This window comes from Calonectris borealis, chromosome 2, assembly GCF_964195595.1.
Source record: "Calonectris borealis chromosome 2, bCalBor7.hap1.2, whole genome shotgun sequence".
Lineage (NCBI taxonomy): Eukaryota > Metazoa > Chordata > Aves > Procellariiformes > Procellariidae > Calonectris > Calonectris borealis.
Window position 1 is genome coordinate 32,460,149 of NC_134313.1, and position 144,179 is coordinate 32,604,327.

General features: G+C 40.1%; 4 protein-coding genes and 1 long non-coding RNA gene across 8 annotated transcripts; 3 read left to right on the top strand and 2 right to left on the bottom strand.

Annotated features, from left to right (window-relative positions):
• Positions 1 to 1,838: 1,838 nt before the first annotated feature.
• Positions 1,839 to 48,154, bottom strand: LOC142078680 (uncharacterized). Of its 2 annotated transcripts, none has more exons than XR_012672320.1 (4): positions 48,010 to 48,154; positions 7,425 to 7,479; positions 3,405 to 3,536; positions 1,839 to 2,730 (listed from the first exon to the last, which is right to left on the bottom strand). It is a non-coding gene; the product is annotated as an uncharacterized LOC142078680 (long non-coding RNA). The 2 variants fall into 2 exon arrangements; XR_012672319.1 differs by lacking the exon at positions 48,010 to 48,154 and adding an exon at positions 10,062 to 10,084.
• Positions 47,385 to 74,409, top strand: SNX16 (sorting nexin 16). Of its 2 annotated transcripts, XM_075141589.1 has the most exons (8): positions 47,387 to 47,625; positions 52,385 to 52,847; positions 56,659 to 56,745; positions 61,835 to 61,983; positions 66,769 to 66,838; positions 69,842 to 69,978; positions 72,169 to 72,285; positions 72,573 to 74,409. In XM_075141589.1, the coding sequence occupies exons 2-8, from the start codon at positions 52,476 to 52,478 to the stop codon at positions 72,679 to 72,681; spliced, it is 1,041 nt and encodes a 346-aa protein (XP_074997690.1). In that variant the 5' UTR covers positions 47,387 to 47,625; positions 52,385 to 52,475; the 3' UTR covers positions 72,682 to 74,409. The 2 variants fall into 2 exon arrangements, with proteins under 2 accessions (XP_074997691.1, XP_074997690.1); XM_075141590.1 differs by lacking the exon at positions 72,169 to 72,285 and having other exon boundaries at positions 47,385 to 47,625.
• A 9,424-nt stretch (positions 74,410 to 83,833) lies between these two features.
• CHMP4C (charged multivesicular body protein 4C) lies at positions 83,834 to 101,679 on the bottom strand. The gene is made up of 5 exons (XM_075141592.1): positions 101,297 to 101,679; positions 93,882 to 94,059; positions 92,826 to 92,940; positions 89,277 to 89,385; positions 83,834 to 87,040 (listed from the first exon to the last, which is right to left on the bottom strand). The coding sequence occupies exons 1-5, from the start codon at positions 101,490 to 101,492 to the stop codon at positions 86,976 to 86,978; spliced, it is 663 nt and encodes a 220-aa protein (XP_074997693.1). The 5' UTR covers positions 101,493 to 101,679; the 3' UTR covers positions 83,834 to 86,975.
• Positions 101,680 to 103,171: 1,492 nt separating this feature from the next.
• On the top strand, positions 103,172 to 112,696 carry ZFAND1 (zinc finger AN1-type containing 1). 2 transcript variants are annotated; one of them, XM_075141593.1, is made up of 8 exons: positions 103,173 to 103,316; positions 104,365 to 104,407; positions 106,384 to 106,423; positions 106,785 to 106,912; positions 106,998 to 107,089; positions 107,891 to 108,015; positions 111,886 to 112,041; positions 112,189 to 112,696. In XM_075141593.1, exons 1-8 carry the CDS (start codon positions 103,262 to 103,264, stop codon positions 112,357 to 112,359), a joined length of 810 nt encoding a protein of 269 aa, XP_074997694.1. In that variant the 5' UTR covers positions 103,173 to 103,261; the 3' UTR covers positions 112,360 to 112,696. The 2 variants fall into 2 exon arrangements, with proteins under 2 accessions (XP_074997695.1, XP_074997694.1); XM_075141594.1 differs by lacking the exon at positions 111,886 to 112,041 and having other exon boundaries at positions 103,172 to 103,316.
• Positions 112,697 to 118,601: 5,905 nt separating this feature from the next.
• On the top strand, positions 118,602 to 130,460 carry IMPA1 (inositol monophosphatase 1). Its single transcript, XM_075141595.1, has 9 exons — positions 118,602 to 118,703; positions 120,438 to 120,519; positions 121,710 to 121,843; positions 123,911 to 124,015; positions 125,367 to 125,412; positions 125,551 to 125,659; positions 126,372 to 126,480; positions 127,972 to 128,123; positions 128,554 to 130,460. The coding sequence occupies exons 2-9, from the start codon at positions 120,457 to 120,459 to the stop codon at positions 128,670 to 128,672; spliced, it is 837 nt and encodes a 278-aa protein (XP_074997696.1). The 5' UTR covers positions 118,602 to 118,703; positions 120,438 to 120,456; the 3' UTR covers positions 128,673 to 130,460.
• The last annotated feature ends 13,719 nt before the right edge of the window (positions 130,461 to 144,179 follow it).

A 144,179-nucleotide genomic window follows, 5' to 3' on the forward strand; every position in this document is an offset into this window, starting at 1 on the left:
CTCCGCCGAGCCGTCTCCTTGCTGTGCATTGCCACCTGCAGGACAGCCAGCTACGGCAAGCGGCTGCTGCGTCTCCAAAGAAAGGCTCAAAATGCTGCTCTCCGCAGAGCTTTTAACAATCGTTTGTTTTCATGAAGCAGTTAAAATGAAGAAGCCAAGTCCATATACGTTTCTGTGACCATGAACGTGTGCTATGCTGCTGAGAAGAGCCGGGGCTGCCGTCAGCAGTGTTACCTCCCGGCCTAAAAAGACACAGAGTGCCGGCAAATGTCTACGGTCAATACAAGTTCTCTGTCTGTGACGTTGCTGCAGTTGATAAGTCCCAGGCAAAGCTAGGTAAATAAACCATTTTACAAATTAAAATTCTCACTTTCATTTAATGACTGTGAAAGGGGAGAGAGGAAGATGAGATATTTGTATTTAAAGATGGATACAGGAAATACAGGATTTAAAGGAAATACTCTATTAGTTGGCTTTCAAAAGGTCTAATTCCCCAGGAGGACTTAACTAAGTCTGCCAACCAACTTCATGTCACTTGGAGACACCAGATACCTTTTCAGTGCCTGCTTAAGACAGGGGAAAGCAGAATCAGTGAATACAAAAATGTACTTTATGATATACCATGTGGAATCCTGGCCCTATTGATCGCAAAGGCAAAGCTTTCACTGATCCATGTGACTAACCTGTTATATCCACAGTCTGGATATAATGATCACGTGAGATTTTTTCCTAATTGAGGCTTTGTAAATGTCAAGAGCAAAAATGAACGTTGCAGAAAGCAACTCCAACAGTTTCATGCTGCACACGGGGTGAAACCGCTACCTTCTGAGGACGTGCTGGATAAAAACAGCAGCAGTTTCCTTGTTACAAGGAGGAACTACCTGCACACATTCTACAGAGAATTGCTCCTTTCAGCTAACTATTGTTAACTACTGGAAACAGAAGGAGATTTAATACAATCCATTCAAACAACGAGGAAGTTAAGCTCCAAGTAGTAGACATGAGACAGAGTCTCAGCTGAGCTGAATAAGTCATGAGCACCGTACGGCGAGGATCCGCCTCACTGTCCTAGGGAGCACAGCACTGCCGGGGTTTGAGAAGGCGAACTGGAGGCAGAGCTGTCTGGTGTGCTCTGCTCGTACAGCACCTCACACAGTCAGGTCCTGTTCTTGACAAAAGACCAGAGGTACCTCACATCCACCACCATCATCAATGCCAAATGGCCAAAAAAAAAACCTAGCAGAAGAGGACCAGGGAGCTATAAACTGCGCTGGAGCCACTTATGCAATGCTGATGCAAAAAAGGCAAATGCAAATCTGGAATGTACAGGTGTGGGTGCAGTTCATCAGACACAGAAGTGGCAATTTAGGAAATTAAGTTCAGCAGAAATCAGCAAGACTGATAAACACTATATATGAGGAGAGAGTATAGAGCAATAGGACTGGCTTAGTTTCAGAGAAAAGACATAATGAGAGTATGTGAGGTATTGTCATAAACATGGCAGTGATTAATTGCTTTCTGTGTACCCTCTGTATACAAGATATTGGCAACACTGGTAAAAAAGAAGATTTATGCAAGGTGTCGGGAAAATCTGTCTGTTTATAAGGACAGTTAAGTCCTGAAGCATTGGGGAAGTTAAGAAATCCTTGCATCAGAGGGTTTTAAGAACAGATGAAGCATTATTTGAACTCTTGCCATTTGGACTTGTTCTTATAGTCTCAGCTCAAGAATTTCAATGATATCACAGATTTCTCTTGCTTATTTCTTATCAGTATCTCATTAGTCATGGGTACATTAAAAAAAATGACGATAATGTAATTATAAATGGAATACAGAAGGAGAACACACATGCATTATTTATTTTGCACATTTCATGAAGTCAAAGCTAGTTCCACAACTTCCAGATTGACTCATGATTTTTAACACTGAGACTAACCACACTGGAATCAAGACAAATAATAAAAATCAACACCAAGAAATACTCAATAATTTTTTTTTTTAACAGGCAAACATAGATGAAACCAAGACCATCTGTATATTTCAAAGTATTTTATAAATCTGAGTAACACAGTAATGCACTTTTATAAATTCTCAAGGACATCCAGAGAACTATATACAATTTAATACAATCATATAGCTTGAAATAGACAATTGTATAGAAAGTTTATATGATTTACTCACAAGATGAAACACTAGGCACCAATGAAGAGACCAAAAATAGGAACCACAACACATCACGATTCATTCTGAATTGTGTACAGCAGCCCAATGTTTTCTGCATTGGACACCTTAAATTTCACATGACTATAGAAAACAGATGTACCACATGTTTAAATCATGAAATCCAGCATTTTGTGCTATTTGGAAAGTTCAGACAGTGGACTTCAGGCTATTGGAAAGGTACTAGGAATTTATCTGAATATGAACTACTACATTGTATAAGAGACGTCATAATTAATGTCTAGAAATACAGAAGGAACACTAAAAGTGCTGATTCAAGAAATAGGTAACTCTAGCAAAAGATTAGCAAGTGACTTATGTATGAAGTCTGTATAAAAATACTTTGGACATTTTACCTTGCATGCAAATTTTGGGTTCTGATACCTCTGCCTGGGTCAACGATCTGACTCAAACTAACCCTTCTTTTTTCTTTGAAAGTAGGAATTCATTCTTACTGACTCAAGCAACCTGCAAGTCAGACGTGTGGTCTAAGCAAGTCATCTAAGCTGCCTGTAAAGACATGAAAACAGATAGGCATTTGCAGGCACCAGTTCTTAAATTGTTACATTATGGTTAATTTTAACATTATACCAAGATGAGCTGTGTCCTGGAGAGACTTACCGGTCTCTTCAGGTTACAGAAGAGCCACAACGATGGTGCTCATCCAGCTCATCCCTGCTCCTACACAGGCAGTTGGTTGAAATGCCAAGCATTTTCTGTGTTTGCTCCTGGACCTGAGCAATGGTGCGGGGCATTTAGACATCCTGACAGGCAATTGCTTTCCCTTCAAGAACATCACAGCCTCTTAATTGCTATCCTATAGATTTGGATATTCAGAAAATAGAAGATGAATTTCCGATTTGCAAACTGAATATTGAGGGCCTGATGTGGTGATGCATATTTAAATATCTTAGTGCCACTTGAGAGAGACTAGAGTATCTGATAAATCCCTGCAGAGCTGGTATATATTTCACAGGACCTCTGTGACACCCATTCCCTTCTGGAGGCTGCTAGAGAGATCCCTTCGGATAGCTCAGATGGCACTGGATCTTCATGCATGAGCAAATGAATCAAGCCCAGGGACACTAAATTTGGACTTCAGCCCTCCCAACTTATCCACCATAGACTGGTGAACAGAAAAGCTCAAACCTTAAGAGGAGATGCTGACATAAATAGCTCCGTACCTCCTTGTTAAATCCTCTGACGGAGTGGGAACAGCCATGAAAAGGGATCAGGGATGGAGGAGGAAAGTCGGCATTGCTTGGCTCCAGGGGCATGCTGCACAGAATTTGTTGCTTTGGGTAGAAATACACAGCCTGAATGACAAAACACAACATAACATGGACCTCCTTCTGTGAAGCCTCTTGAGGATAATAATGTGATCACCTTTCACTTATTATTATAAATAGGTTATTACACAGCCCTGACTTCTCTAACCTCTAGCAGTATTACTCCGCTAGGAAAATAATAACCCAGTGGTAAATTATATTATTGCTACAAATAGTGTGAGAAATTGTGGATAACCAGAAAGGTTAATCCCTGTTTAATCTTCAGTTGCTGTGCTAGTGTGGTATAAATCTAATGGTAAATGGGGGGCAGGAGAGCAGAATAGAGCCCTTGTCTCCTACATACAATACATATAGTCATCTGAAAGTTTGCCTCTTACTTTGCTTTAGCACTATAATTTCTCATAAAAGGCTTGTGAACTAACAATAATTGGAAAACAACTACTAAAAAGAATGGCATTTATCTGCCCTTTCTGGCATGTTCACTTTGGATGCAAGAGCCTAGGGAAAGAAAGAAATACTGCAGCTGAAATGCACAAACCATTTGTTTTCAGTACAGGAAAAAGGTTCCTCAAGGGGTGACTAAAATACTGAAAAGATGTAACTTCTATACATCCAAACAACCCTCAGATAACTCTGTAGAACTGCAACACCAGTATTTATTCTCTGCAGGGTATTTTTGTCCCTCCCTGCTGCTAATATTATTCTTATGACACCAGACACTGCATAATATGACATTTCAAATATATGGCACCGTGACAATGATGTATGAGGAAACATTTACAGAGCCTGGCACAAGAAGTGAAATTAATACGGAAAAGCAAATTACTTGCTTAGATTGGCTGCTATTTCTCAGTTTGCAGGGTAAATATTATATTAAATAAAAACAGTTAAACTTGGGAACACAAATAATTGATGGCTTTCAAGATATGATTGTAGATATTAACAGCCTACCTGCTTAACTACCTGTTTTCTGCCAGCACCAATGTTATTTTGCTACAGGCATGTCGAGCTATATGCTTAAATGTGGCTAAAAATAATCATACAATATGAATTCATGATGTTCTTCATGTAAAGAAATTATCTTTAAGATTTCAAAGAGAAAAGGTTGCAAAAACACAACTGAAGAAAACAGCCCATGGAGGTCACTCAAGAGAAATTCCCAAAATGGAAATTAATAGAGTAGTGCTCCCTGTCCAAAGTATTTGGTCTTCTTCTGGACAATTTTAAAAACAATTTGTGAAAGGAAAATTAAGAAATATACTGAATTTTTCTGCTAGGCTCCCTTCCCCCTCCACCTTCTCCCCTCCCTTGGGTAGCATCTCCTGCTCATTCAGGACACATCCTCACGCTCGATTTGCCTTAAGCTCAATCATCTTAAAAGAGTTTTCCTGAAGGTCAAGAAGAAACAAAAAGCATATATCAACATGAAGGGAAAGGAATAATCTAAGTGTGGGTGCCAAGAAGAAATCAGAAAGAAACCAATCATGTCCTGGGTAGCAGAAGCAAGACAGAGAAAATAAAAGCGTCACTCTCTAAATTCCAGCCCCTAACCAATCATTTGGTTATTTTATACGGGCAGAATAGATTATGCAAAAATTATGAAATCACCAGTAACATGTCCAGTGATCTCATCATAGCTAATGTTAGTACAAGGAATGTTTCGGTCTACATTTTCAAGTGGGTAGCTAAAATGGATAGCTGTGTTGCCAAGGACTAAGTACCACATGGGTCTTTCCCAGATCTGTTTTCTAGGGCGACAAGACAAAAGTAAGACTCCTATGGCCTTGAGGACTGCTAGATTAACTTTTTGCAGGTGATAAAAGATCTGTAATCTCCACAGAGTGCAGCTGACTGAGCACCACTACAACACATTGCTGCCTCATACAATCACAGCTAGAAGGATTTTGAAACAGTTAGAAGGTTATCAGCCAAGATCTTCCTAATATAAGATTCAAGTCTCGATATACCTCCAGCCTTCTGGATCTAAAATTCCATTTGTTCCAAGATGCTAGTATATATACTTGGTTTTAAGAAGCTTTGAGAAGCTTTTGTTCACATACGACTCTGAATGCAGACTTCTCCAAGTGAAGGGGGTCAGAAAGCAAGGACTGCATACTCTATTTGTATTTGGGTCAATACCAAATCAACAAAATCCTGATATCCAGTTTCAGGGCCAATGTTAATTTATATTATCCTTTTTATTACCCTTATATTAAGTTAGTTAAAGAAAAAAAAACACTGGGATAAACAATTTTTTGTCATTCTCTAGACACGCAGATCTACCATCAAATATCTGACTGGGTTTTGAATTTTTGTTAATAAAGAAAATAATCTGCCCTTCAAATCAAGCCTTTAATGTCCTTTAGTGAGTTCTGTAAGATCTTAATTTATATTTTTAGTACCTGTTAAAGAGCTCATTAACTGGTCAGTTCATTACATAATGACAACAACATAACTTATTTCTAAATTGGAAACTGAAAGCAGAGTAAATCTCAACCACAAATTCCTGTTAAGTCCTTGCACTCCTAACCCTGAAAATGAAACCACATGGAAAAAAAATGGCTTTAGGTAAAGACGAAAGGAGGAGTCAGTTTATATTCCAGAGAGGAACACAGCCACTTCACCTGGTCCTGTGTTGAAAGGACTTTTGTGCAGTCTCTACAGAAAGTTTTTTCCTCCTGTAATGAGGAAAGGAATGATCAATAAATATCAATTTGCTTTAGAAAAAATTCTCTGTTTATAAGCAATTTCTCACTAAGTTGACAGCCCTTTCTTTAAAGACTCCAAATCAGAGCTATTAGGCTGCATTTTGGTGAGAGCTGTGTCCTCCAGGAATACTTTCAAAGTCAAGTGGTCTGTCACCTGTAAGTTGCATCTAGGACTGGCATTGAAGGGACTTAAGTTGGTAGTAAAGGCTAGCATCCCCAGTTAGATCCTGCAGCATGGATGGCTCCAAAGAGTTCCTGCCCCATCCCTTTACTGATGCGTCAAGACAGTATCTCTTCTCTTCTTAACTCGGACAACTTCCACACCAGCGTATCAGCAGGTCAGATTCCAGCTCAGAAGCTTGGAACTGACATGTCTTTTGGGATAATCAAGAGAAGCAGATGAATAAATGTATTACATATGTTTATTTTTGGCAGGTTGACAGTGTTTGGCACGGAAAAATAGGAGTGTTTTGGGAAGGAAAAACAGTATTTGCTTTCCTTTGCTTTTAAAACCCTGTGCTGTCTTCTGGCACCTAATCAGGAGTCGTGATTCATTAGACTAAGACGACTATCCCGGATAGGTACGGGATTAATAAGTAATAAAGATTAATAAGTAATAAAGCCAATTATGCACCTATCTGGACCAAACAGACCGAAACAATCACACTAAGTTTTACTTGTGGTTTTTTTATTATTCTTATGACACCAGACACTGCATACTTTATAAATACTTTATAAATGCTTTATAAATGCATTTATAATAAAATACTTTATAAATGCTGTCACTCGATGTGTAACACAGTCCACATCACAGTCCTGTCCAGAGTCAAGTAGCATAGTCTTCAATCTGGGAGTCGTGTTGCCGAACAGCAGGGTCAACCACAGCCATATACATCTGTGAACTACGTTGGAGCGTGCTGGAAGTACAGAGAAAGAGATTGAAAAAGGGATCTCCTCAAGACAAGGAGAGGATAAGTTTGGGAGAGAGCGAGAACATGGACCAAGATAGTGTTTACTGCATGACATATCCTAAAAAATTTGTCGTAACTCAAACATAAAGCTATGTTGTTGATACAAAATTGTCTGGTGTTAAGTGAACGGCTTGTATTTTGCTGAGGGATAGATCATATCATCGTAACGGTCTCTTCTGGACACGGAAAGCAAAACCAGCAGTGAGCAGCAGAAGTAAGAAATTAGTACTGTTTACCTTGAAAGAATCCAGAAGTTGCCAGGAGAGAAGTAATGTGCTCCCATTCCTAGCTCTGAAATAAGAAGGTGAAACTCTGTAGTTTCTAAGGTAATATTGAGGGCCTAATATTTGGCATGTCTTTTGCAATCAGTTACTTCCTTAAAACACGGCAAAGTAACTACATAAGTGAATATAGGCAAAACTGTGCACTTGAAATCATAACAGTTAATAACTTTCATGATAATCTGAAAGAATAATAAACTTTAACAAGAGACATGAAGTAATAGACTGATTTGTTCAGCATAACTTGCTTGGTGCCGTTAAAGCCAAGTTGCATGAAAAAAAAGATAGATTTATGTATTCTTCAGTATGAAAAATGTCAAAAAAGTATTCAGAAAAAATCTGTGTTCAGTCTTGCAGGAAGATGATTCACGATCCAACCCTTGAAGTCACTGAAGTCACAGAATCATAGAATCATAGGTTTAGGTTGGAAAAGACCTTTAAGATCATCAAGTCCATCCGTTGACACACTCAGACACATTCACTACCTATTAAGCTGCGGGTTTTTATTTTTCCCCTTTTGGTGAATAAGCACTGAATTTCCCATCCCTGGGTCATTTCACTAAATGCTGCTGTTGCTCACCAAAATAATCATTAAAAGTTTATCTGTGAGGAATTCCAGACATTTAAATACACAGAAGCTGTCTCTGCTAATAACAGAGATTTATAGTCCACAAATTCTAAAAAACACCAGTTGATACCAAATGCAAACTTACATGCTCAGGGAATGTTTGTGGTTTAAGACTCTTCCTTTTGTAAAAGAGAAGCATTTAGCAATTTTCAAGGGCAGGGTCAATGAAAATGTGAGAAGAAATCACTAGATGATGACTTATAATGTTCTAAATCCTCAAGGCCCCATGTTCCATATGGATTGGATTTTGAATTGATAGCAAGATGCTGTTCTAAACACAAAATTTAGCATTTTTATGTAAAATTCAATTTCACTTTTTCTCTAGCTTCAATTTATTATCAACTTTCTTCTTTTAGTCAATTTCCTCAACAATAGTAGAATGCAACCAGTAGGCTGGATTTTTACCAGTCTCTGTCTTTGGATGTAGCTAGCTTGATGCTACCTATGTATTGTTGTGTTCCTATTATGAAATCTACTTAAAGTAAATAATAATCACTTAATTAAAATGTAGTGCTGCCATCACCAAACTGTATACTCCACGGTGTCACTCAGAGATCTGCTTATTAATCTATCTGTGGAGCTTGAGAATAAACCAATTTACATTGCATGGGTGTTATAGAACTGTACAGAAGAATCCTCCCAGCTATTATATAAAATGTTTTTCATTTATTTTATTTGCTGCTTATATGTGGAGTTAACTGCTTAAGTGTTTGCAGAAATAGGGACAATGAGGCATGTTCAGTCATTCTATTAAAAATAATGGAATAAAAACCAGTTACTGTCACCAAATTTGACCCATTTAGGATTTTCAATTATTGGATGTGCAATTGACTATCTCTTGTTCTATTTTTGAATAAAAAAAATTATTAATCATGTTTGTTTAAGCTTTAGAATCATAGAATCATAGAATCATTAAGGTTGGAAAAGACCTCTAAGATCATCCAGTCCAATCGTCAACCCAACACCACCATGCCCACTACACCATGTCCCTAAGCACCTCATCTACACGTCTTTTAAATACCTCCAGGGATGGTGACTCAACCACTTCCCTGGGCAGCCTGTTCCAAGGCTTGACCACTCTTTCAGTAAAGAAATTTTTCCTAATCTCCAGTCTGAACCTCCCTTGGCGCAACTTGAGGCCATTTCCTCTCATCCTATCGCTGGTTACTTGGCAGAAGAGACCGACCCCCACCACACTACAACCTCCTTTCAGGTAGTTGTAGAGCACGATGAGGTCTCCCCTCAGCCTCCTCTTCTCCAGACTAAACAACTCCAGTTCCTTCAGCTGCTCCTCATAAGACTTGTGCTCCAGGCCCTTCACCAGCTTCGTTGCCCTCCTCTGGACACGCTCCAGCACCTCAATGTCCTTCTTGTAGTGAGGGGCCCAAAACTGAACACAGAATTCGAGGTGCGGCCTGATCAGTGCCGAGTACAGGGGCACGATCACCTCCCTACTCCTGCTGGCCACACTGTTTCTGATACAGGCCAGGATGCCATTGGCCTTCTTGGCCACCTGGGCACACTGCCGGCTCATGTTCAGCCGGCTGTCAACCAGCACCCCCAGGTCCTTTTCCTCTGGGCAGCTTTCCAGCCACTCTTCCCCAAGCCTGTAGCGTTGCCTGGGGTTGTTGTGACCCAAGTGCAGGACCTGGCACTTGGCCTTGTTGAACCTCATACAGTTGGCCTCGGCCCATCGATCCAGCCTGTCCAGGTCCCTCTGCAGAGCCTTCCTACCCTCCAGCAGATCAACACTCCCGCCCAACTTGGTGTCATCTGCAAACTTACTGAGGGAGCACTCGATCTCCTCATCCAGATCATTGATAAAGATATTGAACAGGACCGGCCCCAGTACTGAGCCCTGGGGAACACCGCTCGTGACCGGCCGCCAACTGGATTTAACTCCGTTCACCACAACTCTCTGGGCTTGGCCATCCAGCCAGTTTTTTACCCAGCGAAGAGTGAACCTGTCTAAGCCGTGAGCCGCCAGCTTCTCTAGGAGAATGTCGTGGGAGACAGTGTCAAAGGCTTTACTGAAGTCCAGGGGGACCACATTCACAGCCTTTCCCTCATCCACTAGGCAGGTCACCTGGTCATAGAAGGAGATCAGGTTGGTCAAGCAGGACCTGCCTTCCATGAACCCGTGCTGGCTGGGCCTGATCCCCTGGTTGTCCCGGACATGGCTCGTGAGCGCCCTCAAGACGAACCGCTCCATAATCTTCCCCGGCACTGAGGTCAGGCTGACCGGCCTGTAGTTCTCTGGATCCTTTGATAAACATAGCCAAGAAAGACACCCACCAATTCAAAGTTTTTTCAACTATCCTTCACATTTTTGGACAACTATTTTAAATTTCTAAGTGGCTTTTATTCTGCTCTGCTTAAAACTAGAGCTCTACATGCCAGTCCAAAGCATGCTGGGATACCTGCACAGGCAGTGGTTGGGGCAGGCTTTCCAGAGCTCGAAGGTAGCTGGTCAACCAAGTCTTAAGCACTGATGGAATCAGAGCTAACTCATTTAACCTGACCTCAGAGCACTTGGGAAAAGAAATCACCTAAAAGCCTAGATAAAGTCATAACAATTTAGCTCTTAACGTTTTCCTTTTTCCTCCTGACAAAAAAAAAAGCAGACATCTAACAAATTCTATACATCTATTCCAAGTGCATAAATATTACAAATCCAGAAGGTATCCATAAACATTGAAATGACATTATCCACATGAAATTGCTTTGATAATAGATCAGGAAAAAGTCATTTATGTTTGGTCAAAAAACTAATACATGCTGATATTTTTGTATACTGATTTACAAAACGAAGTACTCAATATAAATACAAGAAGCTCCAGAATCAGTTGGAGCATCATTATTCATATTGCCCTACACTTGGAGAAGTACATGGAGTTTTTTGCTGCTATTGGCACCACAATGTAGGAACTGAATCAGTGTTTGATTACTGTACAAGAAACAGGTAGTTCACATTAACATCAATAAGCTACAAAGTCATGTATTCAGTGTTTTCAAAAACAGCAGAAAAAGCAAGGCCAAACAATTCACCCATTTACTCGGCAACTGGAGCGAGGATGGGCCATAGAGCCAGGTCAGATCTTCACAAAGCAAATCTCAGTCCAGACTCAGTCCTGAGCATGCTGCAAATTAAGCTGCTGTTTGCTTTGGCCTTCAGACAGTTTAAGGTTAGGTAGCAGAAATGTAGATTTCAGTCATTTGTCAGACTCCCGTATTGAACTTCATCAATTGTGAATTTAGCACAATTCAAATGTAACTCAATCATTTCCACTCAGTAAGATTTTGTCATCCTTTATTTCGGTGGAACTGCTTGCCAAGTAAAGAGCTCCATCATATGCAACATCTTTCTCCTCACAACTCATGTACGATCTGAAGACAAAAAGAACATTAACAGTCAAACCATGAATACAATATCTCAGATTTCAACTCACCGGTGCAATAATATATAACAAGGACTGCCACAATAGCTAAATGTATTAAAAAAAATTAAAAAGCTAAGGAATTGACCTTTATTTTAAATCTTTTCATCTTGTCCTATTCTACTGAATATCCTGCATACTTTCAGAACGCAGACACAGATGAAGATTCCCATAATTGTTCTACAGATATGAAAGAAAACAAACTTCTACGCAACTACCTTTGGTTACTGGAAGTGAGGTGCTTGTACACAGCATGCTGCCTCTGCCAAACTGAGCTGCAGCCGGTCTTACAGATGAAAAATGCTGTGCAGGAATCTCAGATAATTGTAAGTGAGTAGCAATTTTAATTCTAAGCGTATTGAAAGACTTACAGCAGATAAAATGACCTCTACAAAAGGCAAGACTAAAGAAATTATTCACTTCAAAATGTGTTAAGTAAAATTAGAAGTTTAGGTGGAATAAATGTATAGCATGACATAAGAATGATAATAGTCACTTTCCTGTTTCATAATCTGCTTTTTCTGTCCTCTAGGGATCTGCATGCCCTCTGATAACACTGTCATTTTTCTCAGCATTTCCCAAAAATTAGCTTTCAATCTACTCAAAAAATGTTCGAAAAGGGTCTGTTTGGTAGCTGAAGCCGAACAGAACCAACACCTGTGAGAGCACACCATAGTTCCCACCTGGTCCGTACACCCACAGTCACTGCATCAGAATTATACTGAACTTTCTGAGTGAAAAGGAGACATTTTAAGGTCCTCTTTGATTCACATGTAAATTCACTGAAAAAAAAAGAAAAAAGAAAAAAAAATACTCAGTGTGAACTGGTGCTATCTATTGGAAATGAAATAGAAAGGCATTTGTTATATATATGGCTAGATTAGGAGTCAAACCAAGCAAAATAAAGGAGCATACTCCCTGGAATACTACCCATAAAATCTGTCCTGCTAACTTGATCTAATAAGGTGCTAATTTTAGCTACTCATGCAATTGCTCCAGCTAGATTCATATACTGATTTGGCTGAACTCTTAGGCTTTGTGGGATTTTTGAGTTTGTCTTTTTCTTAAATGGTCTCAGATGGTTTATTCTCACATAGCACCTTCTCATCACTTTAAACAAGCTATTATTTATACTAGGTAGTTCAGTTCCTCTAACTAGGAACATGCCTCTTCTCTTACTATACCCTGAACGACAAATGCTCCAGCGCATGGCTTATATGCAGCTTCAAATACCAAAAGATGCATCTCACCGAACTTTAGTTGTCTAAAAGACCGGCATCAAGCTCAACGTAATCGAGGCTGCTTCTATGCAGTCAAGAGAGAAAGACAGGCACCTCCAGAGTGTGATTCATCTCATCTCTTCCAGGCTAAGATAAAGCATCCACTGGAAGTACCTGCCTCTCTCCTTTTGAGGAAACCTACAACCAGTCCGGAACTGATAGCTAACTTTCCAACACTTCAGTTAAATGAGATGAATCCCACCCTTACTGCCTAAGGCTGTACCTAATTACCAAGAAAAAGCAGAGCATGCTCCAGGATTTTGATTGCCCAGCTGGGATCCTGGAACTTGCTTGGCTTTCCTTTCTGCGGAAATCAGAGCAATGGATGCAACGAGGAAGCAGCCTTGTGCACTCCAGGGTCATAGCCTGACAAGGAGCCAGGGTACAGCCTCAGACAGCACCTCAGTAAGATTAGTAATGGCAGCTTACAGCAGTACAACCTTTCATTGCTGGAGATGTGCCTGCTCAGCATGGTGCAGTGCTGCAGCGAGATCCTGGAGGCTTCATGGAACAAGCTAGTCCACAAGCAAAGTAGCTGCCTTGACCCAGCCCCGCGGATCAGCTTTTCATCACAGCTAATTAGCTACTTCAACTCAGCACACTGTCCTTGTTATATGCAAGCTACGTGGTTCAAAGCCAGCTTGGTTATATCTTCATTTTAGACATAGCCAGAATGCCTGGAAACTCACACAGACTTTACTAGTTTATATTTTAAAAGTTGCCTCTGCAACTAAAGGATTGGAAACACATTTTCCCCACAGGAAAACTTATTTTCAGGCTCAAGGGAGATAAGGGAGGAGAACTGTACAAGGACAAGCCCTGAACTACAGGAGACAGTCTACCAAACCACAACAAACAAAAAATATTTCCATATTGAGGAACCTACGTGACTCGAAGGTCAACCTGTTCTTATGTGCTCAGATAAGCTTATAAAGTAGAGGTGGAAAACAAGTGTCCCTTTCTAACCCTTCAAAAATTTTGAATGCTAAAATTTTCATCACATGTCATAACCAGGCATTATGCAAACACTTGTACTTTTTGATCTATGTTTCGATGAAGGGTTTTTGACAGGGCAGTCCCTTTTGACCCCCAGCAATGACAGAGCTGCCCCTGCCCCCAAGCTCCACACTTGGGTCTGGGATAGCTGAGGCATGGGCACAGAGTCATCAGAATTCTGCACTACTTGATTTCTCCCACAAAAGCAGTATAAATAGTAACATTAACTCGGGGCTCATCTGACAGTCAGTGAATACGGTGTCAATGGTGAGCAGGCTGAAGCCTTCAGCAAAGCCTGATCCATCATCAGTGAGAGCCTGCCTGCTCCCATCTGGATGACAACACTTTAACTCTGTAAAAATACCATTTGTCTGCAACTACCTCAGCACCTTTATTTATCGTGGGCCCTGAGATTAAAGCAGCAGGTAAGCAAGGGTCCACAGCCTGCTCATATGTGCACTGGAAAGCAATGGCCTTGACCTCCCCACAGGATCAAAGCCAAAGTGAGGACCTGCTACCGCAAAGTCCTTTCCTCCCAGCAGCACACCCACACAGCCTTCGGTCTCGACACAAAACGCAAACACTGAGCTCACCCCTCTGCCGCAGCAACACTTTGGAGTAACAGCAGCTGCATGTGGAACAAGCCACAAATAGCCGAAAGCCTCAGCGGGAGGTCGGGCAAAGAAGGATTTCCAACCACAAAGCAGGAATGGACGGATGTGTTTCCACACCGCATGCACTCACTGAAAAAACAATTGAAATTAGCTGCCATTTGGTTTCTTGAGGTCTGAAGACTGGGAAGTTTGAAGCAATTCATATTTATTCAAGCGATACCAATGAAGAGTGGGAACTAAGATCAGCACACATCTATCATCAACCTGTCTGCGTGATATATATACCGTAAGCCTTTCCCACACATCTTCATCTCTTTCTTTTGTTGGATTTAGCCTGTACATTGTTTGGGAAACAGACTCAGTCTTTCTGTACATCTGCCATCTCCAAGTGAGGTTATTATCATGAAATCATAAGCAGCAAAGGCAGAGACAGTCACTCGGGAGACTTCTGACTCACACTTTACACTGAAAGTCAACAGTGCAATGAATTTTTCAGGGTATTCACAGGCAGATATCAGAATGACGTGGAACTTAACTTTGAGATAGATATATTGGCAGTATCTGAGGGCAAGGAGCAGCTTAATACAACTACATCCCAGAAGGCCAAATGCTCTACTTCCCAAGTGCTATTCATGGTGTGCAGAAAAATCAGAAATGAGCTCTACATTCTGCTGCTGGTAATTCCCCAGGCACAGGGAACTCTCAGCAGAAACAGACCCTCAGCATCACCTTTCCAAAAAGCTTTAGAAACAGTGATGGGAACTGACAGGAGCACAATGCTTTCTGGCAGACTCCAGCTGGCATGGAAGCTATCGCAAACCGGTAAAACTCTCATCTTAGCTTTAACCTTCATATTGCACTACCACCAATAATGGCAGCTGAGCAATCCTCCTTTTTTCCCTTTCCCCACAGCAGAAGAGAATCCATACCAGAAAGATTCGACCCTTCATCCACCAGGAACAACCACAAAATTTGCTAGAGATAGATGTGGGCTTTTGATGGTTCACTGAAGTTAGATCTGTACAATAAAACTAACTAACTTTGAATTTTGTATTCTAAAGATGATTTCGTATGATAGATATGAAAAAGAACCAGTATTGTTCTATGGGCTTCTGAGCACAGTAACTCCACGACATGCGCTCAAATCTTCCATTTTCACCATCACAATAAATATATTAGTCCACTCACTGACATCCATTACTGAATACGCATAAGTCCTTACCATAATTTACCTTGCTGAAGCCTGATGCACTATGTCAGTGAAATCCCAGCGCAGTTTATTTAGCACCTGTAAGAAAGGATTCTGTGGTACATTAGCATGTTGCTGCCTCTCAGCACGAACACAAAACTCAGCCGCTGAATAGTCGCCCTGTATCCCAATACAGTCTTGGAAATAAATGTCAGGCATGCTTTCATCTGTACTCAAATCTGAATCAAGTCATCTAAAGGGACAACATACCTTTTCACATACCCGTTCACCTAGAATAAAACACTTTCTACATGGGACTGGGAAAAAAAACATGAAGAAATTAATTCCAGCTCTTAGAGGAGCTCTCTTTTTTTCAGTTTATGGATATGCACACAGTAATCTTTCTGCCTTGTTTTAAATGTCTGATGGAAACTGGCTTCACAGTTGATGCCACATCTTGGTCTCATGGGACATAAGGAGAGAACAGCTTGATCTACAAATGGAAGTGCAATTAAAGTTAGTTAGATCATGTTTAATTTTTAGTAACACTGGAGGATCAATCACACACAGCTTACACTGGAAAAGAAACACCAACGAATACAGGTGAAAAATGATGCACCTAAAAAGAAACAAAGGGAAGCGTCAGTACTTTTCTAACCAGTTTGGAGCGGGGGGGGGAAGGGGGGGGGGCTGATTCTCAATAAGATAGATAAAGCAGGCTTCTGCATTGTCTTTCAGAAGGATGCCTAGCTGCACACACAGAGGTGATCCAAATCAGATTCAACATACACAGTCCGTGAAGCAAACACTCAACCGCACCAACTCTAACTCAGATTTTTTAAAATACAAATACTAATAAGATTTTTTCCAGAAGGGATAGACAGTTTGTTATAGTCTCTTCCCTGTATAACTAATATATTAGCAGATTTTTGTTTTTAATTCTGTTGCTGTTTGGATAATTCTAATCCTCACTATCCTTATATGGCTCCTACCAATCATGTATTAAAGAAAAATATATGTTTATCAATTCATTCAGTTTATCAATGTATTTCTTATAAAATTATATAAATGCTAGCTCCTCAACATTCCGGAGGAATGCCTAGGAGCAAGCATTTTGTTTATATATAACTTGATTGAAACTAAACATAATGCAACTGCTCATCAGTGATGAGACAGTTAAAACAATCTCCAGCTCCCTTCTGAGTAGTGGAGGGAGAAAGGGGATTCAAAATGCAAAATTAGTTTCAGACTTAAAAATGAAATTATGTGAGCCATTCAGACCAGTGGCATAGTGTAAATGCCACTGAATGTTAAGCCAAACAAAGAGATAATCTTCCCCCCAAGGAAAAAAAAAAGTTTAAAATTAATCTCCGAGCATGGGATTAATTCAGTAAAATTACAGCCCAGCTTCCCTTCCACCAACTCCAATTATAAACAGCCCAATTCTGCAAAAGACCAAGTATCCTCCTTTCACGCTGATTGCCAATAACGCCAATAATGCTTGCCAGGGCTGCATCTAGGGCTGCTATTTATACCATGTTTTGCAATAAGTAAGTAATCATACTCATAACCCAATACAGAATCAAAATATACTTATTTTGCATTTCAGGGCTGAACACAGTAAAAATCTCTTTTCAGCACAGCTTTTTCTACCATAGTTAGAATTTTAGTTAAATAACAGCACTTCTCACAGCATTCATGGTCAGCACTCACTGGCAAAGAGATCAGACCAGACCTGACTCTTAACTGGGCTGTTCTGCTTACCATTAGCTTCGCAAGACGGAAACAGCCAAGAACTCACTGTCGCAGTTTCTCAGACAGCCTGACAGTAGCTGCTGACTCCTCCATTGCAGGACAGTGAGACAAAGTCATTCCCATTTTAATAGGATCACAGAGCAGTTTCACATGCAGCCCAGTCATGCTGAAATCAAAGAAATAGACCCCAAATGAATCCTTTAGCGTGAGAAGTAGCAACCTCAGCCCATCCTCCAGACATGCTGCGGTAGCAGAACTGATGCAGATCCAGTGTGCAAGGGAACAGTTCGAACAGAGACACCCTTTACAATCATTTGTACCCCTAAAGCCTCTCGAGCTCTCCTCCCTGGCGGGTGCCCTACATAATGTACAAACACAGGTACACTCTCAAGGGTGCTTCTTACCTTGAACAACCTTCAGTCCATGATCCTGGTTCAGGAAAGGATTTAATGGCATATACCTATACTTACTTAAGCAAAGCTGTAAACATGTAGTTAAGCTACCAATACAGTAGCATTTAAGTTTTGTTTAAACACTCTCCAGAATAAGTTTCTTCTAGAAGAAGAATGGGAGAAAGGACGAACCATCAACCCTCTTCCATCCTTTAACAGACAGGGAAGGAGGCTCAGAGAGATAAAGCAACTTGCCAAGGACCAGGCAAGAAGCCTGTGGCAGAGCTGGGCGCTAACACTAGACCTGTTGTTAATCAGTTTAGTACTTTAACCCCAAAACATTTTTTCTATTAGAAGAGTAATCAAAAATTACATATATTATTTAGTATGTAACTGGATAGAAGAGAGGACAGTCAGGTGAAAGCTATGCAATACTCTAAAAACAAGAAAGCATGCCTCCATCACTGAAAAAATGTGAAAGCCAATGTAAATGTTTTACTATGGCATCCCCATTTTATAAGGGTGGAAAAAACTACTGTGAAATCATTCAACAGAGGAAGACTGTAAGAATTCAAAATCATCATTAGGATCTGCAAAATATTACTAAATTTTAAAATTTCTGAAGTATGATATTAAACATCTGTACTACTGTTGTGTCAAGAATCTGAAACATTCTTATCTATATAGTATCTCAAGTAAATAGAAAACCACATCAAGGGAAGTAACTGACAAAACCTTCCAAGTATACAATTTAATCCATAGACATGCTTTTACTATTTTTTATTCCTTGCAACCTGATAGCAAGTTTTTGATTTTAAAATAAATTGCTTCAGAATGTGACTTCAAGAAAAATGGACAAGAATGGTTTCAGCAAAAATTCCTCTGCGTCTGTAAAATATACGTTCCCCTTCAGCTAGAACCAGCAAAAGGATATTTTCCTTACGTCAAATTTTGCCACAAAAAATGTAACTCTGGCTCAGTTATTTTCATTTCTCTTCTCACCTACTCAACAAGTTCAAATTAATACAACTGGCAAAACTGAGAGTCCTATTATCTGAGCTGCAGTTCAGTTAGCTCAAAGGCAGCTGTGAGCAATAGGCATCTTCCAGGACATGTCCAGAGAAGCAGAGAAACCTTCACATTTTGTTGTGGAAAGTCAGTCTGCAAAAGTTTTAGAGAGAATTAAAATGGGCAGGAATAATGTTCCATTTCATCAGATGCATTCAATATTTTTAAACTGAATGGCAGACATGCGAAGTCAGGATTTCTTCCTTGCTGCCTGCCAAGCAAGTCAAACCTTCAGCCCTTTCTTTTACTTCAGTCTACTGAATGAAGGGCAACACGATACAAAATGTCTGCTTCAGCTCTCAGCCTATTACAAATCATCAGCCCAAGAAAGAGAGTAGATCCTGAGCTTTTTGCTAATAAGCTAAGCTCAAAATAAACCCATCCTTGTCTTTGACATACAGATGTTAGCAGAGAGGCACCGTTTTCCCAGGGTAAATAAAATGGAAAGTTTTTTTACATAACTGGTGAAGCTGCAATGAGCTCCTACCTACCATATCAGCAAGTCTGAACATGTATGTTGACATCCATACTAAAACTTCCAACTTTTAAAATCACAAGTTATAACTCTTTTTCACCTCCAAAGAGTCATTAGATGCCTAACACAAAATTCAGTTGATTTGAAGACACAGATCAGAGAGCTCGCTGAAGACCAAGCCAGACCATATTCTCAGGTAAAAGGATGTACTAAGGAGCTAGGTGAAAAAACGTTAAGTTTAACTTAATTTCTGACAAAAGTTCATTTCATGCAAACATATCCAGAATCAGGCATTTGTAACTTTTGTGCTGGAAACATGTCTTAGATCTGTTTGCCATTTCAGAGGACGGGTGAAGAATGACCTAACAGGAGAGCCAAATGGCAAATTATATTGTGTTGACTTCCGAAAGGAGGGACAACTATGTTTAAGTCCTTGTTTCAAGCCAGAGAAAGCAGAGAGTCAGACCGTTATTTACCATGATGTACTTTTAGTGTCTTAAACACCTGAATAGTTTCTGTTCTAAGATAGCAGCTTTTCATTTTTGCTCTCATTATTTCCTAGCAAATTTCAAAATATCTGAAGTTTTCCCTATGTTAGACAAAGACCAACAAGAAAAGCTCAGATCAAGTGGTATTTTGTGCACCCAGAAAACTTTGGAAACCCAGCTCATAGTTCAGTATGCCACACTCAGCCCTGGCATAAGTGATTCCATCGACTTGCGCAGATTTGTGCCCAGTCTCACAAGGTCTGATTTAACCCTGATCTTTAAACTGCTCTTGGACAGACCTCAGAGCTGCTTCCATTTATTATTTTGTACCACAAGCGACTATTCCACTATTCAGCATCAATTTAAAATCAATTGCACAGCACCACAATCAGCCAGTTATCTAAATATACCTCAGATAGGTAAGCTTCAATTACACTGGAGGAGTGAAGAATGCATAGAAGAGATTCATCAGCAACTCAGATGGATATCAATAAAAGATGTAATCAGCAGGGGACTGCATGAAATATAAGAATGTGGACACATTTTGTGAGTTAATTCTCTTGTATTTCATTAAAAACAACTTTTAATCTTTCCTTCAATTTTTTTTCATATTGATGAATTGGATGGAGTGAACAAGACAAGACTTTTTAAGTCATATAAGTCTGTGCACAGAGCCCATGGCCTAGCCCATAATAATCAGGGAATATTTTTGCCTTGTTCTTGGCAGAATTATTCGAATGACAGACTCTAGCCAACACTCAGACCACTGGAAAATTTTGCCTTGGCCAGGCCCTAGGTGTGGATTTCACTGGTGAACTTCTCCGCACGGATTTCTCTTACCATTCCCCTGGCCCATCAGAGCAGCACTGCGGGTCCCAGGCACAGGTCAGCAGATTGCGTGGCCGGCACGGCAGACCCAGACCTGGCGTACAGCTCCCTGCAGAGCAGACCTCGGCCAAACCACCCAGCAGGTCTCCAAGAACGGATTGAGGAGCACCGGAATAAGGAGAGTTCAGTGTGACCGAACAAATGGGGTGGAAACTCTGATTTTGTTCCCAAGCTAAGCCTCTGAGAGCGCACTTAGAGATGTTGTGTAATAGACCAGGAATCTTGACTGAATCTTGACAACTCATTGGGTATGTGATATACTTAGTAGATACTAATAGCAGCGAGAGCAATGGGAGAAACGTGCTGCAGGAATATTCCTCGTGATGAAGAACAAGCCAATGGAAACAAAAGGGAGACAAACAGGAGAGCCAGGGACAGGAATTGGTAAGGTACTATTATACCCCTTTTCTGTTTCAACTTCCTCCCAGAAGAATTTTCTTGAGTTTTAGAAGTGTTCAACATATTTATTCTCCCTATTTGATAGATGCAAAGACAGCTGGAGTTCTTCTTACACTGGAATTTCAATTTTGTGCCACACACAAACGTAGAAAAGCAAGTAAAAATAAAAGAGTTTTGGGTTCTCTATTGTCAGTCAAAGCCTCAAATCCACTGCATTTGTACAGTGGCTTGTTCTGTTGTTTGTTTTTTTTTTTTTTTAATTTAAGAGCAATAAAAAGCTTTTCTTCTAGATTCAATAACATGGAAAGCTTTGGAGCTCTGCATCCAAACAAGTTTTTAGCAGTGTAAGCATACATTCATCTTTTATTATTACTATTATTACTACCACTATTATCATTATGTGCTTTTTTCCCAAAGCTTTGTTACCTGTGTGAGTTCTATCCTTATCTATCATGGAATAATTTATCAGTCCCTTACCCGTGGGAAAAGGAGAGGCTTCCTTTTCTTCTTCCCTGAATGTTATCTGTTCCAAGACAAAATATAACACCTGCTCTTTTCTATAAAATACTTATGAATAGAAAAAAAAAACCACCATATTTGATATTGTATCCCTTTGTGAATAAGTCAGCTAGTTATATTTTTCCATGGAATATACAATTAGCATATACACAATAGAATCAAAACAAAATAAGGACCGAGCTAAATCTGCTTTTGTAAGCAAAAGAAGTAGCAAATGTGAAAACAGGTCACTTTACAGAGTCTCCTGGCCCTAGAGTTCTGCAGACAGGCTTCTGACAGCTCTGCTGGGGGTGACAGGCAGAGGCAGGGACCGCTGGTGTGATGTAGTGCCCAGCCCACCCCGCGCTGGGAACCTCAGCCCTGCAGCGCCTGCACATGGGCCAGCCTTTGGGCTAACGCACCCTCAAGGCTGCTCGCTGCGTGGGATGCTCGCCTCTCTACTTGGGCGATTACATAGTGTCCGGCGCCCTCTGTACCAGGAAGCAGGAGACACAATTTAACAGACATTTAATAAGCAAACTGCAGGAAGGCCAGAGTCATTCATGGGCTGCAAAAGAACTTTGACACATTCTGCATCCCATTTTGCCAGAGGAAATGTGCTGGGCCCACCTGGGGATGTAAGCCTGTGCCTCTGCACGACGGGCAGCCAAGCTGGTGAAGGGTCTGGAGCACAAGTCTTATGAGGAGCGGCTGAGGGAACTACGACTGTTTAGTTTGGAGAAGAGGAGGCTGAGGGGAGACCTCATCGTGCTCTACAACTACCTGAAAGGAGGTTGTAGTGAGGTGGGTGTTGGTCTCTTCTGCCAAGTAACTAGCGATAGGACAAGAGGAAATGGCCTCAAGTTGCACCAAGGGAGGTTTAGATTGGACATTAGGAGAAATTTCTTCACTGAAAGAGTGGTCAGGCTTTGGAACAGGCTGCCCAGGGAAGTGGTTGAGTCACCATCCCTGGAGGTATTTAAAAGACGTGTAGATGTGGCACTTGGGGACATGGTTTAGTGGGCATGGTGGTGTTGGGTTGATGGTTGGACTCAATCTTAAGGGTCTTTTCCAACCTTAATGATTCTATGATTCTATGATCCCGCTTTCTTCAACATGCACAAACACACTCTGCTGTCCTACAAACATTTGCTGGCACTAAGAGTCCTTGTGACTAACATATCAGAGTCAGTGAAGTCCTTGCACAGATGCATTCCAGAAAAACTGCACTTTTGCATAGAGAGCTGAAAGCATCCCATAATTTTCCTGTTACAAACGGTACCCTCAGCAAGAGCACTTTGATAGCAGAGGTCAGCACAACCATACCAGCATATCCATACCAGCGCTACGTCTGCCTAAGGTCCTGCTGCTCAATCCCTCTTTCCTCTTCAGCTTTTACCTGTCTGGATCACAACCTTTCACTCTCTCTTACAGCTTTGTACTTCAACCTTGATCATCAATTCCCCTGCTGCACAAAGGATGCTGAGACAGGGTAACGTGCACAAAGATTTGTTAGCAGGATCCATGTTGATGACACGCATTGACTCTAACAAAGTAATTTGGGGAGGGGGAACAAAAAAAAAAGCAGAGGAGAAGGACAGAGAAAAGAGGACAGGCGAAGGGAAAATGCGGAGACGAGGAGGAAAAACTCACCACAGGCCAGCCAGTAAGGGCAGCCATGGGGTCCCAGGTGAGCATCATCCTCTGGACAGTGTCTCCAGTGGTGATGGAGGTAGGGTGGTGATGATGAAGAGGAGGAGGAGGAGGTTTCCTCTCATCCTAAATGTTTCACTGAGACCCACGCAAATTCCCTATGGATTACTCCTGCTTATGATGCTGTTAGCACTGACCAGAGTACGCTAATCAGATGCAAGCGCTGTACATTGACTGATTGTTAAGCTTTTGTCCACATATATTATTGGATAATGTTTATTGAGCGTTTGGATCACTGTTACCTACTCTGTTGTGCAGAGTGTTTGGTTTCTCTAATCTAAATTAAAATTTACAAAACAGGAGGGAAAGAAAGAGGGAAAGAGGGGTGATTCTCAAACCAGTGGTAGCTACTTCCATGAAAGCCCACCATAACAACACTGTTGGGATTTGCAGGTGCAAGTCCATGCATATGATATAAGAATAACAGCATTGAAAACAACAATGGAAAAATGCTGGCACAGAGGCTCCAGCTGATGGCTCAACAGCTTCAGGGGGAGGTTACAGAGCTGCAAGGAGCAGGCTCTTGCTGAGGCCAAGGCACTTCGGTACCTACAGCACCATGCAACACCCCTGCAGCACAGCACATCTTGAAATCGGCTCGCCTCCCCCCCCCGAATTTTCTTTCTCATGTGGAGTCAAACCAGACCTATTTCCAGTGTAATCAATATGAATAATTTACTCATATTTTAATGATTATAATTATCTCACAGTCTTTCCTAATGTAGCTCTCAACTTGTACAGAGGTAGCAATGCCAGAACTAGGCATGGGTCTGCAGATTAAAACAGAATTGAGCTTTCTGAATTCCAAAGATTGCAAACAGAATTTGTACCATCCTATCCTGGAATTAAACCAGTAGGCTCACTACGTTTCTGGTTAATGCAGGTAGGGCAGGTTTATGTCAGAAAAGAGAATCCAAACCAGCAGGGGAATCTCAGCAAGGAGGCCGAGGACTGAATGCACATGGTGAGTAAATTGTCCTCTCATCTTCCGAACTGCTCCCTCTGGATCACATTAATGACATGCATTAGTTGTGTGCACCAGCACAGAATAAAATTGAGCCATGTTTCTGAACGATAAATGATCTCTTTATCAAGAAGGGATAGGTGGACTATATAGACGGCAGCAGCTAGACAAATAAACTAAGTTGTCAAATAAACAATTTGTGAACTTCATCTTACTTCCAAGGATTAACTCTAATCTCTCCATTTGGATTCTGTCCTCAGCTTCCGTTATAGGCAAGGTAAAATTACAAGTGTTTGTGATATGTGCAGTCTTGCTGGGCCACTGCCCATACTTCTCTGAATAAAGAGGGGATTTCAATTTTTAGCATTCCTGGATTAACAGGAAAAGAAAGAGGAAAGAAAAATATTCAGAAAGCTCCAGAAACCCATTGAATGTCCAATACAGCAATCCAAGCAGCTACTTTCTAGCATAATCTATGATTAAGTGACTAAGTACATCTATCAACATTGTAGGCTGCTAAATACAGTGGGAACCCACCACTGAACCTGAAAGTGAAAAGCCAGGGCAAGACAAGACAAGGCAGACAAGCATAGGGACTCCACTTCAGTCCCTGAAAAAGTGACAAGTGTTTTACTACCATTGGCGTGGGAGGGAAAACAGGCCTGCTGCCCAGCGTCAGGGTGGTGGGCCAGCCCGTAGGGCACTGTCCCAGGAAGGGTGAGCCCTGGTGCCAGGCAGTGGGATTTCCTAGATGCCCACTCATCCCACAGAAGAAGGGAACAGGGGTCAGTGAAGTCCATTCACTGGGAATCACATCTGTGCTTATCTGGCAATCCAGCCAGGCAAAGCACATGCCACTCCCAGCAGCAGGGGCTGTAACGTCAGTTTTCCCCCAGGGTGCTCCTTGACTCCTGTGTAAGAGGTGGGTGGCAATGCCAACACCAGACTGGTGACTAGGACCACCCTGTGTGTCCTATGGGTTTCCTATATTCCCAGCTGAAAGGTCCTAGTTTAACTGAACTCCAGCATGCGCTGGAGGTGCTACGTTCCCTATGCTGCCAGTGGAGAGAGGAAGACACTCAAATTAGGAGGACTAGGTCCTCACTGAATGCTGGTGGTTTTTCTTTTGCCAATTTCAAGACATTTCCAGACTTACTTGGAATATTCAATGCTCATTTCCAAAATGGTGATACTTGTAAAGATTGGTCTCCTGGGTTTCTTCTAAACAACCCTAACTACAGGTGCTAAAACATGGTATTCTAGCAGATGGAAATGTTTACCAGCTGATATCTTTTTTTTCATGAACAATCTATGAACTTCAACAAAACCGCATACATACAAAAGCATTAGATCACACACTAAGGCATACCGATAATTTGCCTTCTCATTTTCTACCAATGGTCAATAACTATTTCAGGCACTTCTAAAAACTCAAAATTTTAACAATTTTGAAAATATAATATGTTGTTAACTCAGAAGATTACTTCTGTCACATCTTTGGCAAAAAAAAAAAAACAAACAACCACAAAACAGGCATTCATCAGAACAATAATGTAGAGAATGGGACAACAGATTTATATTCCATGAGGCTGTAGCTGCAGTTACAGACAGGACGATCATCCTGTACTCTAAGTTTCACCATTACAAAAGTTTGGTAAAAACTAGAAAGTGTCACACAGTTAGAAACTTTTATAAAGGAAGTCTTGAAAAAGAATAAACATAAAACTACTTGCAGCAAGCCTCCAGGTCTTACTTAGATGTGCACTCAACTTTGAAGAATCAATCTACACATAGTCCTTGGCCAAATTGTGCTAGTGCTTAAAACTAACAGATCCTTCCTAAAACTGTGTGATTTAAATTGTCCTGGGTTGTCTTAAACTTTTCAGCTGACCTCCCACTGCACAGCACCACAGGAGGGAATTGGTTTAAAGCACATGACATACTCCAAGAAGTACAAAGTTACTACCAGAGCCTTGTTTCTGACCCAGAAACTAAGAGACTGTCTTTTTGTTACAGAACAGATGGTAGCAGGAAATCAGCATTAAAGCATGCATCTTACAATTGGCATTTAGCACTGTTTCCAGTTTTTAAATATGTTTTTCCCCTAAAAAAGTGCAATCAAAGCATTGTGAGAATTGCATTTTTGTCTTCTCTCATGGATTTGCAGGTTAAATATCTCAATATACCAGTAAAAGGGCTTTTTCTTCTAAATCTCAGGCCTACAAATTCACTCTGGGGAATAGGAAATCAAGCTGGGTTATTTCCATCTTAAACATTAGTACCAGAAATAAAGGCTTCACAAGCCAAATTTAACTCTCAGTTGTGCTTCTGTAAATTCTCTACTTATAAAGAAAGCTTTTAGTTTTGAACACCACATCAGGTTAATTGTCTTAAATGGTTCTCAGGGCAAATATCTGAAGTTGTTGGAGCTGAGATTGGAGGGCTAGAGGTTTCCCTGAGCACTGCTGATGCAGGGACTTGGGACCCTGATGAATACTGTCCTACCAAGGATCTCTGCCACTGGCCAGCCCCACTCTGCACACTCTTGCTTGAGTTTCTGAGCAGAAATTGCTGGGATGTCTGCTTGGCCCTCAGACTGCTGAGTCAGACACCTCTTTTTCCTCTTCTTCACATTTTTCCCTGAGGAATAATGTAGATGATATATTCAATAAATAAGATTTCCCCTGAAGACAGGTTGCAATTGAGTAAGTGGCGAACTGAATTATTTTTTCAGTCCAAAGAGGTGAGTATCAGTGCTTCTGTCCCTCGTATAGCAATACACACTGGTGGCAAGGCAGCGTAGCAAAGCCCTGCAGCCATGCCTGCCCTGCTAAGTGCCCGCTGAACCGAAGAGCGGGATACGGCACAGCGCATTCCCCGAGCCACGCTCTGCATGCTCATGCTGCCGAGGCCACTTGTGCCACAGGGACCTATTTCCCATAAGGGTATGCTGACCATAATACCAGTCTTTCTGATCCACACATGGCCATATTACACGACTGCAAGTCATTGTGGCACTTACGGCAGGGGAAGGAGGCTAAGCAAGAGCAGGCACACTGATGCTTAGCTTTCCTTCCTGATATTAAACACACACTTTGCCCATGCTAAAAATTCGCACAGGCTCAGTTATGATTCTCCTGCACTCCTCAGGGCTTGCAGAAAGCTGCTTCGGCGCTGGCTTGGGTTCAGAGAATTTGGACAAGTCAGTTTGGGATCAAGAGCAAGCTCAGGCCCATGCTGGCAACACAGTCTAACCGCTGCATACAGCTGCATGAAGAATGGATTCGTTTCACGAGTAAGCAAGGGAAACTATTGCCAGACCTGCCAATCAGGGACATTTCATCAAAACTAATTTCACCTTTAAGTCCTGTCACTGAGTCTTTTGTAAGCCCATTATTTTCAGACCAGCTCTAAAACACTGCAGCAGAAATTCCAGAAAGCCAGAGATTTCTGCAACATAGCATTTTTACCTGTCTGTGAAATACTTCCTGGTAAAGCAGACTATGTCTTGACTGAAGGAAGCCCCAGAGAAATCTGGTAGATCTCCCTGCTTATTTGGACGCACAAAGCTCCACGGCAATACTGGCACATTTCTGAAATAGCTGATGGCAATAGCTGATGGCAAGCCATGCTTATTTATTTGTTCAGGTCTACAGGTTCAAACTGCCTCAGCTAACTTACTTGGAACTAATGCCATTATAAATGTTTGTAAATGTCAGAGATTATCCTCTTGGTTGATTTTATATTACTTACTCTTCAGTGCTTTAAAATGATACAGTGCTGTCCTATGTAAAAGTAGACTTTTTCCAAGCACATGCAAACGCACCAAATTCAAGAGTTTCCTATTGTTTTGAAGTTTCTCGAATGGCAGAAAAAAACACCATCCTGCTTCCAGAAAGGAAGATTCATTGTCCTTCCATTGCATTTACTCAGGAAAAAAAATCTGCAACTAATAATAACTTTAGATCGCAGACCTGGGAATGTTAAAGTTCTTACTTATCTATCAGGGAACAGGCATAATTAAATATTTAATTTGTAGTATGCACTGAGATTTCCTGCAATTCAACCTCTCTTCCCCAGACTTATGAAGAGAGGAAGATAGAGATACCAGTAGCACTTCCTAGGAGTGAGGCCAATGTGTTTGCTTTGAAAACATTCCCCCCACTATTTTGTCTCTAAAATGCCTTTTAGAAGAATACTTAGAAAGGGAAAGCTTATGAAAATTAATACAGAAATTATACAAAAAGTTGTCCAGGTCAGGTAATAATACACTCACTTTTGTCATAAGCAACACCTACCATCACATAATGGATTCAGGCTCAGTGCATATTATGCTCTATTTTTATTTCTGAATTTTAGGTACACTTATATTATGCTTTGCTTGAAAGGTAAAGTAATACCTAAGAAGAAATAGGGGCCAGAACTGTCAAAAGACACAAAACCAAACCTTACTTCAAGCACTAAAAATTACACAGCTCTTCTGTACTCACAAACAGAATGAGCCTTACTAGTTAGAAAATGGGGCTATATCCAAGATATAACAATAGGAATTCATATATTCAAAATTTGTGCACTTTTCTGCTTTTCCCTCCTTTTATATTCTTCAAAAAAAAAAAAAAACAACTTGCCTCTTACCCTAATAATCAATGATGCATATCGCTGTAAATACTCAGTAACACACCACAGCACAACAATCCAATTTTTAATCCTAAAATAATGTGACCAATAATCTAAATAGCAGCACATTTATTTTTCTGTCAGACCACTTAAAGAAAATTAGGTTGTACAAAAACAAAAAGTAGCACTGGAAAAAAAACACGAAGAAATTACTTTGAAAGAGCACATATGGAAAAACACTTTTACCATTTTCAATGGCCAAAAATTTGCATTAATTTTTGGATTTATCAGCTAAGGACTAATGTTGGTGATGATACTAGATATATTCTAGAAATAGGAGCCTCACTGTTTGGAGAGGGGAAATGAGGTAACAAACAGAGAGAAATCAGGGGAACTAACTTTGAAATTATGTATTTGCCAAGAGCATTGAGTGTTCCTATATTTGAGCAAAACATCCTACTAAACCAATCTCACTGCAACATATACTTCTCGCTAACTAGGCACAGCTTATGAAAATCTTGAGACTGATATACTTCGTTACATTCAGTAAAGCCACTACATAGTCCAAAGTAATTCCACATTCATAAAATTTTCCCATATGGAAATTCTGTTTACAATGGCAACATTCCTAATCTAGATACCCAGATGTTAAAAACAGTCCTTTGTGAATACAGTTAATTCCATTCTAAAGTACAGCTTATATTATGATAGCAAAAGAACTCTTTCCTAGTATAATATAGGTTTTTTTTGGAAGATGTGAGGTGTTCACCAGAAAATCTTTTTATGTGATGACAGAAAGCAATACTTCTGACATCCAAACATGATAAATATGCAAGACACAAAATAATTCTTTATTGTTGCCTCGTGAATGAATGAGAACATGAGGTTTTTTACATGCTGGATGAGTTCATAATATCTCCCTTATGGTTTATTTGAACTTTTCCAGAGAAGAAGAATGATTTGCCTGGCCACATTTTATTACTTATAGCACAGATTAGAAGGAATCTTCCTTCCTCCCTGAGACATATTGCAGGTCTCTGCCAATCTCTCCTGAACAACCCTTCTTTTGCGGGAGTCTTTCTTCAAAAATGGCAAAGGTGACCCCATGTAGATGAGGGATGAGATGCAACAAAAAACCTTAAGCATCATTAGCTATGGAGATCACACTGTTTTAGGCAAACTATCAAAGATGAGCAAGCAGTCTGCTGGAATGTTCAATGTACTCTCACCAAATGTTAAGTGCAAGTTAGGAATATGTCTATGAGAAATGCACATTGCAGGATCAGCACAAATGCCTACCATGCATACTAATTCAAAATGCCTTCCTAAATTCATGGAAAAGCACATTTCTCATTTGTTTCTCTGAACAAGAATTGTTCTATACAGACAATAACTGATATTAAGAACCTTCCCAGGGACCGCTAGTTTCAACATACTATGTAAATGATGGAATTCATAACTTTTCTCCACCTAAACTGTAATTATAACTCTTCTCTGTGATATAGCCACAGACAATCCTTCTCTGCAAGGAGACGATCCTAATCAGGTTAATCTGAATTTTAACATTGATTTGCATACGAAAAATACCAGGATCCTGACTACTTATGCATAAAACAGGAGTTATCTGCCTCTAAGACATTTCCCACATCGGTACTGATCTATCACCTTGCATGACACTCCCAGCTTCCGAATTGAGCTTCTGAAGTGGTCTGATTTTCACATCACTGTTCCAAAGTCAGCAGCTATTACCCATAACTAATATAATATGAGAACACTCCTCAATGTCCCACTCTTCAAATGCCCTTAGTAATTGCCGTCATTCAATATTTAGAACTATGCATGCTGAGAAAACGTAGTTCATAAGTATAGTGTCTGTCATGCACAGAGGTTCCTCTCAAACCTTTACTCTTGAGCTCTCAGAGGTAATATGAGCTCTGTGAATGCAAGTGCTTCAAAACAAATACATTTCAAAACAATGTTTTCTTCTACAGAGAACATCCTTGAAAATATAATAGAAGGAATTTTGACCAAATTGCCTTCTGTTTGCCTGCTGCCAGTTAAAGGTAGATCATGCTCAGTTCACATCACTTAAGCCACTCAAGTAGGCCAACATCCCATTAGAGTTACTCCCGAGCTCTGCAGCTGACTTTGCCAAGACCGCTCCAGATTACAGAAGAGGAATACTGACAAATAATGACACATAATCACTGCTTGTTTTCTTCAAGGTGTGTTCTCCTGCTGACCTGTTCTTTCTTTCCCAGTGTCAAATATTTCTTTTACGACAGCTCTTCTTCTGTAACAGAGTCAGTTAATATCCTATTTCCCACTGGGCTTAAATGCAAGCAGGCTGATTTTGCTGCCCTTTCTCACATAAATGGCACTTTGTCACATAAACAGATCCACTGAATCTAGTAGTACTTGTACAGTAAGGTGAAATTGAGTCAGGGTGACAGAATTGAGCCCTTCGTGTTTAAATAGGGCTTAATTCTCAGGTACACACCACTACTGCCTGTTTACACTGCTCCGGCAGCATAAAAGGATCTTGAAATGGGTGCAAATACAAATGTTAGATCAAAACCAGGCCCACCCCACACACATTTTTGTGTATGCGTACTGCAAAGCCAATAGCAAGGTGCACAGTGTAAATGATGGAGGCACAAGTGGTGTTCCTGTGCACAGAAGACAGACAATGAGTGACTGAATGGGTGTGCATGACAAAATGTCGTCAGGAGTAAAAGCAAGTCAGTGCTCCGCTCCTTTGCCAGAGGTTCAAATGGCCAGCCACAGATCCTTGCACAGAAAAGGGGGAAAGTAAAATGCCCTACAACAGGGGCAGTGGCCACTGGCAGCCCTTAGACCACCAGTGGAAGTCCCTGAGACTATATGAGCTTTCCTAATGCTTTCTATTACAAATTTTATAAAAAGTCATATTGGTCTATCATAAATATTGAGACATGACTGGGGTTCAAAGAACCATGGCTCAAAACTCAGTAAGAGGAAGGCATCACTAAAAAAACGGAAGCACCACCTGAGAAAATTGGCTCTGAAGGGAATGAATTTATTTTCTACCAATGATATGCAATGTTTATTTAGATGAAGGCAAAAGAGTTAAACATGAACCAAATATACGGTAGAAACATAAAAGTGTCTACGCTTTTATAGGCTTCTTTCCTATAAAAGACCGACTTCACCTCACCTGACTTCTCAGCACCTTGAGGTGAGAGAAAGCATTAACAAAAGCGGTATTTTTGCCTCTACCCTGAAATCTTGAGACTGTGACTTGGTCAGTCAGCTGAGTGAGCAACTCACCATCCTCCACCACCAAATATTTGACAGGGTGTTATTTTATCAGAGCTAAGAAGCACTGATGTCTCAATTCATTGCGGAGAGTTTCTGAAGGTAGAAGTTGTCTTCTCAGTCTGCAGACCACAGGAACAAGAGTATCTAAAGAAACCTTTGAAAAATTATTAAAGAGGAAACCAGTCAATTTCCATGTATGGTCACTGTCCTTGAAAGCCTCCTCTGTTTGCATGAAGGGAAAAAATAGAGGATATTAGATTGTATTAAATGCAAAATTATATGTATCAGTGTCTTTACTCTGCATTGAACGATGTATTTTTTATATTCTCTAGTAGAAATAATTGAATGGACTCAAACATAATGAAATAAGTTAAACAGAAACAGAAGAGAGTTTTGCAAGAACTAACATGGCCCCATTTATTTAACAAGGTCTCTTCCCTTTTGGGGATGTTAGCCTATCTAAAGATCAGGTTAATTTTGGTTTGCTTTAGTTTTTAAAGAGTTTTAAAGAAACAGAAAAGAAAGTAGGCAAAAAGAAAAATATGAATTGTTTAAATGTTTTAGGAAATGGCCAAATTTTCAGATGATACTTAATTGGAAGCACAGCAAATTACGAGAGAGAATGCAGAAGAGCTTTAAACTAAATCCTCAAACAGACAGCATATGCAGTTAAATGGGGACAGATTTAGAATGAGACTGACGGGGGGAAAAAACAAACTCAAAACTTTTTCTGTTGAACAGAAAACATAACACTAAGCTAAGAAAATATGGAGAAAGAGGTTAAAGACTTCGTAAAAGCAAATGTACATTGTTAACAACTAATACGTCCACACATTTTTTCTTGCAAAAAGGAAAGTTAGCTCTGTAAATGGGACTAGTTAGTGCAGATTCAAATTCTGCTTTCCTACATAAAGTTATAGTTTATAACAGGATATGTAGTCTCCAGTCTTTAGGGAAAAAGTAATTTTGAAGAACGGTGGACATACTGCAGATGAGATAGAAATCTAGAAAGTGTTAAAGTAGAACAGCTATGAACAGGATCTAAATGTCTTGAAAAATAGCCAAATTTTCCCAGTGTGATTAGATCCAATTAGTGCTAAGCTTTCATTAGAAACCCGTTTTTAAAATAAATGATGGGTAATTTATTACACACTGTCCCTTTTTTATGATGCCTTTATAGAACAGCTGGGTGCTTTAAATTTATTGCCTTTTATTAAAAAATTCCTATTGAAAATATATGAGCTAGCTTGTTGCACCTTTCAGCACTAACTCAGCTACAGGAAGACAGCAATTTTGTCACCCAGGAGAAGTGCCTGAATTATTGCTCTGCTCTCGGTGTGGTTGATCCTTCATCTAAGTAAATCTCACAGGATTCATCAGCAAATCACACAGCATGCTCTATTCAATACCTACCACTACATTATCTTTCAGGGATCCACACTGAGATTTCATTAGTCCTATTCCCAACTTTTAAAAGTTACATTCAGAGATTGCTTGAATCTTTCTTTCCTTTATGGGGACTCTTAACTTCAGACATGAGACTTAAAGGAAGGCTCAAGTACATTTGTGAAAAACCTGAGGGGAGATGATAGTTTTTTTAGACCACCCAGAAAGCTGGGATGCTTCATCCTTTTCTTTAACCATCCTTTTCTTAAAAATCGTACATAACAATAGGGAGTTAGCACAGAAAAAGCCAGTCTTCTAATTTAGCACAGCTTTGTGACAGCATTATTCTTTCACTGTTGGAAAGCAGAGGGAAATGGTACCCACACTCTAATACTTCTGCAGAGGTTGCTGAGATATCTGTAGAGATTCACACAATGAGACAGATATTGTAAATTACAAAACAGTACCTCACTGAAAAACATAAAGAGGTATTTCTGGAAGTCAGAGTGAGAACAGTCAGTCTTTCAGTGCATTTATCTAAGCAATCACAATTCACAATTCAAGGCAACAGAAGCAGTAAAATAAGTATAACCAAAGCAACTCACTTGCCACTTGTCTAGATACTTTTAATAAATAATGTGGGCATTTTTTTTCCTAAAGAAAGAGTCCTGATCTGTTGATTTTTGCCAACACATTTTCTTTCATAAGCCCTGGTAGTGGACAGGCTATATAATATTCTCTGCAATACAGAACATACACACACCTGCTGGGGTTAAAGGCATAGATGGACCTTCACCTATAAGTCAATCATGTCATGGTTAGTTACTGTTTTCCTCATTAGCAGAACTGGCTGTAGAGCAAGCATCTGGTCCAGACACATGGATTTTTAATAAGACATGGCAATAATTTGTCTTCCAATTTTCCATAACATCCAAATATATCACCAAGAGCACAGCCTAGAGTAACCCTTCTGCTCTGTATTTTCCCTCTGGGGAAAAAAAAAAATATATTTAAGGTGTCCCGGTTTCAGCTGGGATAGGGTTAAATTTCTTCCTAGTGCTGTGTTTTGGATTTAGTATGAGGAGAATGTTGATAACACACTGATGTTTTCAGTTGTTGCTAAGTGCCCTCCTAGTCCAAGGACAGCTCCCGTGCCTACTGACTGAGCTAGGTACACAAGATGGGAGGGAACATAATCAGGACAGCCAGCCCAGCTGGCCAACGGGGTATTCCATACCATGTGACGTCATGCTCAGTATATGAAGGGTAGGCGTGATCCAGGAAGTACCGATCGCTACTTGGTTATCGGTCAGCGCGGGTGGTGAGCAATTGCATTGTGCATCACTCATTTTGTATATTCTATCATTATTTATTATCATTATTTTCCCTTTTCTGTTCTATTAAACTGTCTTTATCTCAACCCACGAGTTTTTCTCACTCTTACCCTTCCGATTCTCTCCCCATCCCACTGTGGGGGGCAGGGGCAGTGAGTGAGCGGCTGCGTGGTATTTGGCTGCCTGCCAGGTTAAACCACGACATAAGGCCACAACCAAAAAGGGAGCACAAGGGAGGGCTCAAAAGCTGCAGCTAAAAAATTTATGTACAGCTTATAACTGTTTGGTGATAGAAATGTGATAGTTACATATTTAATTTAAGTCTGTACCATCAACTTCAAGAGATCTTGGTGCTAGCCCGGGCCTTTGAGCACATACAGCACATACCTACCGCTGTTCACCTGTAATTCAACACTGGATCCTTAAGTCACCTTTCTCAAGGGAGGTAGAAAGTCCTGTTATCCATTTTATTGACTTAGAAACTGAAACAGAGAGCTAAATAACTAATTTGAGACCCTGGAAAGAAAAGCTATCAAAGACAAGGTTACACTGCAAGAATTTGTGGGAAGTCTGTGCTCTGAGTAACGGGAAACGCTGCCTTCTGCCTTCACAGTAAGTTTCATCACTAACATTTTCAGTGTGAATATTTAACATCCACTAAAACGTTACATTCTCCTCCTTTGTTTTTTTCATAGGAAGAGCTTCCCAGAATACATAACGTTTTGTCTTCTGTTCATCTCTGCTCTTAATCTTGTAGCCACCAAGGAAAAGTTTAACCCACATGTCATTTTACTTAGAGTTTTTACATTAATTTCTTCTCTGGGCATATGAATAAAACCAAGACCCAACCATTTCTGCAGGGGGGGACAACCTGGAGTTCAACATTTCTGAACAATACTACATGGACAACCTGTGCAAAATGATCCAAAACATCTCCAAAATGGTTATCTCAGAGAAACTGAAGTCCTCTGAAAATGCTTTTTTCTCTGTATGGGCTATGAGGGATCCTCCTAGACAACCACCTCAAATATATATTTAGATGGCTAAACATGGAAGAAGAAGCCTTGACCCCAAGTGGGTATTGAAAGACACTCCACTGAAGTGAGACTAGGCCAGATCACAGCAGAGTCTAGTCAGCAAAAAGGACAACTTTCCCTACCACTGTACATGACTTACTTAACCCACGTTAACTACCAATTTTCTCTCTGCAATGAATCCCCGACCATTGGATACCAGTCTCTGGTATCAGTTGGGTGGTATCGATCCTAGCAAACTTTTTTTATGATGTAAATACCTAACAGGAACGAGAATGAAACAATCAATTCCTTTCACATAGACCACTGAACAGTCTTCTGGCAATAATGACTTCAACCCACTATTGACATGGCTGGAAAAGGACTAATGACTTAGATAAGAAAGACTCTTTATGACACTGGCAATCTTTTTGCCCTCTACTTGCCCCCTCCTACAATCTTTCTAAAACTTTAATTAGGGAAGGAGGTTAAGGAAAGATGGTTTGTAATGCAGTATTGGATCCAGTGCTTCAAAAACTTCAGCTTTTAACCACATTTCATTTTTAATAGTCATATCCCAGATTATTTATTTTTCAGACAGCAGCTTAAGTCATTTGAACAACTTTGTGAGCAATTTCCTTTACCCCATTTCTTCAGACATTTGCAGTAATTTCATAGGTACCAGCTCTTTACATTATTTTCTAGCTCATCACTTTTACTATCATTTTGACTCAGAGCTCGTTTCTTTGATGTACAATAATTTGTTGTGAGAACACAGGATATCAAAGGACAGAAATATCTTCATCATCTAATGTGCAGCATGATCTACATGTCAGAAAGAAATGGTAAGGTTATTATTTATGCTTCCTCTCAACCATCTCTCTTGCACAAAAGTCAGATTGCTACCATTCAAATTACAGCACACAATTCATTTCACACCAAAGAAACTCCATTTAATACCAGGCAAGGAGAATTCATACACTGAGCTTTGTGGTGTAAAATCTTGTATTCTACATTGTACAGAGTAAGAGAAGTCCAGCTCCCTTTGTCACATGACTGTTCTCTGCTCTTTACATTAATTTGTAAAATCATCCAGAACATAAGATTTGGGCCCTACATGTAACAATTCTTCTATTTCTCTTTTCCTTGCTCTGGTTTATTTTTGCTCTTTCCTACTTCTCTCTTCCTCTTTGGTGTGAAAGAAATCTGATTTAGTAAACAAGACAAAACTTCTGTTCATTTCACTGTCAACCCATGGCAGGTTTCTGGATCTTGGGCTGGATGCTAAGACGGCATAGTGTGCCTGTCATTCCAACTCGTGAAGCTGCAAGCTAAAAATCAGCACCAACAATAAGAAGTGCAATGTCAGCTTTTGTTGTTCTCTCCCCTTTTGTGTCTATTTGTCTTGTTTTGCTCCCAACAAAGCCATATGGGAGCAAAAACTTAGGAAAAGCAATAGCTTGAATCCACCCCAAACACATTTTTCTTTTTACAAAAAGACATTTGGTAAAGTCTTTAATACCAGCTACAATATAGTTTAACAGGAGGAAGAACTTTCTTCTAAAATCTTTTTAAATACGAAGGAAAGCAATTAGGGGACGCTGGTGAAATGAAAACTTTTTACCTTTTATTGTATTACGTATTTTTATAGTTACAGGTTTTTTAAAATGTATATTTCAAAACCTCAATAAATTACATTTCAAATGCTCTAACTACTTTTGTTCTTTTTTCTGTATCTCTATTAAAAGATTAAAACAATTTTCAGTGGCAGTTGTGGACTCAGTGGACTTAGTACGCCAAGGTCTTCATGCTGAAAGTCCGAGTCCTTAATATCACACAGTGAGAGTGTCAGGCTAACACATCAGACCATCTAGGAACACTTATTCCATTGAAGTTAACACCATAAAATTAAATTGACTACATTTTTAAATTATGCAGGTAGTATGCATTTGTGGGGATGTGGGTATTCATGCCTGTAGTGACAAAAGGCAATATTGATTGCTTATTAAAAAATGACCATTTTAATATTGACTTTGTTCCATCATATCCTATATTTCCTTAGAAATATCTGCGACAGTTCTGATAGCAAAACTCCACCAGATATTTGCTTACCTTTCTTATAACCGCCCTCATGTTTCCCATCTCACCCTATACTTGCAATGCCTGATGTTTCTATTACATCCAGCCACAGCAACGTAGTAATTCAAAAGGCATCCTAAAAATTGCCTTCCTCCTCAGCGCTTAAAAGACATTATTCATTCATCCAACTGTCTGATTTTCCCCTTCATTTAAAATTATTGAGTTTTTGGGAATGCTGCAATATGCTAGTGATCAGTTGTGTCCAGGTTTCTAGGTGAAATGACATTTCAGCTATCTATTATTACCTCTAAGCTGTGGTACCTGGAGCCCTTCCCAAGTGTTGTGTGAGGGTGTGAGACATGGTGTGTCCTACTGGCATGCTGGGACCACCCCACCCTGTGCTTCCCTCCCATACTCTTACATTCACTGGAAAATAAGACATGTGGGCAGTTCAAAAGGAAGGGATGGGCATTCCAGCCACTGGGACCGTGTCCGGATGACAGCGAGACAAGTAGTGCAGAACACACTGGGCAGTGGACTTGCCTCTCAGTTTCTGCGATTGGGGGTTTCCTACCACTAAGCGAAACTTGCTGCAGCTGAGATCGGCTGAGGCATTCCCAGTAGAGCTCATCTCTCCTAAAAGAATCTTTTCTCTCTAATCATCCATCACAATAAATACTGTTTGATAATAAAAAAATTCTATGGCAAGGCCTAAAATGAGTGATTGATCTTCATGTGATGACCCTTGTTCTCTCATCAATTTCTGCCTGAAATATTTGTTATCATCACTTGTTTCATCCTGTTCAATATAAAGTTACAAATCCATCCAGAAAATAATGATGTTTTTCAATGCGTCTGCAAATGTTTAGCACAATTCTGGGCTCTGCAAGGTAGCAATAATAACAATCACTAAACAGTAGCCTCCAGCCTTAGAACAGCCCGCAAATGTTAATGCTAAATTAACATGACAGTGTGCACACACTCTTGAATTGCAATTCACAAGGTAGAGTTGAAATAGAAAAAGACTAAAAGGCTAAATAAACAGAAAGCAATAGATAGAGTCCTTCTGAAGGACAGAGATTTTTTTTCTTCTTCAAAACCAAAAGTCCAAATTATCTGGTGTTTTTTACCATAAACAAAATACATTATTGTACAATATTCATCTAAAAATAACTAACTACATGTTGCTACTTCACAAGAAGAGGGTAAGCGTATGATTCTATCCAACTTTACATGCAAGGATGTCAAGTATAGCAGTATTTCAAAGTCTACCTCTAACAGAGAAAGAAACACTGCTAGAATTTTGGCTGGCTGAACACAAGCTGAGCACAATGCGAAAGCTCACTTAAGTGTGGCAGTACTGAAGACTGCCACCCTTGCACTTACTGAAGCACAGGGTGTGCTCATTTCCATATCAATGCGCCACATGTTTCTCTAAGACAAAGCTGTTTCACACCACTGCTGCTATTTGAACTTTGGAAATAAAGGGAAAGGTTTCTGTACGATTGTTAAAAACAATGAAACTCACATCCTTTGTGCACAGGATACAGTTAATGAACACTGCCCTTTATAGGGCTGTATTAGTGATTGTGTGCAGAAGGAGCATATTGTAACAGAGCTGTGTTGTGCAGGAAAGACAAGCATCGCTTTAAATTCAGAACACAGGGTTGTGCAAGTAATAGGGATGCCTTCCAGATTTAGAAGAAGATTATATTCACTGTAACTTTGTTAGCTTGCTTAATGAGCCTATAGCAAAGCCTGGGAATCAACAGTAAAGTGAAATTGAAGTGATTTGTCCAAGGTCACACAGAAACCCATGAAACAACAATCTGTCCCATTTGTGTGTCCGTTCGTGTTTTAACAAGACCAAGTTTCTTCTTTACCCCACAGAGAAAGAAATATTTCTGAGACCTCTCACAAATCAATACTGAAATACATTGTGCCATACAAAACAGTAAGCTGTAGAGCATTAGGAGGGAAACCCAAAACCTTCTACAAAGGCCATAACAAAGGACCAAAAGTTTTGCCATGTCAAATTACAACGCAGGGTACCACCATGTCCCAAAGGTTATTACTGGGAAAGAACCACCTCTTCCCTGCAAGGAAAGTGTTTCAATGATGTAAAACAAAGAACATTTACAACCACTTCTTCTAGCTAAGAGCAAACTAATCATTTTTAAACTTGAAGCTTCAAATGCATGTAATGAAGTCATTATTGCACATGAATATAACTCCTCAATCAAAATGTCTGAAATCTCTGCCACAATAATTTTTAGATTGAAACCATGTAGTCTACTATTCAATTAACAACAATTCTTTATTCTCTACTCCCTGGGTTTTCCTTACAATGTTCTTTTCTTTTCACATTGATTACAGGGAGGAAAAAGAAGAAAAGAAGAAAAAAAAAATCTTATTTAGAAAAAAAGTATCAGAAAGTACATTCAAAGATTACCTGTCAACTTGCAACAAGATGAATTTTATTTCATCACTCAACAGCAAATGAGGAGCAAATTTTGCTCCCATACTATTTGAAGAGTAAATGCTTTTAAGAAAACATAAATAGAAACTATGTCTGGTATCTTTTTATTCTGCAGCAACAGCAGGATGGCGGGTCTCTAAGCTCAGAAGGGTTGAGGTTGCAAGGGACCTCTCAAGATTGTCAAGTCCAGCCCCTGCTTAAAGAAAGCAGGGTCAGCTACAGCAGGTTGCTCAGGGCTGTGTCCAGTCAGGTTTTAAATATCACCAAGCAACTACCTTTCTGGGCAACCTATTCCAGTGTTTGATCACCCTCACAGTAAAATGTGCTTTCTTATGTTCAGATGGAATTTTCTGTATTTCTGTTTGTGCCCTCTTGACTCTGGTCCTGTCACTGGGCGCCACTGAGAAAAGCCTGGCTCCAACTTCTTTGCACCCTCCCATCAGGTATTTCTGCACATGGATAAAAGACCCATGAACCTTCTCTCCTCTGGGCTGAACAATCCCAGCTGTCTCAGCTTCTCCTCATTGTCAGATGCTCCAAGCCCACAATCATCATCATGGCCCTTTGCTGTACATACTCCAGGATGTCGACATCTCTCTTGTATTGGGGAGCCCAGAACTGGACACGGCACTCCAGATGTTATTCACATTAGCCGCCTTTGCCGCAAGAGTACATTGCTGGTTCATGTTCAGCTTGGTGTCCACCAGGACTCCCAGGGCCTCTTTTGCAAAGCTGCTTTCCAGCTGGTTGGTTCCCAGCCTGTACTGGTTAGCCCATTGGGTTATGCCTCCCCAGGGGGAGGACTTCGCATTTCCCTTTGTCGAACTTCATGAGACTCCTACCAGCCCATTTCTCCAGCCTGTTGAGGTCCCTCTGAAAGGCAGCACAGCTACCTCGTATATCAACCACTCCTCACAGTTTTGTATTGTCCACAAACCTGACAAAGGTGTACTCTGCCATCATGAAGGTCATTAATGAAGATGTTACTTCATTGGTTTATCTGTGAGGGTGTCATGTGAGACAGTGTCAAAAGCCTTAACTAAGTCAAGATAAACAACTTCCACTGCTCTTCCTTCACCCACCAAGCTAGTCATCTCATCACAGGAAGTTATCAGGCTGGTCAGACACGATTTTCCCTTCCTAACTACTACTCTTGACCACTTTTTTGTCCTTCATGTTCAGAAACGGTTTCCTGAATTATTTGCTCCATCACCTTCTCAGGGATTAACATTAGGCAGATGCACCTTCTTGTCATTCTTGAAATAGGAAGTAACATTTTCCTTCTGCCAGTCCTCAGGAACCTCCTCCGACCTCCACAACCTTTCAAAGATGATCGAGAGTGGCCTTGCAGTGACATTGGCTTACTCCCTCAACATTCATCAGCATATCCCACCAGGTCACTGGACTTCTGTATATCCAGTTTGTTTAAACATTCCCCAATATAATCCTTTTCCCCCAAGGCAGAGTAAGTCTGCCTTGCTCCAAACTTTCCCACTGCTCACAGAGGACTGAGAGTCCCTGAAAGTTGATTTTACCAGTCAAAACCAAGGCAAAGAAGGCAGGGAAAACAGGACTCCAGTGGAATATCATAAAGTCTACCTATTGTCAAAATTACATATTTTGTTCTTTTTCCAGAGGGTACCCAGATATCAACGAGTCTTTAGTTGTCAATTTCTAGGACAATTTTGCCCAGGCATCAATACAATCAATTATCAGAATACTTCTGTATATTCTTATTTATTAATGACACACCGTTATTAGCAGTTGGTAATCGTAATTACTTGTGTATTTTAAAGCCAAAGTAAGATATACCCAGCTTGGACAGGGGCTGAAAATGCTGATGGTGAGGATAAAAAGGAAGGAAGAAGGAAGGACACAACGTGCTAGAGATCTGCCACAGGACAGAAGCAAATGTAATTCTCATATTATTTCAAAATCCACACTTATAGTTCATTCATCTGAAAATACTGGCCGTAACATCTGTGAGCGTCTCTACCCAGAAGCAATCCCTGAGAGAGAAAAATTTCCTATAACTCAAAGCAGACTAGCCTCTGACACACAGGAATTTTTAACTCCTTAGAGGTGGCTGCTTCTGCTTTCTCACTTGAGGACTCCCGTTTAAGAGAAGCACACCAGGCATAACTGAATAGAAAGCTTTTAAGTCCCATTTGTAGCTCAGGGAATTGCCAGAATAATACACAGCAGCTGAACTATACCTGTGAATCTGGTATTCCACAAAACGTCTGTTAAGTCTATTTTTATTCCATAAAAATTCTATTACCAGGATACCACCTTGAAACCAATTTAGGTGTAAAACTGTATTACAAGTAAAGTTTATGGCAAGCATCAGAAGATAATATATAGATGTTTCCAGGCTGAGAGTAATCAGTTAGGAGACAAAGGGGCAACAGGTATCCCACAGCTGAGTGTTTTGGACAAGGGTCAAGTCTGAAATTCAAAACCTGAGCTAGAACAAAGTCCTAGAAACCATAAAAGATCCAGAGCTAACAAAGAACTGGACTTTGGGAGAGCCTAGTCCTCAGCATGCTACTTCAAACTCTGAACAAGGAGTGCAGGCTTCCAGGAGCCCGTACTGCACAAGCGAGATGCCTCAAGCCTCAAGCAAGCTTGAACACAGCCAGCCACAGAGCAGTGAATCACAGAAAGTCAGACCAAACCTGCAAAGGGCCAGCCAGCAATGGAGTTTAAATCCCATTTCTTATCTTTCCGTCAGTGCTTTTTGACCACTGGATATCTGAAACTGTGTAGTACGACCTCCCAAGGACAGGAGCTCTCAAAGGGTATGTATAAAACATCAACTTTTTCAGCACTTTAAAAGCCAAGGTCCCTCTGAACATGTGCTGAAGTAGCATCTCACAGACATAGGAAGTATTAAAATACAACACACACACACACAAATACAGTATCTATGAAGTGGAGACACATTAGAATGACATGGTTAACTGCTTAAAGTATTTCGGGATCATAACTCAGGATCTGTTTGCCCATATTTTATGAAATTCCCAGTTTCAATGCTTATGCTTACTTTCAAAATATCCAGCTGTACTTCTTTAAAGTTGTGTAGTTTTTGAACCTGGAAGGAGACCCCACCTGGAACTCTGTGTCCAGCTCCACCATCCCCAGCAGAAGACAGACATGGACCTGTTAAAGCAGGTCCAGAGGAGGTCCACAAAAATGATCAGAAGGATGGAACACTTCTCCTATGAGGAAAGGCTGAGAGAATTGGGGTTGTTTAGCTTAGAGAAGAGAAGGCTCTTATAAGAGCCTTATAAGAAAGATAAAGAGAGACTTTTTACCAGGGCCTGTAGTGATAGGTCAAGGGGCAATGGTTTTAAACTGAAAGACAGTAGGTTTAGATTGGACATAAGGAAGAAATGTTGTATGATGAGGGTGATGAGACACCAGAACAGGTTGCCCAGAGAAGCTGTGGATGCTCCATCCCTGGAAGTGTTCAAGGTCAGGTTGGATGGGGCTTTGAGCAACCTGATCTAGTGAAAGATGTCACTGCCCATGGCAGGGGGGTTGGACTAGCTGATCTTTGAAGGTGCCTTCCAACCCAAACCATTATAGAATTCTAGGATTCTAGAATTACAGAAACAATTGCCTTTAGGAGAAACTCCGTCACTTCTAATGCTGAAGACTCTACAGCTGAGAAACAAAATTGGCTTTTTTGCCATAAAACAAATATCCTCCAAGTTACAGATTTCACAGTATCCTGAGAAAGGCCCAAATCCCATTGAAATATAATGGGATTGGATGCCTGAATTCTTCTAAAATACAGTGGAATTTGAGTGCCTACATCCAATTGAAATGTAATGAGATCTGAGTGCCTAAATCTCATAACCTGATTGAAAATCTACACTCAGTGTTTCACATAATCATGAGGGCAGGTAGGACTTTGAAAACATATCGCAGTATGCCTCAATTAGCACAGCAGAAGCTACATTTAATTCAATAACTGATTATTCCAGACTTCTCACCTATAGGATTATTTGTATTCTTTTTTACAACAGAAGATGGAATTGCTGGACCACTAGTGTTACACAATTAGCAGTTCCTGCACTCTTCTTCCCAGCAGAGAAAGTGCTGGGAAGTTCACAGAGGTTATATAAAGTTCTTTTATGCTAATAGACTTTTCTGATTCTGCAAGCCCTAGCCCCTAAACAAGATTAAATTAAGCTAGCTAACCAGCTAGCATTAACAAAAATCATGTCTTTGGCACAAAGGATTATGATGGCCTGACAGATTTTCATCAGGCCTATAATATATACACCAATCCTCTGGAAAACCAAATAACTAGTGGATGGAGGCAGAACATGGGTGGCATCTGGTACTAGTAAGTGCAGAAAAAAACCCAGCAGATACTTTCCAGTCTCTTACACATTTAGTAACTAGTTTTGTTGTCCTTTCGACTCAGCAAAGGTGAAATGCACGGTATTGCCACGGGGTGGCTCATCTCGACTGCAATGGAAGCCACAGATTTTATGCTTACGCAAGCAGCTGAAGCAAGGCAGTCTCAAAGCTTTACGGATTGCTACAGCCGGAGTACACAGGTAAGAACAATTATAAAGAGAAAACCAAGAAGGGCACAGACCCAATTTTAATCTACCTTAATCCTGCATAGTTTCCCTCACCCCAGTGAAGCAACAGTCATTCCTGATGACTTTGTGGGCGGATAGGGCCTTGTGACGTGAAGGCACTGAGCCCACATTCCTCAGCAGCCAAAAATCCCACTGACTTCCTTGGAATTTCCAAATGACTACAGAAATGCAGCCTCACGCCTTTTTCCTATACCTGCTCACCGTGTCAAAAAACGTCCAGTTGTCTTCAAAGGATTTGGGATCGGATTCTTGCTTGATCAACACTGTCATAGTGAAAACTGACCTCACTATCATTGGAGGGGCTGTTAAAAATTTTATGTTAACCTGTACAGTAAATATCATGTCACGAGCTGTTGGGATAGCTGACTAACAGACTGAAAAACATGCATTTGTAACTATCAAATGTTTCTAGAGGTGAAAAAATCTCATTTGTTTTTAAAAAGTAGCTTGATATAGGTAGAAAACTTTAAAAATAACTATTTACAGTAAAAATATAAAAAACCACAGAATATACAGCTAAATTATTGTAATGCTCAGACATGTTCAACTACTATAGAAAGAAGTGTCCTGAACAACTGGAAGTTAGGATTGTTTCTAGCAGTTTTTTCTCCTCTGCCGCTATATATTAGAGGACATGTTCATCTTGAGTGAGACAAAGTTTGAAGTTCATAATAGTTATATGCTCAGCCTATCAGGTTTGGCAGTGCAATTTTCAAAATGCAATTGATTAAATTTCCTCTGATTTAATGCATTAATATAACGCATTTCAAAAAGTCAGTGTATTATCTCTTCTGAGTACTACATATTTAAAACAGAATTGGGAATTTAAAGAGAATTAGATCCAAAAAAGTTCCCTGTGGCATGGCTTCTGAACTAGTCATTCACAAATGCTTTTCAAATCTATTAATTCTACTCATGATGAATGCTAGCTACCCTGCCAAATCTGAGGAAATTGTTTGAAAGACCAACATCCATAAAAACCACTAAGTCCAAAATTAATTCCAAACAGTCCGATGTACTGCTTAAACAATATGACACAGGAAAAAACAAAGAACAAAATTCCCTAAGACTCGAAGAATATAATTCCAGCAGAAGAATTACACTCAGGTAACAGTGGTACACTGTTACACTGGTACCACTCTGGTACGCTCTGTGGTAACAGTAGCCCCCAGAGCAGTATTATGTTGACAAGGGTAATGCAACCGGCCTATGCTACCGTTTGCAATCACAGGTCAGATCACCTTACCAGAATAGTTTTGCTACACTATTTGTGTGCCCATGCCCTGCAGAAAAGTATCAGGTTTACTATAAACAAGCAGATCAGTTGTGCAGCATTTGAACAAGAGGTGCAATATTCTTTGGAAGCATCTAACAGCTTCCAGACCCACGAACACGAGACAGATGTCGAGCGGCAGTCACAGCTACTGTTCTAGCAAGCTGCTGACACCCTGAAATCCCAAAGTGTTCAACTACCTTCCAGATAAAAGATCCAAAGGGGAGAAAAAGGCAATCCCAGAAAGCCAGCTGTGTGGTAAGCTCCAGATGAAAACTCAACAGAAAGACTTTCTCAGAAATTCTAGGTATCACATTTTTATGTGATGTATAAAGAATACAAAATATATAAAGGAAATGTGCCTTTTAACACAAGTTGTGCTGTGTTCATTTTCTCCAGAACATCATATTCCTGTTTACCCACCTAGGTCACTATGAGATAGTGAGACACTGTTTTATTCTCCCACTATTTAAGAACAGTGATTTCCTCCCCCTCTCTCACCCGCCCACCCCGGCATATCCATGAAATTTCACACGGCGTTCCACTACGACACCTGTTACGCCGCCGTTTGAAAACACCTGGCGGTACAGCAGGACTTACGGCGGTGTTACGTGAAATCACGTCAACACCCCGCACTTGACAGAGTTCCTGGAGTTTCCGCGCCCAGGAACCAGGAGGGCCAAGTCCTGCCGCCCTTCCCTGCGTGCCCTCGGGCCCCTTTCCGCCCCGCTCCTTCCGCCCCTTCGCGGCGGGGAACCCGGCGCTCCCTCCCCGCTCCCCCTGCGCGGCTGCCCGGAGGCTGGAGGCCCAGGGGCGGCCGAGGCCGGCAGCCTCCGCGCACCGCAGCAGCGACGGCCGCCGCGGAGGCCCAACCGCCAGCAGGGCGCTCGCCCGCTCCCCTCAGCCACTCCCGGCCCCGCGGAACTACAGGTCCCAGCAGGCACCGCGACACCAAGGAACTACAGCACCCGAAATGCAACGCGGCCGGCTCCCGCCGTGGGCGGCCTCGCGCTGCCTGCCGGGAAATGAAGGACTTACCGGCGGGTGGGGCACGCCGGTACTTGTGGTCCCTGCGCGGCCCCCGCCCCCTGCCCGCTTCCTCCCCTCCCGCCACGCGCAGCAGGTACCAGCCGGCTACCCCGCCCCCCCGGCCCGGGGCGCCGCGCGCCTCCCTTTCGGCGCGCGGAGGGGCGGGGCGGGGCCGGCCGAGCGGGAGGGGCTGCCCCAGCGGGTGGCGCGGCAGAGGGAGGCGAGCGCGGCGGCGAGCAGGTGAGTGGGGGCGCTCGCCCTCCCCTCTCCTCACTGCCCGCCCGGCAGCCGGGAAGAGGCGAGCGGGGCAGGAGGTGCCGCCAGCGCCGAGGGGAATGAGGGAGGCAGGCGGTGGGGAGGGAGCTCGGCTGGGGCGGCCGGGGCAGCGGAGCCTCGCCGCCGCCCGTCCCGTCCCGCGCCGGGCACGGCCGGCCCCCGCCGCCTCCTCGCCGCGCCGGCCGGTGGCGTAGCGCCCGCGCACCTGTGCGGAGGCGGCCGCGGGCGGTTGGGCCGCCGCGCGGGCTGCGACGCGGCCGGGGCCGGTCCCGGTCCCGCTCGGGCGGGACGGCGGGGACGGAACCCCCCTTCCCCGCGGCGGGGCGGGGGTGAGAAGCGGCGCCTCACCTCAGAGGTGGTTCCTCATCCGGCGCCGCTGCGAAACCTGCCGGTTTCCGAAGCCTGGCGGCTGGGCAAGGTTTGCCAGGCCGTGCCGCTGCGCGAGCCCGGCCCCTCCGGTACCGCTGGCGCGGCGGCCGCTTCTCAAGTTACGTAAAGGGGCGCGAGCAGCATTCGGCGAGCGCGACCGGCCGCAGGCGGGAGCCGCGTCCCCTCCGCGGCGGTGCCCTGCGCCCGCCGCACCCGGGCGGCTCGGCCCGCCCCGCGCTTGCAGCGGGTTCCCTCCGCCTGAGGGCTGTGCCGGTCGCTGGTGGTTGACTGAAAGATAAGTCAGCGTTCTGTGTTCGGTGTTCACCTGTTCCGGAACCATTAAATCACAGACGGGTAGGCAACGTGAGCACATCCTCCTATGGAGTTTGGGGGGCAGGGTTACCTTCAGTTGTTTCTAATTCTAACAGACTCTTTGGAGCAGGAATTGCCCTCCTCTGCGAGCCTGTGTCTTGCACGTGAAGGGTGATAAATAGGCCCCAATTTTGAGTTCATAAACAGGTGAAATATGTCGTTAAGTAACTTGATTAAAGTCGGCACAAAATGATTATTTTTAAAAAATTTTATAAAACCTAACTCAGCAAGTTGTCTCTTTAAATACTCCACTAGTTCTTCAGCTGACATTCCATGGTAGCACTTAAATCCTAAACAACAGAGGTCAGCCCGGCTGCCTTGTCCACCAGAGACGTAATGCATGTAACCAGATCACAAATAGTGTTGCATAGCTAAAAGTCTTCTAAATCCAATTAGAACTGTTAAGTAAGGATTGTTTTGTTTCTAATCTATTATCCTAGAATAGTGTGGCTTACATGTTTCTCGCTGAACATACAAACCATTAGCTTAAAAGGGTTTGGAATTGCGATAGCTGCAAGCTGGAGGCAAACCCTTTTTAAGTGGTTTTGTTATAGCCTATTTGCTTCACCCGCAAAAAGGGAGGTGGCTATTGTAAACACCCAGTAGGGTAAGTTGGTGTCATGCTGCTTTGTAGCATGTGACCGTGGGTTCCTGGGACTCTGTCCTATCCTGTTTCAGATCTAGCAGTTCAGTACTTCCAGCAAATGTTCTTTTTATTTCATTCTTAACTTACGGTTGGGAATCAAACTAAACCAAATACGGGTTCTGAACAGGAAACAAATTTCTTACACCAAGTAAAGTAGGTAAATATCTAGACAAGAAAGAGTGCAGTCGCTGGATTATCTCTTAGCTGTCGTGAGTGATCTGTTTGTTCTGAAAGTTGGTGTGCTGCAATGATTCTACTGATTTAGTGCAGTGACATGTGAGACCAGTCCACGCTGAAGCTTGAGTACTAGCAGACTGTGCACCTAAATCTTGCCCCCTCGCTGCACCGATGTAAGCAAGGAACGATAGGGTTTGTCTAAAAGGTTTTTTTTATCAAATTATTTTCTGTTCATTTTATTGCATGAATTGGCAGTAAACGTCTATATTCATAGAAAAGGCTTGAGTCCTAAGGTTGTGACCCTCATTTGAGCATTATATTCTTCTTCTAATGTTTAGCCTTCATAAAATGCAAATTAATGTGGGTTAAACCCTGTTGTGATTCATAGCATGTAAATATTTTAGATATTTGGAAATTGTGATACTTTTACAGTTTAAGATGGATTTAAATACATATATGTGCATATATATGTATTTATGAGTCTGGTAAGTTCTAATGTAATATCTTTGTATGTTTCTTTTTCTTGACAAAAAAAAATCAAATAACAAGGTGTGCCCTTTGCTCACTTGACCTGACATTTCTGTTACTCAGAGAATACTCTTCTGTTATTCTTAAGAGTTACAGGAATCTGGGTGCGACACCGGTCGTACCAGTCCCTTTTATTTATCTATGGATATGTTTACTGTGTCAGATTGAGTTAAGAATTTCCTTTAGAAGTATTGTGATCATCGCCATTTAATATGCATTGGCTCACGATTTGGGGTGGTCTTGCAGGGTACAAGAGAAAATAAAACAGAAAATGTACCCTGGGAGCAGAGCTAATGCAGTCCAGCTGCTAATAAGCATTCAGTCAAATTACAGCTAGTCTGACATAAAAGCTGCTGAAGCATGTACAATGTAGATGTTGGATTCTTAACACCAAGTGTTTTACAGGTCTGTGTTGAGCTGCATTGATTGCCAGTATAGGTACAGCCTTTCAGTAATGCATGTGCATTTAAGAGTAGTAGTAAGTATATAAGTTCAAGATAGTAAGTTCTTGACTGGCATTTCACTTTAAAGAAAGAAGTTCTTCTAGAAGACACAGTTCACAAGTATTGTAACTGGTGAAAATGTCATCGTGGTTTGTGGTTGGTTTTTTTGGTTTTGTTTTCCAAAAAGTGCTGAAAAGCACGGGCTTTTTTTCTTCTCAAAATTCCATGAACTCCTGGGAGAACTTCACCAGATTCCCTGAGATGTGAGCTTATTTTCCTTTCCTGGTTCAGATTCATAAAGTCACGCAGCAGAAGATAATAACCACTTTTTTTTATTTACAGATCCTTTGATTTGTTGCAAACCTGGACTCAATTGCATTCTTCCATTTATAGGGATTTAATCCCACACCTCCCAGGGACATAGCTGGGTGGGGCATTCTTTAAGGGGATGCTCTCAATTCCTTATGCTGGTAACGTGGCAAGTGAAAAAGGAGTTACCTTGTTCAGTGTTTTATACAGATGACGGATTCACTTACTGAGATACAGGTGGAAAAAGGGATTTAGATCTTGGTCTAGCTCCAGGAGAATGTCTTGTCTCCCAGACAGGTGTGACTTGCTTCTTTCAAACTATATGGGGCTGAAGCAGGTCAGCTGTCTGACACGTGGGGTTAAGTCACACAACCAAGCACAGGACTATGCTGCAATAGAAGCTGCTAGATAGTCCAAATCCTGTACCTGACCAGCAAAGTCAATCAGCAGGGGTTTATGATACTGACATTTCTGCTCCCTCGGATGCTGCCGAGTGTCCAGCCTCATCCCATAGTGAAGCAGAGGTGCTCCCGAGGAGTCACTCCCCGTTTGAAATTGTTTTTGTTGGTCAAGTTCCCTGAACTTTCTGACATACAATGTATGTGAACATTTCCCTGTGTAGCTGAAAGGAGGAGGAAGTCTGGTTTTTTCCTTCACTCGAAGAATTCTTTCAGGAGCATTTTTCAGTCTTTCTTGTTGCTGGTTCATTTCATATTTATTTCCGTATTCATGTTCTCTAAGATTTATTTAGAGCAAGAGAATGAAAGTATCACTTCACTCTGGCAATTAGGAATCTCATTTGGGTTTTGCTCCAGTAAATGATTGATTATATGTATGATGTGAATCAGGTTGACGGTTTCCCATTTCACAGCTGCCTGCAGCCTTGTGGTTGATTGGTATACTCTTGGGTGAGATGGGTGGCGACTCAAATCCTGTTAATCCAAAGAGGTGGCATCTAATTTGCATCTTGTAAGAGCTCTTCTTTGGGTACTTTGTTAAAATGAGATGGTGCTTTTTTGACAGTTTGATACTGCTGTCTTAATTTTCTTTTGCTTTTTTTAGAAATGTACACACTTGCACACAAAAGATTAATTTCGGTTTGAAATGGTTTTCTATTTAGCCAATCTTTTATTTACCTTTTTTCCCTGAACTTGTATTTTCCGTTTTAATCTGCTGGAATGGAAAACTAGCTGCTATTACAACATTGCTTTTGATGTGCATGCTTGTAAAACTTAATTGCTCCAATTCAAGTTACAGAAAATGTGCCCAGTTAACAGTGTTACAAATGTCTGCAGTATTATATGCAGCAGAGTTGTTCTGAAAAAATACTTCGCTTTGAAAACAGATCCATTATACTTCAGTGAATATGTAAGATATGCAAATATGTTTTTCATAAGTTGTTTACTGTGTTGTCTTTTAATTCATGTCATGCATATTATTGCATGCATGTTTGGCTCATGTAGTCTGCTCCTGATATCTTACAGAAGCAATTTGGAGAAAAGTTTTTGTCCTGTTTGTATTAAAAAGTCACTAAAATGATACCAACTTCTTATATGCCTAAAAATTGCTGACTTTTTCAATAAAACAAAATAGCACTTAAATCATAAAGAACAAAAAGATTTTTCTCTTTTGTAATCTTAGTTTAACTTTATGTCATTTTAATTTTAATAGCTGTGAAAGACAGAGAACTCCTATGAAGCTGTCAAATTGTAGACATACAATTTAAAAACAGTATTTTATATGAAGCCAAATTCCCTGTGAAAATGTTTATCAATACTGCTATGTACTGTCTCAGTGCTGATATAGCATCTTCCAAAGGAGTATCTTGGTGTTGCTTTCGCTTAAAAATTACAACAGTATTTTCTGTCCTTCACTGCAGGTTCTGTTCCTGAAAAGAAGAGAAAGCATGACTTATACAGTGAATGAACCTTAAACTCCTGGACCAAAAACTGAGGTTTTTTTCATGAAGAATGGCAACACCATATGTTCCTGTTCCTATTCCTATTGGAAGTTCATCATCCAGTTTTACAAACAGAAACCAAAGAAGTTCTTCTTTTGGAAGCATCTCATCGAGTTCCAGCTCCTCAAGAGGACAACTGGAGGACTCTACAATTGGTAGTTTTAAAAAGATGAGCGTGCCTGACCAGATTGGTTCTACGTCATCTGTGTGTAGTAGTCCACTTGTTAGGACTAAATTTACAGGTATGGATACATCCATAGAATACTGTACTCAGCCCATAGAAGAAATAGAGCAGAATACAGATTCCAGGAGCTGGGAAGATCGACCATCCACGCCTACTATACTGGGTTATGAGGTGATGGAGGAAAGGGCAAAATTCACTGTAAGTTTTGGGGATGGGATAGTATAGTTCATCCTGTAATGACAAGGTAACAATTGAATGTTCTTTGTATTCTCTTTCAGTAATTAATCCTGCAGTTCAGGGATGTTGGAGTACTTTACAAATACCAATTTAGCTTCAAAGTACTGCCGTCTGGCAGGAAAATACCAGTCCCATTATACAGGTGGGAAAACTGAGACTCAGAAGCAGTCTTTCCTGTAATTGTGTACATGGAATAGAAGGAATTCATTCTACTTCAGGTATCAATTTCTGCTGGAAAAGACAGGAATTCCTTGCAAAGTACGATTCCTTGTGAAATTGAACTTGCAGAAGTTCTGGATAGTTAAATATCTTAAATAAAATGTAGTCTTTTATTTGAAATGAATGATAAGACACCCTGATATTTGCCTCTTACAGTTACTAGTAACATACAACATTTGCATTAAAGTGCAAACACATAGTTTTCAGCTTCTTGCATTGCTAGGTTTAGTTTCTAATAAGCGGAAATCTGTTCTGAAAACATCAGAGTGAGATGTCACATATGCAGTATCTCATGACAGTACACCAGCTTAACTGATTTGTATTGATTTTTCTCAAAATGTACTGTAGCTGGCAATTCAATTTTTTTTACGTGCCATAAATATATTAACGCATTTGTACATTTGTTTTTGTGGATGTAGTTGAAACATTTCTTTGAGATAATTTAGCAATGCTTGTGGGACTGATGGAATTATTTGTTAATTATGTTGCTTCAGGAGAGCAACATTAATCACAAATAGGTAAGGAGGAGGAAATAGCAGACAAACTTTTTTTTCTCCTATTTTCTTTTAGATTAGAAAATTGTGGAATCTAATGCCCTTATGACAGTTGAAATATTAATAAAATCATCAGGTTCTTTTTGCAAAGAATTAAATAATAGTGCTTTTTAATTATTTGAGAATGGTGGCTTGTCTTGTCATAAGTTTTTCAGTTTCTAACATCGTCATGCATGGTAGCATAAGAGAAGAGCCAGATTTTTTTATGTGTAGATTAAAAGATTCCTTTTAAATAATACCTTCAAAACTAAAACAATGATTAGTATTGTTATATTGACAAGGATTAGTCTGAAAATATGCCAAGGCATATTCCAGTGTGCGTGTAAGATGTTCTTCAGCTGTAGTCACAATGTAGGCGGCCAGGTTACAGTACAAATGCAACATTCTTCATCGTTAAAATGCTTGGATGCGTTTTTGCTCTTTCTGGATTCACTTCTGTTGCTGTGTTTGCTTCTGAAAGCACATAATTAACTGTTTGTTTTCAGTTGCGTGTTGAAAATAAGCTTGCTATTGTGCATTAAAACCAGCAAGTAATTAGTCCTAGAAATGTTGGTTGCTTCTGCAGTGCAAAATCAATGAGATGGAAGACAGTGGAAATTAAATTGAAATCACCTGTAAAAGAGAGGCAACTCAATTGCTGAAGTTTTGTTACTGTTTGTTAGCATCTCATAGTTCCCAAAAATATGAAGCTGAATTACTTAAGCTGAGTGATGTACTAACTTCAAGAGGTAAATGTTGGTGCATGTTGGAGTACGTGGCTGCTGAAGCTTATGGGAGAAAAAACCTAGTCTGACAAATGTCTCTGTAAGCAACTGGTCTCAAATGAGTTAGCAGTCCTGGAATGTTCAATTAGCACTACTTTTTTTTTTTTTTTTTAAGCCAATTAGAAATGATAATGAGATGCTGAATCAGCCAGAGATTATTACTAAATATTGGCATATTTTCATTGAATATTTTGTATTTGTGGAATCGGGCAATTCAGGATTGACTGGAATTACGTGAATTTGTTGAATTAATTTGTAGTTTTTTCCCAAGACCTTGTGTGAAGGAACAGACAATTGGTTTTGTAATACTGTAGTTTTTCTTGTTTATTAATTACAAATTTTAAAGAAAAAAAAAACAACTTTTTTTCAATGTTGGCAAGAAAACCAAAAATGTTTGTTTCAGGTTGACCATATTATTTTTTTTGGCCAGTAATCACAAGTTGATTGCGTTCCTTATTACGATTAAGTTCACCATCATTTGTGAAGACTTTTTTTAAGTTGTCCAATATTTACTTGGAAACCATTCAAAGTGAGGGTCAGACTAACTGGATTTTTTTCATGTGTGCATTTGTAAGCAATGCCTTTGCAGAACTTTTAGTAGAATAAAAGAATAGAATACTGATTAGCAAGTAAATCCGCAAGCATATTCCAAAGTTTCTTGTTCTGTGTTTTACTGTGCACTAGCACAGAGTCTTCACAATTTTATGCAGCAGTTCTGCTTTATGAAATTTTCATAAAATAAAACTGTTTATACTTCTGGTATGACAAGAAAGCTAAAACATTTGGACAAAAGTTTATACAGAAAGTGCAAGACAGAAGAATTACATTTTAATGCTGGCTTCACAGGTATGTCTTGCAGCTTGAATTTTAAAAGCTAATAGCTTTTTGTTAATGACTGAAATATGGTGTCTGTCACAGTCCATGACTTCCACAGATGATGATGCTTGAAAGTGGAATTCTGTGTTTAAAAGGTAGATAAGAGAAGTACTTGCTGAAAAATCGCTTTTAATTTGCATCGTGGTTATCTGTAGTTTGTGTAACTGTCTGCAACTTAATATATTATAGAATATGGAAATGCTAAAACTAGTCTCACACGTGTACAGAAGTTGGCTAGCACTGGGGTTATCACATGCTGGGACTGCAACAAGAAAAATACATTTATCAGCTAAGACAACCTGCTGAGAAAACATGAAATACTAGAAAAGATATTACTATGTAACAGATTACAAAATGTTTTAAATAGAATTTGGCTAAATGCCTGTAAGGTATTGTTTATCATTATGTTTCCAAAAATATCTTTTTCTTCCTTGTATTTTATTTTTTTTAACTAGAGAACACCTACACTGGGAAAGCTAACACAGTACAACTGCAAAGCGTCTTTCTTCTTACATTGGAGAGAGTAAGGTTGTGACATGAGAACCCTTGTTTCCTAGACACTGTTTAATATTTTCTAGTTGAAGTTGTATGTTGGTAGATTTATTGTGTTCAGGCATTTAAGTATCAGTCCTCCTAAAGGTAATTGATTTTTTTTTTTTTTTTTAATTATTATTGCTTCATTTATTTATCCATTTGCTTTTAAATAGGAGAATGGTACTGCTGTGCTGTTGTCTTGCTAAATCTGATTCAACAGATCCATTACTTCAGTTCTACAGTGCTAGTACAATCGTTCTGATGCAGTTATCTAGGGAAGTGGTCATATTTTGCCTGGAAGGACAAAACTTAATGTTCAAGACAAATGGAACCAAAGGAGGATGTTATTTTTTATCCTGCATCACTTTTCCTTGTGAAGCAAGTCAGATGAGACATTTTAAAACAATATAACACTCAGTACCTGATTATTACAGTCATCTTAAAAACAGATTAGCCTCAGGGATTACTGAGTAAAACTGTAGTTCAGCAAAGGTCAAAGTAGATCACTAAAACATACTTCACTTACCTCTTTGATAGCTGAGACTTGTTTTTTCCTGGGGAAGAAGTCTGGATGCAGTTTCACAAATCCTTTCTTACATTTAACTATTTTTTGTCTGTATTTAGGAATCATAGAAAATTCCTTAAATTCTGAAATTAATTTATACTGTTTGTACTGATAATTAATTTAAAAAAAAAATCCAAGTAAGGATTTTTTTTTAATCCCTGAGTTTTGTTTCTTTAAGAAATAAAGGATAATTTCAGCCTTCCAGCCAATGCAGTGTGAAGTTCTGCACATTTTTCTGATATTCCTGTTTTTCCGCACAGGTATACAAAATACTGGTAAAAAGAAGTCCAGAGGAAAGTTGGGTGGTTTTCAGACGGTACACTGACTTCTCCAGGCTTAATGACAAGGTGAGAATTATACACTGGTAAATTCTCACTGGTAAATTCAGCTAACTTGCCTCACTTCTTTCATGTTTCATTTTTTTTGTGTCTCACATTCTTTTCAATTTTTTTCCTTTTCTTGCTTTTTTTACTGCATATAAAACACATACTACATTAATGAATGAAAAACATATGATTCCTCATTTTTTCAAAGATACATGACATAACTACGGCTAGTGTAAAGAAGGTATTTCTTCATCTGAAGCTGTTAGTGTGCTTCATGCTTTATATTTATTCCTAATCTATGTGATAAAGGAAATTAACTCTTTATATCCCCTGCATGGAAATAGAACAAGGGGCCTGTATTCTCTTGCAGAAATGATCCAGTAATTATTCAGTCCTTTTCAGTGCAAGAAACTCTTCTTTTTTCATGATAAAACTGAAGTTTCATGAACATAAGAAGTTCTTTGTATGTTGGTCAATGTTCAGTTGTTTTCAGTGTCTTCGAAGTTAATTGTGAAATATTATATCAGATCTTTAAAGCTGAAGACAGAGATGCCAGGTAAATAGGAGTTCTGGGTCAGCAACTTCATATTTTTAAAACACCTGGAAGCAAAAAATGTTTGTCTAAAAAGCAGAAGTTTTTTTAATTGGTAAATAGCGTTTGGCTATCCCATTTAGCATTACTTCTATAGAAGCATAAAAGTAGAAAAACAGAATTATACTTTTCTTTGTCCTACTGTCCACTCCTAAGAAAAATCTTTCATTGCAAGTTTAATACATTTTCTACTAGTATGTTCTTTCATGTTCAAACCTGTAACTTTTTAACACTCCCTTTTTTTACCCATAGTAAGGGATTTTTTGTATACCGTTTCTTTTGCTTGGATCAATTTGCCTAATCAACTAAGAGTTTAATTCTGCTGGAATTCTGAATATGGACTTGAACTTACACATTTCTCTGGGTTCTTGGTTTGACCTATTTGGATATCTTTTAGGCTACCTTTACAATATCAGTGCAGTCTAAAACTACCACAAATTGTTGAATGTGAATTAGTTTAGAGATTTCTTTCTGAAGAAATTTCTGTCTTTTAATTCAGCCTATCCTAAATTAAGGAATGCCTTGGTATTGGCAAAAGCCTGACTTCTCTTGAGATGATGCTGTTCTGGGGATTTCAACTCAAATTTCAGAAGTCAAGTCATACAACAGTTTGTATTTTGGTCAGCTATGTCAGATATAGGTCAAGAACTGGCTTACATGCATTGACTTTTAGTATGGTTATCAATAGTTTGAAAAAATAAAATGCCACAGATATTCATTTTAGAATAGATATTTAGATTTTACAAGTGAAGTCCTTAGTCTTTGCAGTCAAATCTTTGACAGAAATGTTTGGCTTCTAGCACTATTTATAGGTATTAGGATTTCTGTTTAAAAGGAAGAACTTTATTTTTCCCTTGTGTCACTGACTGAAGCTTTTTCATCTTTCAGTATACATTTAAACTTTTATTATGTTACTATTCTGGAATTCTGTAGAAGTTTCAGAATTATGGTATGTTTCAGTTCCTGGAGCTGGCATTTCTGTATTATAAAAAGCATAATGTCTTACGAACTGAAGAGTAAATGGTTATATGCACGCCTCAGTGGTTCAAAAGGCACGGTGCAACACTTGCAATTCCTTGTTCTCTAATGGCAAATACAGACATGAAGTTGCATGCATGTATACTTTCAGGATTTTCTGTACTCTATCTCCTAGAAATCCAATATAAACAAGAGAAATACACTATCTTCTAAATCCTTTTCCCCACCATCCTTCTTGAGGTTGGTGGCAAATTATTCATTCCCTGAAAAGGTATTAGAAACTTGGCATTAAATGCCAACTGAATTGAATAATCGATCACTATGATCACTATGTGAATCAGTTTGAAGTATTAAAAGAGAGGGTGTGGCTTTTCAGGAAGACCAGGTAAAGACAAAAGAGCAGTATGTTTTGTATGTGTCAGGCATGTACTTATTCGCAAGTCCAAACTGAACTGCGAGTTGGACTTCGGCAGTGGCTAAAAATGGAGAAAATGTGAGAATAGGAACAGTGTCACAATGTGGATACATGTAGACAAAATCAGGACTAGCAGCTCAGCTAACTAATAGAAGAAGCTAGTGAACTTAGTAATAGCATTCTTTATTTGCCCTGATCTCTCAAAGAAAATAAAGAAGGCAAAATAGATAGCATAGGATCCTAGAAAGTGTTGTGTACTTCCACTAGTTTCTGTAATATTTTTAGTAAGAAATAGCTAATAAAATAGAAATGAAGACCTCAAAACCATGAACTTTCCTTTTATGAATGAAATGAGTAAGTGCAGCAGCAGGTTAAGACTTGAAAAGAACAGATTTCGAGTGTGAGCAACAAGTTCTTTGAATGTCAAAGCTATCTACTTTCCAGGCAATGAAAAGGTTATGAAAACTCCGTAACTACTGAAAGAAGACAAATAGAAGATGATGGCAAAGTGATCCAATGTAAAGGAAAGATGAGATATTGCCAGTATGGGTACACAAGAAGCCACATGATGATCTCAAAGTCAAAAGTAATTAAAAAAAATACAAATAGAGATCAGCACAAGGGCAGTAGTACAGACTTTTAAAGACTAAGGCAGAAGTTCTAAGATGCAAGATGGACTGTCACAGGATGCTAAGAACAATAGGTAAAGCTTTATAAATCATTAGAGACCAAAGTAAGGGAAGGAGGCAGTAAAATAAAAGATCCATTACTTGAGAGCAAACTATGGGAAGCAAATAGCAAATGATACAGCAAAGACTGTAATACTGTCTTTTGCTGTAATAGTAACAAAAAATTTAATCTTAGTGGATATTAGAACAGTATGGAATTTGGGCGTTTAGGAGCAAAGGCTAAAATACGGACATTTGGCTAGATGCATAGGTTTTGTTTGTTAAGAACACCTAGTGGATTGGGGAAGTATGCGAAGAATACTCTTCGGTCCCCAAAAATGGTGGGAAAAGAACTTTGTAAAGTTTATTACTATGCTGGTGGAGATGTTGAACAAATGATGAAATGGCCAGTCTTAAGAACCAAGAAGTAAACCATTTCTCCCTGAGACTGTGCCTCATGTGACATGCATAATCTATCACATGATCATGTAGGGGAGAGACGTCTAGAAAAGATGCTGGATGCAAGCAAGAAATCACAGCCAGCATAACTTGTCTGACCCACGGTTTTTCCTGTTGTGTCTGAGGAGTGCTCAAGAAAATGTCCCAGGACTGCTGTTGAAAATTAGTCTGCTGGACAACAGCTAGCTTTCTCATACTTTCTTCATCCACAAAAGGAGTAATCTGTGGGTAGGCACACTCTTTCCTTAGAAATAAATTACGTGACCTACATTAACAGACAAGTGAAATTACCGTTAAGAAGAAATCTGTGTGGTTGAAAAGCTTTCCCAGCAATGGTTATCTGTGGTCCTCTCCACAACTAACACAGGAACTCATTTTGTTATCTTTTCTGGGTTCAGTGCTATTCAGTATTTTATTAATTTAAGAGGGGTTATGGAGCATAGAAGATACTTACCAAGTTATCATTAATACCATATATCTATGAGATGAAGGAACTTTGGATGACCAAAGATAAACTTAAAAATAGCAAGAAGGGTCTAATATCAAGATGAAATGCAGTAATAGAAGAGGAAAACATATACTTAAATAATGAAGTGCAGAAATAAAGAGCAAGGCTTTGACAAGAAACCATTCTATAAATAAGAAACTAGTAGTTATCATGGGTTATTTGAATATACAATATTTGTGATGTTAAAAAAGCACCCTTCTTGTGCTGTGAAATGGTACTTATATGAGCAAGAGTGATCCATTAACGTGGTTCTTCATGTAAACTGTGTAGAGAGATTCTAGCTGAAATACGGTATCTGTTTTAACTTTTTTAAAACTTAATCTGCTGAAAGAGCTATCCATTAGCTTTTTCCGTGAGTCCATAAAGAGTAGTTAAATAAAGCTTATTGTCAGAAGGCTTAAATTTTGCTGTGTAAGGATCAAGACACTCACTGAAGAATTACCTTGCAGCTATGCAACATTGAGTGCTAAACTGTTTTCAAGGCAGATTCTGGAATCCCTGTCACTGGAACATTCATACGAATATATTTAGGTGTATGCAGTACATCCCTGACAGAAGTTGGCTTGATCCTGTATTCAGAAAAAGATTGGCAGTTGGAGGAGCATTAGACTTTGTAAAACCTGTTTGCTTTTTCCTGTTGGTTGTAAAACCTCTGTGAGATTTTTGTGTGTCAAGCATCCCTTCTAAGAAAAAGCATCTAAAAATAGTTTTTCACAGAAGCGTTAATGTTTTCTTTGATCTTCATGCATATTAGAAAAACAGTTAATTGGCATCCTTGGATAGGTCCATCGTTACATAATTTTATGCTTCCATTCACTTGCATATTTCATTTCTGAATTCAAAGAAAAATTTTAGTTATTTCTGACATAAAGTATGCGCCATTACTATTTAAGTAACTCAAAAATACAATTTTTCATGTTAGTGCTAGGGTTTGAGCCACATCCATGCATATTGAAATTTTAATATTCTGGGTGTACAAGGAGCTACTCTTTCTATCTCATGCATGTGTTGTAATTCATTCTGCTAGCCCCCCAAAAAAGACAAGTTGCAGAGTTGTAGGTCTTTTGGGCTTTTATATATTTTATTTATATAGTACTTCTTATCCCTAAGTACTTTAGAAGAAACACCACTGAAATCATTACTCATCTGGTACTTTTTACTTGCATACAATTTTCTTATATTTACTGACTCAAAGACATTAAATAGCTGACTCAGAGACATTAAATAACAAAGCAAAGTTTTTCATTCCTATTTTTATATAGCAAATTTGAGAGGTCATTTGGTTGCGTAAGGCAACACAGCAAGTGACAGAACTGTGTCCACAATTTATGCTGTAATTTGGATTGTATTTATAGTTGAGACTTACCTTGTCCTTGAACTTAGAAGACAGAAAGATCCGGTAATTCTGAGTAAAGTCAGTGCCTGTATCAAATTCAGCATTTCATCAAGACTTTTTTCTTGGTTTTCTTTGGCTTTGATTTCTATTTCAGCTAAAAGATATGTTTCCGGGCTTTCGGTTGGCCCTTCCACCAAAGCGCTGGTTCAAGGATAATTATAATCCTGACTTCTTGGAAGATCGACAGTTGGGACTACAAGCATTCCTCCAGAACCTAGTAGCTCACAAAGATATTGCTAACTGGTACGTGATTAAACTTTGCTTGTGGATTTGGATTTTTTTTGTGTCCAAACTCCTCATACAGGCTCCTAGACTCTAGCAGTATAGCTTTGAGCAATGTAGTAAGGAATTTCATTAACATTCATGTTGTGCATTTGGTCATTATGTGAATTATTTAGTGTTCTATTAATTTAATCCCACCTTGACCTAAGCAATAAAGGGGAATTGCAGTATTTTGAATTGTACATGGTTAACTACTAAATAAAAGCTGTAATATTTAAAATGTTAGAGTAATCCCATGTTTACTCCTAAAACATTACTTCTGTGTGCTGAATGCAGAATTGATATATTGTTAATTTATATTGAGATTAAATCTTAGGCTTTCATAAGGGAAAGTACCTACACTATTATGCGATTAGTTCTTAAAATGTGTGTTAAACTAAAGGTTTTGAATTTACATGACATGATAGTAATAGAAGTAGCTTTATAGATTGCTTTACATAAATAAATTGAAACCACAAATCAAAAAAGGCTTAAGAAGAGTCTGAATAACATAATGTGTTTAAGCAACCAAGTGCAGAAGTCTCTTTGAATGGTATCTTTTTTCATACAAAGTGGAAGATTCTTCCAAAGCTGGAAGATGAGTAGAACATAATTCTGGCAAATGAAATGTAAAATCATTTTAATATAGGCCAAAAGAGAATTTTAGTAAGTGAGTTTCTAGAGGCAGAGCAGCTAGTTCTAAAAACCTTTTCCAACACCAGAAATAAAAAAGTTGTGAGGTTGCTGTACCAGAGATTCTTTGACGAATGAGTCTGAGGAACTGTCTTCATCTGAAACTTCATTAAAAACGAAGACTAAGAAATTCTCTAGAGCAAACAGCATTCCCTCAAGAATTTTAAAGGAACCAAAATGTAAAATTGCTGAGCTGTGGTGTGAGACCATCTAATGTTCATACCTACTTTACTCTTTAGTACAATGGCTATTATCACATTTGGCACATTTTTATAAGGCATTTGACTGTTGAGTCTGGGAATTAAAGATTAGTAAGTAAGTCTGACTTTTGGTACTGCTTGTAATAAAAAACCCAAAGTGGTAAGCAGGTAAACAAAAATAATACTTGGAAAAGCAATAATGTCTTTTGCAGAGGGAAATCTATCTTACAAGTAGTTATGAGGGAGCTCGTATGAAATGGTTGAAAGGCGAGACGAAAAAGATTGATGGAAATTTAGGGATATTACATATGGAAAGCTGGATCACAGTTATGGACCCTGATGTTCAGAATATCTGGAAATTATCTGGAAAAGGAAATGAACAATGAGATCATGAAGTATTGTAGAAGGATCCCGAGGCACTGAGTTACCAGCATTAAATTTCATGTCATAAAGTGCAAAATGACATTAAATACATACATACAGAATCATAAATTCAATTGGGTTTTTTTTCAACCTGGAAAATAACTATTGGTATTGATACAGTTTTCTAAATCAGTTCAGGATTCAGCAATAGTCAAAAAGTTTATAAAAATTGCCAAAGAGGAACTTGAAAGGGAAAAAAAACCATTGTTGCTGTGGAAATCTGAATTGCATTTCCACGTAGTCCAGTGCTGAAACACAGCATTCACTTTCAAAAGAGGGTCTGCTTAGAAGTACAGAGAAGGCAGGCAAGAACAGATGAAGCTACAGACAAACTTCCCTGCAAGAAGAGTACTGTTCTCTGTCCTTTTTAGTCTGTTGTCTTGGGAAAGGGCTGGCTAAATAAGGCATATGAAATCATCAAGGGGATAGGGAAGGTGAGTAAAGAACATTAGTTGGATGATTCATAGTAATCTCTCAATTCTCAATCATCTCTCATTAAGTTGTGAAGCTTTGTTGTGAGATGGCCTATATTAATTTGGATGATTCATAGTAATCTCTTAATTCTCAATCATCTCTCATTAAGTTGTGAAGCTTTGTTGTGAGATGTCAGAGACAGAAAGCTTAAATGGTTTCAAAAAGAAATTGGGATCAACCTGTGAGTTTCTCTGTCAGTGGCTGTTAAACATGATTATATGGGTGAAATATGTGGCTGAGAAGTTTAAGAACTTCCTGATTATTAAATTAGACAATAATAGGTGTGCCAAAAAAAAAAAAAGGGAATTATCCTCTAAATGTCACTTATGTTGTGTTGCTGGAAACAGACTAGGGCTTTTAGGCTGCTTGAATAGATCTGAAGGCTTTATGCTTCATATTGTTGCAGCTAGTTTGGTATTTCAAATAGCTTGTTTGTATCTTGATGATGGTCCATATTGGACAAAATAGTGCTTGTCATAATTTAAGGCAAAAAACCCCCAAAGCATAACTTTTAGATTACATCGCTCATCAGATACAAAAGGGAATTTAAATGTTTGTGGAATCAGTTTGTATTTTGGTTAATGAACAGATAGTTATCTGAAATGTGGTTTTGAGGAAAACTGGGATCTTGGCTGAGTGAGGCTCTGCATGAAGATTAAGTTTTTTAATGAACTTTAACCTATTGGTACGGCTTATGCTGTAATGTTTGGATCTATGGAAGGTCTGGATTCCTGAGGAAGTGAGGAGATTTGATCTATCTGATTTTTTTTTTTACCCACTTATCAGAGAATAAAAGTTACTATTAACGGAAAGTAATATTTGCACCTTACATGAGCAGTGGTGAGCATCAGACCCTCCTTCCTCCTTAAAAGCTCACCATTTACTTCCACAGTTTTGCAAATAGGTCAAACTGCTTGGGTCGCGCCAAAACCAAATGAGCCTTTTCTCTTTGTAGAGAAGTCTCTTTCATTTCTCTTTATGCACTGTATTATCACGGAGACATACTGACAGTGGGAAATATTCACCCTTCAGGGATAGGAGACCTCATTGGTGTACCTATTTTTTAATAAAACCAGATTCACAAAGCAGTTTAAAGATAAAATGTAGAACAGTATGCAGGTGACTAAATTTAGGGTCTCCATTTTATAGATTTCTTCTCATATTTTGCCTTGTATTGAAGATTCGGTGAATCCACCCACAGTTTAATGTGTTCAAGAAAATTTTATATAACCCACAAAGTGTGAGAAAGAAGTTCAACCTGCTAAACAGAAGTGTCATCTGGCTTTATATAGATGATACAGCTCTCCTCTGCCTCCACCCTGTATAAGGAGGTTGAAAGGGAGGAACTCAGTCAGCTGTTGAGTCTTGCCAGGGATCCCATGTGTGGCACTGCTCCTTGTGTACACTGCCCATTAAGTACACCTTCATGCTGGTGTACACTGGTATTGCTGCCTCTCTTGAGAAGGATGTCAGCTGGCATAGGAGCAAAGAAAGAAGCCGTGTACAGCAATCTCTGTTACATGATGTAGAGGATTTCTATGATACTTTTAAGGCAGAATTTTCTTCTATTTGTTAAATGAAGGGAAGAGGTGTAACACATGGAGGGGAGAGCAGAGTCAAAGCAGACTCTCGGAGTAAAGCTAGTCTGCAAGTGAATGTTTATACCATCAGGTGCATATTTTAGTTAAAGAAACAATGTTTTTAGTGAGCTGTGGCTTTAAGTTTCTTGCCTTCCATATGTAAAATAATGAATCTAAAGCTTTCAATTTCAAGAAGTTTCGAAAAGTATAGAAAAAGACAGAGTTTTCTGCCAGGAGCTGTAGGGAAAACAAAAAAAAATGGGTTCCACCTGATGTAAGCAGATGATATATGTAGCTTGGACATTCTTGCACATTTGTTTTTCTGGATAGTTCCTTTTTCACTCACAAGCATTACTGCATGTTATGCCATTTTAATGTTACCTTTTAATAACACAATAAAATTATTTGCAGAATGTTGAAATTAAGTACTTTTTTAAAATACGTTTGAACTGAGCTATGTGAATAAGGATGAAGATATTGTATTCTGATTGGAAGTTATTTATAGACAATTGAATACAACAGAGGAGGAAAGGTGGGCAAAGGGACATGGTTGGAGATGTTGAAGAGTTCTGTGTAAAGTAATCTAAACTTGGAAGATAGCATGAGCAAGATGCTCAGAATACTCTATAGTAAACCACAGGATTGCACATACTTCCTTCTTCTGGCCTTTGCAAAACAATGCATAGAGGGGGGTGACAACTGTTACACAGTTTTACACAATTTTAAGTTGAATGCATTAGTTTGAAATGTGTTTAGAGATGCTATGTAGTATATCCATGGCACATTAACCTTATCACTTCTTATTCTTTTACAACTTACTATTCTTTTATATATATATGTAAAAAAAAAATTATATACTTGTGTATATATATAAAAACTATATGCTGTGTATATGTCAATGGATTATGATCTTAGCAAAATGGAGACACACAAGCGTGTTTCAGTACCCGTGCTTAGTTCCACTGATATTTCCTGAAGGGATCCATTCCTGCGTATGGATTTTAGCAGCATACTCTTTCATCCATCTTTTAATATTTATTTTTCACCAGGAGAAATTTTCAAAACTCTTCAATACCAAAAGGATAAACTTGCTTGTCAGTTGTCATGTAGCAACAAATTCTCTGGAGGTTTGAAAAATCATGTTCTAAATTGACTTACTCTCTTTGAAAACTCTTAACTGTACTTGTGCAACTTCTTAAGTCACATTTTAAATACTGTCCCTGGTTAACACATACAACTGAGACTTAATAGTTTGCTAACATTATTTTGAATACTTGGGAGTAAATTTGAGGATAAATGTTTGTATCCCTTAAAGAAATACTGCCTTTGTATCATCCTATTCAACTATTGTTGCTTTTCTGTACATCAAATAATTCACTCTCTTTTATTTGGTAAAGCCTTGCAGTGAGAGAATTTCTTTGTCTGGATGATCCTCCGGGTCCTTTTGACAGTTTAGAAGAGAGCAGGGTAAGTGCTATGTAGTATGATAAAAAGAGAATGCAAAAGGCAGTAGTTATTTCTTACGATATTGCAAAATCTGCTGAACGGTGTGGAATGAAACATTTTTATTTCAGTTCTTTCACAAAAATTTGCAAATGGGTGTATTTCTAGAACTGACACAGTCTGATTATTGGTGCACACTGATAATCTTTGACTGCTGTACTTGATCCCTGTCCCAAGATATAATCTCTTCTTTTTTGCCTTTTATGACCAGCGGGTGAAATTTGTTTTTAAGGCAACTACTGAATATAAGGAGAGTTTTTGTACGTTTATATTCAACAAGTTCTCACAGTGTGTACACCTTAGACTTCAGGTCTTGCAGTAAAATGTTCTTGGTATGAAATGTAATGAAAGGATTAATTCTGACCACCAAAAATAGTGTTCTTGCAGATAACTGAGCAGTGTCAAGTGGTGGTGTAAAACCGCAGCCTTTCAACGTGCATATGAGCACATTGAACAAATAATACTGTGTGCTGCAGCCTATTTTATTAGAAGTATGTTTCACTGGCATGCAGAGCTATACTAAGTCTGTCTAGAACAGGTTGTCTTAGTTTTCTTGCTTTATGTAATAATGTATTTTGGAATTGCACATAGGTTATTAATGCTGTAAAAATGCTGAATGTTAAGTGATGCTCCTTCAACTAAATTTATATTTAGCAGTTTGTTTTGCGTGGGAGTGCCTTGGCTCTTGTTATGTTACTATGTACATCTGAAGGATTTGGTATGTTTTTTGTGTTATGAGCTCATATTTGATTTCTATACAATCATTTTTTATCAAGCTATTTAAGTTCATGAAAAGTAATAAAAATTACAGGAATTATTTGTTCGGATAATTAATTAAGAAATTTAAGTGCCGCCTTCATAGAGATTTTGATCATGCATGCTGTGGTGAAGTCTCAGGGTTATTCTTCCACCATAGGATTTTATGCAAACTATTAAAATAGCTGTGCTGTTGTAGTTTTGGCTCTTAACCATTGCTGTAAAGTTGTCAGACGCAGCTGTCATATAAAATTCTGGTCTACAAGGGATACCCCACTTCATTACAGAATGGTTGAGGTTGGAAGAGACCTCTTGAGATCATCTAGTCCAAACTTCCTGCTCAAGCAGGGTCAGCTACTGCAGATTACCCAGGACCATGTCCAATCAGGTTTTGAGTAATCTACAGAGGAGACTTCACAGCTTTTCTGTGCAACTTGCTCCAGTGTTTGATCACCATCACAATAAAGAAGTGTTTTCGTGTGTTCAGATTGAATTTCCTGCCCATTGTCTCTTTTCCTGTCAGTGGACACCACTGAGAAGAGCCTGGCTTTGGTTCACCTTTCTGGTATTACAGCACCCTTCAGAATATGTTGATGTTTTCTTACTGAGTTGTGAAGAGTGAACTTCCTCTCCTTGAGCAGCTGATACACAGATTGCAACTGGAGATGAGTTTTTCAGTTCTCATATTGAACAATGAAACAACACATGTGGAACATTTTTAGTTATTCTGTGAATAGGGAAATTTACATGTGCATAAATCTAAAGGTAGAAGTAATATAACTTAATTACATTCTTAAGGAAATAATGGCCAATTTTCACTAGGGCATCAGCAATCCTGAAAGTTTTATAGAATACACTAGAATTCACTTAATTGGCTTGGGTGAAACAGGATGACTGCTTAACTGCTAAAGCGATCACTAAGAATGCTGTGTGAAGAATGAATTGCATGCCATGTGTTCTCGGCTCTAGTGGATGTGAATAAAGCTGTGGCTTAACTGATGATTGGTCTTCAATGCCTGTCAACCAAGATAAATTTGCTATCTGAATCAATAAAATAAGTTAAAACTCAGTGCAAAAAAAAAATGGTTATTGGGTTGAAAAACACTGCATTTGTTTGAATCGTATAATTATAGGAAAACTTAACATTTTAAAGAAGTTGATAAGTCTGCTTCAATTAAAGCAAAGAATAGTATAGTATCTTGATGTTTGTAGCCCATTTTAAAACTTTAGGAAAACAGTGTCTTAACAGCATTGTTCTTAACTGAGCTCATATAAAATATTTATATTCTGTGGATTCTGTGAATTAGTGGTTAGTTGCATGTAAAGTTAAGCCAAGAAAGCCTCCTATGTGGGTTTCTTATTTAGCGAGAATACGTGAATTATTAAATCGGAATTGCACATTATGGTTGGTAGACTTGCTTTTTCCAGTAGTATATCAGCAGGCTCTGTGCCAACGCTTCTGCCACTTCCTGCATTCAGTGGATATTCCATTATACTGGCTCTTCACATTAAGTTTTGAGATTGCTTACTATCAAATTCATCAGGGTGTGCTATATACATGTCATGCTCAGTGGAGTAACACAACATACTTATCATGGTTGAGTAGTTAGTGTTCTTAGCATTTCATTAAACTTTTTCAAAATGTTTTTGTATTGGTCTTCTGATTTTCATATTATGACTTTCATGTGACTTGATTGTCATATTTGTAACAGCTTTGGTACAGAACTGTACAAATTTGTCTTTATCCTGGGTAAGGGAAGAACATACAGTTTATTCAAATATTCCTAGCGTCTTGGGAATTATTAGATACTTTGAAATTGATTTCCAAGTCATGTGAAAGCAAAGCTTATATGAGGGGAAAAGGGAGTAGGGAATTCCGCTGATGTTCCATATAGGCAAAAAGATTCAAAATTAGGGACTGCACATCAAAGGAGAGAAACCTCTTCCTAAAGTCTCTTGTGAGACAAACAACGATGCAATGAAGTATTTGCATTGCAGTTTAGCATAATAAATTCATTGTTCAAAGCAAAGCGGCATTGTTTTATTAAGGACAGCAATTTTTTTTTTTTATGTTTATATAGCTCTTTATGGTTATCAATACAAAGAAAAGCAGCTACAATTCTGTTACAGGTGGATATTTCTAAAAGAAAAAAATCAATAAAGGCAGTCCACTGAAGTTAAATGGAAGATGTTCTTAAATTTGTCTTTTAGGCTTTCTGTGAAACTCTGGAGGAAACAAATTACCGTCTACAAAAAGAACTGCTTGAAAAACAAAGGGAGGTTGAATCGCTGAAGAAACTGTTAAGCGAAAAGCAGCATCACATAGATGCTATTGAAAGAAGAATTAGGTATGTATAAATTTTATGGGGTTTAGGAGTTTCTTTCCATGGAGTCACAAGCACCAGCTTTAAATGTATTCTTTACAATTTTCCCCACGTAACCACACACAAAGCAATATTTTCAGTAGGCTCTTTCTCATATGCTGACTAACAAGCTATCATCTAGTACAAATGACTGAGAAAGTGTTGTCCCATCTTTTTCCCTCTAAAGTAACTGGGATTATGTTTCCTAATCCTTTAAGTCCTGTAAAGATAAGGCAAAGATTCTCTTCTGCTTTTGAAATGTTGGATATGTGAAATGCCCTGCTAGAGATGAGAGCAGTGGAAAAATTGCTTTGAATTATAAAATTCCACCTGTACTCAAAGCTTTGACAGCGTATAGTGATCAAGTGATTATATGACTGTATTAATGTCTTTAACTTTGTTCAGAATTGCCTGGAATGATGCAGCAGATCGATTGTCCATTTAAATCTAAGGGGAAAAGATGGTGGAGTTTTTTTATAAAACTTCATGGTGCCTGTCTGCTAAATTTTGTAGCAGGCCCAGGGGAGTTGATGTTGGGCTATTCAGTGTCCCCGTAGACCTGCTGAGTCGGTCATTGTGGGGCTACCTTAGCAAAGGAGTAAATTCCCATGGTCCCTTTAGAAGTTATTTTAATACTGCTTGCATTGTTGAGTCTGGCATATCCAAGTTGACTAACAAATCACATCTTTGGATATAAGGTTTAAGTGAACTACATTTGGAAAAGGATTTAAGTGGAATTATTGTGGCTTATTGAAAATTCTGATCCGAATACCATATTCAGTTTGTCACTTGCTCCTGAAGGCAAGTAATTACATTTGAAGGATGCTTTCCCTGTTTGATGAGAAAGTTCTGACTACTGCTGGCTTAAACAGTGAAATAGCTAATAAAAATTAAATAACTCACATTTGGCTAAAACATCATGATAGGAAATTCTGTGTGACTAAAAATAAAATAGGAAGGCATGAGTAGCAAAAAGGGATTTTATTTTTTAGTGCTTTTCCTGAAGATAGATTTTTTTTTTAAACACACAAACAGTGTGCCAGTTTCCCAGATGTTTAAAATTATTGAAGTCAGTCACGTAGTATCTGAAGTCTTAATAGAAAATAACTCCTGTGATTTTTAGTTGTAAAAGTTACCAAGTAAAACCATGACCTTGTTTAAGAAATTCAGCTTGTCTGATGGGAATTGAACCCAAAAGAAACAGGTCTGTCTTTGGCCTTGTTGATGCGGAATTTTGATCTGATGGCCCAACAAGAATTAGGCATCTTTTGCCTTTATGCTCTAGAGGCCAGGTACCTAAAATGTATGTGAGGTAGGAGGGGACAATTGGACAAGGCATCAGACTTGTAGGCCTCTACATATCATGCTGGATTTGGCCCAAACATAGGCTAATAATCATGTTAGAGAATACTGCTGAGGTATTACTTAAAATGCGTGCATTAAAATGCAACTATAGAAACAATAGTAGTCAGAGTAATTTAAAAAGAGGGTGAAATATAGTAGTATCACTTTCAACACAAAATTGTTCACAAGCTTTTCTTTCCAATTCAAGTGGCAGCTTTCAACAGTAAATTGATATGTTTTCCACACAGAGCAATGCTTTGGAAACAAGGTTTTTTATAATTTTATATGACCACTTTCCCATTTGTAGCCAGGCTAGTTGGACTGCCAACTCGTGTGGCTGTTAAGAAAAAATTGCCTGTCTCTTCATCAATAATAATGTATTGCTCTGAAACTTAATATGTGACTCTAAAGTTACAATGAGAAACTTGGGAAGAAATCTTTTTATCATCCTGCCTGTCTTCCTTCTGACCATGTTTTGGTTATAACCCTTCTGCCATTTAGGCAAGATGTGTGTGGATTAGATCATCTGCTTGTAATTTCTTACCTAAAGTCATAATCACTCCTCTGGGACTTGAATTCTGTAAAGCTACTAAATTGTGATGCAACCAGAGGATTGAATTTAGTTTAGGAATAAGCAGCTGGAGCAAATAAGCTGTTTAAATAGCTATCCAGTGCAAGCCCTGCATCTCTGTAGTAATAAAAGAAATGGGACATGTAGGAGTGAGATTGATAGGTTCCCAGAAACTGCAAAGTTTAAAACAAAACAAGTAGCTCTTCAGTGATGAATGTTTGCTGTATGGATTGGTGGTACTCTGTTCTTATTTGTTGTAGGGATTTATCTTTAGGAAAAATGACTCGTCAAATGTCAGGAGAAGAAAGTGAGTGCAGTGGTGAGGTGGAGTCTTCTGCAGTAGAAGCAGACCAGGGTACCCTGGGTGAGGACAGCTGGTAAATACTATTATTTTACTTATAATATATTCTAGGGGTTTTTAAAGTATGTTTTTAAATGTTTGGTCTTGCATAAATTCTGAACAGCTGAGGAATTCAGCATTTTATTGCACCTCTCTGTAGCTATCCCATGCTTTGTAAAGGCCCTCAGGATAGATAATTTTAGATCTGGAATAAGTGATAAGTTGAACAAGCTTTGTAAATGTTTTGTGGATTGCAGGCATAAAATGACTATGGAAAATCATATTAGTTTCCATTTGACAAAGCTTATTGATCTGCTGTTACAGCTCAGATAAAGAGAACCATGAGGCATGCTGGAGTGGCTCTTTGGCTGAAAATTCTGTACCAGAAATTGAAGTCGCTGAAGTAGCGTATACTGCTGAAGAAGAAGAATAGATCAGTAGCAGCTGCTGTTACCTGGGAAAGGTTCATGTTTGGGACCTACTCTGTGGGTAGGGGCATATAGTAGCTGTGAAGAATTTACAGCAAAGAGCAGGAATGCACATATTGAATGTTTACATAAATCCTTGCAAATTATTAACGTAAGAAATATACCCAGTGCTGCTTTGATTTCAGTTTTTATCTAGCCTTTATATATTTAATATATTAAAGTCTAATAAGGGCTAAAATCAGCTAAAGGTTAGATAGTGTACATACACAATTTGGCTGACTTTCCTAGCGGAGTGACGAAAACTTCACGTTAAATCACCAAACACACCTTACTAGCATGTCACATGTTGCCACTGATGTGACACATTTGATGTGTTCATCTGTTTGGTATTTGTGTTTTCATATTCTTATAGCCATAAATTAATGCTTGTTGAAGTAAAAATGGACTCATCTTACATTTAATAAGAGTGTAGAATGTGTTGTTTTTAAATTCTAAAGTTGAAGAATATTTCTCTGGAAATTTTAATGCAATGCAATAGGAAAACTTACAGTACCAAGAGAAAAGTACTTACGAAATGGGGTTATAGTTGGACGTTTTAAAAAAAAATGGTCATTTTTGCTGAAGGAACTAATACGAGACCCCCAAAACACTGTGTATTTTCATCCCAAGATAGCATGCTGTAATACTTTTTGTTCGGTAATGCTGCTTTTAAAATCTGGGATACCTTTGCTATATACCCATGTAACAATAAAATCGGTGAGCTTGCCTTTTACTTGGAACACTACCTCTTACCATCTTGCTAATACATTCATGTTTGTTTAAAAATATTCCAGATTATATGGAGATGATTGAAAGACTTGTAAAGAAGCCATATTTTTTCCTGCACGGTTCATAACTAGATTGAATCTAGCGGCAATGTATTTTTGTTTCAATATATTGTACACATGGGGATATTGCTACATATGTTCTATAGCCTATTTTTCAAAATGTATTAAGACAGGAGATGCACTTTATAATTAAGACTCCATTGTGCCAAGTTCAGTTGGCTAATTGGTTGAGAAAGAGGAGCTGCAGGGAGAGGAGTATGTAGTGCCTTTTTGTATTTTACTTGTTCATTATTGCAGAATTTTGTTACAGTGCTCTGGGTCAGCTCTGTGGAATCTTTGATGCAGCTTGTTTCTGTTCTTCACTTATTTACTGAAAGTGCCTTGTTTTATTCTGCTTTTCCAATAGGAAGAATGCTGTTTTGTTTTAATCTTTTTCGCCCTATACCACCCACATCGTTGTTTAATGTTGTCAATATGCAGTGTTTTTGTGCTGGAGTTTTCAAAGGGAGCTTTGTACTTCAGGCTGTGCATACAATGACCTTTATGCAGAACTGTATAAACCCTCCTGGTGAAATAAAACTATGGACAAAACACCTGTCTTCTCTTTTCCATTGTAGAAAAAAATGTTCAATGCCTTGTCTAGTAAAAGGATAAAAATACTGTTAGAAAGAGACATTTCTTACCTTAGTGATTTTCTACAGTTATTCAACTTTTGGTTTGAGTTCTGTTTGTACCAAAAATTGTCTACATGAAAATGAATGAGAATTCTGTAACGAGACAACAGAAAACTTACTGTACTTCTGTTGAAGATTAAAATAAAAAAGGAACTAATTTTTTTTTTATATTCTACATGAATCCTCATAGATGTTGAGTGAACTCAATAAAGTTTTGATGCCTTGTTGAAAATTCATGTAATCTTTTGTCAGATGTCACATATTTGAAAAGAAGGTTGAACTGTGTGTATTGAAATAGTGTTAGGTTTACGACTATAAATGTTTTAAAAATCTTGAAAAGGTGCTTGAGTCATACATGGTAGGAATTTCTGAAGTACTTCAGGTAAATCTGCAAATCTAGTCACTAAAGAAAGCATTAATATAATATACAATTTAGAGAAGGCAAAGGAATGGAAACTTTGTTGTGCTCTGTCTTTAAGGTTTATAAAATATTTTGCTGACCCAAAATATTTAGTATCACATGAATAGACATTTTTGTTTAGGGAGACCTTGATTTTTAATTCAACTGAGCTGAAAAATGTGAACTTGTTCAGCAGCCATGTGGTATCACTTGGCCTATGTTACTGGTTAATGGTCGCCCCCAAGAGACATGCAAATTTGAGGTGTGCAACCTATAGTGGCCTTAAACATCTTGATTGAGGTGATTTCCAAGTCTGTCCCATACTAAATTTTTTCTAGTGTGCTTACTTCCATCCTGGCACTATTTTCCACCCATTTCTTTCTCATTTCACTCACTGCTGCAATTTTAGTACAGAAGAAGCCAACTTTCAATTATTTCATTCATGAGAATTTGACTGGAATTCTGTGCTCGTCACAATGAGCAGAGGAGTATTCAAACTGGAATTGTGGCAGAGTGAACTAATTACAAGAATTGCAAGTAGTAACGCTTTGTTCTTTTTTGTTGTAGTTAAATCATTCTAAAGGTAATTGTCTTAACAGTTCAGCCACTGATTTATGATGGGTTTTTTTCCATTAGTTTTAGATTTTAATACATTGTACCCAGCTTACTCGTACTGGGGTTTTGCTTTTTTTATACTACATCTTAAAATTAATAATCCTGCAGGATTTTTTTATCCTCCAAAGCACTTGCAGTCTGCCCATGCCACTTCTCTGCTTTTGACTTGTATGCTCCTAAATCAATTAAAATGCTGACTAGTCTTGAATCAAGAATGAGTCCATATAAAACTCCCACTTCATACCTTTCCCACTGTGACAGCCATTAATTACTGCGACTATAATAGTCCCATTGAACCAGCTCAAGGAAGGGAGCAAATTCACTAATTCATGAAGCTGCACCTGACAGTCGTAGGAGTAGCCTGCGCAGGGTGTTTTCCAGTAGGCTGCTCATCTCTTTGTGCTGAGCGTCTCTCTCTTGCTCGGGGGGGTCATAACTGCAGAGACAAGGGACAGGGAAGGCCCCCGTTCTAGGCGGTACGTCTGTCCCAAATTGTTTGTATTCTCTGCATCTCATTAGACCACTAAGTAATTTGATTTTTCTCTCTGCAGTTTCTGCTCCTTCATTGAAATGGAGCTATGAAGCAGTAGTGATTATCCTGTCAGAAATTTGCATTTCTAGTAGAACTGATAACAAATGCAACTTCCTATAGAAAGTTTTACGTGGTTTTGCTGGTGGAACTTTTTTTCCCATACTACAGCAGGCTGTAATACACATGGGGGGAGGAGTTCTGAAGAGTTATGCTCTGAAGTTGCTGTGCTGCAATCAGGTTTTTTAAGAAATGTCAGCTAACAGAAATAAATAGTCTGAGGTCATGAATCACCAAGGAAGGGAAGAATCTGTAGGAAACACTCCCTTTAGGGAATACCAGGTCTAGGGGTTGTCTTCCTATCGTTCCTTTCTGTATTTCAATTAAATCATTGCCCCAGAGATCAGTACATTCAGATTTCTAGACAGGTCCAATATTCAAAACTAGATATGTACTTTCCCTATAAAATACAGGGCTTGGTTTAAGGAATGCTAGGGTAACCGAACTGTATCCTCACTTTCATGTTTCTTTGTTTGAACTTGGAGTACTGAATAATGCAGCTGTCTCCATAAGATGTCTCTTTTAAACAGTTTGTGTTCTGGGTGAGCAGCCCATGTATGACCAGCCGAGTTTTTTGTTCTACATTTGGATTTTTTATTTTCATTACATTTTTAATGCATAGGATCTTAAAGTCCTAACTGAAAGAAAAGATGAGAAAGTGGAAAAGGCAGAGGAGATAAGAGGGGATTGCCTTGTCAATAGTTTACACTTGAGGATTTTTCCCCTTTGAAAGTGAAGATTGGTTCAATCATTTGCTAACCAGAATTGCTTCTCCACTAAACGTTAGTTTCTGTGTTGTGAGTGATTTGGGTTCTGTGTTACCTGAACCCATTCAGGAACTTCCTTGTAGGGTTTCTTCTTTTATAGTGCTGGCATTTCTCTGCAATCCCTTGTTGTGCTAACCTTTATCCTAGTCTTGTTTCAAAGGGCAACCTTTTGTATTTGATCTTTCTCAGGTTGTGCATTTCAAGGAAAACAAACTGAGCTAGAGCTTTTGTTAAATGTTTTCAATCTTCTTCCAAAGTTTGACATATCTTTTGTTATCTGATGCAACTGTACAGATTTGGAAGAGTGGAAAGGTGGGAAAATGCAGTCCTTTATTCTAAACAAAAAAAGATTAACATATTCTTATCTTGTAATAGATATAAATGACAAACTTCTGTCATCCCCACTTACGAGTAATAGTGACTGTTGGCCATATCTATCCTGCTGTTGGTTTATAGATTATTCTCCAGCTGGATAGCTTGAGTGTTATACTGGAATAGGAAATGTTTCTCTCTAAATTTCTCCTTGGGTTGATGAATTCAGAACCATTCCAATGGTTGTTCCAGAGTCAGGAGAAGGCTGTCACGAGATGTGTCTAAGCACAACCCCGTATGTCACATACAAATCATCTTTTTTCTTCTGGTGAGCACATTTTAAAGCTCCAAACCGCAGTTTTATCCAGCATCATCAAAATAAACTGATACTAGCATTGAAGGATCCTGTTTAACAAGTCTGAGTTACATTTAGGCTGCCCAGAGCACAGGGTGTGCACAGGCGGGATGTTTCCGAAAGACAGGCGTTCTTCACTGCCATGGGAGGTAACAGCAAGGCTGAAGGAGCTATGCAAATGGCCAAAGTTACCGAGTCCTCAAATGTAAATCTGTGTAGCTGGATAAATCAGAAAGCCTGATGTGTAGGCCATTTTTACTTAACAGATAATGAAAATTGTTAGCATGAAGTCTTTCTGCAACAGAACAGCACCTGACGCTAAAATTACAATTCAGGAAAGCTAATGATGTTCTAGCTGAACCGGCAAAGCTTCTCTTTCTCTTTTTACACCTTCAACTGACTGGCAGAAAAGTAGTCTGCGATGCATTTGTCTCGTGTGTAACCCAGATCCTTACCCTCTGCCTGTCCCTGTTTGTGTGACTTGTGCCTTTTCTGTCTCATCAAGGAAGCCTCGGGGGACCAGCCAGGGACCAGCCTAGGCTGGAAGTCTGGTATTGCTTGTGAAGATCTCAAACTGCAAGCAGGGCAGCATGGCTCTGGAGCAAGAGGAGACTCGGAAGTGGGAGTGGTAAATTTGAGTAATAACTTCAGTTCAGTCCAGTCCTCAAAAGTGCTGTCACTGCCAGCCGGAGCTGAACCCTTCGGCTTCAGGAGACAGGAATGTGCAGCATCAGAGAAGAGCTCAACCCCTCTGTTGCAGGAACCATCAGCGTGGGCCTTGGCTGCCAGTGGGCCTTGTGGCTCATCTGATGAAAGCACTGGCCTAGTAAATGGGATTCTGGGCTCAAGTCCCAGCACTGGCTGAGTCTCATCTGTCATAAGGGAAGTTAGCAGGTTCTGCACAACCTTTTGTTAAGCCTTCAGGAGTAGTACTCTAACCTATGTTTTCAGTTTTCAACACAATCTTCATGGAGACCTTTGCCCCTTTTAAGCTCTTCATGGAGATCTTAAATGCTTGCTGTTCCATACTCAGCACTCCTGTGACTTGAGGATCATCAAGATGCTCTCCAAATAATGAATTTGTCACCACTTTGTGTCTGAGAGATAAGTATTGTAGTTCCGTCTGCTTTGCAAACAGGGAAGATGAGGAAGAAAGCAATTATGTGATTCACTCTAATTGCACAGTAAGTCAGTCGGTGTAGTCCTAGTGTTACTGCTGATCCCATACACTTGTCAGCAGGTTAAAATTAGATCATTTGCTGATCCGGTGAGACTCCTGCCTGTATAACACAGGGACTGTGTCTGGGGATATCTTGACTGGGTTTCAAGTAGGTCTAAATATCCTTGCTAATGAATTATTATTATTCTAGGTTTTATAATATTCCTTTCTTCTACCAGTTCAAACTGAAAACGCTAGGACGCTTGCATTAATGTGGTGGAGAAACAAGCCTCTGCTCTCTGAACCCCCTGTGGATTAATGCTTTTCATCAAGAAGAAACCACAGCTGTTTTATGGAAATGTTGAGGATGACTATGAAATGCTGCTCATAAGTTTGTTTGGCAGTTAGTGTGGGTTTGTCAAGCATTGCTCATTTGGCAAGTGCCTAATGGGAGAAGGTTGCACATTGACCTTTCAAGATCTCATCACTGCTTTGCATGTTTGAAAAATATAGATAGATAGACAGACAGATAGACAGATAGACAGATAGATAGGTAGATAAATGTAGTTTAGGAAGCAGTTGCAACACATGGCAAACCTCCCGCAGGATGTCTCCTCCCAAATTTCCTGTGGCTCTTTCCTAGCTGTTCTCAGCATTTCTGATAAGCAGGTTATGGGGTGGATAACTTGAGATGTGAAGGGATCTCCCTTTCCCCCTCGTTCCGTAGTATAAATATGCCTGTTACAGGGATAAGCAGAGGCATCGGGCAAGAGATCTACCCTACTAGGGCAGCTGCTTTGTACATTTAGAAAGTCTTGCCCTGAGAAGTTTATTTTTTGTGTATTGATGTGCAGTGTTTATTTAGAAATCTTACAGCATAGCTTGTAGGATAATGTAAACCTAACAAAAACATCATGCAATTCCTCTTAGATTTGAGTTGGGCAAGGGGATAATAATTTGCGTGGGAAGAGGCAGATGAGAAAACTGTCTCATTCTACATAATCTTTTGAAAAACAGTAAAATCAGCCATTCAGTAAGATGTTGATGTACCTATAGAGGTGTTATTTCTGCTTACGTGTACAAGAAGAGCCCAGATAAGCCAGCTGTTTGTGGAGATCACCGCTTTTTCATCTCACCAGTCAGATCTGACTCAATCGTCCCTACTTAAATATATAATTAAAAAATAAGTTGAGTGTGTTGCAAAATAAATGTGCAAAGTCATGTCTTATGAAGGACTATTAAACAATGAAAAATTAAGCTCAACCTTGCTGTGAGTTAACCTGAGAAACAGAATGTGCAAATAATTACTTTATCTATCATCTTTGCTGTCGGCATGCTGTAGTCGACTACTGGCATCCTCTGTGAGATACGTTTCAATTCTGAATCTAGAAAACCACGGAAGGACCAACATCTTTCACCTCTCAAATGACGTGAGTTACACAAGACTCATGATCATCCAAAAGTCAGAGCACAAGATCTCTTCTCTCAACAAAGAGGCTGCTCTGTTCTGCTCTACTGAAGCAGCTGTTGGCTCAGATTTCAGTTTATTCAGACATAATAAGTGCTCTAGACAGATTCTCAGGCTACATAAATTAATCTCAACTACTTCTCAATTTCCCCCATCATCTTTTTTCTCCTATTGTCTTCTTTGTGAAATAAAACCCTTTGTATTCAACCACAAGTGTCTGATACAACATATAGATAAGATCTGTTGTCAGGTTAATGCCATTACAAACCTTTTCCAGAATTTCTTGGTCCTGCAGGAGGATGTTTTTTCTTAGCTCAGGAAAACTAAATCGATTAGATACATTTTGCTGACAGCTTGCAAAGCATTGGGAGCTGAAGGTTTTAACCTGGGAAGTGTGAGGTGGTTCAGCTATTAATTTCTGAAACTTTGCATTACAGCCATAGAAGGGTCACTAGTAACATAATCCATTTTACCTGTGCATCCACATGCAGTTTCCACTGTATTTGGTTTTGTTTTAGCAGAACTTGCCTCAGCCAAAGGCAGCATTTTTTTTCCTGCTCTTGCGACCAAATTCGGTATTTGCCACTGCCACCACCTCTAGCTTAGCCAAGACACTCTAACAGCCTCTTGTTGCAGAAGATCTGAAGGGCTTTTTCTCTCAAGCTCTTGCTTGTGCAATGTACAAAGTATGTTTGCAAAGCATAGTGAAAGAAACACAGCATTATCTATATGATTTATTCTCCTTGTTCTTGATATTCTCCTATTACAGCTTCCTCTTTCCAGCCTATTATGTTCCTTCAGGAGAAACATTTTGCAGTGCCTTACTTCAGGCACTCTTACAGTACCTGAAGGAGAACACACGAGGTGCTCCAGAGTATAGCAATACTTCTTCAAGCATGGTAAAGCTTTTTCTGGAGAGTTCAGTAAATAACCCTAGTTACACATAGGCGTTGCACTAGAACAACTAATGGGGCTGCAGAGTTTGTTCCTTAGTGGTCAAAGAGCCCAAACCCAATTCAGCTCTACTATATAGCCAGTCCTGAAAATGGGGCCAATGTGCTGATTGTGTCAGTTCAGACTGAATTTCCTTTGACGAATAAGACCCCTCCTCCTTGGTAAAATTACTTTTAAGATCCAAATCCTCAATAAATCAAAGTGATTAATTCTACACTTGAACGTTCTCAACAGCCTCGAAACCAACAGCTGGAATTCCTATTCCACATCCCACCTAACCCAGCGTAGCACTGACGTTACCACATAACTGCAGACGTGCTCTGAACCCTAGCAAGGGCTGAGAGACACTTAATCAAGAAATCCCTCTTCGCAGTTCAGCGTCCTCAACGTGTTGCAGTGACACCCAGCTTGCAGGTGGTCACTGCAAAGCACAATTCACTGAACCAGTATTAAAGCGGTTAAGTCCCTTCATCATGCTGGGCTGAACTCCCCTTCAAAAATGGGTACTTTGATTTAATCTTTGAGTCGTAGTTCCAGTTTGTCATGGTGTGAGTACTTAAGGAGGGGGCTGGCAAACTTCTGCACAAAGGTCTGCTCCTGAGGTCCTGCTGTCCTGCATGTTTCCAAGTCCAGAGCAGGGAACCAAGCTGGGTGCCAAGGTGGCCATGGACGGGGAAGGTAAGAGACAGAGGCCAGAAAAGCAGCCAGGAAGGTGGGTTAGTATTTAAAAGACCATTTTAGCTTTGAAAAAGTGGGGCTTTGTGGGGGGAATGGGGAGGGTGGGAGGATTCCCCCTCGGTTTTTGAGCAGCACTTCCAAGCAGGTTCTTTTCCCTCCAGCGTGAGCAATAAGACTGAAATCGGGATCTGTGTGAAAATCGCTGCCTTCTGAGCCTGTTGGAGTGCCTTGCTGTACGCTGAATCCAGAGCTCCTCCTGGAGGTCCGAGGAGTCCAAGCCCTGCCGCTGACAGAGCTCATCACTGCTGCTTGGCACAAAGAGCAGTGCACCAGGCACATCAACAACCCTGTATACATATAGGGTATATACAATAGGTAGGTATAGGGTAATACAGTAACCCTACATGTGCCTATATACAGGCAGTCCTAGCTGACTTCAGTTAGTTCAGCAGCTGCACCAAGGTCCTTTTGGTCAGCTGAATCCAATCACAAAAGTAAAGATAATACATGTGAATATATTTACATATTAAATACATCTGAAGACTTACATTCCTCCCAAAGTGTACGCTTTACTTTTTGAGGAAAGGGTGCTAAACTCAGGGTGGAGAGGGGTCCACGTAAATCCCGTCTGAACCCACAAAACACTCCTCAGCCAGTAAGACAGTACGTCTTTGAAAGCTGATGCCATACCAGTGAGAGATACCAAGGCTCATCACCTACAGGGGAAAAGACCGCTAGCTCAGACCAATTAGCCTCCCACCTATTTTGTTAAATTTAGCTCACTTACAAACCGCAGATCCTCAATTTAGACACGCGTTGCCATTCAAGTCCAGGAGAATGAGATGCCTACTCTTTGAGAAAGCCAGCGGAGTGGGTACCTACACAGCCCTGCTGCCTTAAAAACGGCCTGGGCAACAGCGGCTGGTGAGATAGCATGGGGGGTGTAAGGGGGTTGGGTGAGTGGACGCCCAAACTGTCTGAGAGGGCGTTTGCCCAAAGCTCATCTTGCTAAAGAGGAAGACAACGATCAACTGTATTAAATAGCAACCAGGGAAGTACCAGGAGACTTTTAGTTGGTGGGGAGGGGGGCGGTGGATGGAAAAGTCAGCTAAGCAGACATACAACGAAACATGAAAACGTGAGGAGAAGAGGGGAGCAGGGCAGCAGAGGGGCCGGCGTGACCCTGCCAGACGCAGCCATCATAGTTATACAAGGATGTTTAGAAATTGCTAGGCACGTATTGACATTTCATAACGATATTGTCTAGCTTTATCTGCTGCACTGCAGATATCGATCCCAAGTATATAGTTCACCAATGGCCAGTCAATTACGTGTTGATAACAAAACAATAAACCGCTTAAACCGTGATCAGTCACATGAACCGGGCAGATTTTCCATACAATATACATCTGACTGAACAGTGCTGCATTGGTGGGTGTTGCAGCTGTCTCTGCAATGGGGACAGATGTGAGAAAACAAGACAGCTATGTAAGATTAGACTTCTAAGTAATTTTTGAGAGTTTCTAAAAAATGAGATCATAACATAATTTAGGCTCTACATCATGTAAAACTGAGATCTTCTCGTCAGAAATACTCCCCATACATGCCCGTCCTCTTCTTCCACCCCCCTCCCCCCAACAGCTGTATACACAGCAGGCATGTGTATGTACCAGAACAGTTCCCTGACGTTTTGTGACGAAGCCTTTAGGCTTTACAAAGACACAAAGACTAGCTGCCCAAGTAATTGAACCCTTTCCAGACCAGATAATGAATGATGGTCTTAAATCACTGCTCCAACACTTTATACATATGTGTAAATATACACGTGTGTGTGTATTTAAAATGTGAGATACTATACACACACGCACTTACTTTAAGGAGATTCTAATGAGATGCATGAAAAAATGCATTGTTTTACTTGTTTCAATTCATCCTTGCCTATAGTAATTTTTCTTTTTCATGTTTAAAAGACCTGACTATTCTTCCTTTCAACTAAGACCTGGAAAGTGAAACACATACATTTCTGAAACAATGAAGAGGTCTTTGGGGTGGGGAGGAAATAGGTACTTGGGATATATTAAAATAAAAGAATCTCTTGCAAAACAACTGTTAAGTGTAAAGGAATGCAGCCCAAACACCATAGCATACACTGGGGGTTTTTTGTTTGTTTTTTTAAACCAAATCACCTTTGAAGAATTCTTTAATTCTAACCTGATGTTGAAAGATTAATACATAAAAAAATGTTTCAAAATATCCTCACATCCTCTAAAGAGCACTGTATCCTAATGACAGTGTAAGGAGAGTACTTACAGTTTTGCCTGATAGGAAAATAAATTTAATACAATCATATAACACAAATATGAGACCAAATATTTATTTACAGCATATATATATTAATTCTTTTTACTTTTTATTAATATATTTTCCCCCTTTTAAAGCTATCCAGATTAAAAATGTCCAAGCCTGTTAAGAGAACAAAACATTCTCAAAATAAATAAGAAACAAGAAAGGAAGTCAGCTAAAGTACACCATCTGCTGCCACAGTTGTCTTGTAAAATATTTCCAGTTAATAGAGAGTACATTTAAAATAACACGTTGACACTATTCACTCTCGTCTGCTTACATACTAAACAAATACCATCTTGGCATGAAAAGAGACATATGTTCAAAAAAGGAAGAGCCATTTGTCCCAGTGTCATCTGAATTTACACCTCCTCAACTGAATTAAATCCCTACAACCCCTCTGCCTTTGAAGAAAACCAGTCATCTACTGTCTCCCAAACAAATATGGCAACAAGCACTCCAGTTCTGGCGGTCCATACTGTATTTTGGTTTGTGGACACAACTACAGTACTTCTGAGTATAGCTTCACCAACCACACATGTCCTAGCCTGTGAACTGGTATGTGACTCTGTCCTCCAGAATCACCAGCCACTTCACACAAGCTTTTAGAGAAGCTCACCTGAATGACCACAGTTTTCTTTCATCCTTCAGAAATTTTGTTCCTAAAGTACCTGGTCTGAAATCAATAAGCTGAAGACACCTGAAGATTCCCTGGATCAACTCGGCCAAAAATATTGTTGGAGGTCAGCAGTCAGACACTAGCTTGCAAAGGAGACGACCTTCCCTAGGATTTCTTCTCCTCTGCAGGGTGTTCACATGGACAGTTCTTGCACAGCAAGGTCCAGATTTTCCAAAGCAGACCGAAAATCACTTTAGTTTCAAACTGGAAGCTTAGAGACCTGTTTTGGTTAGGTTGTAGAGCACTTTAAATATGCTAAGTGCTACGTAAGTGCCAAGTATTGGAAAACTACTAATTCAACCAAGAACAGATGCTAGAAGCCAGCTTTTCCAAGCTAAGCACAGGACGGTGTTGGCATGGCCTCACATTTAGAAATATCAGATGTGTCCACAAGCACACGGCCAGCCTCGCACGGTGATGCAATCAGTGTATGCTAATACTTTCTGTACCCAATTCAGAGACTTGCATAGACTGCATACCTTGAAAACAGGATTCCAACCAAAAGGATTAGCAAATGGATTCTAAGTAACTCAGAATATTTCTTACTTTATTAAATATGCTTGCTTTCAGCTGGCATCCCATCCTGAATTTCAGCAAGCATTAAAACTGAGTAACATTCTGTTAGTGTTTTGTTTCCTACTGAGAGTTCAAAATGTATTTTTAAATTTAAAGTAGGTCTTTAATTTTTTTTTGTTTTTTTTTTAAAAACAAAAATTGAATAGTTCCAGGTTTTCCTTACTCTCAACACAAAGGGACAATTTTCCTGGTACCTCCAAACTTTGGAACAGAACTAACATACACTTATTTTTTTCCAGTAGGAAATTTATCTGAAATAAAGTGGCAAGGCTTGATTCTCCTTTCACATGGATACAACCCAAAAGCAATTCTACTACAGAGAATGATAGAGTCCTGAAAAACTGAATCTCTCCACAGGGTTTGTAAATTTTGGGTTTCATCCATGGAACACAATTTGAAAGGTTCTGAGCATGCCAGCACACCGTGTCCAGAAACAGACATTAGCTTATGCTTAACCTAAAATCCAATAAGCTGAAGCCTACTGTAGCCTATTGAAGCTAAACACCCAGCAAATCACAGGCTAAAGGCCACGGGAGAAGGGGTCAGTCTTCTGTTGCTATAGATCTACAGAAACCAAGTCTCCCACTATTCCCCAAGTGGTTCAATCATCAGTAAATTTAAACTAATTTGAAAACAAGAAACCTAGATCAATGTGACTCTGCTTCCCACTAGGAACTCCACAGTGTTTTACTATTTCCTTGTGATTGACAGCAGGCTACTAGCATAGAGCTTAAGTCTTGTTTAATAAAATTTGTTAGTACAAAGCAGCCTATTTAATTTTTGTTTCGTATTTGAACAGTGATTTCTTTATATATGTAGTATTTTAGCACTCAAGAGCGGCATTTGTTCCTTAAGTTAAAAAGCTGTCAGTTGGACAATAACACGTCAACTTTACAAGAAATTAAGAATCAGCTTTTAACCAGGGTTAGAAAGCCATTTCAAATACAACACGCTGGTATGACTTCCGTTCAGAAACTGAATAAGAGAAAAGAACTGAATGCTCAGAGATTAAAATTATTTTGAAATGTATAATTAAAAAAATGTGTTACTAATTCCTTTGAGGATGGGTATTATACAAAGCAAATACACCCTCGAGAGACACAGTGGAGGAGAAGAACACAGGAAGGTCAAATCTCTTCTGGATTTTTGACAGGGTTAGCAGAAATCAGTTTTGTTTGGCAGGGATCTGTAAGAACTTGGACATTTCATTTTCTCCCATCACTGTAAAACTGTTCTTTAACCGAGTTGGAAATAGTTCAAAATACGATTTAAGTTGACCTACAGAAGTGCATGGGATATTCTGGCCAAAGTTTAAAACAAAACAAAAAACCTATCCCACTTCAAAAAAATCTACAGAAGAGTCTCCTCTTAATATCCAGGACACCAGAAGTTGCTCCATACAGACTGTTCAAATCTCCATGCCCAAACGAATGGCTATTAGCTCTTGGGCTCAAGGGAACTTGCAAGTCAGGACATGTATAAAGCTGTTTTGCTAATATTCAAATAACCTGAACCAAATAACCCTCTAGGATAGGGCCTTGATGACTTATTGAACTTTTTCATTTCAACAATGAATCCAGCTGTGTGCGCAAGTGAGGCACACAGGTTTTACAAGCCAGCAAGATATAGTAAGACATTACCTAATAAAAACTGATACTAATAACAAAAAAAAATCTCTGGCCAAGGCTGAAAAAAAACTTTGATGCTTGGAGGTTTTGGCAACTATTGCATGTTTTTGTTTGTTTGTTTTTAAACTAGTTTTGTAATATGGCAGTAAAACTATTCTTAGCAAGACTGGCCATAAAAAACAAACAGCCTGTATGAAATACAACCACACTGAATCGGTACGGTTATAAAACAGCATTACAGCTCTAATGTTCAGTGTTATAAAACTCTTATGTTCTTATGAAGCCCAGGCAGCCAGCTTCTTCATTTCGTCTTCATCCTCCGCTCTCTTCCTGGTCGATGCTGCAGAGAAAGAGAGATTAACAATAACCATCGACTAATGTAACAGTCAGAACCATTTTTTTTTGTTAGCCTGAGGACTTGCATAGTTCTTTTCAGTCTGAAGATCTCAGATCAATTTACTGAGTAGCAAGCTAAACATAGGTAACGCAGTAATGAAGCTGATGAGAGACACGACTATTTTGCCCCACAATTATCTCACACATAATGCTGAGGTTAACGATATAGGTCTGATGTAATTCCTAATGAAAGACTCCCACAGAAAATACATTCAATCTCTAAAAGCTGTCACAGAGAGCAAGTGTCCACAAGAACTCTGCCAGTTCTCTCACCACCATTTGAGCAGGCATGAGTGACCTACCCCTGGCCAGCTGTGCATCCTGCTACCGTTCCAAATAGCGCTGAAGGGTTCTGCATGTGCAGGTCCAGTCTCCAAATGGACTCACCCCATTTTAATGAGAGGTGTCATTTATTAAAAGGGAGAAAGAAATTCCTGAACTTACTGTGTTCAGGTGACATCAGTTAACTGCTGAATTCACAGCAACAGCAATTCCCAGCTCTGTACCAGGTCCCACACACACTTTCTCTCTTTTTTTTTTTTTACCCAAATCTCCTATCACACACCTTTCCCATTTGCTGAACTAAAACTTCACTCAAATAGTCTTCATTCACTGACCTACAAATTGGATGCCCTACTGCCCTACAGCAGGCTGTCTCCATCTGCGAGTTGTGCATGTCAGGACCTGCATTCCTCCAAACATCAGTGGAACACTGTTACTGGGTGCAATACCCTTGTGTGTACGTTTACAGCAGGCAGTTGGCTCCCACCTGTGGCAGCCGTATGGCCGGGAGCCACCATCTTGAGAGGGGCTGCAACTACCACCTTCAGGGACTAAAGGCAGGAGAAGGACATGGGAGACCAGAGGTCCAGTCCCTACTCTACAAGTGCCACTGGCTCACTGTGCAACTGAGGAAGATCACTATGCCTTGCTCCATCTCAGTTTCCTCATCTCTAAAATCAGGAGGGTAACATGCATCTCCAATTAGAAGCATTATAGAACCATTAACTTCTTATTTTGCTATTGCTGTGTAACAGTAAGCATCAAGTTTCAGAAAAGATAAGCCAGTTAAGATCAGCCTTAAACTATATCATTGTAACCAGCTAATTTTGCCTGAAGCAGCCATACAGACAGATGAAGTAGCAAATTAAGACAGTGGGAAGCACATGGAGATGGCCTGGGTTTAATAAAAATGTCAGCTGGCACAGCTGGATCTGGAAGAGGATGTATGAACAAGCCATAAATGCCCAGACTGCAATTTGCACTGGGTTTTCCTAAATTCCTTTTTTTTTTTTTTAATTAGCTGTGCTGCAATTGACTTCAGTACATGATGCCACAATCCCAGTTTGAACATTTTAAACTGCCTCTCAGGATTTAAGTGCCGTCTGCCAAAACACATATACGAGTATCTGAGCTGAGCTGGTCTAGGTAACCTGTTCTGCAGCAGAATGTACCATAAACAACTTGTGTCACATGTGTGCTGTCCTTACCATCAAGTATTTATACTCTTTTACTAGCATCAGTACACAGCAAGTCTTTCAGCTCACAGAGGACAACAGGGACAGGGTGAAAGGTGTAATAAAAGTTGACTGTCTCTGGCTTAATTCAAAATGAACAGGGCAGAACTACAGAAAAATAAGACTACTGCTTAATACCAGGAATAAGTCTGTTCCATAGAAAGAAAGCAAAGGAATGACAATATTTCTTTAAATGTGTACTTCCTGCTGCCTCCTCCATTTCTAATTAAAATACCCGTGGCAAATATCAAACCACTACCCTACAAAGCTGGGTCTTTGTGACGCAAACATTTTGAATCTAGGTCAGACTCTAATTAAAAAAGACTAAGGATTCAATTGCCAAAAAGAAAAAAAAAGTCTTCCCATTCCTCAGTGATCTCACTACATTTCAGTAGGAGATGCATCAGTATATGTGCAAGGTCAAGTTCCCTGAGTTTGTCTCCCCAAATCTACAGAGAATTTGGTCCCAAATGCTTTCATACAGCAAACCAGAATTCCACTCTGCTTTTTCTGATAAACAGATACAAAAATAGGAAAAAGAATCTGTAATACTTTAAAAGTTAAACCAGAGTTAAATACATCTCTGGAACTCTCTCTTCTTTTCCTCCTTCTCACTGCATGGCTTAATCACGAGAAACGTAAAATGGCAAGCAGGCAGTTTACCAGGGCAAGAAGGCAGCGATGTGGATGGAACACTCGGCAATCTGACATCTCTCATTCCCTTGTTCAATTCTTCTTGCTCCAGTTCTTCTAATTCTGCCATCAACTCATCCTAAATTCAAGGAAAACATTATTTGCAAATTCATTGTCCTGACAGTGATCTCAGGCAAGGGCACATTTAACCACCATGAAGCAAAGCAATACTGAAAAAACAGTTTATACCTGAAAACAAATATCAAAAACCAGCATATCGCAAGTATAATTTTTACTAAATGTGGGCGATAACAATAAACCTTAATTCAAAGTTGAAAGAAGGACAACGGAAGTTAGAAACAGGACAAGAAATAAAATTAGAAAGAAAGCTGATGGCAGTGTAACGCTCATCAAAAAGGCAAACAGAGGAAAAAAAAAAAAAGAGGTCCCTCTGCTGTCCTCAGGTTTGTTCCAAATCTAGAGCCTGTACTCTTTAACGGATTCTAATTTTAATGTGCGATTTCTCCCATTTTAAAAAGCAAACAGCTTCCACTGGTTATAAGGTAGACTGTCATTATACATTATGCTTCAGCCCTATCACACAAGTCCAGGATTATATATGATTTCAAAGCAGCACTGGAATCACAGCTGTCCTCCTGGGTCCTGTTATTCACTCTTGAAGCACGTAACACTCTTGGGCTTTTAGCTGCAGAAGCTGATTTGGACAGATGATCTAATCCACTTGTATAATACTAAAATTAAAAAGGCTATATACACTTTTTAAAAAAGCCAGAGACTTATTCCTTGGCTAGAGTTTCCCAAAGAAAGGAAGCTAAATATTATATATTTGTAGAGAAATGGACCTTTACCATGTTGATAAAATGGTTTAAAAACAAAACAATGGGCAAAAGTGGCTGGGGAAAAAGTGGCTGTAGCAAAGTGAGATCTAATAGGTGTTGAAATGGGCTTTGCCTGCCCATTTATACCTTACTTATCACTAACGTGGAAGTTAAAATGATAATTACATAGCCACCACAGGCCTTCCTAGACTTACTTTCTCATGGTTTTATATTCTAAGGCCAAAAAAAGGCTACGGTTTGCCTACCTGACCTAGTTCATAGTGCAAATCCTAGGATATCATCTAAAAATTTCAGCATCAGGTCTACACCTGATGATGTTCAATTCACAGCTGATCTCTCAAGGAAATGTGCAAGTTGGGGCCCCACGTCTAACTTAGGCACTTAGCTGAGGTGCAAATGTGTCTGTACTTTAAATAACTCAGTCAGTGCTGTCAATACAAGCTGCTTAAAAAGTTAGTGTCCAAGCTGTTGTAAAGCCAATGGAAACAGGTATTTCTGAAGACCTCTAGGTAGTCATCTAACCCTCTCCCACACCAAATTCGTCCTTACCGACTGCTGCTGAACAAGTAAACAATTAAGAGGTAGTGTCAGCCATGACAGGCTCTCTTTAAAAAAAAACAGAAAAGAAAGAAAAGAAAGAAAGAAAAGCCGGCGGGGGGGGGGAGGGGGAGAGGTAAAGGAAACCGTGATCATGACCCTACACCTTTAACATAATAATGTAATGGCTAGAACATTTGCTGTCGAAGTGGGAGACTCAAGTTTTAAGTTCTTCTCATCCTCAAGCTCAGATTTAACTTATATTTCCCACAACTCAGGAACTGCTCTACAACTAGACTGCAGAGTACTGCAATAGCTATAACAAATCGCCTTTCTCCTCCCGAACCTAGGCCAAAAAGAGAGCAAAGGGAAGATATCATGTGAACTCTCAGGTTCCAGGCTTTGTCCACTGGAATGTGTGTATTTCGCATTTGATTATCAGAAACGGGCCTCTAGGCAAGGATCACCCCTCCCAGTGAGCATCCTACTCAGGCAGGACAGAGCTTTTTTGCATTCTTCATAACATACACTGTGTCAGCCCAGGAAGAAAGAACCCTTATGTTTTTGTGTCTATCAGGAGCAGTAGAAATTACATGCTTCCATGATCTCCTTACGGCACACACGTGAAGAAGAAATCCAAATGTGTGGTCAAAATGCCTTCAAAAAAATAAAATCAAATGTCATCCTCCAACACAAATCACCTCATAACCCAGCAATTGAGTCATGGATTCTAGCGCTCTTAAGCTGAAGTGGCCTGCAAAGCAGGTTTCCCAGTTACTGGACAAGTGCTGTAAGTATTAGGCTCCTATGCAAAGGCAGGTGATGGTACAATGATGCCCCATATGACAGTGGCTTATTTTCCCAGAACAGGAAACATGCCCATCAACTTAGACTACTACCTCTTAGGAACTTCCAGGTCAATCTACAATATGCTTACTAAGTCTAGACTCGTAAAAGTTAAGCACTGCTGAAAAGTGCACTGTATAGCTGTTGGGGATGGCAGTATGTTTTTCAGTTCTTTGAAGCCCAGTTTATACAGGCCAAATCCCACTCCTTGTGCCAGTATTGATTAAATGTTTCTTGAAAAGTCTATTTACAGTTAAAGTGGAAAAATAGTAAAGCAGATAATGGGAGCAAAATACAAAAAATCATTACTATTTTCAACAAATTATAACTGTTGAATGAAACCTCCCCCTCGATCAAGCAAATATGATATAGCATATATATTTTTCTTTGTTGTCCATTTGGGCACGTAGGAACGAATTAGTTGGGGAGAGAGTCAATTGTTTGATTCTTTAGGACATTCTTCAAACGATCCCTAATGCTTGGTCATTTTAAAACATAGTTAAAAACCAAAACCAAACTGGTTGTGATACTGAGCCTGATCCCCAGCTCTGCATTCCACAGACTGCAAGAATTTTGAGTATACTTGACCCTTGAGTCCTCAGCCATGGCTGGATCAGATATAAGTAATGTCCTGCTTAGATATACAAAATCAAGTCCAAGGACACTGGATGAAAGCTACTGCAACAAATTTGCAGAAGGTCTTAAGTGCCTCGGGGGGGGTTTCAGAAGAAAAGAGCTCAAGGAAGAAACCTTATTGCCTCCAATAGGAATTACTTCTACCTAATGGATCTACTTCCGTAGAAAATCTGGAAAACGGGGAAAGGGCGTACATCTCCAAGCACCCAAAATGACTTTAAAAAACTGGTCCAAATATTCAGAATTGTGAACAGCAGCTTGTTCATGGCATAGGAACGTGCATTTAGTCAAACGGATGTCTATTTGGAGCACAAAAAATTATATGTTACAGTGTCCACTTGGAGCAGTACAAATTACACGTTTTAGTGACCTCCTCCTTCCATGCTACAAATGAGAATAACAACTACAGGAGCGCAGTTAAAAATCACCTTTCTTAAAATTTATATATAAATAAAATATATTTTTATATTTTACAAATATAGATTTTTATTCATTATATTATTTATTTTATATATATTATTAATTTTATTTAATTTACATATACATTTAAAAAAATAAATATGTCTAGATAGGGTAAGCTAGAACCAAGGAATTTCACATCCACACCTTTTGAGAAACAAGCCACTGACACAAGCCACCACACAACAAAATAACTATGGAGTCATTTAACAGCTAAAACTCACAGGTCTGAAGTACTAACCTCATCAAACTCATCACCAAAGGCGGCTCGGTTTGAGATAGCGTCTGAAATTTCCTGGGCAACATCTTGCTGTTCAGTGATATCTTGCATCAAATCATCAATTTTGTTCAAGTCCCTGGCAAGATAACATGGAAACATTTTTTAAAGATACATCATTCAAATCCTACATAAGAGACTCACAAAAACTTGAACAGACCCTATTTTCTTTTTATGCCCATGGCTGTATAAATAGCAGAACTCACAGGCAATAATTTCCCTCATCTACACCTTAATGTTTCCTGGCAAGCTTCTGTGTGTTTTAACCAGTCCAATTTCTTCCACTTTGGGATTACAACAAAAGTCAAACTGCAGCAGTCTGTGTCTCTCTCCCCCTCTGTGCTTCTCATACCTCTGCCAGCCAACAGTCACAGATCCCATCTCCTTCCCGAGGTCAGCATCCTTACAGATGGATCTTTTTTGATGTTAAGCTTTCACCAGAACTGGGGGAACTTAACAGGACTATATCCCATTTAAAAGCTTCCCCTTATTGTTAACTTCATTATTGTTTCAGTTCCTGTTTACCTCTCCCAGAACAACTTTTCTGATTTAACTCTGTTTATTCAGGCAGGGAAACACCTCATGAAACAATATAGGACATATAAAAATACTACATGGACAAAAAAATTACCCTTTCTTTTATTCAGGTCTAATCAGTACTTTGAATCACACAGTCCAGCTTATGGACTTTGAGGAAAATAGCCCACTTAGTTTCTTCAACCAAGTTTTTTTCTGGAAAAACCAAGGCCAGAGGCCAGTCTCCACTGCCAAGGCAGACTTAAAAAAAAAAAAGGTACCACACAGATCTCTCTAGTTAAGTGGACTTCCTTCTAGACTTGCTGTAAGGAAAGATATTTTTCTGCCAAATATAACACTACAGCACCAATAACATTCCTGACATTAAACGCCTGAACCAAAAATGAAGTAAAAACTGGCTGACTTGATATAATAGACTGTAGCGATGAAATAGTTTGAAAGTGGTTAGTAAGCTCAACTTGAAAGCTATTAGAAAGCACTTACATATTTTCATGTACTTTTTTCATAGCTTGTGCAGCATAACCCATATTCTTGAGCACTTCTGTGTTGGTGTGGGAATTTTCCAGTGCCTCTCTCTGGAACTCAATGGTCGAAAGCGTCCCATCAATTTGACTCAACTGTTTCTCATACCTCTTTTTTCTCTTCAGTGCTTGTAAGGCAGCTGGAATGGGAAAAGGCAAAGTGCACTGTGTATTTTCATAGCAAAATGCAAGGACAAGTAGTTCAGCACCAAGCCGACCTGTAGAATTTATAATTCTCACTCTCCTACCTTACTAGTAGGGAGACAAACTGACCACACCAGATCAGCAGCCTGTTTATCACCAACATGCTGTTGCATGAACATGCTGGGAAGCCTCTTTTAGATTAACTCCTTTTAGCACCACAGGGAAGAGCAGCTTCTTCCTCCACTGCGGGAGATCTTGAACTCCATCCTGTGCACACAGGCAAAGCAGGGAAGATGGGGAGAAAAACATCAGAGAGAAGTCAGAAAGGAGGAAACGGGAAAGAAAGAAAAGAAGAGATTGCAAAACATAAGTAAAAACTATGGAAGACAGCGTAAGAAGATCTGTCATGATAACCACACCTCCACCAATGCTGCTTTCTAAACTCAGCTTTCTAAACTTTCTAAAGTCTCAGCAGCAGAAACCGTCAAGTGCAATGGAAAGCCAAATGGCCTAACCAAGCAGGTGGGTTACATCAGAGGAGGACTCACATTTCTCCAGCTTTCAGCTGCATCTATTTCACTTAGGAGCATGATCTTTAAACCTTAGAACTTGAAAACATACAGAACTTTGTAGACACGGCCACAGTCAAATCCAGTTACTCCCCATTATCTTTGTAAATTGTCGTGATTAGTCTTTTATATTTGCTAAGTTATGAGCAGCATACTTTGCCCTGAGTAAATCATTACCAGAATAAATGCACATGATAAGCAGGAGGAGAAAAGGGCTTTCTCTCAGCCTCTGGGTGTGGAGCACACACACAACCTTGCCATAAGCATTTCCTGACCACTCTTTTCCAAACTACACATGTGCCAGACAATAAAAAAAAAACCAAGCAAACCCAAAAGAGACTGAGTTAACCCCTGGCTTTTTCAATGCTATTAATACCCATGTCCTTTCCCTTGTCTCTTACGCTTAATTTTTAAATCAGGTTCAGAACCAGCAAGCAACTGCAGCCCCCCAAACTCAAACAACGGATAGCAGCAGTTACCATTGCTGTCCTATTCAAATAATTGCCCAGATGCAATAACACTGAACCCTTGACATTGGGGTACACAACTTTTCAGATGAAGTTAGGATCCCTCCAAGGAGGGGGCATAGATTTATGGTGTGTAACAACACACTAAAAAAATCTAGTGCTTTGTTGACAAATGCTTGAATCAACACGGTCAAAATTGCTCATCATTAGCTGCGCAAGGACAAGCATTCACACAGGCTAAGATACACAATGCCTTCTAGCACCTGCAGTAAAATGTTTCAGGACTGCAAACTGCAATCACAAGAGATTAATCACAGTATTCAAATTCAAGATTTTCCCAGGTTTTGGGGGGTGGTCCGAAGATCATGCATATTCTGAAAAAGATGCATGAACCCCAGAGGATGTCATGCAAATGGCAAATGTGAGAACTGTGAAATTCCAAAATACATCAGTTTGACTTAATGCCAAATAACCTTTTTACCTACTTATTTATGCTTATTATTGATAGCATAGAACACCAGCCACTCCCTTCCTCAGCTTCAGTTGAATCAACATTTGATCCTGGATTCTTCAGTTAGGAAGCCAGAGATTCCAGGTAAATTTAATGGTCTGAAACTGTGCATAATACCGGCTGTGGCAGAGAAGACTCTAAAGCCCTGTGGACTGAGGAGCACTAACTGGCTGCTGCAGAAAAGCTTCAGCTGGAATAAGTAGCTACCACAGGGAAATACTTCCAGTCAGTATTTTTCAGAAATGGGACTCTGTAATGGTGCTGTTGTTACTGACTGCTCAGAGAGAAAATGCCTTTTCTCAGTTACACACAAAGCAGGTGTTTGTTTTTTTTTTTTAAATTCTGAAGGTTCCTGTATTAAGATTTAATTAAACCACACCCAAATTAAGAAACCACAGAAGCAGCTAGACTCTGTGACTTCACCTATTCATAAACAGCTTTTCCTAATTATTGTAGGGCAACATATCATCATCATTATTAATTCTCTTTAGTTTTACCAGTGACTTACAGAACAAAGCACTTCATAGGAAATCAATTCATACTCTTTCCTTATCAACCAAGGCATAATTCCCACACCGCACTGTGTGATTTTTCTCATTTATATTAAATGAATGCCCTTCGCCGCAGAGTGTTTTGTAATAGTAGCTCCTACAGCTAAGATAGGAAAATTTCCTTGTTTTTTGAAATCTGTTTTTCTGTGTTTTACAGATTATCATGAACTTTAAGTGCTTTTCTACTGCGCATACAAGCATTTTAAAATTTGTGTGCAACTCTTACAAGAAGATTGAAATGCTTCACAGAAATGCTACTGCATTACAATAACCAAACTGAAGAAGAACGTATCTATCAAAAAATAAATAAATCAAGCAGAGAACATAAACTTACTTCACTGAAGGTTTAAGAATGGCACTGAAAAAGGGTGTTGCCCATTCCAAAGATTCCAAAGGAGGAAGACAGCCCAGGGAGGAAGAGTCTAAGCAGGGGTAAAGTCTGAGGAAGCAAGTGTAATTAATACCAATTCAACCAGGAAGAGCTGGAGGTCTTCTCCAGGAAAATAGCAATCTCATACACTGTCTCTGTTGTGCTCCAAAGAAGCTGATTCAACTCCTGCATTTCATAATGAAGTGGTTAGCTGTTGGCTGGGCTTTAGCACGTTTCCTGTGCTCTACTTCTGAGTCCAGCAAGCAGGATATAGCTCATAGATTGGGAACCACTGCTTTTAATCTGAGTTTTTATTTTATTTTCAAGATAAGTGGCTGGAACAACGGCAGACTATTATGTCAGTTTAAGTATGCATATTAAAGAACTACTGTTATTAACATACAGAAGGATACTTTTCCAATATCACTGCTATGCTGGTACTTTATTAAGGAAGCAGAAATGGTCAGTTGGGCAATAGTAACCCTGGCCACACTGAATATCCAGGTTTCTACAGGAAAGAACAAAATTAGTGACATAGAAAGAGTTGTGGCACCCTCCTCGTGGTTTCATGACAGATCGGAATGAAGAGACAGTACAGTGATAACAACGCCTTTAACTGTCCCTTTACCTATTAAGACCACCACCAACACCCATCAGTACAGGAATTACCAATCTCATCTTCTGAAGCAGAAATAAAAGCATGGTCTAGTAATCCTTAAAATTCCCCCGGGAAACTGGTGAAGAAGGAAAAGAGTATTTCTTCACCACCGTGAAAATATTGCATCTCATTCTTGGATACAGTTCACAAACCTCTTCAGTTCTGCAAGGGACTGATGGATTACAACTTCTGATCTCCCTCACACCAGGGACAACCAAAAGAAATGCTGCTGAGGCCATAAAAATCATACCACCTTAAGTAAGTTCATTATCAGCATTCATAATCCTTAAAACCTTGTGGGGAAGCCACATACAGTTACAACTGAGGCGCTAATTCAAGAACAATAATGCACTTGACTCGTTATAACCATTCCAGTTCATGGCAAGACACTTAAAACGTGATCATGAAGATCAGAGAACAATAGCTGTAACCCACAGAACAAAGTCGCACTAAGGGCTTCCTCATATCTCCCCGCCAGAAACCCTCAGTCCCAGCCAGTCATACACCCTGCCATAGGCACGACGGCCCTGTCCGTGTTAACACGCAACCACTGCATCGTTGTTTGGTTTCAACAGCCTGCTGGTTACAACTAACTCATTGAAAAGGAATGCTACACGGCTACATAAGCCCTGCCCAGATGTACCAGACAACATACTTAGCAGCATCTACTTGTAAAAGTCTACCTGTTATTCCAACTTTCTATATAGGTTTTGCCTCAGTAGTACTATGTGGCTCTTTATGGTTAAGATTTAATCCTATTCTGGATGGCTTCTTTTAACTTAATTCTTTTCATTTAGCCATTTTTTAGGATCCGTGAAAGATTCCAACAACACTCATTCACGTGTATGTTACTTTCACAGGCACAGGCGCACTTCAGAAAACACATTTCCTTTTAAACAGAGTTCTCAAATATTCAGTATCGCTTTCTGTCCTTTAAATTTTCCTGTATGACTTTCAAAATATTGAAGATGAAAGGCCAATTTGCAGATGGAGTTGGCAGCTGTGCACTGGCTGAAACTGAGATACCCAAAAAAGTACAGCAAGAGATATCCAAAAAAATCATGAGTTTGTACCTGGAACGGGGAGAGATTAAAAGGCAGTGCTAACTGTGAAAAGAAATATTGCTTATCATGACATAACCTCTGCAGGAGGAATTCCAACACACATCGCTGTTTTGAAAACCCTCAAGTGGTCTAGCTACAGTAAGATATTAATGGGGAATGCTGGAAATGTATCATCCCAAAAGCGTAGCTAATTTCAGATTAGGTACAGGAACTGCAGAGACACTCACTTCATAAAGGAGAAGCCAAAAATATTTAAGTGATGTTTCACATCTATTTGCATAGCTAACATGCTACAGCTCTTAAATCAAGTTAAGCCTACTGATGTCACATGAATCCATTCAAGAATCATCTGAACTCATGAAAAATTGCTGCTCTCTCTTGTGTCAGTATAACTGACTCAGACTCACGCGCCTAAAAATCAAATGAGGTCATGCTAATTTGGTGCATTTTTTTATACCTAGATATATCGTGCTCCAGTCTCAGACACTCCCGTTTTAGTTTCCACAGGCTTCTCCACAGATGCAATTAAGAAGAAAAGGACATCAAAAATTACCTGCGAGGTCCCTTTGAAATATTCACCTTAATAAGGCAATGTAGATTAAAACTTTTATTCTCTCATTTGCCTGTATGTTTACATAACGCTACAACAGATGCTGGTTAGCAGAGATTTCCTCTGGACTGTACAGTATACCAACTAATACGTTGTTACATGTAAATCAACAGCAATTAAACTGCAAAGCAATTGACATATCAAATGAAGGGGTATTCTTGGGGATTTAAGTTCACTCACTAGCCTGCTAAATTCAAGGACTTTGGCATAGCAAAGTAGGTTTCTTGTTTCTCCTCTGACAGTAGTTACACTATCCTGTTTGGCTTTAGAACCATTTTTGCCATGAAAAAATTCCTACTCTGTACTTCTTGCCCTATTCCTGTCTCTTTACTGACCTTAACTGTAGGTTCCTCAGCCAATAACAAGATAAAAAGGAGTTATTTTTAACCACGATCAGCTCAACAATCCAGTTTGCAGCATGACTCCACAAACAATGGCATAGATAAAACTAGGGGAACTGCATACCGAGCACAGCAGTGGAAACAAAGATCTGGGAGAAAAGCTTCGTATGTCAAACGCTGTTCGCCTGAAGCACAAGGCCATAGCTTGATGAACACCTGGAACCAGCATCAACCAGCCAAGTTAAAGGAGAAGCAGATCCACCTTCTCCCAACAACAAGTACTCATTCCTGCCTATGTACCACCCGTTCCTTCACAGGTGCCCAAGCTGCCCAAGCCCAGCTGCAGAGTCAAGAGGGTAAGTGGAACTTAACCTACCCTGGGTAAAAACAATAACCCAACCAAAAAAACCCATGACATTTTACAGCTGCATCCAGCTTTCTGAAACACACCCTTCAGGGAGCTCTGCCAACGAAAGGAAGGGAGCAGCACAGGGGCAGGAGCAAGACAGGAAGCATTGCTTCTTCCTGCAACCACGCCAGCTTAAAGTCCACGCTTGGGATGAAGTTCCACAGCAGCATGTCTGGATCTAAATGGGAATTGCTGCAGTCACGGAAGCAGGCCTGTTTTCTTGCGTCAGCCCCGTCACTCGGGCAGTACCACAGTGAACCAGTCCCAGCAGCTATCTGGTCACTTTGTCCCACAGCAAATTAGTTTTCAGCTGGATCACCTTCCTGAACTAGCTCACTGTGCCAGCACACAGGTGCCAGTACCTACACAAGGGGACAAGACAGACTCCAGTAGAAGCCAGGGGAGTAGAAAGTTTGGAACGGGACAACCCTGACAGCTCCCGTGCTGCAGAGCAGCAGGCTCAGTTGCGCTGCTGAACTGGCTTTACTCCCTCTGACTGTTTGTGCCTTCAAATTTGTCCCATCTCGACCGATGCTTTTAAATCCTTTCTAAATAAATGCTTTTTGCTAATGATTACTGAATGCTAAAGTATTACAAATACATTAAAGGGCTAACCAAAACACGTTTAACACACAACTCCTCACAAGTTCCAAGTTACATGGCATTAACTTTTTAAATGATCCAGCAATCGAAAGAGCAGATGAAAGACCTACTTTCTCATTACATCACGAATCTTTATTTTTCTTTAAATACTTCAAAACAGAAGCAAAACATTTCGAATTAAAGCTCAGAGTAGATGTACAGGATTCCAGGTGACTTTAGGAAGTAATGAACTTGCTTCTCAAAGGCCTTTATATCCCCAAGACATTGGCTACGATCATTTGCTTCCCAGAGATGACAAGAGCAGTATAAGCAGGATCCAGACCTTATTACCCCTTAGTAACCTCTCCTTTGCAGCTAACAGCAGCCCAGACCAGTAGTCATTAATGCTCTGAACTATCATTCATTTTTTAGTGATATCTCGTACTTCCTATGTGATTTCAGGCAAATCATTGCATCACTTCAACCCCAGTTGCCAGCAGTCTATTCTCCAACCCTCACAGTGGGGATGTGAATGCATCCATGAATATACAGGAGATCCTCACATGCTTCAGCTCCTCTGCTGAAGCACAACCAATGCTCAACACCCAAGCTTGACCCCCTTCCCTCGTTGAACAGTACTTTATAGCACCATTTACCCAGCTGATACCTGCTTCGACTGTGGTGCAAAGCATGAAAAAAAGTATGGCACGGGCAACAACAGACATTAAATTAATCAAGAATAAAGCACCCTGTTATCAGACCACCATAATGAATTCACTATGCATTAAATACTAATAGATGCCAAAGGCCCAAAGCCACCATCGTGTCCCAGCGTGCACGCATCGTGGTGACACCTGCTCGGAGTCCACAGTCGAACCACGAAACACGCTGCATACCCGCGGAGCCAACAGACCCCACCCAGCAGCAGCCCCTGCGAGCCCCCGAGCCCCCCCTCTTCTTAACAGAGCCCCATACCCAGAGGCGTTTGAACCCCGGGATTTAAAGCCTCGCAAGCACCCGAGCTGCCGCCGCCGGCCCGGCACAGCGCACCCGGGCGGAGGGCAGCGGGGCCCGGCCCGGCCCCGGCCGCCGCGGACTCACCTCGCTTGTTCTTGGTGCCGTGCTGCCGGGCTGCCGCCAGCTCCCGCTCGATCCTCGTCTCCAGATACTCCTGCTTTTTGCTGAGCATCTCCTCCGTCTCCCGCAGCCGGGCCAGCGCCTCCTGCGGCGAGGGTCCCCCGCGGCCCTTGGAGGCGGCCGAGCCGCCCCCCTTGAAGAACTTGGAAATCTTGCTCATGGCGGCGGCGGCCCCAGCTCAGCACCCGCCGACGGAAGGGTCTGGCCGGCCCGGCCCGGCCCGGCCCGCAGGAGCCTCCCCGCCCGGCACACGCCGTGACGGCACTTCCTAGGCCTGCAGGCGGCGGCACCGCACCTGGAAGCGGGGCGGGCCCGGCTGGGCCCCGGGCTGCCCGCCCAGGGGCGGCTCCCCGGAGAGGCCGAACGGCCGCTGCGCGCCGCGGGCCTCGCGCGTGCCCCCCGCCAGCACCGGGGAGAGCGGCGGGAGATGTAAGCGAGCTCGGGGGGTCAGCCCGCAGGGCTCCCCGGGAGGGAGAGGGCAGAGCCCCGGGCAGGGCGAAGGGCGGCCGAGGCGGGGCGGGCAGGCGTGTCCGCCGTGCCTGCGCTGCGGCGGCGGCTGCTTAGGTTGTGCTTCCCCCCTGTTTTCTTTCAGTCTCGCACGGCAAGGTGGTGTATTTTGAGAGGGCTGCAGGCTGTGCAGCGCTGGCCAGGGCAGGACACCCCGCGCCCGGCGAGCGACAAGCAGGTGACACGGGCGGAACGACTCCTCGTAACCACGGCGTGCAGAGCCGGGGTGACACAGAGCCAGCCGTCAGTCACGGACTTTAACTCACGCACAGGAATGCACGCGGGTTAGGACTGAGAAAGTAAACACTAAATTCTTATGAAATTAAGTCCAGAGGAGGGCCACGAAAGTGATCAGGGGATGGAACTCCTCTCCTATGAAGAAAGGCTGAGAGAGTTGGGGTTGTTCAGCCTGGAGAAGAGAAGGCTCCGGGGAGACCTTACAGCAGCCTTTCAGTACTGAAAAGGGGCCTATAAGGGTCAAACCTTTTAGCAGGGCCTGTAGCGACAGGACAAGGGGGAATGGTTTTAAACTAAAAAAGGGTACATTCAGACTAGATATAAGGAAGAAATTTTTTACGATGAGGGTGGTGAAACACTGGCACAGGTTGCCCAGGGAAGTGGTAGATGCCCCATCCCTGGAAACATTCAAGGTCAGGCTGAGCAGGGCTCTGAGCAACCTGATCTAGTTGAAGATGTCCCTGCCCACGGCAGGGGGGTTGGACTAGGTGACCTTTAAAGGTCCCTTCCAACCCAAACTATTTTATGATTCTGTGCTTCTAAATGTGGCTTTTAAAAGTAGAGGTGCATCGCTAAGGAAACCACAGCGGCGCTCATAAGGTACGGAAGTGCAAGAAGTATCTCGAGAAGCTGCGTTCCCTTCCCTCTGCCCCGTGAAGCAGGCTCTGGTCGGAGGGCTGACGCAACTCACGACAAAAATAAGGCTGCTTCTCCCCGGTAACAGCAGCCTGACACGCGAACAGCGCCAGCGCCGCGGGCCTGGGCGGCTGGAAGTCTGGGACGCTGCTTACACCGACACGGGCTCGTCAGCGCAGCCTTCCCAAGAGCCCGGCGAGGCAGCCAGTCCTGTCGAGGGCCCCAGCGGCTCCGAGCCGCCGTGGCGCGGCACAGCCTGGCGGCTGGGCTCGCACAGCGGGACGCTCACGGCCTACCGACCGCCCCTGCACCCCGCCTCAGCGCCCAACCGCCACCGCCCCTCAGGTGCCTCCCGCAGCGCCGCCAGCCACGCCCCGGGGCGGGATTGGCCGGTACATCCGCATAGCAGCCCCGCCCCGCCCCGCCCCGCCGCTCCCCGCGCACCAGGCGTGCGGTATCCCCCGCTGGCCCGACAGCCCTTGCGCGCCCTGTTTCTCCTGCAGCTTCTCTTCCCCCCACACCCCCTCCGCCTTTTGGGACGCGCGGAAAATGGCGGAGCTGGCGCTGGGGCAACACTGCGGGGTGGCGGATTGCCGCCAGCTCGGTAAGGGAGGGCAAGGCGGGCCTCCGGGGGCAGGGCCGGGAGGGGCGGTGAGGGGGCTGCGAGGTGGTGCCTCCCCTTGGGGCGTTCTCCGCGCTGCTGCAGCCCTGCGCGGTCCGTTGCCAGGGCCTGTCCTTTCAGTTACGCAGTAGGTGTTCAATCGCCTGCTTTGCCAACTTATTACTCTGTTTTTCCATTCATCACCCTTGCTTGCCTTCATTGATTTCAGAGATGACGTTGATGAAAACGTAACTTTTCAGAAAGGAGCAAAAACGCTCGTGCCGAAAGCTTTCTGATGGGAGCACTCGGTCTTGTAGATGAAGCGACTGAGATCTTCATGACCTGCGCTGTGTAGTCCAGTTGCACGGTGGTCCATTAAGACCAAATCTGAAGGATGGAGAAATGGAGTAATGGCCTGGAGGTGGGCACTTGCTGCCATTGGTGATGTGGCCCAGTTCAGCAGACAGTGAAGTGATTTTATCTGTAAGAATTGATGCAGTAGATGGGGGATGTGAGCAGAGACTTAAGAAGTATGTGTGATTTAAATTACGCAAGAACAGTATGTATGATATGAAGAATAGAGAGGAAGGAGCAGGATTATCAGGACTGTCAAATGGATGCGATGCTGGCTTTTTGGAAGGGATAGCATCTCCTCCAGCTGGCAATGCATGTAATAAAAATTTAAATTGTCCGGTGCTCCAGCAGTCAGTAAATAGTATGCTGAGTGGTCTCGCAATAAATTCAATTTTTAGCATAACTGGTAAGTTTCAAAGTTTGATATTGAAGAAAAATGAATTTAAAGCATAATCCCAACTTCTGGAGTGTATATAAATGTAATTTACCTACTCATATGTTAACTAGGGGAGTTAACAGTGTAACTGTGTTACAAAAGCCACTTCTAGGTACTGTGTAGATGCAGTTGCTAAGTGTCCTTGTAAAGATACCTACCCCATGATATAGGGAAGCAAAAGTTAATCATGTAAAAATTAAGCTAGAAACTATAAGCAAAACAATGACCTTGTCTAACTGAAAACAAATCTCTTTGTTTCAGATTTTCTCCCCTTTGTATGTGATGGCTGTTCAGGTGTCTTTTGGTAAGTTCATAGAGTCATAGAGTATTTCAGGTTGGAAGGGACCCATAAGGATCATCAAGTCCAACTCCTTGCTCCTCACAGGACTACCTAAAACTAAACCGTATGACTAAGAGTGTCATCCAGACGCTTCTTGAACTCTGACAGGCTTGGTGCTGTGACCACTTCCCTGGGGACCCTGTTTCAGTGACTGACCACCCTCTCAGTGAAGAACCTTTTCCTAATGTCCAGTCTGAACTTCCCCTGACACAGCTTCATTCCATTTCCTGGTGTCCTATCGCTGGTCACCAGAGAGAGGAGATCAGCACCTCCCCCTCCACTGCCCTCTGTGAGGAAGTTGTAGGCTGCGATGAGGTCACCACCCCTCAGCCTTCTCTTCTCCAAGCTGAACAAACCAAGTGACCTCAGCTGCTCCAGATAAGTCTGGCCCTCGAGGCCTTTCATCATCTTGGTCGCCCTCCTCTGGACACACTCTAATAGTTTGATGTCCTTCTTATATTGAGGTGCCCAAAACTGCACACCGTACTTGAGGTGGGGCCACACCAGTGCAGTGCAGAGTGGGACAGTCACCTCCCTCGATTGGCTAGCTATGCTGTGCTTGGTGCACCCCAGGACACGGTTGGCACTTTCGGCTGCCAGGGCACACTGTTGACTCATATTCAACTTGCCATCAACCCAACCCCCCAGATCTCTTTCCGCGGGGCTGCTTTCCAGCCTCTCGTGCCCCAGTTTGTATAACCACGGTTACCCCGTCCCAGGTGGAGAATCCGGCACTTGCTCTTGTTAAATTTCATACGGTTGGTGGTTGCCCAGCTCTCTTATCCATCTCTCTGTAAGGCCTCTCTACCCTCAAGGGAGTCCACAGCTCATCCTAGTTTAGTATTGTCAGCAAACTTACTTAATGTACGTTCGATTCCTGCATCCAGATCATTTATAAAAACATTAAAGAGCACTGGCCCTAAAATCGAGCCCTGGAGAACCCTATTGGTGACTGACCACCAACCTAATGTAACCGCATGTACTATTTGAGCCCGACCCATCAGCCAATTGCTCACCCAACATATTATGGACTTGTCTAGCTGTGTGCTGGACATTTTATCCAGAAGGATACTGTGAGAGTATCAAAAGCTTTGCTAAAATCCCAAAACACCACATCTACTAGCTTCCCTACGTCAACTAGATGGGTGACCTTGTTGTAAAAGGAAATTCAGTTGGTTTTCATGTAAGATCTCAGTGTGGCAGTTGTGTAGACCTAAGTGTTGTATAAAACATTCTATGACTCAATTCAGATACATTTAATTTAAAAATAATTGTTTTACTGAACTTGCCACATTTTTCCCAAGCAGCTGTTGTGGAGCTTTGAAATCAGTGGGAATATCTCCAGAATACAGGTAGATTATTTTGGAAGGCATCTAGCTTAGACCCTGTTTTGTAGTGATTTTTTTTTTTTGGGGGGTGGGGGGGGCGTGGGTGTATTTTTTCATGTAGTAAAAAAATTGAAGTTTCTTCCAAGGTTCAAATCGGGGCCTGCACTTTGATTTACACTTCGGATTAGCAGAGGGCAGCTGAGATAAGCTCAGATAAACTGAGGGCAGATTTAACTTTTAACGTATTAGAAGCCTTCAAGGGATTTCTGCTGTTGTGGAAGGTGATGCTAAATCCATTAAAACAGACAAACTCCAGTTGCTTTGAGCTGAATTCTTAAGCATGCTAATGTTGTTATTCTCTTGAAATGGTTTGTTATCTTGGGGCATAAGTTCCGAGAGCTAAATATTTTACATACTCAGGAACAATACGATCAATCAAGATGTGAAATGCATACGTTAGAACAAATTTTGGAGAAGATTCATTATTTAATTGAAGTGTTCCCATGATAAAACTTGTCAGATCACTCTTTAAACACTTAAATATTTTCACATGCAGTTTTCTTTTCCTGAAATGTTGATAACGGTGTGATATTTTCTTCTTTTGCCACAAAGCCTTCAGCACAGGAGCCGGGATGCTCATGGGTGTTCAGAGGTAATCTAATAATATATGACTACCCTAAAATTAAAATTCCGTGCAACTTAACTGTTTATTTCCAGGTTAGGTATATACACATCGTATATAAGTATGAACTATTTAACTGAGAATGTGACAAGCTTAAAAAAAATGAATCCACTCTTTTTCTGCCTGTCAGAAGTAAATTCAGTTTGAGTAGGATGACGGTTCTTTTTCTAACTCTGAGCTAAACTTAACCAGGACAAAATGAGGAGAGAATCACTGGACTAGTTTTGCCCATAGAATGGAGAGCTAACACAGTTCTTTTGGAAAGCTGGCGTGGTGACTTGTATCTGTAATACCTGTTTATTTACACAAAATATTTTGTACTAATGCCTAGGTGAATATAAGAAACAATTCTGTGAAACCAGATCAGCACAGATCTTACCCATGCTCATACAAGGACTGCAACGAAAAGGAGCTTTTGCCAGTTTTATGTCCCTATTGCGAAAAACATTTTTGTCTAAGGTGAGTGGAACAGAGTGTTTAAACATCAATACTTATTCATTAGTGTATGGAAAAGGTAATAAAAGTTTTACGCTGTTGTTTACAGACACCGGCATCAATCAGACCATGAATGTGAGAAACTGGACACACCAAAACCTCGAATGGCTGCCACCCAGCAGCTAGTTAAACATATTATAGGCAAGTACAGTGGGAAATATATTTACATATATTTTTCTTCAGAAGGCTATTTGAGCTTGTGACCTCCTCTGAGGGTTCAGGTTTGACCAAATAAAAAGAAAGGATGGGGGTTCCTTGTTTAAATAGCCCTAAACTCAAATGTCAGCATGTAATACTGTTCATCTGGACTGAGACAAGACAACAGTAGCATATGTCTATAAAGAGAATCTTTAAAGATTAAATAAGGCTCAGGTTTCTTTCAGAATTATTGTCTTGTTCTCATTCTACAAGTACTATAATGTAATGAATTGTACTTAGCCATTATTATTTGCATATTAATTCATGTGCAGATAATGCAATTGTATTGTATTGGGTGCACATGCCAGTCTGCTGGAATTATACCTACACAACCAAGATGGCAAAAAAATGTAGTCTACAATGTAATGTTTTGCAGCTTTTAAACAAGCTCTAGGACAGGAAAGAGAATAAACAGCACTGCCTAACTGACAGTGGGGTTATGTGTAGAGAGGACCTGAAACTGTTGCCATATGAATGCTGTGATGGCCACAGGTGTAGAAACTCAGGAATTTGTATCTATTTGGCTTTTGCAACCTGTATTTACTTTGTGATAGTGTTCATCTGCTTTTCAATGTAAAGGAGTTCTGCTAGAACTGTAACAATTCCAAATATTCTTGAATAGGAGTATCTGATATCATGGACTTGGGAGGACGTGAAAGGGATGGGAACCTTGGAGATATAATGGGGCCCAATAGGCTAATTCCAAGATTGTTGTCACACTAACAGGAGTAATATTGTTCTTAGATTCTAAAAAAAATGAGGAAGCAAAAAGCAAAAAACATAAAGGAGCGAAAAACAGTGAGACAGCAGCAAAAGTGGCATTAATGAAACTGAAAATGCATGCGTGTGGGGACAAGTCCTTGCCTCAGGTCAGTCATGTTTCTTTTCAATAATTGAATTCTCCAAGGAAATGGGAAGTTTTCTAAATTTCTGGTTCTTCATCTAGTTCCCTCGGTTTGGTTCTGGATTTAATTCTTGAAGCCCCCAATCATTTACACATCTATTTCAGCCTGGTACCCAAAAACTGTCTCACTAGTCTTATGTCTATTATAAGGTGTCTGTGTAGAGTTTGGAGCAGTCAGGTCAAATTCCTTTACTTTATAGCAGAAATGTATGTGCCTGCCATACGGCTGTCACCCAACACTGGGCACAGACACGTTCTTTTGGGGATCCTGGGCAGAATGATGACAGCACTAAGTTGTAGTTACAATTAAAGCTTTATTATTTTAACAGACTTTGATGATCAGCATAGCATAGAACTTTATGATCAGAGTAGCACAGGATTTTTATAATCAGAATCAGTGTAGCACAATTTTATAAGTAGCGTAGCACAGACTTTTATAGCACAGCTTAGCGTATGGTTCCTAATCACCTGGACCCTCTGCAGATCGGGTCAAATCTTAATACTTGGCTTGCAGTGTCACTATCATAGTCGCCATCTAGACTCGAAACATGTAAAAGAATACGAGTCACTCACTCAGTCCTCAGAGGAAGCAGACGATGGTGGAGGCGTCCCTGGCCACTGGGGGATCATGGGTTTTGCAGTTCAGCAGCAGTTCTGGTCCAAGTCCACTTAGGGCTTGTAACTGCTTGATGTTATGGACAGTGCTCTGTGTGCTGCTAGGCTTCCCTGTTCTGTGACGGGGTCGCCACCTCCGGGTTGGCCGGGTGCCTGGGACCTTCAAGGCCGGTAAGAGGGGAGTAGTCGGCCTGGCGCCCAGGGACCTTGAGGCTGATAGGGAGGCGGAGAGGAATTCTGCCGGGTACGCAGGACCTTCAGGGCCATCAGGAGGAGAGGAGAGGGGACTGATACATGACCAGCTTGGTCACAGAGAATGGCCGTACGAAATGGTGTTAGTTATGCTAACTTATTACCAGGGGTCAGGAGCAGGGGGTACCAGTCACACATGGCAAACCCATCTCAAAGGGATGCTTTTCATCCTGCGTACTGAGAGGCTTCTGACACAGACAGGACACAGCTTGCACAAGTCCGTACCAGTCAGATTGAACCTGTCTCATACGAAACTGAGCTTTGTGTTCTGCAAAGCTCCATTCTTACGTCTGCTACTCAAATTTAATAGACATTTGTTACATTTCTGGATGAGGTATGAATGTCCTGAGGTCAGTTGTTCCTGCCTTTGGGTTGGAAAAGGGTTTTGACAGTTGCTTTATGTTTCTTTCAGCCTTTAATTTCTTTGATTCTTGAAGTATTTCACAGATTTCTTACTGTTTTTCACTACCGTAGTCAGTCAAACCTGGTGTTCAAGTATTTTCCACACATTAGGATTATGTTGGGTTTAGAAATATCTTGATTCTTTCATCTAGGGTTTCGCTTTAGATCTGTACTTATGCATCCTCTTAAAAGAACTGTATTTAAATTACTTTTCACCACATTGTTGTCAGAGCACACCAAGTTTAGGCCTGTTATATTGATGTTATAATACTGAAAACATTCTGTGATAATCTTATTGTTAGGTCTTCTCTTAGTAGACTATATTTAATTATTGTTTTTAAAACAACTACAGCTATTCCATTACTGAGTCCTCTTATGAATTTCTTTTTTTTATATTTTGTCATGCTTAGAAATTAGATAACGCTGCTTAGCAGAAGTCATAATACGAAGATCTGCTTGTAGCGTTCTTCACAGACAGTACCACTTTAATAAATATGTGCTGGAGGGAAAGTGATTAATTTCAAATATTGTAGAACATAATTAAAAGATCGACCCTCAATATATATAAGAAAATTTTGAAAGTTGCTTCCTAATTCCAAAGCCAGTAAGCTCTAAAAAACGTAGCACAAATTACTGTATGCTAATTTCTCTTACTATTCATTTTCTTATTTGCATATTAATTGTTCAATCATCTAGACTAGCGATATTCTAACACTGATAAATTAAACCTGTTAACCTTCAACACCTCTCTATTTAAATTGCTTCCTAGACTCCTTCTAGCCTTGTTCTGCCCAGCTTGTTCCAGTTTGATGACAGATTTTTTTAATATGAAGTTTCTGGAATGCCTCTTAGGCACATTAGTTCCATCATCACTATATAGAGAAGATTGACACATTTTTCTTGGAGATGCCCAGCAAAAGGACAGGGGACAATGGGCACAAGCTACAATATGTGAAATTCCAATTAGATAATAGGAAGAAAAATCACAGTGAGGGTCGTCAGACTTTGGAACAAGCTGCTCTGAAAATTTGTGGAATCTACGTCTTTGGGATGTTCAAAACTTGATTGAATCTGACTTGGAGCAACCTGATCTACCTTTGTAGTTAGGTCCAGCTTTAAAGTTCCCCTTGCTTTGAGCATGGTTTTGGACCACGTGTCACCAGAGGTCCTTCCTGACCTTTCTTATTCTATGATCAGGAAAATCAGGCTATCTTAGAAACACCTTTTCTCTGGCCTCTTTGTTCAGATTAGCTTTCTGCAGATGATTGCTTCTTTTGGTGTCAGACCTGATACGAGTTACCCCTCCTGAGACTGACCAGTTCAAAACAGGAGGGCCATGCTGCAAAATAGTGTTAGTTATTGTGTCCCTGACTGACTGGTATTTTCTTGGATATGGCACAGAAATTCCAGGAGGCATATCCCATAGTTAGGGATGCAACAGTAGAATGAGCTGTTTTGTGAATTAAGTTCCAGTGAACTGTGGGATGCTGTCTCATCCTTAGAACTGGAGGAGCAACTGTAGGAAGGTGCCAGGGCACTGATAGCAGCTGAGTGACGTTAGCGTGTGTCCGTACTAGGATGGCCGTTGTGTTAGCTGTTTTACAAGTTGTGGTCATTTACATTTTAGCAAGACTCAGGTCCTGCTTCCCTTGCCCCTTTGTAATATTCCTGGATGTTAAAGATTTTCTTGTGTGTGGAGAGCGCTGAAGTTTTGAGGAAAATGCACAGGGTTGAAATTCAGACTCAGTTTTATGAACAGCTCGGGGAAGGGTAGTTCCATTTTTTTCTAGGGAAGGCATAAATACTTTAAAAAGAAGACTTCTGTCTTGTTTGATAGTGTCTGGCTTGGACTCAGCAAGGGTGATCTTAAGTGATGAATACACCACTCATGCTTGCTCTGTGTCTTCTGTTGAATGCCAAGAAGAAATAAACGTGAAGAAGGGATTGTCCCAATCCCATTCAAAATCTCTCCCTCATAGGTTACTCTTGTAATTTCTTAAACAAATGTTTCAGTCTAGTAGATACTGAAAGAGCGTTTAGTACATAAACCAAGGAAAAACAGAATAAAGGATTAGCTGGCCATGACCAGAATGTTGGTTTATGAAGCAGGCATTTCTAGTACGGTGAATTGTTCTGTTTTAACCACTGTTGCATTCCAGTTTGAAACATTATACTGCTGCCAAAAGCCAGCACTTTTTATTTAAACTCACCTTTTTCTCCCCATAGCAGTCATATTGTCTAGTAAACCCAGGGCAGACACCTTTTCATGTCTGTCTATATGTAACAGTCTAGCTGTGGGACTCTGGGAAAAGATGTTCTCTCCACCTTTCTGAACTTACTGTCCATCATACATGTGCCTGCAGCTGGAGGGGATTGAACTTGATTATCTCAGTCACTTATATTCTGCAGTAAAATGGGGCCTTAGTCCTGATGGACTAGAACAAGTTTCACTTGGTAATTTCTGGGTTGAAGTTTGTTTTTTATTGAAAAACTATTAGATATGTATGACTGGAATTATGTGTTTCTTCTGTGAATAATTTTTTGTTTATTTTTCATGGTTTTCTAGACAGAAAGAATTTACTTTCAAGTATTTTTACCAAAGGGGAACAAAGAGAAAAGCAAGCCCATGTTCTTTTGCAGTAAATGGAGTATTGGCAAAGTAGTAGATTTTGCAGCTTCCTTAGCGAGCCTTAAAAATGACAACAACAAATCAACATCCCAGGTAAATCAGTAATAATAACAAACGTTTTCCAGGTTGTTGGGTTTTGATTTTGTTTTTTTTTTTACCCTTTTGTCCTTCCCCTACCCCACTTCTTGCATCTCAGATAGGCAAATCTTAATGTTAATTTCTGTGCTATTTGTCTTACAGAAATTGAGATTATGCCATACTGCCTCTGGAGAAGCCTTGCCATTTGAGCACACATTGGAAAGATGGCTATCTGATAAAGACTATCCATTGTACAATGGTGGAAATATAATTTTGGAGTATCTTGGTAATGATGTTCTATTTATAGAAGATACCGAGTCGTACTTTAGTTAATCAGTAAATTATCACAAACAAACAAAGATTTTTTTAGAAGTGGTATTCAAATCAAGTCCATTTTTCTTTTAAAATCACTGATGTACCAGAATCTGTCCTCAGTTGTAAAGACACAGTTCCCATCAATTTCTCAATTGCTTGAGTGACAGAAGAACTATGTCCTGAAAGGAAAATTAGTTGTTATAATAACTAATATTACAGATATTCACTTTCTAGAATAAATTCTTGCTTTATTTAGCTGTATAATGTCAATAATGTTTTCTTAAATTTTATATTTATTTTTGTGTAAATGATGGGAAAAGTATGTGTCAAAATCAATAAATAATGAAAATGTAAACTTGCAGTGTATCAGTTCTCTGAAGGAAAAAAACACATTACACTATTGCAGCATCTTTTCTATATCTACAAGAACAGATTTAATTGAATTTGGAATCCAGCACTGTCCATGACCCAGGTCCACATTTTCTTCTCTCCTTGTAACAGCGTAACGTTTAGAAGGAAAGCTTTCTGAAGCAAGAGTAAATTCACACAGATGTCTTTCTTGTGTTTGTAAATCTCAGCATCATTGTGTGATTAGGTGGGGGATAAAAAGAGAACTTGAAATTATCCTTTTCTAATTCTTGTGTAAATGAGGAAGAAAATGGTAAGAGAGGAAGAAATACAGTTCAACTAGAAGCATAGCATTCAACAGCTTGGAATTTCACCCTGGCATTTCTGACCTGAGGTAAATCTGTGTTGTTTCCTCTTCAGCAGTCTGCAAGATGGACTCAATAAGTTTTAAAGCGGTTGCTTACAGTGATGGTACACAAAGAAGTTACACCTCTGGGTGCGTAACTATGACCTATAGAATTAATGGCTTTCTCAATTGTCAGGGTCTTGAAATTGTTTGGTGCTCGTTAAGAAGATTGTTCAGAATATCAGTACTTGATGTACTCCAGTTTTTGGATCTGTTTTTGTGGATTTCAAATCTGGATTGTAAATTCAAAGCGAACATAGCATGGAAGAACCATAAGATTATTTTTATCACAGTTACAGCTGTTTTGAAATACTGAAACATAAAAACATGTAAAGTTGCACACAAATATCGGGGCCAGCACTTTCCTAACCATAAGTTCTGATGTCTAACCAGGGAACCTTGCTTCATCTTTCTTGAACGGGTCTGTGTCCTGGTGTCAGCTAGGATAGAGTTAAATTTCTTCCTAGTGCTGGGTTTTGGATTTAGTATGAGAAGAATGTTGGTAACACCCTGACGTTTCTAGTTGTTGCTAAGTACCCTGCTAGTCAAGGACGTTCAGCTTTAAAAAAAAAAAAAAAAACCACAAACAAAAAAAACACCAAAACAAACAAGCGTTGGGAGGGAGCATAGCCAAGACAGCTGGCCCAGCTGGCCAACGGGGTATTCCATACCATGTGACATCATGCTCAGTATATGAATGGTAGGTGTATTCCAGGAAATAGCAATTACTACTTGGTTGTCGGTCAGCGCAGGTGGTGAGCAATTGCATTGTGCATCACTCATTTTGTATATTCTATCATTATTATTAGTAGTAGTATTATTAGTATTATTAGTATTAGTATTATTTTCCCTTCCTTTTTTGTTCCATTAAACTGTCTTTATCTCAACCCACAAATTTTTCTCACTCTTACCCTTCCAATCTGTGGGGCGGGGAGTGAGCAAGAGGCTGCGTGGTGGTTGGCTGCCTGCCAGGTTAAACCACGACAGCCTGTTACAACCTAAACTCATTCTGCAGTGGCCTTGAGCCTGTCTCTAAGCTAGAGGAGTAGAACCCTTTCAAGACTAATCCCTCCAATTTCATCTCTCTACTATTATTCAGCCAATGTTCTCCAGTTGGGAGGAGCTGGAAAGGCAATCCTACAATGACAGAAAGGACAGTGTATGAACGGGTGTAAACAGAGCAGTGGAAGGCACAAGCCTAAGCTCCATTTGCAAAGCTGTAGTGTGTTTCTGTGGTGCTCTGCAGTGTGAATGAACTACAGCAAGATTTTCAGCTGCTATCAGCTGCAGCATGTACGATGTGATCCATTGCTACTGAAGTGACCTAGTGGCTTGTGATTAGGGCGCAGTATTCAGACAAAGAGGGAGAAATCTCTGTCTCCCTCAGCCCGACTCAGTGCCAGGTCAGTGTGACTCACCTTTCAACAAGTTTGAAAAGAGAAGAGCTACCTTGCTTTTTCAGGCACAGGGCACTTTCTTTCAGGCAACTGTCTTCACGTGCTGCTCTCATGTTCGCAAGGACATTCCAGCTTGTACGTGCACCGTGACTGAATATACTCAGTAATGCCTGGAGGTGTAACTGGGCCACAGGGAGACTGAATGTCTACATTGTTCAAAAATGTCAATATAATGCATTTCAGGGACATTGTCCTGCCATTGCAGGACATATATAGAAGTGGGGAAAAACTCTATGGGGAGGGCAGGGGACATAAGGCTAAGGAATATTGCTAGTCCTGTGAGAAACGGAGTTTTGGTTCGGAGAGCTGGCATGAGGCAGAGAGGTGTACTCAGACCTGCAAGGGGTCACCTGGGCATTCACAAATCTGGATTTGGTGTTTTGGCTGATTCAGTTACCTTCTTCACTAACTGAGAAAAACTATCCAGGTCTTTCTCTAGTATGTGCTTGCCTAAAGGGAACCATTGTCCACTGACTGTAATGCTAGATACTGCTTCATTTGTACCGGTTTGAAAACAGATAGCCATGCATGACATACCCATTCTACGCACAGCTGCAATAAAAAAAAAATCACAATGTAAGAGGAGTCTGCCTAGCATCTTTTTCAAAGGTATTCTCCATTGGCAGAACAGTAATTTGGTCTTGTTCAAGTGCTGTAAAATATCATGGGTTTCAGTACTACCAAGTAGTATACCTTTATAACAACTTACAAATATCTGTAGGATTATTACATATTGATTGGACTTGCATAAAAACCAAAAACATCTCAGTAAGCGTGTCACTGTTAATTGTTCTTATTTTGCTTTACAGTACTCTTTACTGTAGTTTTAAAATTACTTAGGTATTGATAAATTATTTTACTGGATGTGGTGTGGATGTCACAAAAAGGAGGGTGCCTCTGGTTTCCATGAAGGAAAGGGTCTTCAGTGGTTGAATATTTTGGAAATCTTTGTTTCCTGGCAGCGGGAAGTATACGTGCATTTCTGCACTTTCCCCCACCTATTTCTCCAGCTGTTTGTCATCTCCCTTTCCAGCGCAAGAGGTACAGTTCCCTTTTCCCTTGTTATTTTTCCTCCCTTTCCCCCACAATTCTCTATTCACCTTTCTTTGCATCTTAGGCTGCTGTGGTACGTGCAGTAAGAGGCCAGCCATTGTTGTGGGACAAGGGAGTCGGGGAAGAGCCCCAAACTGAACTTGCTCCCCCCTACTGTTGTTACCGAAGCGAGTGGAAAATGCTGCTACAAAACAGGGTCATATTTTTTTCAGCAGAAAATCCTCAGTCTCTCCTTATCCCCTTCCTTATGCCCCTGATTTTTCTGCCCTAGCAGTTGCAGGCAAAATAATTAAAATAGCATTTGTTGTGGATAGAGAGAAGATAAGACTTGTGATGCAGGAAGTAAATCTTTGGGGAGATCTCAAAGGTTTTACCAGGAAGGTTGCTTTCATCGATCACCCATTATTGCTAAGGGCTAGCAGCCTGTAAATGACAGTACAAATACGGCAAGTCACAGTTGATAAGGCTCCAAAAAGTTTTCACATTCGCTTTCATCTTACTCCAAGAATGTGTCTGGGATTGTATATAGAAGCTCATTCCAATTAGTTTTCAGAAACTGAGAAGCAAAACCAAATTAAGCTAGTCTGAGAGATAAATAATTGTCCTAATCTGTCCTAATCATCGATTCTAGGAACAAAAGCAGAAACTTTCTCAGAGCTCCAGTGTCTTGCCTAAGCTAGAATTGCTCACATTTTAGCTGTTTAGACTCTAGCATATCTTTACTTAGCATATACATTTTTTTTGTTTTTCTAAAGCTTATTATCTTAGCACGTTTTCATAGGGAAAGTTAACTGGATTTGAAAAAAAAAAACCGAAACACTTTGGAGGTGACATTTGACATTTGAAACCATTGTTAATTTTACAGGGTTGTGTTTAGAAGTTGCTAAACTGTTTCACTTCAAAGTTAATAAATAAAATGTTAAACTCACTTCTAGTAGATACAAAGAAAATGTATGCAAAGTTACTTAACTGAGAAGAGGAATTGTCAAAAGAAATGCTTAATGATTTCATAATAAACAGTACTTTCAACCGAACTATTAAAATAGGTGAATATCAAGCTTTTTGGTTGTTATATCTGTATAGTAATTCTAGAGAATGCACAAGGTCAAAGCTTTGCAAACAGCTCCTGGCCTTGTTCCAGTTCAAATACTGCTACAAAATTGCCTGATATATATTTGTGATATACATAACACAGTTTGGAAAGGGTTATATTAACATCAAGAGCTCAATTTTGCTTAGATATGTGACCTGTTAGATCAGCTGGGCAGTGCTGTAGCAAACAAGAAGTAATACATCAGACTAAGAAAGCAGGCAGTTATCTCTCAGTGTGATCAGTCTGGTTTGAAGACTTCTATCAACAGATTACCTCTGTTCCTCTTGCTTATCAGGTGTCATATAAAAATACACCTCTCTGCTCAGTTCTCCTCATAGTAGCCTCTTACATGAAATACAAAATTTCCTTTCAGCTGGAATGGAAATTATGGTTTGCATTAGGGAAATTATTACACTTATGAGGAGAGAATTTAAGGCATTTCTGTTTGTTTTACTTCTGCTGGTTTTAGGATCAATGCAGAATTTGAAATCCCCTTATAGAGCCTGTAAAACACTTGCTGTAATGTTAAGTATACTATTAAGGATGTCAAAGAAGCCATCTTCCATAATACTGGTGCAGTCCAGTATAGCTTGTACTGAGGTATGTTTGGCAGCTTGCCTCAACAAAAACTGAACCAGAGCCGAAGAGCCTCTTTCAATTGGCTGTATGCTTTTAGTATAGACTTGCAAGAAAACTAATAAAAATACACCTTATCATCTCTGCAGATCTTTAATGACTGTGAAGACTTTAAAAAACAGGCTTATAGGACTATTCCTGTTTACGAAATGGGAAAGAGGAAACACGAAAAGACACAGTCACTTGCCCCCCACAACAGCATTGCTGGGCATGGAAACTGTAACTTCACTGATGTGGAAAGGACAAAACTAACCCCGTTTGGCCTCGAGCAAGTGCCTAGTTGTGGGTCGGACTGGCATTGGGGAAACGGGGTAAGGCTGCTTCTTTTGGTGATGTAGACATTTTACGATCATTTTAAGTCATAAAGCAAACTACAACCCTTGTCCTGTTTACAGTAGATGGTCATTTTACGTGACAGTAAATTACATCAGTTGCAATTTGTGAACACAAGAGAACACCTCAGTGTTTTACCTTTACTTGATGAAAGACATAGTGTCAAAAGACCACAGAAAAACAATGAAACTGGTATCAGTCAGTCTTGCAAAGGAAAGCCTTTTTTCCTCTATATAACTTTAATTATAGTACTCTTGAAAATGCATCATTTGCAATGCAAATTGTTTTCAAAAATCTTTGTTTGAAAGCTAGGGAGTTTTCTGGAAAATGTGTTTACCGTATATTTTTAAAATATCAGTTGTCTCTCTGGTTACTGATTTGGTGTTATCCTAATTAGCAGAGCTGTCAGCAGGAGGGGCTAGTGAGGGGGCAAAGGCAGCTGTTTCACGGGTGTTGACAGTTTTTGAGAAAAAATCAAGACGTAAGAGAGAACGACATCTTTAAGAAATTTGCTCGTTTTACTGTTTTCAAGCACTGTAACCTGAACTGATTAAATGCTGTTTTACTTCGAGGGGACTGTTGCGCATACATTCACGTTCTTTTTCCCGGTCCTTCATACTTTTTTCCACACGTTGAATAACGCAGTCTCGTTTTCAACAGCGACGCCTTCAGCAGCTAAAAGCCCACGAAAACGCCAATTGCGTGCTCCATGGGAGAGCATTTACGGTATCTTCATCTTGCCACGTCCAATTATTAAAAATAAGTCGATATTAAAGACTAATTTCAACACCTTAACTGTAACTTTAACGCCGCAGGCACTCACACAGCCGCGCCCGACGCCCCCCTCCCCCCCCCACTCCCCCACCCCCCCTCCCCCCCCACCCCCCCTCCCCCCCACCCCCACCCCCCCCCCCCGCGCAGGCGCAGCGGCAGCCACAGAGCACCGCGAGGAGGAGGCGGGGCTAACGGCTTCGCCCTTGGCGCCTGCGCAGTGGCGCGGCTGCGCGCCTCAGCGAGAGCGGGGGCAGCCGTGGAGGTGAGCATCTTCTTAATCCTTCAGCCGCCATTTCGGGATGTCGGGGGCGGGGGGGGGTGGGTGTCTGTGCGGCTGCTCCGGGGGTTGTGTGGCCCGGCCGTCGCTCGGCTCGGCCCGGCCCGGCCCGGCCCGGCCCGGCCCAACCCGAGCGATGGCAGGGCCACACAGCCGCGGGGCGGGTGCTCTCACCCCGGCCGGGCAATGTGGGCCGCCTTTCAGCCCGGAATCCAAACCTCTACTCTGAATGCGCGCCCTGAGTTTGTGGGACGAACTCGTCACGGGGCGTCTAGAGGGGACAAAAATAACCTGGGGAAAAAAATACATTTCTTCCAGTCAGTGTGGGTGCTGGTATGTAACTAGAATACGTGTTCTGGAGTTACTGTTTTAGTGAGGTTTTAAATATAAATGATTTTTTTTTTCCTTTGCTACCTGAGGCTGTGCCGTTCTAATGGATGTCAGGGTACTTAAGGCTCCACTAGTACTGCCAGTCTTCTATGGATAACAGAGTAACTCTATCTAGTGCTGTTGTACCCAATTCTGTGTCCTGACAAACTATTTCTGTGTTTCTGTAACAGAACCTATGCTCTAAAGGCTATGATCAGTAAAGAACATTATCAACATAATTGAAGCATCATACCCTTTGCTTTTTACCTAGCTTTTCTAGCCATCTCTAGCTGTTTAGGACCAAGACTGAAAGAGGCAAGGACCATTAGATCCGGATGATTGGACTGGGGGTTAATTGCACAGTTTTTTTGATACTGTTTCAGTACTGTTTTTTTATGATCATTAATCTTTGTGAATCTGCAAGTGTTACAAAACTGTTACCCAGGTCATCACTTAAAGACTGAATCACTTAAGTAGGAAGTACCCAGAAGGCCTCTGAAAGGGCTAGGTCTCAAAAATGAAACTGACTTCCAAAATTCAGAATACCGTTGCGTCATTGAATGAATGTGTGGTCTGTTGGGGGTGTATCAGAAATAATGTATGATATGCTGATTTGTATTTCACATTGCTCATTAAAGTAGAGATGCATAGAAGATAAGGTAGCTTGTATTGCTTCATAATACTTAAGAATATAGAAGACACTTTTAAATGACTGTGGCACCTTGTAACTTTCTCGTGTAGAATCAAAACCATTTCATATTTGTGTTTGGAGTAAACCCTTAGAACAAAGCATGGAGGACTAAAATACGGAAAGGATAGATTTTGGGTTTAAATTCTAATCTTTTAATTTAAGATATTTAAAGTTATTTAAACCATACTTAAAAATAGACTAACCTGTATGTCAGCAGTCTTCTGCAATAAATTACAGTGAAGATTCTAGTATTTCTAAGCAAAAAGGCCCTGAGCTGTACGCTGCATTTAAGAATGTGCTTGTGTGTAACCACACTATTGCTTTTCCCAGCCTTTATGTACATTGAGGTCAATGTCTAAATGTAGAACCTTGTATATGCGTTTATCTTTCAAGACTGAGGCTCTGTACTTGTTAATGTTTTTATGTTACACCTTTTTGATAATCAAAAACTCTAGGGGAAAAATCTGGTAACATAGACTAAGCTTTTTTAATACTTTTAAAGTTTTTTTTTTTCAGAGTAAAGGATAGGACCAACTTCCATATTCCAGCAAGGAGAAAACAGTGCAGTCCAGAACAGGGGGAGTAGAAAACTAGAATTTGTAAAAAAAAAAAAAAAAACACCACATAATCATTTTTGTATTAATCTATCCTTTTGGTAGGCTGTATATCTAAGAAAAGATGGCAGATCCTTGGCAAGAATGTATGGATTATGCAATTGCCTTAGCAAGGAAAGCTGGGGAGGTAAGTATAAACTATTTATAAATAATAACATTATTTATTGAGTCTGGTATGTATATAGCTTTTGAAAGAATTTGATGTTGGATATTCTTCCAAGGAGTATTTTGTCAAAAACATAAATTAGCAGAGTCTTTCACTGATGTTCAAGTTCAAGATTGGAGTGTCTTTCATGTTTACAGCTTGGTTAATTTAAGAAAACAACTTTGCACTTTTCTTTGGACCAGAGTCTGATTAAAGACTAAGGAGTATCTTTCCTCCTTAAATTTGATTAAAAAAAAAAAGAAAATTCTGAATTGTGGTAAACAAAGAGCATCTCTCTTTTTCCCCTTAAGCTGCCCCTGCCTACCTTGTTATTTTACCACCTGAAAGTGTTGACAGTCTTTCTTGCGAACACGTCAGTCAGCTTTATACAGTGGCTTGTTGTTGGCACAAGATACCACATCGTGTTCTCTTTATGAAGACTGCTTTACGTCTGTAAATAAAAAGCGTCCCTTGCAGTGGTGGTACTTTGCCCATTTGTGATCTAAGATGCTTAGAACAAGAAAGAGTTTGCACATCTTGGCAGAGCCTCAGCATAAGAGTGGTTACCAAATGTTCAGTTCTTGGTAGTTCTGCTTGGTACGTTTGAATGCTATTGCAGCCAGACAGGATGATACATGCACTAATTCTGTCCCCTGGAGCTGCAGAATCTGCAGAACATTGTCCCGGCAACAACCTCATTAAAGTCTCCCCTCAGAAAGTCTTTCTAAGTTATAGTGAAATAATTTTGTGGGCTGGATTTTTGCTTAAGCGCATTCTGATAGTTTTAACATCATAAATGCAGGATCTGGCTAAAAGTAGCTGACTTAAGCTGAGTCTTAAGTGTTTCATTCAACTCTGGTATTTAAATTTACAAATCTAAAACTTGTCCTAACAAAATAGAGCTCCGTTTCATGTACCAGTGGGTCATCTTGTAGTACTTAGATCTAAGGTCATGTGAAAGTTTGTGCTGAGTAGGGACTGGAGATAGATGCAAGGGTAAGCCCCAGCTCCTGCAGTTAAATCCAGGTTTTGTCATTGGTTGTGTTTGTGTTTTGTATGTGCAGTATAGAAATTACAGTAAAAATGATGCTCAGATTTTTGGGAAGACTAATATTTTCCATACTGTTAATGGAGAAAGCTTTTTTCTTTTTTTTTATTTCTTTTGTTAACAGATAATCCGTGGAGCACTCAAAGAAGAAATATCTGTTATGACTAAAAGTTCACCAGTAGATCTAGTGACAGAAACTGATCAAAAAGTAGAAAACTTCATTATTTCTTTGATAAAAGAAAAGTATCCTTCTCACAGGTATGGCTTCTTATCAATACACTTCTGATAGAAGAAGGGGAGAGGTGACTGGAAGAAGAAAATGGAAAGTTTATAGTTTCGCTTGGTAAAATTTCATTACAGTTGGCATGCCGGAAAGTTACAGAATTCTCCCTTACCCTCAGTATATTAAGGATTTTAGAGTAGTAGTGGGTTGAAGTTTTGCCCAAATGCTTCTAAATTAATTGCTAGCTAATTTTGTCATTAGCTTAGAGGGCTTAGTAATAAAACAAGGTGTTCCCAGGGTCTACTGACATGAGTTTAGCCTTGCTCAAGACTTACACTGAAAGTATCTTCCAGTTGAACCAGCTGTCAATTATTACTAATTTTATTTATAACTATTTATAACTATTATTATAAATTATTTATAACTATTATTATTAATAGTTATTTGTGTTGGAGAATCAAAGGTGGCCTCGAGATACCCAGAACCCGAATTTCTTGTCTGCTGTTGGCTGTTGAAACTAGCTGTCTATGCTGGATGGGTCCCATGGTACAGAGTGTGCCTTCGGCAAATCTTGTACAGTTTAAGAACATCAAACATCGTTAAAAGAAGACAGGATCTTCTGATTCTGCATAACTGAAAGTCTGTCATACGAAATACTGATTTTTTTTTTTATTGCTTTTTCCTTTTTTTTTCCCTCCTCCAGCCCCTCCTCTCCTCTGAAAGAAATTTATTCTTGAAGGGTGAATTGTATGTATTATACTTACTTTTACTTACATGGGACTTTCTTTCCCATTTTGACATAATGGATCAAGTTTAATACAGTTTCCTTAAAGTGAGTTTGCTAATTTTTCTTGCATTGTCTTGGAGATTTTCTTATTGTAGCTGTATATACGAAACGTAATAACTATGCATAGAATTGGAACAACTGAGGTGGTGCAAGATGTCAGTAACCTAACCAAGTTAGTGTAAGCATAGAGACTTGTGGAATGACCTTGAAATAACAGTTTCTGTGACATTGATAAACATTTTAGAATATTTTGGCTTCTTTTTATATTAGGTAATTGATACCACATTAGTCATACTGGTGTTGAATTTCTTTCTCATTAATTACTCATCCACCTAAATAACTATTCAGTCTCTTTCTTCTCTCTGTGAAGATCTGCTGCTTTTTGGAAACATGGTGTTTCTGAGCAATCTTCTTCACTTCCATAGTTAATCATAAAACTCGTAATCAATATTAAAGGGACCTTATTTGTTTACTCTCAGCAGTCCTTCTCATTTTACATGTTTGTGGAGGAAAGCATGTCTTTGATGCATACTTTTCATAGGTTGAGTAATATGTGATAAATTTAACAACATGCAAAAGGCATAGAAGAGAATTCCACCCACTTAAACTCATCCCAGTAATTTTGCAGTTCAAAACAAATACTTTCATGAGTAGCAAAAATTGTGAAATTTGGGTTCCTGTGGCGCTGTGCCTTGTGTATCCCTTGGGTTTAGTATTATGGGTGAGCATGCACTCTGCTGTCTTCTTCAGGAGGAGCTCTGGTTTGGATTTCATCCCTTTACCGTGTTACCTTTTTTGTAATGCTTGTAAAACTAAACAGTTTTGAGATTAACAACTTTCTGTCATATTTGGGTTGAAATCAGACTACAAATTTAACAGTTAACTGCAGTGGTCTAACCAGATGCATATGACCACAAAGGCTTTCTTCAGTTAAAACACAAGCTAAAAACTAGTGTTTTATAAAAAAATAAACTGAAAGGTGTAAATAGCTACAAATGTTCTGACTAAAATTTGATGATGCTGATACTGGAAAAAAATGATGAAAACTTCAATGTTAAAATGTAAAGTTAATTACATAAAGTTCTTTTCCCCACATATTGTGCTTATCTCTGCCATCATAAATATTGCTGCAAGTTTGGTCAGATGTGGTTGGTGCTTTCCAGATAAATCGTGTATTTCTCAACTTTTTCCATATGATCACTGATGGTACAAAACCCTACATCACACTTTAAGAAATTTAATTTCAAAGACAGTATTGTAATTCAGACCTTTTAAACAATTTCTTTGTATCTTTTAAATGTGTTTGCTACTCTAGCTTCATCGGAGAAGAATCTGTTGCAGCTGGAGAGGGCAGCATTTTGACAGATAACCCCACATGGATTCTAGACCCTATTGACGGAACTACCAACTTTGTACACAGGTCCACCTTTCTTTTTTTTTTTATGTTAGCAACTTCAACTGATTATCTTTTTTCTTTCTCCACTTCTATGAAAGTACAGTTTTTCTCTTTTAAATTGCTTTAAAGGAGCTACTATGAACTTGTTAATAGTTAGAAATTGTTATTTGCATTTATCAAGAGCCATTGGACAGGTTTTGTAATCATTTTAGTATTTCTATAAGTATTATAATAGTCTTACTCTGTAACCAACAGCAGTTGTTCCATGAGAGGCCTGTACTATATAGCAGGAGTCAACACCTTTGGTATGGGTGCCAAAGATAGGTGGGCAGATTTTAACAGTAAAGCAACAGGACTCAGAATTAGGAGTTGCAGCATCTTCAGAGAGGCTTTGGTGAGAACCGGTAACAGCTCTAAGTGCTGATTTCTAAGAAATTTCAAATTCACTGAGATCTAGGAGCTGCTACTACCATGAAAGAAAGAAGAGTATCACCAGTGATTGTCTAGTGGTGTTTTGCACCAGGGTGAGGAGGGGACTTTCAGTGTAATGCTGACTGCCTATTCCTTCTGTCTTTGAAACATGATAGATTTTGGCCCTGATGAGCTTTTCTGAGCATACTTGATTCCAGTTTCGAAATGACTGCTGCTATATGCCCCACAGCTTTAAACAGCTGCTGAATCCTGCTAAATAACATGTTCAAAAAGCTATAAGAAAAGAACCCATTCTGCTGGACTTAGACTTAAAAGTCTGTATTTTTTGCAGATACTAATTAAAGCAAATGTTTTGGAACTGCAAATTTTGAAAAGTAAAAAATAATAATTAAAAAAAAATTAATTGGTTGATTGTTAAAAACTTAGACTGAGATGCAGCCCACCTTGTCCTATATACTCCCACTGCTTTCACTCTTCCCCCTGCACTCTTCCTTCTCACTTCAATATCTGTCTTTCTCATTGCTTTGGTGGAGAAAGTGGAGGTGGGGGGAGAGGTGACTTGCTTCTTTTGATGAGACCATTTTGGCCAGGTTGTTCCTTCTGAGAAAGGTTAGTAGCGTAGAGGCTTGCTTGTATTCTTTGGCTATACAATGACAGTCCCTAAGCTAGTAACAGCTGTAACAGGGATGACAGTCCCTAAGCTGTAACAGGCTTAGTTTCAGTGGGTGGAAAAGTTTGTATTTTAAATGGTAATCGGTGGTGTTGGGTCTATTTTCACAGTAAGTTGTGCAAGTTCCAGAAAACTAATATTTCCTATATAGTCCAAGCTTCTTTTTGAAATATACATTACATTTAACTGAACATTGTTTTTATTAAGAGTAAGCGTGGTAATGAAAGAAGCATAGTATCTCCCTATAAATTAGTGAAATGTTTTGTTTTGTAGGTTTCCATTTGTGGCAGTTTCAATTGGCTTTGTTGTAAACAAAAAGGTATACTTTTTATTACTTAATATCTAATCAATCAAAACCAAATTAATTCTTTGTTGCTAGTTATAACTAAAATCTGTATTTTCACAGTAAATAGGAAGAAAGGGAAAAAACTCAAGGTCTCTGTACTTTTTCTTGCAGATAGAGTTTGGAATTGTGTATAGTTGTATAGAAGACAAGATGTATACTGCCAGAAAAGGAAAAGGTGCATTTTGCAATGGTCAAAAACTTCAAGTATCAGGCCAAGAAGGTAAGCTGAACTGAGTAGCTTATTTCTAGTAATTACATTTATTTTGCAAATGAGGCATCAACAATTTTAGACCTGGATATATTCCTGTTTCTTAGCTCATGGTTTCGTTTTGCAAAGACAGACTTTTTCTGGCCATGGGTTGTGTGTTCTCTTTGATGCATATAACATGCTTGTGATCTTTGCAAAATCAGGACTTAGCAATTCAAGATTTTATTCCCTGTGTGTCTGTGCGTTGTGGTTTTTTGTTTGTTTTTAATTCCCTGTATGTCTGTAATCTGTCTGTGATTGTATTTTAGAGTCTGTAACAAATCTACCAAACAATTCAACTTCTTCCAGGTGTGAACTAGTGGTTTAAATCAATACCACTCTTGTATACTTACCACCCTATGTAAAGTAAAATCCACTCTTAAAGTGGGACCTTTAAAGATGTGAGGACTGTTCTAATTTTTATAGCAATAGAATTTTATTTACTAATGACATCGATTAATGTATATGCACAATTGAACCAGATCATGCTTTGTTCACTGTATTTTATTTTTCCTGCCATTTTCCATGTAAGAACAGATTTTTATACATTCAATATATGTAATATTTATATTAAAATACCTTACTTTTATTCAGTCTTGTAAGAAAGCAATGAAGTAAACTCTGCTAATTACTGTTATTATATAAGTTGTACTGTTGGAAAAGTGAGGTTTTGTTTCTTTTCCAGACATTACAAAATCCCTTTTAGTAACAGAATTGGGATCAAATCGTGATCCAGAGACTATGAAAATAATTCTTTCTAACATGGAAAGACTTCTCAGTATTCCTATTCATGGGTAAGATACTTACTATTTTTGATATTTACTGATAGTGTTAATATTGTAAATATGTAAATATGATCATTTTTAGGAAGGATTGGTTGCATTACACTTGACACCTTAAATGTGAAATATGATTTCTGCAGAGAAACTATAAGTGTGTTTAACTTTTTCAAGCTGGGACATACATAAGAGAACCCTAACAATCAGTATTGAGAAGCGAAGCATGTTTGGTTTTGTAGGACTAAAAAGAATTGTATTTACTAGTTAAAAAAAAGAAACACAATTTTGTGCTTTTTTTTTTTCCTTCAGAAACACACAAGGAGTAAAACTGGATAAGCAGAAGCTATATTACATTTCTTAGTTTCCTTTCCCTGTAGTAATGAAAATCATTGTTTTTTATATATATATATCAGAAGACAAAAGTAGATGTCCCTTTCCTCTTTCAATACCGTACAGGTTTTTTTAATTTGTCCAAGTAGTTGAAATTGTCCATAAACTGCTCTTACTTTGGTTACGTTCCCTGCTTCCTCGCCTCCAGAAGAGCCAAAGCCTACATTTCCGCAAACCATTTTATGTCTAAAAGTGGTTTCAGTAGACAATTTTTTTGTTACTCAACCCTGCTCATGTTTCTGATCTAAAAGGGGTTGTAGTTTTGTGCTGAGATTCTCAGGATTCTTGTTTTGACACTTAATATGTAGATTTTTTTCTACTTTCAAAAAGTCTTCTGATGTCATTAAAGAATATATGCTAAATTGTAAGTAGGGAAATCATTATAGGTATGTTGTCAGTTCAACTTCGGTATTTTATTTGTAAACAATAAATTGAGATTGGAGTTGATTTAAGTTGCTTCTTGCAGTAACTTAGCTGCTATCAGTTACAATTTAATGCACATTTTACTGATAATTGAAATAACTGCAATTATTTGTACAAGTCACACTTACTTTCTAAGTGCATCAACATTTCCAAAAGAAACTGGAATTTGTAACACAAGGGTTCTGATGAAGTTATCCAGACAAAATTTATGCTGTGTAGTTTATTTTTTGTGATTACTGCTGTTAGGATTTTTTGCAAGTCAGAGGTGCTTATTGAGCATCACCAGAGAAACTGAAGTAACTGGTTTTTCAACGCTGACAACAGTGTACACTCTACTTGAATTATTGTATTCAAAAAGCAAAGTAGAATATCTGTTACTGTTTCATGGGTAGATATCTTCCATAATATGTTTTAGGTTAAGAAGTTGTTTAAGATGTGTTTTCTCTCTAAAACAAAATTGTTCAACAGAATTCATAAATGTAATTTCTGGAAATCTGCTATAGTTGGAGAGCTCTTCAAGCTACTTAAGCAAAACTTCATTCCCAATTTTTTATTTGTTTCACTGCAGCATTCCATCACATTTTCTCTAGCTCAGTGCGTATGATGCTTCTGTGTTCTCTGTGCAGTGTACACAGACATTGTGACTTTCTTACAAACGGTTCTCAATTGAAAAAACAACTATGTCTCCTTTAGGATTAGAGCCGTTGGTACAGCAGCTGTGAACATGTGCCTTGTGGCAACAGGTGGAGCTGATGCCTATTATGAAATGGGGATTCACTGCTGGGATATGGCAGGGGCTGGAATCATTATTACTGAAGCAGGCGGAGTACTGCTAGATGTATCAGGTAAATACATGGGCATGCATGATACTCTTTTGTCCTTTTAAATAGCTAATTGGGAACAAAACATAGCTGAAATGAGAAGGCAAAGAGGTTTTGCAGTCCTCTTTCCAAGTTACCACTACTCAACAGAGTTCCCATCCAGTTGATAGTCAAAGAGAGAGTCAATTGTATCGTCTTAAGCTACAAGACAACCTTTACTCCCTTGGCTGAGCACCTGGAAGAGTGAAAAAAGACAGTAAACATACACTGAAGAGAATTTAAATGTAGCTCATATGAGATACCTGTTGTGTTAAATGCATGTTTATCCAGGGCCAAAACTTGGTTCTAAACAGTGATGTATCATTTAGACTTGATATTTTCAATGCTCATTTTCATACCAACTTTTAATTTTCTTCATATATAAGCTAGTTACTTTGCTTGCTTTGGTTTCTAGGTGGGCCATTTGATTTGATGTCTCGAAGAATAATTGCAGCAAGTAGTCGAGCTATAGGAGAGAGAATAGCCAAAGCACTTCAAATAATTCCTCTGAAAAGGGATGATGCAACTAACTGAATACCAAACTTCACCTTAAATGTAATTATATAATGTTGTCTCATACTCCCATGTGTTGGTTGTTCTACACTTTGAACCTGATAAAAAGATAGATAAATAGATGGTAGTCTTTCAGTACTGGTGTGACTGCTAAGTAGTGTTTTGAGATGGGACCAACATTCTAAGTAAGCTCTTACTGTTAAGTATTTTATTTAACATCATGATTACATAAAGATCTATAAAAAGAAGCAAATATATGCAACTTAATATTTTCAAGTTTTATACTACACTGGAAGGCATAGCAAGAGACCCGTTGATGTATAGGTAAATAAAAATCTCTAGTTCCGTAAGTGACAAAACAAAATTCACTGTCTTAACACCACATCATCACATCTGCTCCTGAACCCAAAACAATGAAGGCATTACTGTTTATCCAGTCGTTCTCTATCTCATCTGTTGTTTTCTTCAGTGTCATCAGTGTATCCATTTCCTTGCCTTGTTACAGTTTTTGTAGTGTAGTTCACACATTTCCAAACTTTTTTTAGTTGCTTGTAGTTTTGGCTCTAATTTAAAGCCTTTATTACTTGGCTGTCATTGTTTTTGTAGTCGTCGTTCTACCTTTCTTACGGTAGATAAACACAATCTCTTCTTTAGCCTCTTGTGTGGCCAGTACACTTGCAAATTCATTACAGTTGCAAAAATAATAGTTATTGTGCCAGAAAATACGTGCATCTCCCAGAAATAAGTTCTGAGCACACCTTCTATCACCAAATGGACTTACTCTAAGTTAAGATGAAGTATGATTTGCATTTGACCATTGGAATCAGCTGATACTAGGTCCTCTATCTTATTCTTGGCAGTTATAATTCCTGTTAATTTTGCTTGCGTTTCTCCATGGATGAGTGTGTTTCCAAGTCTAAGGAATCATTAAAATCCAAGAGAGTTTTCAGTAATTCAGCTGGCAAAAAAAAAAGCCCATAGTCCAGATTTTTTGCATCATTTTCTGTAAGTTATGAAGGCAGTGACCAACCAGGATCAGGTTTCCATCATGTTATAGGGTGTACAGGCACAAAAGAAGATACATATCTAAACCGAAAGGATTTATAAATCTAAGAAATATTAGTAATTTCATTCTCGGTGTCAGTTGTTCTAAACTTCAAAAACTATACTGGTTCTTTGAATTTTTGTATTTAAGATTGTTAAAAGTATGAGTGTACTGTTCAAATAATTAATGCACTTTAAAAAAAAGACTTAGATCAGGTTTTAGACTGATTTTTCTGTGTCTAAAGTTTCCTAAAGAAAGTTGTCTCATTGGTCGTCCAGTCAAGACACAGCAATGCTTTGGAAAACCTTGGTTTTTGTACTGCTGTCCCACTATTTTTATTTTGGAAAATGGTGTTCTCTGTCTTGAAGTTTCAACAGATCTCTTATTATAAATTTCAGTCCTTTATATCAGTTGATTTTTGCAGAAATATTTAATTTGATGTTGTATCTAATGCCAGATGATCAACGTTGATGAGCCTGCTATTTAAAGGTCTTGTCAAAAAGCCAGACTTACATTAGTTTTACTTTCTAAATTCCCATTGACAAGGATAGAAACTTATTGAGCATTTCACTGTAACTTTATTGCTGTAAATTATGTGGGATCATCATTATTTCTTGAGAGGTATGTCTACTGTACCGTTTCTGTGGCTTTGTATAACAAATTCTGCATAACTTTTTAAAACTGATTTATTTGTGAAATGGAGACATGTCTAAAAAATACTTGAGATGGGAGAACACATTTGAAATAAATATGCTTTAGCAGCAGCGGCTTCAAATGTGCTTCCTTTCTTAACATTCATCAGAGTACAATGCTGGGTCCCAACAAGCTCTTCTTGATAAAGGTCTTCAGAGTAGGGGTGCTGATTTTTAGCCCAAGACTAAAACAATCAGTACTACAAAATAGGTAATACTGATTTTTAGCACTGATATGTATGAAAAAGGGAGGTAGCCTTAGTCTACCATCCTGGCTGTCATCCCTGTTCACGAGGCCTCTCCATTTATTGATTTGCTGATAGCTTGTGATTGTTTTCTATGACAACCTGCAAAGCTTTGCTCCTTCTTCAAAGCAGGGTATTCCAGTAGATTTAATCTTTCAGAGCTTTTCCCAGCATGAAATATTGCCAAAGACAAAGTCATAAAAGGCTTCAGGCTCTCCTCCAGCCCTGTTAAGCAGTCCTGCAGAAAATCCCTCCCCTGCCCCCCATAATGAAATACGGACTATTCCTCATAATATCTGTGACCCAAAGCTATGGTTTTAATTCTGCATATTCTAATGCCTAGGTGTGAACTAGACATTCTGACTAGATATAAAATGTCAACCTGTGACAGTATGAAGCAATTTAAGTAGCGGAGAGATCTTTCTTTTCCTGAGTTTCTTCCCATCCTCTCAAAGCTAGCTGCTAATTCAGCTCTATTCATTACCTGTGAGTGAAGTAATTGCTTCACAAGTCTGATCCTGTTGCTAAAGTGCTGACAGGCAACTTTCCAACAGCACATTGTTTTTGGATCTACAGCAGTTGGCATGGCTTCCTTTGTTTGCATGAACTCCAGGCATCAGAAGGTTATTGTCAGTGATGTGACACCTCAAGAGCCTCTGCCAGAGTCGGCTAGATCTCCCAGACAACATAATCCATTCAATCTCTGGATTACTGCTTGTCCTGCACCAAAAGTGACAATGAATGTAGTCTCTCACATCACTCTTCAGTTTGTACAATCTTTACAGGAAGATTAGGAGCTTCTGAAATGAAGGGAGCCTGATCAGGCTTCCCAAAGATCAGGAGCTTCTGAAATGTCCTCTGTGCCCACTATCCACTGTCTGCCTGCTGTAACAACAGGGGCAAACAAAATCTGCCACACTTCAAAGCCACATGCAACATCCGGAACAAACAAACTGGAGGAGCGCGCTTAGCTGAGAGCACCTCATGCCACTGTATTAAAGAGCTACAAACTCTTGCCTGTTTGAGGAGGATTAGATCTCTCACAGTAGAGCAGAAATAATGTCCTAGCACAATTCAAGCTATTAAGATGCTAAAAATAATGGTTCCAGAAGCTTATAGCCTATGCTAATGACTGCTACATTAGCTTAGTTTATACTGTGTGTCATACTCACACTTGGTTTGCACAGTTGCAGTGATGAGTTTTACGCTGAGATGATTCTCCCTACACCAATGTTGCTTTAGTTAGCAATCAGGCCTTCTGTGCACCCATTTAAGTGAAAGGAAAAGAAGCCCAAAATACAACAGCAACTACCGTACCACAGCAGTAGTGAAGAACAGAAGCCTGCGCCCTTTGTATGGAAGATAAAAGTTTTGATATGTCTGTAGAGACCACACTTAAAACCATGTAAAGCAGTTAATTCCGCAGAAGTGATGCTACCTCAAATACTTGAGAACTAATTTCACAGGAACTCTTCATCAACTTGCTGTGTCAAATCCTCCTCTGCTCCCCCTTGGAGGGGTCGTTCTGTACTGTTTATCCAGCCTGTGTACACAGGCGGAGTTCAGTCTCAGAGAAGATTGACGCAAACTCAAAATAAGCCGTGTACCTCATCGTGCTTGACACTAGATGGCAGCAAGAGCCAGGAAAACGCCAGAGGCCCAGGTTCCTTTTTTATAGGTAAGATTCCCTTTTCCAACCCTCCCTCCTGCCCTCCTTCTGCTCTCTGTGATTATTGTTGGATACAACTAAGAGCATATCCGAGAATTATTCAAAAGAATTATACCACAAATTTTTGGGCTCTGTGTTTCTGTGACTTGACAAGAAATTTGAAACAGGACTTGTGTCAGCAGCATTAACATTCCCTCCTTTTCAATGTAAGTATATAGAAAATTGTGGTATCTATCACAAGAACATGAATCTGAATTCTAAAATAAGATAAAACCCATACAAATGATCAGATTATACTGCATTTAAGGCTGTAGTCATTTCCCCTAGATTTTTGCTGTCATAAATTAGGACATGGCTTTTAGAAGCCTTTTTTTTAAATCTACCAGATAATCTGGGCAAGCATGCATCAATCTGTATGCAGATACAACAGCCCTGGGACCACAAACCCAGACACAAATGAGCAGCTCTTTATGATCTTTGAGATGCAACTGTTTTATTTTCCAAAGAGAACACATGCCCAGCATTTTACCTCCAAAAGTGTTGTGATGATGTAAAGGAACTTTACCAGCTGTGTCTGCATTGTCCCTATACCATACTGCGTATTGAGACTATATTTTTCAGAACCTGTTCAAGCATGGATAGGGAACTCATCCCCTTATTTCATTATTTCACATTATTGTATCCTATAAAAAGTTTCTCTGTATTTGTGACCTTGCCAAGAAAGGCTTAGAGATTAAGTGCCATTAATGACTAAAGGTTTGCTATTTATGGCAATGTGGCTGGTTAAGGATTGCCTCAACAGTGTTCTCAGGAAAAGACTTTCCTGCTCGCCCTGTACTACGTCTGGAGATGCCCTGCTAGAGCGCGCCATCCAGAACATTCCCAGTGTTAACACGCTGCCAAGCACATCTGCACAGGCTATTGGGGAGGCCCCAAGGTACTCTGCTTCCTAATAGCGAGTAGCAAAAGGAGAGATCTGTCCTGGAGTGTCTGCAGTGTGCTTTGAGTACAGGTCGGGATGACTTAAAATGAGCAAGTGGATCAGCATGATACAACTCTCTTCTGCTATGACTTCTGTATGGTGTTCCAAGACAGCTACACTCTCCTTCCTCCAGCTATCCTCAGTTGCAAATTCCCCTTTGGACGAGAGAGAAGCTCCAAATGCTGTTTCTGGCAGTGGGGACCTTGGCTGAGGACAAATAGCTGCAGAAAGAGAGTCCCAGCTGAGGAGATGTGTCGACCTCGGGAATGCATGGGGTGTGTGATCTTGGGGAAGGTAGGAGAGGAGCTGGCCAGAGAAGGCCAACAGCAGCAGGTAGCTGGAAAAGGGACAAGAGGTCCTAGTTTGGGACCAGCTTATATTAGTACCTAAAGGGAATTTTTCTAGTTTTAGAAAGGTCATTCTTTTCCAGCTCTCACGATGAACAGGCAGGGTGACATCTATATAGTTTTTCTATATAGCCATACAGAAAGCCTTTGTAGAGATTTTAAATTTTCTATCGCTTTTCCAGAATAAAAAAAAAAATTAATTCAGGTCTATGAGTTCATCAGGATGACTTTATTTATTATTAATGGCAGAAACCTCCACATTACTGCATGTTTGCATTGGCCTCATGTAGGCAAACAGCTAAAAAATACTTACTTTTTTCACCTCACTACTGAAAGCTAAAAACAATAAAAACTCCCTTTATTTCTGCTTCATTATTCTTGAAATTGTGATTACAGTTCTGAACAGTCCTCCAGCAAAACACATTTAAAAGAGAGTAATGGTTAATGTTATTAGAAATTCCTGTTTCAATATTTATTCAGGTATAATTAGCAATGTATTAGCTGTGTAAAAGTAAATTGTATCCTTCTTCATCTGTGCACCTTGTTTGGCTCACTATGTTGAAATGGAATTCATAATGATATACTGTCATAGCAGGGAGAGGTTAAAAGCTTTACTTCTGTAGGCACTTAGATCTTAATAGCAGTTTCCACTGAAAGGAAGTGCAAACCCAGACATAATGATTCCCATCAACAGTCATTTGTGTATCTGACACTGAAAAACACTGCTATTCTTAAGAGAGAAAATGTGTTTTCCACTAGTGCACACTCCTGTTCGGTTAATTTCTCCTATCTTTTATTTAAATATCATAGAAAACGAATAACTAGTAGACTCTATCAGAAGTATTTCTTTCTGCCCCCTGTGTACCTGCCAACCACTAAGCCTAATACTTGACATTTTAGGAAATGCCAGCCCAAGTCTATACTTGTTAGTTCTTCCAGTTCAGCAGGCTCTGTTACTAGTATTTATTTCTTCTTCTTCCTGAAGTTTTCATTGTAATCTTCAATGCACCTCCACTGAAGTCATGCTGATGATGTCTCCCTGGGAATCCAGAATAGAGAGTTGATTGCCTCGTTTTCCCATGTGATAAACATGGAGAACTCGGGACTCCTCAAAACAGAGCAGTCTTCAGCTGGAAGTTCTTAAAATTAATCAGTAAGCAAAGCTGAAGAATGGCAATGTGTCTTGAATCCTATTCCTAGCAGAAACTTAAAACCAGACCTCAAAAAAGGGTGTAGCGGAGACTGAAGTTGCCAGTGAAATGAAATTCAATGAAAGTTGTTAAATATAAATCACACTGTCTCGGGAAGTTCTTGAGCTGAAAGTGGCTGATAGCTAGCAGTGTACAGGGTGGGAGGGCTTTTTGTGGTTCTCCTGTTCTTATTGTGATACTGGAGCAGAAGACGGTTTTTTGCATGGCCAGAGACAAAGGCACCTACTTTGTGCAGGAGGCAGAGCATGCTCATAGGAGTCCACATTTAGTTCCTTCTCTGCTTGAGGAGACTCAGACCTGCATTCTTGTAGAGTCTCCTAACTACCAAAAAGAAGAATTTGAGGTTCATTGGACTAGAAAGCAAGCAAGAAAGACTTTAGGGGTGTAGTTTGCTGGGTAAGCTGCACACCTGGACATGAAATGGGGAGTCTTTGGTTCCAGTTCCTGGTCCAAGAACTGCTATGCATTTTAAATGAAAGAATTACAGACAAAATGTACAAACAATGGGAAGCAGAGAGAGAAATCACAGCCTCCTTCCCTCTCTCAGGTAAGTGCACTCTTCACTGGAGCGCTGATTTCTTTAGGCTAGGATACCCTCCTCTCTTCCCCTTCGGAGTGACACAACTTGAAGAAGTGCAAAAAAAAGACCGTAAAAGTACATCCCCTCAAAAGAAGGTGGTGGCTACAACTGCATTTTCTGTAGAGTCTGGTCCTGGTGCCGCCAAGGAAGCATGCTGAGAGAACTTCTGGACAGAGGCCCTCAAGAGGCTTAGTCTGATTTTTGGTCTCAGATAGGTAAAATATTTGCCAAATTGGGGTGTCCAAGATGTTCAGCACTGGCAGTACTAGGCCATTCTGGGCATTTGCAGCGTTGCACCCTTTGGACAGCTGGGGAATTCTCAAGGCAAATAATGCAGTAATGAGAGAGATTAGGTGTCTCCAGTGGGAACTAGATCCATGGGGTAATGAATGTGGAGACCTACCACCTACATTTCACCGTGCTGCAGGTGCTTCAGCACCTTCTCTGTCTGTGGCCGTCACTGCTGGGTGCCCGGTACCAGCAGGGGGGCTCCAGGCCCTGGGTTTGAATGGGACACGGCCAACCTCACTCAGTCAGTACCTCCTTGGTGTCACGCTGTCATCTTCACTCCTAGAAAACAGATGCTATGGGAAAGTTCAGTAATTATATTGTTCCTGAGAAATGGGAAGCCACGACAGACTTCTTTCCTTCCACTTACAGGGAAAAGAAAATACAATATACAGAACAAACATACAGTACAAAAGCCAGCATTTTCTAGGCACTGGCATGCAAGTAATGCAAGATACAGACTTATAGAATCATAGAATCATAGAATCATTAAGGTTGGAAAAGACCTCTAAGATCATCGAGTCCAACCGTCAACCCAACACCACCATGCCCACTACACCATGTCCCTAAGCGCCTCATCCACACGTCTTTTAAATACTTCCAGGGATGGGGACTCAACCACTTCCCTGGGCAGCCTGTTCCAAGGCCTGACCACTCTTTCAGTAAAGAAATTTTTCCTAATCTCCAGCCTAAACCTCCCCTGGCGCAACTTGAGGCCATTTCCTCTCGTCCTATCGCTAGTTACTTGGCAGAAGAGACGAACACCCACCTCGCTACAACCTCCTTTCAGGTAGTTGTAGAGCGCGATGAGGTCTCCCCTCAGCCTCCTCTTCTCCAGGCTAAACAGTCCCAGTTCCCTCAGCCGCTCCTCATAAGACTTGTGCTCCAGGTCCTTCACCAGCTTCGTTGCTCTTATAGAGGGTTCGGTAAAACCTTGGCAGTTTTTTTTCTCCTATTTCTCCATTCTCTTGTGGTTACCTGTTCACTGACAATTCGACTGAAACCATTTCTGGAATAATCCTTACTTAATGGGAGATTTGGCATTTACTTCAGCGGCACAGGATCAGATCCATGGTCTGATTCAGCAAAGACATTCGTACATATTTAACTGAAAAACGTACTCCCTGATTACAGTGAGATGGTTCGGCCACTTGAGCATGCGCATGTGCATTTAACAGACTATTCATATGAAATATCTCAGATATTTCTTATTTAGCTTTTATTCTGTGGTAACAAGTCTGAGTGAATACGTGGAAAATGAACACTAAAACCAGTTACTTCCAACCCCACACGCAGCTCTGCTCCAGAAGGATCTGTACCCATGCGGAGCCCTGCAGTTCTGATGTAATCCAGAACGAAGCTTTTAGAGAACGCTCTCTGGAAAAGAGACATTTGCATCTATTAAAAGAACAATTTTATTTCAGCAGAACAGCTAGGAAAAAAGTCATTGGTCAGTTCTTCTGCAAATATTTAAAACTATGATATTGACTTGACGTTCACAAGAAAAGGCACCCTCTGCACAGAAGATGGAACAGAAGATAAGCAAGCAGGAAAGACTCAGTTAGGGTTTTAACCTATAAAGAAACTAATGATTTTCTAAAGGTGGCATCAGTTACGGTAAAAAACTCCCAAATCAAATTATAGCTGTTGAGATAATGTTAGCACCAAATAAAATAAAAGAAGAGAGATTCGCAAATACATTAATAATATTATTTGGATTATGGGGGCAAGACTTAAAGACTAGATAACATTGTGGGCAGATTAATAATAGTCTTTCTTGCAGCCTAAGTTGTCTTGGAGAGGAAATTTTGTTGTATCAATCACATATCAAATTTTCTGCTGTATTCATCTTTACCTAAGCATACTCATTAAATATTTGTTTCATTTGAAGGTTCCCCCCCGCTACTTGCTTCATATCTTCCAAGATACGCAAGATGACACGCAGAAGCAGTGTCTCAGATGTGTGACTCTTCCGTTACAGTCTGTGGAAATTTGTCCCTAGCATTTCCAAACGCAGTACTGTAAATCCACTCCCACCCTGCCTGTTGTAATGTCTTCTGTCAACGACTTATGAACTTAATGAACTCAATGAACTCAGACTGAAATACCATTAAAGACAGGATGCGTTTATTTTTGAAAAGGGCATGTAAGGGAGGGCTGTCTTATGGTGGCAGAGATCTTGCAAGCTAATGGTAGAGAGGACATTTTGCAATAGCTTTCCACTAGAGGGAAGACGTTTGGGTGAACTGAAGCTTCATGCAACAGAGTATGCTTGGCTTGGTTTCATTTCGGCTCTTAGTTCACTGGCTTTTTGAAGCAGACACATTCACAGCAGGTATGTAGATGGACCTGAAAAGACACACAGCGGGTACTTTGTCATATTAAACCAGATTGTAGTTGATGCAATTTGAGCTAATTAGGTGACTGAAAGTAGGGGAGGAAACCTAGAAGGGGAAGGTAGTTCTGTGTGTAACTCCATTGATTTCATGCTGGAACTGTAAGTCATGTGTACACGAGCCACAGAAATGACTCCTGGTAGCATCATGAGAAAATGTTACGTTACTCCGCCAAAATCCATATACATCTATCTTATACATATTTATTACCTAGCCAATGTCCACATACATCAAAACAAAACTGGTTTCGAGAAGCTAAAATTCATGTATAAATTCATGTATGATGAAGTTTAAATTTTTAAGCTTTAACCTGGTAAATACTAATTTAACTTGTACCCACCAATTTGCTGTTTTCATGGCTAGGCTAGGAGACCTGGTGCCAAACATTTTCTGCTCAACACCACCTAAATGCTTTACACCGCTGAGCCTCCACTTTTAGCAGTGACAAACCAACACCGTGTCAGAGAGGAGCAGGCGGCACTGGTGAACAGTCCCTTTTTCCCCAGCTTCTGGGGGACAAGTGTTCAGATCACCGGCTCTTTCTTCAGCTGCAGCTGGCCTTGTGAGTAGCCGCGCGCTCAGCAGCCCGGCCCTGCAACTCCACAGATCTGAATGAAGAGAGCAGTCTATTCTCAAACCTCTTCAGTGGATGACAGGCCATTTGATTAATGCAGGGGTATTGTCCCTTCCTTGAACGTCCTACATGATCCTGTCTGTTGGTGGGATGCTATTGATTTTTATAGCTTCACGTACATCCAGCAAAACATTTGGTCACATGCTTACCTTTAGATTCTCTTGTATTCCCAATGGCATCATGGAGCACACTTAGGGAAACTAAGCACATGCCTGGGAATATGTCACGACCTAAAGGGCTACCTGGCCGGCGGGTGGGTAGAGATCGTGACCGTGGTTTGTAGGACTCCATAATACACAAGAGGCTTTTATCCTCTAAATTTCTCTACCTTATTACAAATCAGCACAAATAGCACAAAAATCACCGATAGCAAGTATATCTATGATTAATAAAGTGAATATATTAATATATCAAGCTATTACAAATGACAATCAGCAATCAATAATATAGAATCATAGAATCATGGAATTGTTTCGGTTGGAAAAGACCTTTAAGATCATCAAGTCCAACCGTTAAAATATAGTATCAATCATTAGTATGGCAGCAGTTAATAATAGCAGCAACCAATTGTATAGCAACAACCAAGTAGGTATATGCTATTACAGGTTACCTCAAACATTATTAGTGAAGCAACTTATCAACAATATAGCAGCAGATATACTTATGATATATTACTTATACGGGTATATAATACTGGCCGGTATCAAGTGAATTAGACAGATTTCAGAAGGGGCCAAACCATCCCAAAGGAGAGGACAAACTGATCCCAGAGGGGGACACAACCATCCCAGAGGTGGGAGGACAAACCCCCAAAACTGGGCCCAAGGCAGTCCAATAAAATAAATAGACAGAGACAGAGCCTGGAGTCAGGCAGGCATCCCTGGCGAGCATCCAAGTGCTCGTAGAAAGTTTGTGCGGGATTCAACCTGTTTAGGAAAGGAAAAGCACGTGCAGCATGGGATGTTCTCAGAGAGAGAGGCTTCATTTTGGATAAAAATTAAGTTCCTTTTAGATCACAGAGGCATAAGAGGGTGTAGGACATCACCACCACAGCCAATGGATGCTGTCAATTTTGATTTTTCGCCTGTAACAGCCAACAGATGATGCTGCTTTCTGTTCTTTTAGAACCATTTTATTTTCCCAGACTCTTTCCACTTTTTCAGACAATAAGTTGCTGTTACAGTTTCTTGTTTTCAGGGCTTATCGATAGTATCTCAGGGTGTCTCTGGTTTCTGGGTACCAAAGATGCCAGCTGCACTTCGCAAGGGTGTTTCTGGTTCCCAGGCCCAGTCCCCCGGCTCGCAGTTCCAGGCTGGCAGGTCTTTCTCTGTCAGTATTTGTCAGCAGAACATTTTCTTTTGCTCAGTAATTTTCACCCTTCCAAGCAGGCCACCTTTACGGCTGTTCACATCAGGACGTGCAAAGGCTTCAGGGTTTTGCTGGAGCCGAGCCCCCAGCCCAGCCGGCACCAGCGCACGTGCTGGGCCTGAGGAGGCAACACTGACATTTCTTCCTAACAACTGTGTTTGCTGAAGCTCTCCTTTGTCATGTTCACTCGTTGGAAGGATTTTCTCCCTGTTGCTACTGCTTCTCTCGATAAATGCCTGCATTTCCGTTTAGCACCTAAGTCTCCCACAACAAACACATTTTTTTATAGTTCTCTGCCATGAATGTTCATCCTTTAATTAACACCTCCAGAGACTGATCAGTGTCTCAGCTATGCCACTGCAAAGCAAGAAGCTTTAACATGAACCACAACAGCAATGTTGGAATTTAATTATGATTACAGCTGTTAGAAACAAAGATACAGATAAACAGTGATCTTCTCAAACATCACTAACATCTGATGTGATAGAGGCTTTAATTCTCAAAGCTATGTGAGTGCCTCACTCCACAAACCAATGGGAGGGTTCTTCTTGTTTTAAAGTCAGAAAAAATGATTTTTTTTATTGCAATTGCGGTCAATTTTTTTTCTGTGAATGCCTTTAGTCACAGCAAAAAGGAAGGGGGAGAAGAGTCAGGGTCAACTACAGTTGTCCATCCCTGACAGCTGTTTGTTGTAGCTGTTATTACAGACCTCCAGTGATGGACGCTCTGCAGTTGTTTCCTTCTCTTTGTGCCACTTACAGTTAGAAATATTTTTACTAATGTCTAAAATGAATCTTGCTAAAACTTAAGCTTGTTACTTCTTGTTCCATCCTGTGTGAGCATGTAAAACAAAAATTATTTTTATATCGAGTAGAGAACAGAGTTGAACCTAAGTAAGGGCCTTACAGAAACCCCAGTCCTTCCATTCTGACAACAAATTATGGAGAAATACAGTTTTTCTTGTACTTTTCTACTGATTTCATCCTACCTGTGCCTCCTTAACACCATTGTAAGAGCATCGAAAAGGAGTGTCAAAAGCCTCTATTAAAGTCAGGACAGATGGCGTAGTACTCCTTCCCTAACCATAAGACCAATTACCCTTTTGAAGAAGAAAATACAGTTGAATTGATGTAATTTGCTCTTGACATCTATGTTGGCAAGTACCAGAATTTTTTTCATCATCCAGATACTTACAATTAGTTTTTCAGTAAGGCCTGTTATTCCCTATTTCCTCTCCAATTCTCTCCCTCTCTCCTAAGGGCAGGTGTTTTTCCTAAACTCTTGTTCCCCTCCTATATGTTCTCCACGGAGGTTGCTTCAGCCTGTCTTTAAAGATCATGTCGGGCAATTTATCAGCCATGCTGAAACATCAAACATCTAAGAATTTTACCTTCCAAGACCTCCCTACCCCATCCTTCCCCTATTCCAGGCTGAAATCTTACACTTTTTCAGTTGTTCTTAATTATTATAGATTTGCTCATCATTGAACTTTTTAGGGAAAGCTAAGCAAAAGAAAGAACTGAATGTTTTGGCTTTCCCCACATCGAGCTGTTGTTTAGCAAGTGAAGTGGAAGACTTCCTCTTGCCTCACTCTTCCCTTACTAAGGCTGTTTATAGCCGAATTTCTTGTTATTTGCCATCTTCTTCAAGTTGCATCTTCCTTTATGCCTTGGACTTTTGGATCCTGTCCCTGATTGTTCATGCTCATTCATCTTTTCCTATAACTATTAATATGACGTCCTTTCCATTTTCTTTCCTCTTGCATTGGACAAGAGGACAGTGATGAACTGACAAAGAGGCAAGCTGCCTCTGTGTCCTGTCTGAATTTATCTGTATCTGTCCTTCATATTGTTCCGAGTGGCAGCTATTCTCCTTAGCTTAGCCTTCCCTCTTCTTGGCTTCCCATGAAACTTCAGTGATGCACTACCTGAATTTAGTCAAATCTACCTTCTTGAACCCTATTGTTTTGTTTTGCTAGTCTCCCTTTTTCTTCATCTTTTCGTTGTGAATTCTCTTTCTTTTGGCCACATTCATGCAAGTTGCTTTCAATCTCAGATTCCCTCTACTGGTTGTTAATTAATTTTCCAGAATTAACTTAACCACATCTGAAATTAAAACAAAAGAGATAAGAAACTCTGTGGGAATTAGGCACTAAAATACTCCTGAATGGATGAATTAGAAACTTATTATCTTATTCAGCACACCTAACAATACCACAGTCTGAAACTCCCTGGGGAAAAGTTTGTAGTAAACTACTATAATTAGATAAAAATTCTTTGATGAATAGTAGCAAGAAGGTTATGTTAATTAATTGGTGCCCTGTTCTCTAAGATGCAGGATAACAATTTTAAAAGCAGTCAACATCCTTTAACACATTATTGGTGTAATAGGGCTAAGTTTCATTTGGGAGCTAGCTCGCTGCATCAGGACAGGGGAAGTTTTCAGATCTGTAGTTTTCTTGCGAGTTCTTGGGAAGGCAATTCAAATCTAAATTTAAATCCAGCTGTTTCTAGCTGGGGCCCTCGAGATCTTTGTTCGTACTTCCCCGTGAAGGGAGGGGGGTTTCTGGCATGACGTCCCCCCTTGCAGCAGCAGCTCCATTTCTGGGCCAGTTGGGACGGCAACGTGCAGCTCAGCCCCTGCCTTCACTTATCTGAATGCCCCCAGACACTCCCCTGCCTGCTTTGTGGGCGGGCAAGGTCACTCTGAGCTCCCAAATCTGGATCCGCATCAAGTCCAGTGGAAGCTGCTGCTTTCCTTCAAAATGCAGCTGGATGGAAAATGTTGAATGCTCTGCAGCAGCCACCAAGAAGTGGGCTACAGGGTTCATGCTTCTCTTTGTGGGAAAGGATTCAAGCCACCATTGCGCACCTTCCTAAGGGTGTGTAAGCAAGGGCAGGGTAGGCTCTGCTTCACCTGCTGAACTTGTTCCACTGTGTGGAAAAGTGAAGTGTTCAGTGAGTCACGGAAAGTAAGCACAATTCCTGAGAAAAGTGGTTGGGGTGGAGGGTGATGCCTGCTCTTTCAGCCAAAGTTTGTGTATGCATTTTGCAGGAAACAAATATTGCATAAAATATTGATGTAATTGGCCAGGCCCAAACCCAGTGTTCTAAGCTTCAACGCAAGCAACTAATTGCAAGGCTAAAAATCACAGTCTCGCTTTCCAGTGCAATGAAACTTTTTTCAGGTCAAGCAGGGCATTGCAACAGGGGAAAACTGCGAGCAATCTGCAGGCAAGGCACCTTAGTGCAAGTTATGAGCCTGGACTCATTAGGCAAAAGAGGACATTGAACCCAATTTTCCTTGTCTTGCATGAATGCTCCACAACTGAGAGATTTATAAAGAGAGTTTGTTCCTCCTGCCAATGTATGTTGAAGAAAGGGAATGAGCTCTGCCTCTGCCGCCAAAGGAGAGGCTCCAGGTGAAGGCTCAGAGCCGTGAAACCTGCATGGAGGGAAGCATCACTTCATAGCACCTATAGCCCAGAGAGGGAGAAACTTATGAAAAACGTCAGACCTCAGCACTTCCAGCCACCTAATTTACATAGCTCCCTGACAAGTTTGCTGCTGCCATGCTCAGATCCACGTATGTATCTACACAGGTCTCTCTGGGTTAGCTCTTTCAAGATATTTAAGTGTGTTACTCTCTTATTGCAGTTGTACTAGAGATGATAGGTAGAAATATTACCTTTCTCTGATCATACTGCTTTCTTGTCTAAAGTTAAGTTACACATTAGTTCTTCCAAATTATACATTAGGAAAATGAGTGAGTATAGTCAAGCACTGGAATAAATTGCCTGAGGAAATCTGTGAAAAGCTTCGTCATGGGAGACTTTCAACAAGACATAAGACAAATATCTGCCAGGGAAGTTGTAGGTAGAGTTTATCCAGTGTTGGGTGGGAGGTAGAAAGGCTGATCTGTGGAAGCCCTTTCCAGCCATGATTTTCTATGATTCAGACAGCTCTGACTGTAAAGATTGCTTCACACTGTGTGTGCATAATAACCTCTCAATCTTGATAACAGCACTGGATCCAAACCTATTGTGTCACTTGCAGCTTCACACTTCATAAA

Coding starts and splice junctions, on each gene's coding strand:
- IMPA1 (XM_075141595.1), top strand. CDS start 120,457: ATGGCAGATCCTTGGCAAGAATGTATGGATTATGCAATTGCCTTAGCA. Junction 125,413..125,550: donor GCTTTGTTGTAAACAAAAAG/GTATACTTTTTA, acceptor TTTTTCTTGCAG/ATAGAGTTTGGAATTGTGTA. Junction 125,660..126,371: donor TCAAGTATCAGGCCAAGAAG/GTAAGCTGAACT, acceptor TTTCTTTTCCAG/ACATTACAAAATCCCTTTTA.
- CHMP4C (XM_075141592.1), bottom strand. CDS start 101,492: ATGAGCAAGATTTCCAAGTTCTTCAAGGGGGGCGGCTCGGCCGCCTCC. Junction 92,941..93,881: donor AAAAAAGTACATGAAAATAT/GTAAGTGCTTTC, acceptor TTATCTTGCCAG/GGACTTGAACAAAATTGATG. Junction 87,041..89,276: donor ATCGCTGCCTTCTTGCCCTG/GTAAACTGCCTG, acceptor CTTTCTCTGCAG/CATCGACCAGGAAGAGAGCG.
- ZFAND1 (XM_075141593.1), top strand. CDS start 103,262: ATGGCGGAGCTGGCGCTGGGGCAACACTGCGGGGTGGCGGATTGCCGC. Junction 103,317..104,364: donor GGCGGATTGCCGCCAGCTCG/GTAAGGGAGGGC, acceptor TCTTTGTTTCAG/ATTTTCTCCCCTTTGTATGT. Junction 108,016..111,885: donor GGGACAAGTCCTTGCCTCAG/GTCAGTCATGTT, acceptor ATGGTTTTCTAG/ACAGAAAGAATTTACTTTCA.
- SNX16 (XM_075141589.1), top strand. CDS start 52,476: ATGGCAACACCATATGTTCCTGTTCCTATTCCTATTGGAAGTTCATCA. Junction 66,839..69,841: donor ACAGTTTAGAAGAGAGCAGG/GTAAGTGCTATG, acceptor TTTGTCTTTTAG/GCTTTCTGTGAAACTCTGGA. Junction 72,286..72,572: donor ACCCTGGGTGAGGACAGCTG/GTAAATACTATT, acceptor CTGCTGTTACAG/CTCAGATAAAGAGAACCATG.